The 142530-nt window shown below is 44.9% G+C and overlaps 4 protein-coding genes and 1 long non-coding RNA gene across 32 annotated transcripts in view; 1 reads left to right on the plus strand and 4 right to left on the minus strand.

Annotated features, from left to right (window-relative positions):
* The window catches only part of GOLGA3 (golgin A3), a 28595-nt gene extending 16695 nt beyond the window's left edge, over positions 1–11900 (minus strand). Inside the window, exons 1-9 of one of the 3 annotated variants that reach the window (XM_021412895.1) lie at positions 11745–11900; positions 9930–10282; positions 6639–6797; positions 5562–5674; positions 3708–4402; positions 2448–2559; positions 1606–1912; positions 818–1020; positions 304–441 (exon numbers count right to left, since the gene is read on the minus strand). In XM_021412895.1, the coding sequence (XP_021268570.1) occupies positions 304–441; positions 818–1020; positions 1606–1912; positions 2448–2559; positions 3708–4402; positions 5562–5674; positions 6639–6797; positions 9930–10062 (1860 nt within the window). In that variant the 5' untranslated portion in view covers positions 10063–10282; positions 11745–11900. Of the gene's footprint in view, positions 1–303; positions 442–817; positions 1021–1605; positions 1913–2447; positions 2560–3707; positions 4403–5561; positions 5675–6515; positions 6798–9929; positions 10283–11744 lie in introns of all 3 variants that reach the window. The other 2 variants (XM_021412894.1, XM_021412896.1) reach the window with 2 other exon arrangements.
* Positions 17382–48980, plus strand: LOC110406235. 2 transcript variants are annotated; one of them, XM_021412455.1, is made up of 7 exons: positions 17382–17605; positions 34056–35038; positions 40231–40282; positions 40383–40485; positions 41709–41872; positions 45614–45859; positions 46366–48980. In XM_021412455.1, exons 1-7 carry the CDS (start codon positions 17525–17527, stop codon positions 47101–47103), a joined length of 2367 nt encoding a protein of 788 aa, XP_021268130.1. In that variant the 5' UTR covers positions 17382–17524; the 3' UTR covers positions 47104–48980. The 2 variants fall into 2 exon arrangements, with proteins under 2 accessions (XP_021268130.1, XP_021268132.1); XM_021412457.1 differs by lacking the exon at positions 17382–17605 and adding an exon at positions 17710–18078.
* LOC110406237 lies at positions 21120–33209 on the minus strand. The gene is made up of 3 exons (XR_002443361.1): positions 32274–33209; positions 31740–31848; positions 21120–30237 (listed from the first exon to the last, which is right to left on the minus strand). It is a non-coding gene; the product is annotated as an uncharacterized LOC110406237 (long non-coding RNA).
* Positions 54590–75242, minus strand: CHFR (checkpoint with forkhead and ring finger domains). Of its 2 annotated transcripts, none has more exons than XM_021412458.1 (18): positions 74053–74504; positions 73457–73601; positions 72470–72569; positions 66102–66211; positions 64355–64414; positions 63984–64202; positions 63456–63671; positions 62676–62832; positions 62306–62460; positions 61857–62019; positions 60859–61001; positions 60315–60434; positions 59919–60002; positions 59074–59144; positions 58285–58372; positions 58006–58113; positions 57204–57276; positions 54590–55221 (listed from the first exon to the last, which is right to left on the minus strand). In XM_021412458.1, the coding sequence occupies exons 2-18, from the start codon at positions 73587–73589 to the stop codon at positions 55179–55181; spliced, it is 2043 nt and encodes a 680-aa protein (XP_021268133.1). In that variant the 5' UTR covers positions 73590–73601; positions 74053–74504; the 3' UTR covers positions 54590–55178. The 2 variants fall into 2 exon arrangements, with proteins under 2 accessions (XP_021268133.1, XP_021268134.1); XM_021412459.1 differs by lacking the exon at positions 74053–74504 and adding an exon at positions 75067–75242 and having other exon boundaries at positions 54592–55221.
* The window catches only part of FBRSL1 (fibrosin like 1), a 431679-nt gene continuing 389341 nt past the window's right edge, over positions 100193–142530 (minus strand). For 14 of the 24 annotated variants that reach the window (XM_021412376.1, XM_021412372.1, XM_021412375.1 and 11 more), the window contains 13 exons: positions 127093–127489; positions 125328–125581; positions 120857–121092; positions 118677–118727; positions 117656–117751; positions 114261–114332; positions 113667–113705; positions 112739–112810; positions 111321–111453; positions 107858–107935; positions 106126–106209; positions 104869–105103; positions 100193–102900 (listed from right to left, as the gene is read on the minus strand). In XM_021412376.1, coding sequence (XP_021268051.1) covers positions 101664–102900; positions 104869–105103; positions 106126–106209; positions 107858–107935; positions 111321–111453; positions 112739–112810; positions 113667–113705; positions 114261–114332; positions 117656–117751; positions 118677–118727; positions 120857–121092; positions 125328–125581; positions 127093–127489 — 2984 coding nt within the window. In that variant the 3' untranslated portion in view covers positions 100193–101663. Of the gene's footprint in view, positions 102901–104868; positions 105104–106125; positions 106210–107857; positions 107936–111320; positions 111454–112738; positions 112811–113666; positions 113706–114260; positions 114333–117655; positions 117752–118676; positions 118728–120856; positions 121093–121183; positions 121345–125327; positions 125582–127092; positions 127490–142530 lie in introns of all 24 variants that reach the window. The other 10 variants (XM_021412380.1, XM_021412356.1, XM_021412355.1 and 7 more) reach the window with 9 other exon arrangements.

Here is a 142530-nt window from a genome sequence, read left to right on the forward strand (position 1 = left end):
ACAAGATGTAAATAAAAATAATCTTTCAAGTATTAAAATTAAGCTGTATAGAAAATTCTGAACCAAAAGATTCATTAGATGCTGTAGCTAATTCGTGGAATAAAACTTTCTGTCATTGACACAATTGCTATTAGCAACACTGTGGTCCTTCCATTAACCTGCTGCTTTATTGCCCTTTCTAGCTTACGAGCCTTAGGAGCAGGGAAATTCAATGCTTGGATGGAAAATCCTTGAGTTTTCAAATACTACATTTGCAGAACCTAAATACAGAACATAAATCATGAAGACCATCTACAATCTTACCTCAATGTTCTGCAGCTGCGCTGCGATACGTTCCTTTTCTTTAATAGATCTGTGCTGGGTTTCTGTCAACTGCTGAGACAATGCCACATTCTCTAGTTTGAGATGTTCCAGCACACCTGCTTGGGTCATTTGCCCAGCCTGAAGGAAGGGGAAAAAAAAATACACTGGTTAGTAAGAAAAGCCAAAAATTCAGCCAACAAATGTCAGAGTTCTAGGGGAAAGGAAAAAAAAAGAAAAACAAAGAAATCACATAATCTGTCTGTGCCTCATCTCAACTGTTACTCACATGGCACTACAGTTCTCCATCTACATAAGACAAGTGTTTTGCATATATGTGTGCCTCAGTAATAATATGAACTAACACCATGATGAAAACCAAACCAGCTCCCCTACCCTACGCCCCACCTGAAGTATACAGAGAGTGGCTCCCTTTTTGGAGTTCATGAACAACATCCCCTAGATGAAACCAAAAAAACCAACATTCTCGGTCCTATGTGCAAGCAAATCACAGTACCTGTATGTTAGCCATCTCACTCTGCAGCCTGACCCGAGCCTCCTGTGCAAGCACCAGCTGCTGCTGGTACCACTGCCGCACATTTTGGAGAGAAGTGATTTCTGTTTCAGATGCTTTCAGCTTGTTGGTCAGCGTGGTCCGTTCCAGCTGCACTTTCTGAAGTTGGCTCTGCAAGGAAGCCAACTGCTGTCGCAGATCATGAACTAGAAAAAGGGAAAGAAAGAAGAGGGATTATCATATTCCATCGCTCAATTTTCATGCATACGTTTTCAAGGCTTAGTGCTATATTCACAGCTTATTTACTTGAACAAAAACATATGCACCTCATTACACAAAGACTGGCTGTTCCAAGGGAGCAGAAATTCTAGAATCCAAAAAATTAGGGCCACAGGCAGAACAAAATTAAAATAAATGAGTAATTTCTAAAGTTTTTTAAGAGGTAGAGATTATGAAATAATTAAAAAATAAAACTGGAAATCAGGTATCCTGACATTGAAATTCATCATTACAAGTCAATATTTGCACACTTTCCTAAAAACCATTAGTCCACTGTCCAACAGATATTAAATACCTATGCCTCCCTCACCAAGCTGGCAGTGTCTTGCAAATTGTGGCACTTGTGGCACAAAATAAAAAGCAATCACCTTAAAATTCCCATTTTTTTGCTAGTACGACATCAATAAAATGTAAATTAAAATTATGTCTTGCTCTTGGACTTCAGAATTATGTCAAAATAGAATTGTTTATAGAACAGCAAATTGTAGAGACTGAAATTTACATCAGCCCACCTGTGCTGTCTCTGGTGAGAACGCTCTTTTGCATATCTTCAACTTTCAGCATGAGTCTTTGGTACTGCTCCTCTGCTAACTGCAAATCATTATTTGAAGAAGCCAAACTAGCGTTCTTTGCTTCCAAGGTGTTTTGCAGGTCAGCCATTGCTCGTTCCAGGTCCCAGCAAGACTGCTTTAATGTGGCCACTTCGGAGCTCAGCGATTCCTGCTTCTGCTGGCTGTTTTGGCTGTGCTCCACCTGCGCCTGAAGCTTCATGTTCAAAGCTGCAAGTTGGGCCTGTAGCTCAGCCTTCTCTTTGAGGGCCTGAACGCATCCCAAAAATAAAATACAAAAGTCTTAACAGAAAATACACCAACAGCTGATTAAAGAAGATACATAGCAAAATGGCTTTGCTAAGGCAAAGATCACTTTCTTCTAAAAATCATGTTTTGAAATGATATCTCGCCTAGTAAATTTTCAAAGAAAATACAGAGGACAGCACAGACAAACCATACAGTGTTTTTAGTAGAAATCCTGACACGGTTACTGGCACATAAGATTTGTTTCCACACTTTAAGTAAGAATGCTTTGCATTATATACATTATACCGTTACTCGATACAAACTGAAAATACAGCAGTACAATCACTAGCACTACTCTGTATTTATCTCTAGACTGCTTTTGTCTTTTTTTTCTTTTAAACCTGTCAACAGCTTTCCTGACTTTATCTTCCTAAGCACACTTGTAATGCAACTAGTTCAACAGTGTTTTTACAAAACACTCTCATAAGAGTAGGAAGCTCTTGAAAATTAATTAACACATCAACATAATTTGCTAAATACAGAAATTCATTTTCTACCTGATTAGCTTCTACTGAAAGTGCCTCCAGTTGTCCTTCAAGTCTCATCTTCTCCTTTAGCACCTGCAACATTTCGTCATGAGTTCCTGCGACAGAGCTTTCCATAGATACACTGCAGGCAGAGACATCACATACACAGTTAAAGGGTTAGAATACAGCACTCACCCAGCTGAACAAAAGCATTGCTAAAATTAAGAGGTGTTCAGACTCCATAAGACAAACGCTTCCCATGTGACCTAGCAACTGGGACAAGCATTCCAACTTCGACGGATCCAGAAAAGAGCAGAACAAATTCGCTACCATCTAAAGAGAAAGAGACTACATTCACACTAAGGTTTTATGTGTTAGTTTCCTACACTTGCAGCAACTAGAGTTTATTGTGGTACCCATACATTTGTTCTTTTTACAGAAGTGCAAAGTAGCAACAGGAAGTGCAAAAGAAGGAAGAAAAGGTATTTGGCAGAAGGGTTTCTGTATTCTCCTTCTACCATATACAGCCTAGGAAGATAGAGGAGACCTTGTCAGCTTTCTCTCTCATTACTGTGAGAATTAAGCCTATGATGGGACAATCAGTGACAAATGATTTTACCCTAATATCTCAGGGAACAACACTCTACTCCAAAGCGGGGAGGGGGAAGGGGGAAGAGGTAATCTCTAAATTGCTACATATACAGTATTTTGAGCACTGCATTTGCAGACAAGTGATTAAAAAAAAGCCAACACAAATAACTGCACCACTTCAGGGGCCTCAGCAGTCATCCACTTGCTTGCCTATAATCAGTTTAACACCTATCACACACATGTAAGCTTGTTAGACTAAGGGGCTGAAGAGAGTAAGATTATCAAGGACAGGACTCCTAGTGTTGCACAGTGACCTGAGGTCTGAAAGATCACATAAATGATCATAATAAAAAACACTGCTTGAGTCAGTTATGTCAACGCTTCCAGGCTCTAAAGGCCAATGCCACATCAGGGATTCTGTGAATAAATCCTCCACAAGCAAATACAGATGGAAGCAATTGCCAGCAGAACTTTTGAAACATCCTATCAGTGTCAAAACTACCTTTCTCTAAAACACATTTAGTCAGTAGCTATTCAGTGATCTTTCAGTTTCTTTTAGAATCTGCAAGTTAAAAGCTGATTTGATCGTGATGAATAGATGTTAAAATTTCATCCAACGTTAGTAGAAGGGCAAAGATGGCCTATTCTAAAAAAGTACAATGCCTGGTAGTCACCTCACTGTATATCAGTTTTTCTTACCTGCTAGAAATACTGTCCCTCCGGCTCCGTACTTCCCCGTTAAATTCTTGCTCTTGGGCTTGGTGCTCCACTGCTGCAGCCTGTAGCACTTCACCGATGGAAGGAAATTGCCCTATCACATCAGGATGTATCTTCTGACCATTTATTGTGTATGGAACTCTCTGTTTGCCTTCTGAATTTGGTAAATTGTTGTAGAGCCCTTTTCCTGATACGCTGCTGTAGGTAGAGCTGTCGCTTTCATTTCCATCCAGCCTCATTCCCGCTTCACTTCCATCAATCTCTGAAATGCTATCTCCTGCCAAAGAGGAATTCTCTATTCGATCATCTGTGTCAAAGGGTAGACTAATCTCAGAAACAACAGATGCTGGCCCACTTCTGCTTTGCTTCAAAGTCCCACCAGGTAAATCAGTAGCCACAAGATTCCCTGTAGAACTTCCAGAGCCTGAATCTTCAGTTCTGTAGTCAGCCAAGGACCGGATCTTACTGGACTTCGAAGACTTTGAACTTTTTCTCTCTTTTGAAGAGGCTGGAAGTCCCAAGCTTCCCAGTTTCGGCCCCCTGGGGACACTGGTCCGCAAAAAGGAGTATTCTTTCGTCATTGCTACAGTGCTAGCTCTTGGCAAGATTTCTGGATTTAACATCAGCTCAGGATCTAGAGTGCTGGAGGGCCGGCTTTTGGATGTAGACTGATGAGACTAAAAGAAACCAAGAAACTCCAGTTAATTTGGGAATGTGACACTTGAACCAGCATCAAGGATTTATTCTGTTGTAGAACTTCATACATAAAGCTCTGAACTTTCACATTAATATTTATATTTCTGCATCACTTCATGAACAAGGTGAACTATGTCAGCAATCAACTCTATCAAGATTCAGTATAAGCAGATTGAAAATGATCAAGGTAGAGTCTAAAAATTAACAGAAAGATTGTTGTGGCTGAAGCTGGTGGGTAGCTGAGCACCACTGCCCTTCCTCCAGTGGGAAGGGGAAGAGAACTGAAAAAAAAACAAAAAACCACCAAAGTAAAACTCATAGGTCGAGATAAAAGCTACAAAGACGGAAAAAGGAAGAGGAAAATAGGATAATGGTTACATAATACTATAAATACATATGTACACAAAACAAGAGATGCACAAGCCATTGCTCACCACCTGCCGACCCATTGCCAGGCAGCGCCCACGCTGCGGCTGCCTGCCCAGCCAGCTCCCCGCCCTTCTCAAGCCTTTGTTTTGGGATGGTGCCCTATCGCATGGAACATCCCTTTGGCCAGGTTAGGTCAGCTGCCCTGATTCCATCCCTTCCCAGCTCCTGGTGCCCCTCAGCCCTCCTCATTGGCAGGACAGTGTGAGAAGCCGAGAAACTCCAACGGCCTTGGCTCTGTGCAGCACTGCCCGGCGGCAACTAGAAACATCGGTGCGTTATCAGCACGGTTTTTCACTAAAGCCAAAACACAGCATCGTGCCAGGCACTGTGAAGGAAAAACCAACTAAGTCCCAGCTGAAACTAGCAGAAAGATAGAGGAAAAAAATGAAAATTAAATAAATAAGATTTGAAATAACTATTAAAGTTTTCTTAAGTTTAAGGTTATCTCGGTTTTGTTATTTTTCTTTTTTGTACTGCAAGTTGCAAAAAAAAAAAAAAAGAGAGAGAGAAAAAAAAGGTGTGTTACCAATACAGTAACAGAGAACCACATTTTGTACTTCCAGAAGAAAAAAAACAGCCATGCTTTTCCACGTTTGGAAAAGTTACTAAATTTTTAAAGCAGAGAAAACGTAATTTAAAGCACAGAGAGAATAAAGATTCCAAGCCCACCAACAACTACCAAAGCCACAACACCTGCTGTGTGCTACTCACTCTTTCTTGATGTCTCTTCACTCTGTACTGTCTGAGCTGCTCTTCTAGCCGTCTTCTTGCTTGAATTCGTATTTGTTCTTCATTCTCCAATGGGAGGGAAGACTCTACCGAGCCTGCAAGTGAAGGGTATCTTTACAGTTAAACAAGAAAACTGCAACAGAGGCAAATCTGATGCAAAAGGAAGAAGCCCCTTCTACCACCAGCAACATGCTTCATGCTTAAGCAAGAAATGCAAGGAAAGCCCAACAGCATGCACTTCAAAACGTCCTCTTCTAATATATTGTTGTGTAAGCATTGATAATGATTGTGTATTTCAGTTTGTCCAGTTTCCAAGTGCAGTAGTTCCTATCAGTACATACAAAAAGAGAAAGCTCCTACAGCAAGTTCTGTTCACCTGTTCTGCACTTTGGGCAGTACTGAAATTAAAAAGCTAAGACAGACCTACACGGTCTGCCCATTCCTTAAAGGTCTGAGAAAGACTATTCAACAGATACATTCTCTTACTCTGCTAACTCGCATTGTCTGTCCAGTAGGAATGCTTTTAAAAAAACATTCCAGAAAAGTTGTTCAGTATGAGATTCTTGACAGTAAAGGCTTCTCCCTTCTCCTCTTCCTCTTCTTTACTTAGCTCAAAATGACCTGCTTTTTGTTGTTGTAAAATGTCACCTGTTACTCCCCATAATCAGGCAGGAAGATCAGAGCAGCTTCAATCCCAGAAAGCATAGATCCCCCTCCAGTGTGAGAATAATTTCTAAATGTTAAGGCACGTGCTTTAGCTGCAGCAGGGGGTGGTATACTGAAAGAAAATGAATTTTAGTTCAAAGTGAAAGCTTACTGCAAAAACGACATTTAGTCCAAGCTGAAATGATAGTAGAGGTTTCCACAGTCAGGCTCAGAGAAAAAAGCTTTATGCAGCAATGGAAAGCAGGGGCACTACCATAAACAGATGCTTACACAATTCTGTTTCTTGCATGGGAAGGCTTAGTTTGAGAGACTGCAAAGCTTCTTTTCTAAGAGCTATGCCCTCAGCACTAGTTCCCTGAGACTTCCTTAGGCTGTCATGGAAACCAGGCACACCTGGGGATGACTCTTGACCCTGAGGACTGCTGGTGGGATCAAAAGATATGGGAGAGTCAGGGAAGAGCGACTCTGGCCCATTCTGGCAGGCGTCCACTTTGCTGTTTAGCTCCAGACTTCCCTCTTCATTTGGCACTTCGCTGAGGTTAACACTGGTGGCTGGAAAAGAAAGTTTCACTGAGCTACACTGTAATCCACTCCATGCATCCTTACAGCTCTGTCCACACACAACACTAAGGCTACTGTCTTTGGACAAGAATACAGGAATTGCTAAGACAGTAAGTGGAAAACACAATGTTATATGGGATATTTTTTCATTTAAAAAAATGAAATAACTCTAATTTGCTTGAATACAATGCCTTCAAGCAGGATCTCAAATGCAATCATAAAACATCTTCAAAACTTCACACAAATCTTGTTAGATTTCAAAGTACTCAACACGATCTCTGTCACAGTGAGCAGCAGCTCATTGCAAAGCACTCAGCCACTGCAGGGCCTCAGCGGTGACTCAGCTGTTGGGCACGGCCCTGGGCACGAGGACAGAGCACCCACCCGCCCAGCTCCCTGCACGGACCAAGCACAGCTTCCCAATTTCAAAGAGAGTTTACCATTTGCACGTAGTATGTCTTCCACCAAAAGTACGGTAGCAATTCCTATGTGAATCAAAATAATAAATGTAGCAATTGGAAGGCAATTCAAGAACCACTTTGGTACTAATTTAGTCTCATCTCCTTTCCCACCATGAAAATCTTTTCTTCAATGCCAGCTCAACACTTTGTAAGTTTGGATTTTGGATTTCTCACATTTTTACTTTGCTCCGTTGGGGGTTGCTTCCATTTAGGGAACTGCTGTTGCAACAGAACTATACATCTAACTTCAAAGGTATTATATTAAATAGCTACAAAACACCTTGTCCGAGCAGAGAAGTGAAACAGCCCTGGTCTTTCTGTTCACACACTGTGCATCACTGCGACAACCAGAACTCATTAGAATAAGATGGAAGAAATCATTGTTGTTTTCCATAAATATGTCTGACAATACTTAGCATGTGTGACCACCAAGCATTTGCAAGTAGAAAGATCAAGTTTCCCCTTTCCATTTCCCCTCCCTCAGGCTGCAGACATGAAAACAGTTTCTTGCATTTTCTTTTTGAAAAAGGTGATGTGGGGAGGGGGGAAGAGAACTGAGAAACATTCAATTAGAAAAAAAAGATCCTCTCAAAACTGAAGTGTTTCTAAGATTCATATACAGGTAGCTGGTGACAAGGATTAAAGGCTTTAATTACTGATTCAGACATCAGTCCTTCACCACATTGCTGTTGAACTCTTCCCCCTTACATTATGAATCACTGCGATCTTCTGAAAGCAAAACAATTATAAAAATAAAGCTGGGCATGTCTGCGGTGAACATGAAAGCACACCTGAAATCAAACAAGCCATATGGGACACGCTGAGAGGTAGGAAAGAAAGCAGGGCCTTTTCCACTGCTGCTCAGCTGTTCCCACATCTGTGGGGCACCCTCCCGTGAGCAGCACGGATGTCTGCGGGGCGAACCAGCACGCAGGGCGCTGACCAAGGACACAGTGTGGATAGAAAATCTACAGCTTTCCGTGGCAGGTGGCCCGAGCGTTATCAGTTCCCTACACTTGAAGTTAAACGCTCTTGAGCATCTTTGTCACACAGAAAACACGTGCAGGCCTTCTGAGCCCGGATCGGTTCTCTGACGCAGCTCATCAGACGGAAGGGATGGGTACAACCAGGCCAGAAAGGAGGAAAGAGGACGGAGCTGCTTTCTAAATGACTAACCAACACTGGGTACAGATGAAGACGTTTTCAAACTGCAGCTTAGGAATGTAAAAAGTACATTTTAAAGAGAGAGAGTGCTATGAATAACAACACCTTGCACATGCAGAAACAGTTTCTGCCCATAGTTCCGAAACCGCAGCTATTACCACACTGAACTTGTATTTCATTCACATTTTTTTCTTCATAACCATGAGCGGTATACATGGATAAAAAAAGATACTGGAGCAAAATTCTGGAAGAATGGTTTCCTGGCAACTTCACGAGGCTATGAGACACTCAGCATCTAAAGGAACTGAAATAATTTAATGGCAGTGGTGTCAATACAACCGTGGTTAGAACAGTGTGGGAAGAGATGGAATTCAATTGAAAACACTGCAGTCAAACATCTCCTATTTACAAGCCACAATTCAATTGTCTGGATGATGTCCAAGACAGGAGAGTGTGATCTGCGGCTTCATAAAAGATGAATGAATCAGCACACAACTACAGTGCCACGCTGATAAAGGGCTGAACGATAAGCGCACATAAAGTCTTAGCACTCCACTTCCCTGCCCGTGACAAGGCGACAAGTCTGCGATACCAGAGGAGGGCCGGAGACTAACAGCTTTATCACATGATCCCCTCTGTATCAACAGAAAGTTCCTTTTACATAAAGACTCTGTATCCTTCGGTGTACGCGTGCAGCAACACACAGACCCCTTTCATATCAACTTATCCCCCGTTATCTGCAGTGGAAACATGGAAACTTCAATACACTGAAAAGATTTTCACAATGAAAGCAGTTCAGTGACAGCATGGGTAGAGGAGCTGTTGATTTGGAGCTTTTCTAAAACCCAGCATGACGAGGGCCTGGGCAGCTCTGAGCAGTGTCACAGCTCTGCTCTGTGCATGAGACCAGGCCACACGACCCAGAGGTCCCTTCCAACCTCAGTTCTTCCATGACTCTGTAATCTACTCAGATCTGTACACTCTTCAGTTTCCTCTGAGCAGTCACATGATTATTTTACTATAGTGCCTATCTACATTATTTGAGATAATTTGGGTGTGACAATCTGGGGGGTACATGCCAGCATCTCTCTTCTGCGTTGCAAGTTTAGAGAGACTTTTTGAGTACATTTTAATTTAGAACTTTTAATACTAGAATAAAACACTTCATTTCTGATCTGTTAAAGCTGCTAGTTCTGAAGAGCTTCATGTATACTGCTGGAAACAATTTCAGAAGACAAGAGTAACACTGTGAGCAGCACAGGGTCAGCTGATGGCTGATAGTATTGGGTAGTACAAGTTTGTTTTGAAAGAATGAATTTTAAAACAGGAGAGTTTTGTCATGTGCAGTCATGGCCTTCACTTAACTTCCTACATACCGCTGTACAAGAAATCCCAGACCTCAAGGACAAAGATGTCCTTCAGCACCACCCAAACAATAAAAGTAGCAGGGAAGCCTTGTAAGACTTGGAAATGATGCAGTTCATACGAAATAACTTACTGTTAACTTCATCTCCTGTAACAGGCAAAGCTGACTGGGCATTACAATCCCCAAGTTCTTGAGAGCTGCCAGGAGCCCCGCTGCTGCTCCTGTTGTCCAAGAGAACATCCTGCTGCACGGACGAGGATTCCATGGTAAAAACAATCCAGATCGCAGGAAAGTATTTCTTCTAAACGTGCTGCCAAGCGAACTACCGAGTCCAGTTTCTCTCCATTAGCAACAACAGCGTCAAGATGTTATGCAGGAGCACGGTTCTGAGCTTTTCAGCTGTCGGTGAGCAGCAGGCAGCTGATGATTTCAGGTCATGAAAACAGCTTACAGCCAAAGCTGTAATCAGCAAGGAGCTGCATTCTCTACAAACAAATGTAGTTTGAAAATACCAGTTAAAAAGCAAGCAGTGCTCACAGATTGCCCACCAGCCCATCAACTTCAACAAACAGAACCAGCAGACGGGATAGTAACAGAGACAATGCAATACAACCAACTATCCAACTTCTCTAAATAGAGAAATGATCTATTTAACACCATTTTTGTCACCTTCTACTTTTCAGTTGCATTACTAGACCAGTGTAATAAGGCAACGTGATACTGTTCAGCGAGAAGACTGATTTAAGACCACCTTCCTTTTTAACAGAAACATCTCTTTTGTGTTGGCTTTCACAAGCCAGACAGCACTCAGAGCACCATTCTGCTCTGTGAGTCACAGTCTAGACTTTCATAACACATATTTCATTCCAACGAAATGGAATGAAACTACTGTCATCCCGGTTCAACCATTTGGTCACAAAGCAGGAGGGAACCAGGGCTATTTTACTTAAATGACATCACTACTGTTTACTCATCACAGAGCGAGCAGCGCACACACTGTGCAGCACCCAGCTGAAGGCAGCACAGTGGCAGGGAGGGCACGGCCCAGCACCTCGGGGCAGCAGGAGGGGATTCCCAAACACAGAATGCAAATCCTGAAACCTGCATTCAGCTCCTACCTGTACGCAGACCTGGACTACTGACATCAGCTGACAAAAGCTGTTGCGAATGCTCACTGAGGCTGCCAGAACGTTCAAACAGATGCTGACAGCTGAACTCGTGTTGCAACTACCAAAGCAGTGGAAACCCCCGGTTCCAAGCGGTGGAGGGGATTTAGGGCCAGGCCTACTTTTGGTGCATTTCTACACCCACACCGTAAGCAGCACTGTGTCCCCATCTCCAGAGCGCAGCCGTGTAAGCGCTGCAGTAGGGAGCACTCAGGAAGCAGGAGTTGTGGGGACAACGCTGGCACCGACATCTCCACGGGAGAGGACAACACCACCGCTGCAATGAGCTAACGACTCCAGAAGGCTCTCGGTGTCAGAAAGCTCACAGCAGCCGTCTGACGAGCAGCTGCCATGCAGGCACCGCCGAGTAGCAGAGCGGAGCTGCAGAACAAAGGCAGGACGGCTCCTGCTGGGGCCGCGCGGGCGGTACGCGATGCCGCTGTAAGCGGGGCACCTCTCCGCACTCGGGGTCTCCTGTGCGGCCCATCCCCAAACACCGAAAGCCCGACGGCTTCCAAGCCCTTCTGCGTATCCATTCGTAACACACACACAAACACACACACACACACACACACACACACACGCGCGCACGCCGGGGGAAGCCGGCTGTGACCCCCGCGCAAACCTGCCCGTTCTGCTCCGAGCACGGAGCGCGGCGGGGCCCGGGCCGGAGCGCAGCGCCGCGGAGCCCACCAGGCCGCGCTCCCGGAGCCCCGCGGAGCCCCGGCCCACCCCGCCCCGCCCGCACCCCCGTCCCCGTCCCGGCCGGACCCGCGCAGACCTGGGGCCTCCCGCCCGGCTGCCGCCCGAGACGTGGCGCTGCCTCCGCCGGGAAGGGGCGGGCGGGGCGCGGCGGTGCACCGCGCTTCTTCCTCCCCGCCGGCCGCCAACGCCTCCGCAGGGTCGGAGAGGAGACCGCCCCGCGGCCGCGCTCCCCCCGCCCCGCCGGGCCCGGCGCTGCTCGGCGGGAGCTCGGCGGGAGCTCGGCGGCCCGGGGGAGCCGGCAGGGCGGCCGGTGCCGCCGGGCTCAATGGAGAGGCGGCGGCTTTTCCGGACGGACCCTTCCGGCAGCGCGGGGAAGGGGAGCGGCTTCCTCGGCCGGGCCGCCCTCTGGGGCGCGTTCCTGCCGGGCCGGGCGGGGCTGCGCGCGGCGTGCACTGCGCCAGGTGCCGGGCCGGGCCGGGCCGCCTTGGGCCGCGCGCTGTGGGAGGGGCGGCCCCGCGCTGCTCCCAGCCCCGGGGCGCGTGCGCGCTCCTCTGCTTCTTTGGGTTTTGGTTTCTTTTCTTCCATTTGACAGCTTTCTGCAACTTTAGTTCTCTGGGTTTGTTCACACGTACGGAATTTCGTGAAAGCACGTCCCTCTAAATACGCTGTTCTGTGCGCTGTCAGTGGCAGGTGGGTATGCATGCACACGCTTCGTTCATCTCCCTAAGGAGCCTGCTTGTTCCATGCATCTGGAGGGAAGAGGTGACCGACTTCCAGCCGCTTCCTGCTGTGATGTTAAGAGAAGGCTGTTTGATAAGTAGAAGTCAGGAAGACAGTAAAACCCAAACCGTCAGACAGTCTAAATTGTTTAAAGAGCTCGGTTACAAAGCTGCTAACCAGGCTCCTGCCACATTGCTAGGGGCAGTACCAGCGCACTATCCCGTGAGCTTCGTGCAGAGGTAGCCCCGAAGGGAAGGTTTGGAAGAGAACATTACAAATGAATTGAGGAAGAGGACTATTGCAAGTAGGAATGCAGGAAAGCACGGGTCCAAGTGATGCTGGCAAGGCAAGTGGCCAAAGATAGGGATGAGAGGAGCGTGATGAGGAAGGGCTGTGCGGTGTGCACCTCAGCACGGTCTTCTTAGAGAATTTTCTGAGTGAAATACCATTTGCTGTTCACAAATTCACAAACATGGTCACAGCAAGGGACCTACACGAATATCTAGAAAATGTATATTAGGATTCAGAGAACAGCAGCTATTCTCCCTTCTCCTTCCCTGAGTACTGCTCTGCAGAAGACACCAAGGACAGCGTGGTGAGGAAGTCTTCAATGTCTCATCCTCATTCAGTTTTTTGCCCATAGTAAGGATGTATAAGCAAGAGTTTTGCCTCCCACGGAGAACTCAAATTAAGAATTGATGAGTCACTAATGTAGATTTCCAGTCTGGATATTTGTCTACATTTGCTTCTTGGCATTGATGCCATGTCTCTGGGACAATTTATTGCTCGGGCAAATCTCCAGAGTATCTCTGATTGTCCTTATTAGTCTGCCACACGGCACCACGCCCCAGTTCCAGGGATAACCACTGCTTCAGAGGCTGCCCCCAAGAAAGGCACAATGCTGCAGCAGGCTGCCCAAAGAAGACTCTGAGATATCTATCACCCGTAGTGTAAGCTTCAGCAGGACAGGGAGGTGTCATGGTAGTTGCTTAAAGCACCAGGGGAATCATCAGGCACTAACTCATGAGACCTTGGAGCTCAGAGGTTCCTGTAACTGTGCGGGAGACGTGTTTGTGTGCACTGCAGACTCTGTCTTCAGCAGAGAAAGAGCCAAAGGCATCTCCCAGAGGTTACTGAAATTCCTCTCTCTGAGCACTCCTCTCCCCTTCGGATACAGACGGCACACGCAGCCCAGCAGCCGGCGCAGCTCCCCTCCACCCTGCAGCCAGGCAGGGCTGTCCTGCCTCTTCTCTGCAAGTGAGCTCCCTCTGACCTTAATAGCAATTGTCTTTTTTGGGAACCCACAAGGTCTTGCCCCTAAAAGGAGAAGGCTGTTCTATTTGTTTTGGCTCTGACAAAAAACAGCTGACAGCTATTAGGGTAAGACAGACCTCGTGCAGAGTTACCTGTCCATCGGGGTATTTGCGTAACCCACTGCAATAAACTCAGCTGAAAACATCTTCCTTCTCGTTGTTTCCCTTCTGAAGGGACTGGTGGAGCAAAGACCAGAACTTCTGTTAAACCCAGCGAGTCTGTCCCCACAGAGCTGTAGCATTTCAGCCTATTCCTGGCGTCATGAAGAACGTAAGTGTTCCGAGGAAAGGCTGCTGCTTTTCCAAGTACAAATTCTGAGCAGATGTGTCAGAACTAGGAAAAGAGGGATTGAGGCAGGAGAGAAGGGCTCTGTGCTCTGCAGGAGCAGTGGGTGGCACTCTCTGCACAGCACAAAGCTGTGCATGGAGCTTCCCAGTTACAGCTATTAAAGCTACAAACATGTTTTTCTAAATATTTCCTTAGCAGAGATCTCATTCTCTAACCGCTGACAACGCCATGTTCCAATTCCCTCTGCTTATTGCATGCTTTTCTGCTTACATCTTTCTATTATTTGGTGTCACTCAGTCTGCAAAAACTTCATTAAAAAAGAAACCTATGCTAACCACACAGAAATAGCTCTATTACTGGCAGGCTGCAGCCAGGCTCCGGCATCCAGCTCTTCCCTTCCAGGGAAAAATGGCTTTGTGTTGAACACAGACTGTGCGACTAGCAGCCAGCTCTTTGGCAAAGGGCTCTAAGAAAGGCTGCCTTAATATTTTATTTTTGTATTTTATTTACCGATCTGTTATTTATATGTGTGTAATGTTTATACATCACTCTGCCTAAGCAATTTTAGCTTGTCTATTTTAACAGCTATAAGGAATTGAAGTGTTACTTTCCTGACTCATTTCTATGAAAAGGGGAAAGACTCTGATGTAACTGTGGCATGTCTGATTTAACAGCTTCACTCAGAATTTAACCAGCCTCTATCCTACACAAAAGAAGACTGTGAAAATATAAAAAGCAGTGTTGTGTAACCGGAAGGTTTGCAGATGAGGACTCTTGCAATGAGAATAAACTAAGATTTAAAGCCTTGTTACTGAAAGTCTCTTGCCAGTGCCCTCCTTGGCATCGGATAGGGAGTAAAGGGTGGGCAGAAAGCAAAGTGCCTTTCACCATTCTGCCTTTGCTTGATCCCTCCAGTAAATCTCTCTGCTCTACCCCAGCTGCCTGACACAGCTGTCCCCTAGACACCATGGGAAGCCAGCTTAGCAGCCAGATGTTCCCTGGGAGGGCTCTGGAAGTACTGCTGGTGGGCTCGGTGCTCTGCCATGTGCCTGGCCTCATGGCCGACACCTTCAGGAGGCAACCAGACGTCTTTTGGTCCTTGTCTTGCATGGTGCCTTAAGAGTGAAGTTGTCCATGCCCATGCAGTGTCCCACTGCCTGCCAACAGAAGGAGCTCACAAATACAAAGCAGAATCTCCATAAAAGCTCCAGCTTGGGGGGGTCATCGCTCTGAGCTGAGAATCCTTCTGAGCAGACTGCTCTCAGTTTGGTTCTTCATGCTGGGTGGTAAGTTACAGCTAAGCTGTAGTGATGGAGTGTTGTGCAGGCAGGTCCTGCTGGCAGAAGGATGCTGAGATCTGCAGAGACATACAGACAGAAATGGCTGGGCCAAGAGCGGAGTAAACAAACATGAGAAACCCGCATACATTTGTGTCTATGCTGCACTTCAAGGTCTACAGCTCGGAGCAGTGGCACAGCCCACAGCATTGCCTGCTTGCCTCAGAAGGATTACGGGTGCCTGCACTCAGATGACCCCTGGAAAAGAATCCTAAGAACAGGGATGTAAGATCCTTAAAAAGAGTGCTGCATTGCCAGACTCGAGCACATTCTCTTTCTTTCATTTAGGTAGTTCCTATATTGTTGTTCCAGTCCTGTCCAAGTGGCAATAAAACCCACTTTTTGAATACCCTTTTCTGCCAGCTAGCCCTTATGTCCTCAACGACTGTGCGTTAACATAAGGGAAGAGCAGAAGGAATCTCTATATTTACTTCTGTCACACTGAGCCTCATGTGGGAAAAAGCAGATTTCTTGTTTCAGGGATTTTTCAAAGCTTAACGTGCATTTATGGTGACATTGCCCTGAGGTTTAACTGCCAGCGTTAAGAACAGCAGCGCAGCGCAGCGCTGTGCCATGGAGCCCAGACTGCCCTTCAGGCAGAAGCACTCTGCTGGGAAAAGTCCCTTCGCTCTCTGCTGTTCGGTACAGACATCATGTGGTTGTACATGCCGCTTCGGTTGACAGGTAACTCAAAGAGATATTACACAGGAGGAGCAAAATGGAAATCTGAACACGAGCAATCACAGCAAATAACTGACAGGGTCACAGCCTGGGAACACCATTTACACAACATCTGCCCTGAAAAGAAAAGAGTGAGATAAGAATTGACCACACAAAGTATTATTTGCATCTTCTTCTGCCCTCAGTGCAAGGAGGAAAAACAATCCAATTAAGCTACCGAGATATTGCTCACGCGCCCTGCTTTGAAGAGACATTTCTACCCCAGCAAATACGAGTCTCCCTGGGGAGGGGCCGGTGCAGAGGGAAGTGAGTACACACAGCACCAGCATCCCAGCATCCCGTCCCCAATCCCCTCGGAGCCTTGGGCTCATCTTTTGTCATTATTTTCTCCCGGTGTCCCCAGTTGTACAGTACGTGCACCTGCCTGGAAATCAACCAAAGGTGGTATGTGGGGATTTTTTATTATTGTCCCTCAAAAGACAGGTGAATTCCCAAAAATTTTGGGAAGGAGGACTTCAGGACCTGCCACACCAGTGCCCCTTGTCCAACAGGGACCAGCACAGGAGGTTTCTGGGCAAGGTGTGCCAAATCTGCACCCACCTGCTGCTGGCAGTGGGTCTGCATGCTGCTTCACGGGTGTGTGCGTGTGTAACTGAGCTCCAGAAGACAGCTCCGAGCATAAAACCACTGTCTTCTGCAAAACCACGATCTTTTGACCCAACATTTTACTTTTACAATAAATTATTGCAACTTCTTCTGCAGAATATGAAAACTAACTGCAGCTAGCAATTGGCGTTCGCTGCCACCTGCGAGGACAGAGTCCTCTCTGCGCTGGGGCTGTGGGGCTGCCTGGCGCTCACTGCAGGACGGGGACAGGAGAGCTTCTCAGCTGGCAGCCCACAAAATGCCACGGAACGAGGAGTGTCCCCTACCCTCCCATCACCTCCAGAGAGGTTAAGCGGCGGCGGGACGCAGACAGCTGGTTTTCGCGCAGCTCCCTCTCTTTGGGCACTCCTTCCCTTTCCTCCTTGCTCGCGCGAAGCCGGGGTGATTTTTCCAATTAGGAAAAACTCGAGCGCTTTTCCCCTTTCCCCTTCCTCTGACCCTGCCCGGGCCCCGGGGCACGGCCCTGCCCGCCGCCAGCACACGGCCCCCATCGCCCCCATCTCCCCGCAGGAGGAACTTTCCTCCGGAGCCGCTCCAGCCGCTGCCCGCGGGGCCGCGCCGCCTCCAGCCCGGCACTTTCCGAGCCCGCTGAGGACAAAGCCCCGAGAGCCCCGCTCCCCTCCAGCCCAGGTCCCCCCGCCCCGCGCCGCAGGTGCCCCCCGGGGGAGGGCAGGGGCCGGGAGCAGCCAGGGGAGGGGGCGAGGGGCGGGGAGGCCGGGCTCGGGGGGTCCCTGGCAGCGGCGCCCGCTCAGGGCACTGCTCCGCAAAGCCCCGCTCGGCACAGCGCGGCTCGACAGCGCAAAGCTCGGCACGGCTCGGCACGGCTCGGCTCGGCTCAGCGCCCCGCGCCATGGGCCGGAGCTTCACCGGCGCGGGGCTCGTCCTGGCGGCGGCCGCGGCGTTCTGCCTCGGCGGGGCGGGAGGCAGCAAGGTAACCCCGGGCGGCCCCTGCCCGCCCCCGGCGGCACGCGGGACACGGCGCGGCACGGCGGGCTCGCAGGGCGGACAGCGCTCGGGGCCGGCACACCCGACGGGCGGGCGGCTGCACCGGGAGCGGGGCTCGGCGGGCGGCGCGATCCGCCGGGACGCGGGGATGCGGCGGGGATGCCCTCGGCCCCTGCCCGGGGTGGGGTCTGCGGCCGGCTCCTTAGGGCCGGCTCCTCAGGGCTGGCTGCGGGAGGCTGCGTCGGGTCATTCAGATGCGGTACGGGCGGACGCGAGATCCCGGGCAAGCCCCGTGGATGCCGATGTGTGAGCGTTCCTGGCAGAAATCGGAGCACTTGCCCAAAGGCGGCCAGAACGAGGGGTAGCTTGCCGCACGGAGCCCAACCCAAGCACCTCGCGTCGCGTTCCCCTCCCTTTGCTCTCCTGCCTCGTGCACCTCATCTGCGGTACTGAGAGCAGGTGAGTAGCGGCAGGGACGGCTGCTGGCAGCGGCCGGGGGGCGGCAGGTAGGAAGCGGGGTCGGGGGCAGGGCAGCGCCGGGAGCACGGGGAGGCTGCGGAGCGACAGGAGCTGGGTGCTCTGAGAAGGGCGAGAGCCCCGACCCGCTGCCCTCATGGGGGCCTGCCCTGTGGGCTCTGGTAGGAGCAGGATTTCACGCTTTGCTAGAGATCCTTAGATCTACGAAATATGAGCCACTGTGCTATAAGAAAATAATGTTCTGTAAAGGTGTGTCTTTAGTTATATATAAATAAGTCAAAGAAATGCAGGGGATTGCTTTTCCGGGGGGAAAGCAGCATTCAGCCTGCCACAGCACCTCCCTGCCACAGCACATACCAGCACAGCAGTGACTTTGTGGCTGAAACGAAGATGTTTTCTGTCACTCACGTGAAGATAGCTACTGAGAACTTCTTACTTAAGCCACGATTTTGGTTCTAAAGTACGGAGTATCAACTTCACAAAGGTGCACACTTTAATCTATAAAATTGGATGGCTGTGGGTTTTTGTTTTTTGCCTCTCTTTTAACTCAAAACTGCACCATGTAATCTGGAAGCTTACCCTCCCCTTGGGCTTGTTTCTGGGGGTGAACAACTCCTGCACCCAGCTGCACACTTACACTGCATAACTGCTCGCTGCCCGAAGTTGTTACATCCTTCCTGTGCTAGCTTCGTTCTAATTTTGCCTGGACAGTCATGAGACGGAGCAAATATTTGCTGTCGTGTGCCTCTGGGTGTGAGTTCCAACGGTGGGACACCGAATGCGTCAGCAAACCCTATTCGTTTTGTTCAATTTTTCTTTTTCCTGTGTTTCCCAGCCAGCTCCCGTCCATCTCTAGTTCTGAAGCCAGGATGGTTTGCCTTCCCAGCAGGCAGTACCAGAACCAGTTAAGCACTGACCACGGGTACCATAGCAGAAGTGCCTCCTTAACGAAGCAGCAGCAGCCTCCCCCTTACTTTCCCAGGCATGACTTATTCTCATGTCAGTTATTCGTGTGATTGCACACTGCCCATAGTCTCTAAGCATGCAGGACAATTTCTTTTGCAGAATAAAACCTTGGCATTTTCTATCACTTATCTGCCTAAATGTGACAGTGAAATTCATGTGTGCAGACACGTGCGCGCATCTCTTGCTCCCGTTTTTGTTTTTCTTTTGATTAGGTTGTACTTGTTCCTCGCTCGTCAAGGTCTGCACTATGCTGTGTAGGCTTCATTATTTTTATCTGTTTTGGCTACATTCTGATAGTGTTGCTACGCTAGGAAAAAATCCTACTCTCAATGGTTGGTTCAAATCTGGTTCGATTTAGCAGAAATGAGAAATGAATTGTCTGCTGGCGTGGAGTTAGCGGTATGAAAACCACAACGAACTCCTTGGAACAGGCAGCGTGCGCATGAGGGATGGCAGACTGAGCGGCCCATCCAGGGAGGTGGTCTGTGCCAGTCAGAGCCGAGGGCTGTGGGGATGTTCTAGGGTAGCGTGGATGTTGTATAGGTGTTATAGCAAAATAGAGCTCTCTCTGGAACCCTTGATCTAAGGGCTGCAGCAACATAAGAATGGGAGTTAGAGCAAATGAGAGACAATTTGAAGATAAGGTGTATGGTGGGTCCTCCTGTACGTCTGTATCAGATGGAGCAAGATGTGCGGAGAAGTGGCTTATTTATCCTGAAGGAAGAATGTAAGCCTGACAAAAGAAACACATAGTCAAAATTCCAGGTCTCTGTATGCCCATAAAATATTATCTGTTTAATCAAATCCCTGTGGAAGAGGTCTCTATGCCAGTGCCATCTTTCACCTAGTATTCAGCTGTTCACTTGCTGGCTTAAAAAAATATCAAATCTCTATTGCTTCTTTTAAGAGAAGAAATCTGCAGTGATCCCAACCTCCTGGTGAAAGTCCCGGTCCCAGGGAAGACCATGGCAAAATTCCCGCTCGCTTCAGAGGGAGCAGGATCCTTCCCAAGATCAGTGAAGGATTAAACAAAAAAAAAATCAACTACTAAAATATGCACCTCAATTAGCAAAGAATGTGGCCTGATTAGTAAAGTGTATGAAATTTCAGCTATTAAATTCTACGGCCCCCCTCAACAAAGCACACTGCACAATTGGCAATGTATCCAGAATCTCAACGACTGACCCAGGCTCCTGCCAGGCCAACCAAGCATGCAGCTGAATCAGGGAATTATGCAACTGGAGCAGCAAAATATGCACTTCTGACTGGGGAGGGAAGGGCACGCGGATGCTCAAGTGTTGAAAGCTGACACACAGCAGGTCCAAGGATGTTCGTGGTCAACCTCTGCCTTAATAAAAGTGGAGGCAAAAGAAATACATTTGATGAAGTCTCTCCAAACAATCGCTGGGCTGGAAAAGTCCGTCCCTCAGCCAGCTTGTCACTGATGGCAGCAGCCCTGCTCCTGCTTGGATGTGCTGCACATCTGGTTCTGATCCCAGCTGCCAGGTGTAGGGGTTATTTCAGTAACACATGCACAGGGTTTGTAGCTCCAGGTAGGTTTTGCATTATAGGTCACTACAGAGCACTGTGTTTCTGTCTCGAGAATCTAAACCAGTCAAGACAAATAAGGGACCTTCAAAGAACCTGAAAGTTTTGTTGGCGAGAAGCTCACTATCCATTAATCTCATCACTGTTTGTAAAAGTACTCTGTGCTTTCCGAGAAGAAAAATGATAGGTCTTTCCTATTTTCTTTAGACCTTGATGAATTGCTGTAGCTGCTTCCTATTGTGTTTACAACATACCTTGGCAGCTAGGTACTGCGAGGAGAGCTTGGGTGTTCAGCCAGTGTGGGAAGCAGCTGTGTTCTGATGTCCTGCAGTGGTGGAATCATTTCTCCCCACCTTGTGCCTGTATGCTTAAAAACAAAAATCCAGCCACAGTACCTGGTCCTCGTCCTCAGAAGATATTCTCGCTTTAAAGGACTGCTATTGTTTGATACAGAAGAGCTGTAGGTTGTCCTGTTTTGATAAAGATACTGTTTCAGGATTTCTATAAACTGTTTTTTTTTTTTAATTTAATTTTATTCCTGGAAGTAAACTGTATTACACCACCTGTGTGCAAGGAAGGCATGAGAACTGCTTTGTTTTACTGCACTGTTCACTGCAGTACCCAGAAGCCTGAAACATTACTTGAATCTAAGAAATTCCTTTATTTCCCCCCAACCCTTAAATTTTTTTTTTTTATCCACTACCATTGCTACATGAAACTGGCTTGCATTGAACTTATTTACCAAATTGCTGTCTTATTTCCAGGTCAGTTCAATGAATGATCCCATTTAGTTCTTTTTTCCTGTTTCAAATATTTCCTACTGAGTCCAGAGCAGTGCCCTTAAAACATAATTGATTTGGGTCATTGAACCTTACTTTTTCATGCGTGTTCGTTTGTATCCTGCCACTGGTCTGGCTGGTATTTCAGTTAGAAAAATGCAGGCGGATTTCTCCTAGAGGCTAAAGTTCATGTGGAGTCTCTGGCAAAGTAAGACCCTGGAGTATGTATCCCTGGGACTGGGCAATCATTCGTAACTTTTTTTAATTCTCTGTCTGGCCAGAATGTTGTAAATCTGGCTCTCTTGTTAACTTCACGCTAAGCAGCAATAATGTCCACAGTGTTTCAGTCCTGATAATTCTAATTACTGAAGCACTGAAGAGGCTGAGAGCAGAGAAGATGGATGAGGCTGGCCTCGAGTCCGGCGCAGCACGTGGGGCTCTCTCTTTGCTTGGCTGAACCGCGGCTCTCTTGTTTGCCAGGGCCGGCGACGGGAGGTGCAGGCGAGGCAGGAGAAGAAAGGCAGTGGCAGAGGACTTCTGGAGGAATATGGATAACGTTTGTGCTGAAGGAGGTGAAGGAGTGCTGCACCACTAGAGATGCTGGCAATCCCTGAGATGAAAACGCTGAAATCGTTTTTGTTTCTTTAATATCTAAGTAGCTTGAAGCAAACAATCCTGTCGTACTGGTTTAAAAAGACTCAGCAAACAACCTTTCCTGTAGTAACCAGCAAACAATTACTCTCCTCTTTCATTTGCTTCTTTGAGTGACAGGCCAGGAACGGTGGTGGAGTGTTCTTCCTACTTCCCCTTCTTAAAGAACGCGCAGGGTTTGGTACCAGAGTCGCTGCTCAGCAGCAGCAGAGCTAGACCAGTGGCATGCCTGGTGCAGCAGCTCTGCCCTTTCTTCACTGTTATTATTACCGGATATCTCAGGTCCATCAATATTAAATAATCAATATCTGGCCTGATGGCTGGATGTAGATGACCATATCAGTGGTGTTTGAAGATGTGTTAGGTCATTCCTTGAATATGAGAAACACTAAATGTAAAATAGAATCCCCTCGTAGAAATCCACAGCAAGAAGAGGGCGGGGTGGGGACGGGGCACTACAGAGTCTTGTGTTAATGCGCAGAACGATCATCCAGCAGTCGAGAGGAGTCCTTGGACTTGATGGAGGAACATGGTAATTCCTCATACAGCTCTCAGCAGCAAATGGCATTAGACTTCACTTCAAATAGTCTTGCTCCTGTCATTACCAAGGAAAAGGAGGTCCTAATTTTGAGAGAAGAAAAGGCTGATTTGACTTAATTTCCATTCTAGAATTCCTGAGGCCCTACTCAAACCCACAGGACTCATCTTGGACTTCAGGAGGATTTAAATCAGGCCATAAGTACTGCTGATTTGGATTAGTAATGATGAACATTGAGGACAACATCTGTATTTCGGGTTGGGTGGAGTCCTTTCATGGCAAAAGAGTTGGTAATAGTTGTACAGCACCTTTCATCAGAGCATTTCAGTTTCACAAATATCTAATTACAGAAACTATTAAATTATATGAAATTCTTGGTCCTGGGGGAGTACAGGCAGCACCATTACACTTCAGTATAAGGTGGGTGGTGTTCAAAGTGGTAAAACAAAAGCAAATTTGCCACATGCAAGCCATAACCTGCTGTGCTATCTCAGTTTCATCCACTATTTTATTCTCATTTCTTTATATTAGCAGCCAGGTTGCAACATCAAACCACCTCAACAAAATGGGCTGGTAAGAGCCTCCATTCAGAACTACTGTCAGGTCTGAAGAAGGGACTTTTGGAATTTCACTGACCTTTTTACTAATCCATTTCCATTGTGCTTGTGTTTCATTATTCTGGTAAGTAGTAGCAGGACTACTAACAAGGGTCAAGTGTCAAGGATGCCAATAAGGAAAGCTTCCTGAATACAAGAGATCTGGGATAAAATGGCTCTGAAATTCCAACCTAATTCAAATCCAAGAAAGACAATTGCTCAGCCTTTCCAAGGTGGAAAGGTGGTGCTGCTCATCCAACCCATTTAGTCTGCCTAAATCCAGCCCTATCCTGGTCTTGGCTAGTTAGTAAGTATTCTGTCTGGAATGACTCTAGGATTTTATTAAAGGTTTGTTTTGTTTTGTTTTGTTTTCTAGTTTTGATTTAAAATATGGAGCCTCTACTGCTAGAACTGAGGCTTGAAGCCCCGGCTGCCCATCCCCTTGTCCTCCTGCCTTGTCATAGATCTGTATGGGTGGGCACTTCAGGTGAATCTCAGACTTCACTATTTGAATACGAGGGCCCCAAGGAGTTCCTCATAAAGGCTAACTTTAAATGTGAGCTCAGTAGGCTGAATGCTTTGATTTGCCTCTAAAACCAACTGTAACTTATTCCAGGTTTCCTGGTTGAAACTTGAATGGGGAAGAAGAAAGGATGTCTGCGAAGCAGATTTATTTGGAAAAATAAACTGCTCACTGGTTGAGACCCTATAACAACAAACCCAGTGCTCAGTTTTCCCTCTGGCTGCAGTATTTGTGATACTTTTCCCTGTGTTCTCCCACACCCTCCCTGCTGTGCCCTCACGGTCTCCCCTTATGAGTAGGCAGTAAAGTAAAATTTACAAGCATCCTGCTTTCTGAGATCCTGGCAAACGAGGGCTCTTGGAAATTTCCCTTCACAGAGCATACAAGAGGAGACAAATCCTGAACCAGTGAGGTGGAGAAAGGCACTGCTGTTTGTATACCATCCAAAACCAAGTGTGTGTTCAGACCATAACAGACCTCCGAATGGCCAGCCTTGGCTGTAGCAACGGGTCATTTAGAAACTTAAGTTAAAAATATTTTTTTTACTCTTAAGTTTTTGCATGAAAGGGAGAAGGGTTTTTTTTTTTTTTTGCTTTCTTTGTTTTGTAAAGATCACTATCCAAGTCTTCTGTACAAGCCCCTCGCCTGCTAGTAGCATTGAGTGAAGAAATGGCCTGGCTCCCACAGAATTTCGGCTTGCTAGTGATGATCCCAAATATTAGCAGGTTTTAGCTTTCACATCTGGACTGTTTCCTTCTCCATATGTTTGTACAATAGCCTTCCATCATGTGGAACATCTGAAGTGTCTGGATGAAACAATAGGGTCATGCAGCTGGAAATCCAAGCACAAACAGCTCTCTCTTGCAAAGCCAGTTTACAAGTATCTGTGGTTTTTGTTGGCTTTTTAAAGATCAAAATTTCTTTGTTGGGAAGTGACCAGCAAAACTTGCTTGAGATTGCTTTCCAGTTTCTTCTCTCCTGTTTCTGGTACTCTCGAAACAAAACAAAGAGTTTTTGAGCACCTAAGCTGCATGTGGATTTCATTATTCAAATCTCTCCCGAGTATCTGGGAGGTTTTTATATGTATATAAAGTTTATTTGGGAACACTAGTTTCACAGATTCCTCTGAGCATACATAACTTGCTGAATGGTCTTTTTTACTGAACTCTGCAAGCAATCTTTTACTGCAGTGCTATAGCTTTTGTTTTGTTCTGTATTTTGCCTGGTTACCAAGCAGTTCAGACATAATCTGAGCATGTTTTCTACTCTTTAATTTGAGCTGCTTTGGCCCATTCAGTTTATAGAAAATGAAAACCAGATTGATCTTCTGGAAACTCCTTTGCCACCCCTATGCGTTCCCACCAGCCCTATCGTTCACTGTTAATTTTTCCTATGGTGTGTCATGTACACTTTGTTAATGAGAACTTGCTCTATAAGAAAAAAGTCCTCTGCTGACCTAGTAAAACCCTGAAGCAAATGGCCATGGCATCTTGAACTCTTCATTATACAGCCTTACTTTTATTTATGATGGTCCCCATCGTATTCATGATTATTTGCCTGAGGAGACACTGTAAATGATTCCTTTGTTTCTTTTTCTAAAGCTTTACATTTTTTTTGTATGTTTGAATGAGAGTATTTTCTGAAGAAAAACAAGAATGCAGCTTTGTATGGATGTAGGATCTTATTTGATATGGCATCTCGCATCTGTATGGAAGGATCTCTATTTGTCTGTGGAGTGTCCAGTCACAAGAGTTAGCTCTTTTAGCCTCCAGGGAAAGCCTGGAAAGTCCTACATGAAAAAGCTGGTTGCTGATGCAAGTCCTAGCACTCACTGCTGGATGTTATCTTACGTATGTCATCTGCTTCCTTAGCCAGAAAAGCAGATGTTGGGATGGAAGAGGGAAAACAGTGATCAGACTGATCTCATAGTATTTCACGTGTGTGTGTTGCATGAAAACACACAGCAATAAATGTATGAGGTACTGATGACAAATTTCTACCTGATGCAGTTCCACTTTACATGTGTAATTGTTGCCCCCAAGGAAGGATTGCCTATTCAAGCAGGTCTTTCCAAGCAACTGGATTTGCATGTTTTAAAATAGATTTTTCAAATAATTTCACAGAAGAGCAGTCTGAGTTTTTTCTGCTTCAGATGGAGATGAGAAGTACGTGAATGTTGCAGTGTGGGTCTGCAGTGGGGAATGAAGGAGAGTTCAGATAAGACCTGCCATTTAGTTTCTAGTAAGAACACCTGGATGTAAGAGTTCCAACAACAAAGAATCAGAAATGTTCTGTGCCTTGATCTAGGCCTCTTCCAGGGCATTTCTTTCTGTATTTCATGTTCCTACCAATGTTTTATCTGTTCCAGGAGTGTTTCTCCACCTTGGCATTCAGCAAGTACTGAGTGAATGCTGGGTACTCCTATAGCAGTAACTTTAGCTTGGGTAATGGTCAAGTTAGCAGAAGTACATACAAAACACAAGGTTACTGCCAAGTCCAGGAAAAAAATAACAAAACACAAAAACAACACCTGTTAATCACAAGAACGGCCAGCCTTAAAAAAAAAAAAATTAAAGCAAAATATAGAACCAGATAAGGAGAGAGAACTTCGCTTAGCCAAACTTACATGGATATAACTTGCAAGACCTCTTGTAGATAAATCCGAATCAATCTTAATTAAAGAACTAGAATGGGAGAACTAGCACTTCTGCATATTCATGACATTGAGAAAAAGAGCAAGAATTGATTTTGTTGTGTTTTCAGTATCCTGACAGCTTTCACCTGGGAAGCTTTAGATAATTCTGCAAGCTGTACATAACTACGTGCAGGTTGGCATCTCAGGCCTAATGAGGAGAAACTGCTTTTGCTACTCACCTGAAAACCTCTCAAAAGAAGCAGAGCATCAACTTAGCTTTTCTGTGGTTGCTCTGAAGGCAAGTACAAAATGTCAGTTACAATGTATGCATAGACAGTGTATGCTGCTGATCATGCTATGGAAAGCTGTACTGTTCCATGGGTGATTGTTCAGGAAACAGCCCCTGTTTTTGTCTCTGGGAACAAGCATTTTTTTGTAAGCAGAAAAAGGCATTGCATCTCTGGAGTCAAATGAGGAGGTCTGTTGTTCTCCGCAGAAACTGGAGTGCATCGCTGTGTCTGGTGGTTGCCTGAGCACCCATGTTTGTTGGATTTTTTTTTGTGATTTTCCTTTCCCCCTCCTCCAGTTCTCAGAGAGGATCAAGTAGGAGGGGTGGTGACCTCACGGTGCAGTTATGCAATTTGTTTGAGGCCAGGTATCAAAATACGCTGCAGCTGTGAAGCTGGGACCTTGCCGTGGCTGAAGGCCTGGGCCTCCCGGCTCTAATGAGATAGCTGACCTTCTCCTGCTGCTTACTCTGCAGCTGCTTTGATTCACAGAGATTTGTTGTGGCAATGGCCTGCCAGTGGTTTGGCACAGGGCCACAGGAAAAGCTGCTTCTCCAGGCAGGTGCTGGGAGCTGGCTGCTGACACGTGCCAGCAGGTGAGGATGACCCAAGCCCCGTCACGCTCTTTCCATTCTGACAGAGCCTACCTGCCTTTTCCCAAGGTTACACAAACATTTGCAATCTCAACAACTTTTTTTCCCACAAAGCCAAGAGAAGGTTGTCTGCTGTCCTGTGAAATAAACCAGCACCTTCCCAGCAAGCTTTTTCAGATTTTCAGGGCTCAGCTGCAGCAAAGTCACATATGTGAAGAATAAGGGAAAATAGCATGCCTGCAGTGGGAGGCACGGTTGGGCCTCCAACTCCTGAAGCCTCGTTCAGACATTGCATTCTTTGCTTTAATTGCTGCACTGCATTCCTGCTTTCCTCCTCTGCTCTTGTGGCAATATTTTCCTTCCCTCGCCTCCTGCAGCTGCAGGCTTTCATAGTCCCCTTCCCTTCCTACCTGCACATTGGTTCTCTTCAAATGTCCTGTGATCCAGTAAGAACAACAGAAAACTCGGTGATACGCATGAAAACAGGGCCCTGCAAAACTGTCTGATATGTGCCAAGTAGGAATGTAAGACTAGATGAGTTCTTTCCTGGAAATGGGATTTGCAGAGTGGAAATGTCACATCCATAATCACATGCATGTGGTGGAACTGCTGCTACCCACTACTGAAATAACAGAGCATCTGTTAAAAAATGTAGCCTTGGTTTTGCTTAAATCCTGCAGGTTGTGCTCATTTCAATAAATTCTAGACCCTTGTTTGAAAACATAAGGGCGACTGCTCCGATACTGTAACTGTATTAAAAGCAAATGTGTGCACGGCCTGGTTTCAGGGTCCTACGCTTGACTCCTGTACAGTGCTCATTGCTGTAAGCTTCCTCAGGGCACAAGGCAAGAACACTGGCTGTGGGTGCTGCTGTACAGATTTGTGTTGGGACAGGGAGGGAGAGGAGACCCCTCAGCAGAGGGAACACTCTCCAAATTAAGAACTCTTTAGGGGATCAGTCTGAAAAAATCACAGTTAAGTACTGGAAAAGGAGTCAGGGACAACTCTCTCCTTAATTCTAAGCAAGCTGACAGCAATTTTTGTCAGTCCCATGTCCTAATCTACTGCTGCCAGGCATTCTACTTCGAAGCATCCAAAAATGCTTGAGGAATTGCTGTAATACAGAATGAGATTCTCCTTTTGCTGCCGTCTCATGCTTTAAAGAGCAAAGGCAATTTAGTGGAGAGGAAAATGGTGATTTCAAGGCATTCCCATGAATCCTTATGCTGCCAAGCAAAAAAATAGGTTAATTTTCTGCTGCTGTATCTAGCTCATTCTACTGAAAAAAAAATAAACCTTTCATGAAGAGATGACCTGAAGATGCAAAATTAAGTAGAGTGTTAATTTTATAAAGCTTCTGATTAACTTCCTCTTCCAATTGGAAAAAAAATCCCTACAAACTTTGATCTCTAGATCAGTCAGCTAGCGAAGTAAATGCGGTCACTTAAACCAACAGACTGGAGTTCTGCAGCTTACTCTTGGGACAGTCTTTCCTTAGATCCTGTATTTGATGAGCATCCAAAACACTCAGACTGCTGTAACTTGGAAACACTGTGAGAGGGGAACTTGGGCCTTCTGCTGGGAACCACAAGAATTGTATTTCTGGTAGTTTGCAGCTATTTCCATCCACGTCAGCAAGTAAAGGCTTGTCTATATTTTGTTTCCCCCTTAAGCTTGAAGAAGGGAATGGCCACTTCCCCTCTTCCCCTTTCTCTTTCTTTTTTCTTTCTAAAGTCTGAAGTTCAGCATTTTCTTCGTGCTCTGCTGAAAGTTCAGGCCATTTGGTATTACATCCCTTGTGGCTGGCTCTGTACAGTCACCCCAGTGAGTCCTAGTGATATTTAACTCAAAACGAACCTCCTGTGTTTGGAGGGAGAAGTAACCAAGATTCCTTACCTCCCTCTGCATGTTACAGGCACTTGTGGAGATTGGTGGATCCAGGGTTTTAAAGAGGTCCCTGGGGCAGAATAAAATATGAAGGAGCTGGTAAGGTAGTGTTAAAGCTTTGCCAGCTCTTTGAAAGAAACACACATGTGCGTGCATGTGTGGACATATGATGTATTTAATTTTGGAGGGGTGAGGGATCCTAAATAAAGCTTGCTGGCTTTTTACTCCACTGATACCATGGTGAGTTCAGATGGCTAAATTTAGTCACCCAGACTGAACAGTCTTGGATTCTAAGACCACATCCATCTCTGTCCAAATGCTAATTGCCTATCTCTATGGTTGCTGTGGAGTCAGCTGGAGGCTGACAAGATAAGGCTCCTATAGAAGCACCATACGCTGCCTGGAGTCCTGCTTTGGCACCAGGTGGCTGCAGGGGATTATGCTTTTGAAGCAAAGCAAAACATCTACCTGGAGAGGAGTTCTGTTTTTGCTGCCCCCCAAAAACCCCAATAATCAGTGAAGTATCATTTATTTAGTGGATGCATTTTACAAGAAAAGACAAAACATAAAAGGCTCTTTTGGTCATAAGCACAGGATCAAAACCAAGCCTTCTGACTTAAGAGTGATGCCTAAGGTCTGCATAAACAACTTTTATCCCCATCTTCTCTCATTACACTAATATTAAATCTTTCTAGTGCAGCCTTCAAGCAAAGACCAAAAAGCCCTTTAACTTGGATAAGGAGATAATACACATCTGTTCCTGAAGACACTAATAAATGCAGCAGCTCTTAAATGTTCAGTCAGCTTGAGATGTAGCTGATTATTCCTTCTCTGGCATTTCTAAAGAGAAGTGGAAGTGACATTTTTAAGTCTGCCTAAAACTGGAAATACATGTGAGAAATGCACAGAAATCGAGACGTGCATAATGCATGAACGAGGGAGAAGTAGGTTATGATCTTTGCACATCTTTTCCCTGCGTGCCTGCAACTTGGTATCCCTGTTAAGTATGTGGGTTGGCCCCTGAGAATGTCTTGGAAATGGAGTGGCTCTGCTGTGTGCCTCCAGCTTGCTCTGCTGAGGCTTTCACTCTGGCTCTGCGTGCGCAGTAAGACAGCTTGATATTCCTTGGGTGACTATGCTGTAAAAGAAAACAAACTACGTTGGGCAGGACCCAAGGCAGAGAATCTGAGATTGTGCTCGCAAAGGAATGACAAACATCAAAACAGGATGTCCTCCTTTCTCTTCTTTGAAATAAACACTTCAAAAGGAAAATGCCTTTGGGACCATACACGGGATACAGGCAGGACAGCAACCTCCAGGGTGCTGCAAACAGCAGCTCCTCATGCCAGCATTAGCATGAATGAAGAAAATGGATCAGTACTGCACTATTTGGGCTGCAGCAAAAGCTATGAACACAAATAGTCTGAGGGTTTCCCTAGCCAATGCATTCCATCCCTTTGTCTCCTCTTCAGCAGGGCTTCCATCTTCACAAGGCAAACCACACACGTCACCTCCTCTTACCAGCTGTGTGCAGCAGCACCCTCCCCACATTCCCTCTGCGCTCCCACCTCATGCCAGAAGCATTCCATTTTTGGAGGCAGGCCAGACAAGCCTAAAAACTCAGCCCTGCCTGCTTATAGTGATTGGGCAGAGACCGGTACCCATCACTGAAGAGCTCCTGTGGGCCAGCTGCCATATACGTGGCCCTGCTGCCTGGTAAACACTTAGCCTTTCCTCACACCTTAAGATTTCCTACAGTAGGTCACTGTATTTCACATCTCAGTACAATAGTCATTCTCAATACCACCCCTTTGTGTGTTTGGAAACTGCAACCCTTGCTGCCTTCCAAAACCACCATGCTTCTGAAGAGATTCTTTCCGAGCCCACACAAGTTTACTGTGCCTCTCATCAACGCTCTCAAGGAGTTGTCTTATTAGCAGATTAAAAAAAAGGAGAAATAAATAAATGCCCACCCCACCCATAATTGGCCTAATTAGTATAAAAACTGTTGTTTATAAAAAACAAACAACAACCTATCATTTGCAAAGATTAAAACGTGCCAAATTGTTTGCATGCCTCTGTCAAAAGCCTGTGAATATACCGCTTGCTGTGCAAGGGAACATCTGTGTCTAATTGATGAAATTCAGCCTTCATAATGGATGATGTAAATGAACTAAGCAGCGTTGTCAGTCATTCCGTTCTGGATTATAAATTTATCAGAAATCTTTTATTCCCCACCCTCAGATCTGCCTTGCATTTCCTGCCCCTTGGGTGTTTTTTCCCTGTTGTCTGAGCAAATCTTGAATGGTTTCAGTCTCCCGGGCCACAACCAATGAACGATCACACCCTGCAGCCATGACCTGTCGGATGTATTTCTGGAATGCATGCGTTGCACAACTCCCCTGTCCCCACGTGTGGGTACTGGTACCTGCTGGGATTCAGTGAAATATTGCAGTGGCTGGCAGCCACGTGGCTCGTGGGGAGCGAAAGGCCTTTGAGCCTGGACCTGAGGCTCCTCAGGTGCGTGCAGAGCCTGCACAATATTTTTCTCCAAATGACGACAGATTCAGGTGGAAGTGAAGGCAGGAAAGTGTACCTCACTTGAGAGTAGGGCTGAGAAATACAGAGGAATGCACTTACCCATCCAACGTGAGAGCTGCTGAGCTGATGGCTGCTGCTTTTAGATGTTAGCAGGGTGTTGTGGTAGGAGAGGTGGGGCTGCGAACACCTCCAGCTGCCTTCTTGGTATCTGAAAAAAGAGACCTCGATCAGTTTGCGTGTTCCTCCATACAAAACCTCAACCCTCGGTGAGCACTAACTAAGGAAGTTTGGGCCCACACGAAATCCTCCTACAGACAGGAGAAGAACCCTTCAGCAGCAACAGTTCTGGTGCACATTCTTGCTCCAAAACTGGGTGCTTCTTTTAAACGGAAAGTTAGGCGTTACATGCTGTGTCTTGCTACACCAGTATCTTACTTAAGAGCTCAGGAGACTGCCATGAAACAAAGGCAATCTGCACAGACACCCCAGGACAGAGGTCCTGTGTGTCACACAGTAACCCACTCCCTAAGGGAAGAAGGGGTGCAATTGCTGGAAACCGGCCAGTTATCAGCATCGCTTATAAAGTGACAACAAATGCACCCATAATTCTGATGTAAATGTGGAAGTTAGGACCTGCATCCTCCTAAACAGGCAGAGTTTTCCCCTAGATTTCTCCTTGAATAACATGATTTAGACTAGAATAATAATAACAACAACAGCAACAACAAACTATGTCCTAGAGAAAAGATCTGCAGCATGCTATTTATTCATTTTGGCATTACTTGCTATGCAGCACTGAAGCATTAGAAAGAGAATGTGAACACATGTGTATGGTTTCTTTTTTCACTTGAGACTTCAAGCCATGGCCCAGGTGCCTTAAATGAGAAACCTGCAGTTCATTCCCCTATAATTAGCACAACCTGTGATTTAAGAGGCTCTTTAAAAAAATCAAAGATTGGATTTCAATCTGGAGTACAGAAAACAATTTCTATTCTGCCTCTGATTTGGTCCTTTCCTATTGCAGCACTGCCATCCACCCTGAAATTACTCCGAATATGAAAAGCACCTGTTGGAAAACAAAGCTAATGCCTTGCAGAACACTCTTGCCTTTTTGTTTTTATTTATGGGCTTTTAACATTTGGTGTTGCTTTTTTTTTTCTTTCCATTTTAATATGAGACAGGAGGAGGGACCAGGAGAAAAAAAATCTGAAGTATTTTGATCTTTGTGGCTTTATATGGACTTCATAAGCTTTGTTTGTTCTACTGCCAAGCTTCCTTTGTGTTTAAATAGATAACAGACCGAGACGACTAATCATTTCCAACAATAATAATAAAAAATAAAAACAAACCCCCTAAGCGTTCCCTTTCTTTTCCAATTAATGATAGTAAACACGTGCTCTTAGCCAAGGCTCGTGACCTCAGCACTTCTGACTTCTTTTTTCTCCTTTTCAAAAACCGTTGCCCCAGGCGCAGACAGGGCTCTGCGCCCTCCACATTTATGGAAAGAATCTTGAAAAAGGGCTCGGGGAGCATACTGGGAGATGGCTGTTGTGAGATGACGCGTGAAAACAGCCTCACGTACCTTTAGAGAAGAAGCAGAACGTCGGTAGTGCAACCATTTACAGATTTCTTCCCTCTTGGATTGTGAAGGCTATTTGTGGAGAAGGAAGAAATGAATTTCAAACGGGACTATGACTGTTATGCAAAATACATGCAGATTGCTAGCCTACCAGTGGGAGCGGGTATCTGCTGGCACTATTTCGGGAGGCTTTGCATTTGAAGAGAAAATGTACCCAATCAAAACCGCCTCGATTACTGAAGTAAATATGACTGAATGTCTCTGAAAACAAGATAAGTTGTTTGGATGATTCGTGGATAATCATCAGTGCAAGGGCCTTTTTGCACTTAAAAAAGTGGTTTTGTAATGAAAATAACATAGAATTTAAGATGCTGCAGTGACACAGTTTCTCTTTGGCTGAAGGTTTTTATCACACTACAAGCTGTTGAGGATGACACATTTGTGCAGCAAAGAGTTGTGTGTCAACAACAAATGTATTCAGGATTCAATAACCTGGGAATGTGCATTAGCCAAAAGTAGAAAGGGATGCTATTATAATAGAAATAGTGATAGAAAACAAAAATTTTATGAATTGCTCATCTGAAGTACATTTCTGCAGAAACTGTGTGTTCATTACACACTCTCACAGTCTCTAAGACTGGTTGTCCATATTAGAGATTAAGGCTCTAAATGTGAAAGTAGAAAACAGCCTCAAGAACTCAGAATTCATGAAGCCTGTAAAAGTCTTCTTTACACCAGTCACCAAAGGGAGGGGGCAGGACCTTCCGTAGGTCCAGCATACTGCATCCTGCATATTGTCTCTGGCAAGAAGTAAGTGTGTTTGTTTTATTTCCCAGGTCTATTATTCCTGCGGTGCAGTGGTGGAGTCAATGGAAAGAGGCCTGATTTTATCACCAGGTTTTCCAAACAACTACTACCCGGGGACACACTGTGTTTGGCAGTTTTTCATCCCCATGAGAACACATCTTATCCTGGAAATTTTTGACTTTGACATTTTTGAGAGCTCTAGTGAAACTCCAACCCCCTGGGATGGCTTTCCAGCCGCTGCGATAACAGAGAGTAAGGACGTGCCTCCTCCTGAGGAAAACGTGGACTTTGTTCTCCAGACTACAAAATCCTCTCTTCAGAGCTGGATGTCGGAGGCAGCTCACGGCACAGGAGATCAGCCAAAAGAGCTTCCTCATCACCTAGATGAACTTCCAGGAGCAGCCTCCAAGAAAGATGAAGCCAAACAGACGTCCGAAGGAAACCAGTCAAAACAGATGAAGGAACCCAAAGTGATTATGGAGACTCAAACAGAAGAGCAGCCATTCCCTGAGTCTGGTGGTGCCACAACACAGAGACAAAATGTCAGCGGCCAAGAAACAAAAGAAGGCTGGAAGGGCAACATTTTGTTTGCCCAACTAGCTGCTAGTGAGAGAGATGAAAGCCTGGGAGAGAGCTGGACTCTTCCCACAACAATATTGCCAGTGGAAATCTCCAGCCAACAGCCAGCAGTGGATGTCTGTCCCCATGATGTATTGTATGTTTCAGATCTCATCACGTTTTCCTCTCGTTTCTGTGGACCAAATTCACCTTTAAACAAGACCATGGTCTTTGGTTCGTCTCTGGAAATGGTTGAGGTTATCATGGAGCTAATTACCACCACCAACCGGGGCAGAGGCTTTGCAATGCTCTTCGAATACAAGAACATCACGGAACCCAACACCGTAGATGCTGTGAGGCAGGAGAGAATGGAAAACATGATGATGCTGGCAGTTTTAACAGGGACTGTCTTCTTTGCACTTGCTTTGCTCTGTGCCCTCTGCATAGCTTGCAGGTAAGATGATGAATGTCTGAACCTTTGAAGCATGGGATATTCTCTGTGCAAGACAGGAAAGACCAGAAAACAAACACACATTTTCTTTGCTCTGCTAATGTGTGCTGTCCTTTTGGTGCAGTACTGTGTGGATATAGAGGAAACCAAACCCAGTTTCTATTCCTGCCTTATGCTCTACAGTTTTCTTTCCCAGTTCTACAGCTCTTGTACCTCAAATTCACTTTTTTTTTTTTCCCCTGCAGAAACACCTGAAAGGTGAGGTCTTTCTTGGTCCTTATTTGGTTTCAATACTTGTTTCTCAGTTTTGGGCCAATAGCAGCCAGTGGACAAATGCAGGATGGAGAGCACCCTTCCCCAAGTCTCCCAGGCAGGCTGAGGTGACCGTCACTGCGTCTTCTCACTTTGAATCTAACCATCGCTAATGCTCTGCAGAAAACTAAATAGCTAAAATACTGCCACTTGGAATTAAGATGCTGTTACCTACGTTAAATAATGTTTTCCAATCTGAAGCAAGTTTTATCCAAGAGGCTGTGCAGACATTTTAATGCTAATGCACTCACAGCATGAGCAGGTATCTGCAGAGCTGGGTCCCTGCCAGAGAAAGGCTGAGAGTTGTGCTGTGCTGTCCCTGCCCGTCCCCAAACATCATCTGAAAGGACTTGGTCCAGTGAGCCACTGGTCAGCCCAGGGGGATGCTAACTAGCTGAACTGCTAATACCAGCCAGCGACAAAAACATTCCTCTCCAGTCAATTGCTTTTATTTGTTTTCTCCCGATGTATCAATCAGGAGAAAGCTTCTCCACCCCTCAGCTTATGTTTGCTTTTTTCTTGGTAACTCCAGTGAAAACATTTTTTTTCCTTCCAACAAATTCAAAACAAAGCAGGAGCTCCCTGGGTTTTTGTTAAACAGTGTTTTTCAAATGTTTTGACTGCAATGGGAGCATCAGAGAACTGAGACAAGCACCATGCCTTGCAGGGCTCTGCTGGAGTGGCTGGCTGTTTGTGAGAGCACTTATTTCTCAGCGGCACCATTCAGCTGGTCTGTCCCTTCTTCCTGCATCCTCTGCCCTGTGCATCCTTCAGCCCAGAAGGTCTCAGGGTGGCCTGGCAACTCCTCGTAACTGAGGTCGGGTTGAGAAAGGAACTTTGTTTTCCGTGTGATTTTGGAGGCTGCATTTCTAGTTGTGCTGAATAAACACACAATATGGGCCATCACTGTACTGGGAATAAGAAAACAAGGGCGAGGTGGTGAAGACAAAATATAATCTTAATAATCTATTAATAAACTCTTTAAAAAATAAATCTTAATAAACTCTTGCTGCATAAAGAAATTTCTGCTTTCAGAGTCTGGGCTTTTCATAGTTGCAAGAGTTAAACTTACGTGTGCTACTTCTGACTAACCTTCTTCCTGTGTAAAGACCTTGCCGAACACTAATTTAGCCTACATTTTTTTGCTGGTTCTAAAGGAAAACGCCTGGTGGAAAATGTCTTCCAGACACTAAATTATTTTTATACTCTTGCCAAACTTCAAAAGCGGCAGAAACACTCTGCCTTTGCTACGGCAGCAACCTGGGCTGATGTGCATGTCGAGTAGGCAGTTCTTGCCATTTAATTTCACTGCAGCTATCCATGAAGCTTCGTGTTATTCAAACTGAAGTACACAGCAGTCTGAGCTCCCACTGCCTGAAAGCTGCTCTGTGCAGACTGCTCAGAAAGCCAGGCCATGCTGCTCACATGTACAATTTGCTTTTCTGCTTCTCAGATATTTACAAAGCATAGTAATGTTCTGCTATTGTTGACAAACGTAGTAAACTGAATGCCTTTTTCACCCCGCACAAATGTTACGCGGTCTGGTCACTGAGGACATCCTGCCACGGTCACCATGGCACAGGACCAGGGACAGGCTCACTTCTTGTAACATCTGCATGCTCGCCCTTTCATTGCTCTGTCACTTTTTTTTTGGTAGGGAAATATATTAGATATTGACTGTATATGGAGAAGGCTGTCCATAGACATTCACCTCATGAAAGGCCCCTTGCTAACCCGGCTGCCTGTATTCCCTGTGCACTATTCTAGGCAGGCCTCGATTACATTACGCTTTTATTTCTTGTCAGATTTAAAGCATGTGAGATCTGACATGCATGGAAGCAGTTCCATGCCCTATGAAAGATTCTTTTTCCATCTTTCCTGCTCTAATACTTTGAGGATATTGCTCCCTGGCCCCAGCACCACTGGCTGGAGCTCACCTACACTGCCCAGCTGTGTTCTCTCAAAATGCATCTTAGAATAAGGCTGCAGAGGCCATTAAGCACATCTAAACAACTTTTAACTTGAGCCCATCAAACTCTATTTTATGCTTCTTGCCTTAAATACAGGCTTGAAATCACGCGTCATGTGTGTTTTTGCCACAGCCCATCCTTGTTGCTGAAAATGCCAGGACTGCGAGGGGTGGGCTGTGAGGAGAAGTGAAGATGCTTTAATAATGCAGCACGCTCAGAAATGGGACCAGCTCTCTGAGGCATGACAATTCTTGCCCTGGCTGGAATGTGCCACTGCAAAGGAGACCTCACCGGAAGATGCTAAGAGTAAACTTCAAGCTCTTGGCCTCGTAAACTTGACTCCCACTTTTTCCTCTTCTTGCTTTGCTTGTTCCTCTGGTACCACATTGGCATTTAGCTGTGTTTTTTTACCGTTTCTATCTGATGCTGTTGCTCAGCTAAAAGTAGCAGGGAGCTAGCTTTGCCAGGATTAGAAATGGCCTGGGCCAAGCTTGGCACCTGCTGCCACTCCAATGCACCAAGTCGTCAGCAGTGTCTGCTCGGGCTCATTGCATTCAGCCAGGGCAAAGCTCTCTGGGGAAACTCCAAGTCTCTGCCACACTGAAGCTTTTGTTTTCTGTTTGGGGAGGAAATGAAAGCTTCAGTTGTTAGTTGGCCAATAATTCTAATTACTTTTGGCCATGAGGCCTGGCTCGAGCAATGGGGTATTTTTTATTTTCTTTCCCAAGCCTCAAGAACAAGAGACACGTCCACCTTATTTAATTTTAATCTCGTCCAATGCAGCCAGACTTTTGCTTGATGGCTGCAACCTGTGGACTGCAACTGCATTTTACATCTGCATTGCCTGCCAGTGACCTGTTTCCAATTACAACCCCTCTACACGTACAGCTATTTCCTCAAGTCGCTGTGTGCCGTTTCACTCTGTACAAGCCACCCTGCTAGGCATGGCCTGCAGCCTGATCTTCTCCTTCATGTAATGCTTTCCTAGAGGATTCTAGTCACTTCTGGGCTAAAAACAGTTTTTCTCTGCCATCTTCATGGTAGGCACAACTCAGAAGCCTCTACCTGTCTGTAGCTGTTCTCCACTTCTGTCCATCTATATGGGGGTAGTTTAGTTAGAAATGCAGATGGATAGAGAGGGCTGGGGAGCACAGGGCAATTTTTACAAAGCATTCAACAGACTTGAATATTTGCTTTACTTGGGAAGGATTAAGCAATTTTTGTTTTTAAATTGCACATTTTTTTAAATGAAGGAAACCAGAATATTTGTACACTGGGTGTTTCATATGCACGAGCTATACACTGATCTAAATCACTGCCCTCCTTGGTGGTCGGACCCTGCAGCATGCCATGGGAGACATAGTCCACCTGGAGAGAAAGCTAAAGAAAGTCCAAGAGCCCAAGTCCCACAAACTAGAGCATCTCTCCAGACACTGTGGCAGCAGTTCTGAGTAGAAGGAATCAAATCTCAAGTTGCCACCAGAAATTTTTTTGGGGTGAATCTAGTAAACTTTAGCCTTTATATGAGTTAGTTTCTGACAGTAAATCAAACTGTTCAGTGGAATCAATACCGGAACCATGATGATGGAAGAAAAATTTAAAAAGAGGACATTCCAAACAATTACCCTTTTCTATCCTTGTTTAAACTTTGAGAAGTACGGAACTCCTCTCTCCTACCCTTCTTCTACTGTACTTGCACTGTATTTCCTACTTGGCTTAATCTCGATTCTCCAATGAGGAAAGACCTCTTCTCCTTGGAAATTTCTCTGCTCCCTCTCCACCAACCCCTGAGTTAAGGAAGAGCCTTCCCTGCTTCAGCCCAGCCGATGAGCTCTTGCCTCCTACAGTAACAGCTATCCATCTGGATCCCTTCTGAATTAAATTCTGAAGTGCAAACTTGCTCTCCTCTTTCTGTAGTCTCCTCTGTATTCATTAGGAATAGTCTTGGAGAGACACATCAGGTTTTTTTTCCTCTCTCAATTCAACTGAGAGTCAATAATCATTTGTTAAGTCTTCCAATGATATGGTGAAACAATGAAACCCACCACGACCAAGGTGGAGCAGATGCTGGCCCCCAGGCAGACTTGCCAGGCAGCATGTCTTAGAAGAAGCAGTAATGAAAAAGTGCCTGAAAACATGAAATCTTGCCTTCAACACATCCCTTAGAAGGCACCACCACAAACTTTGTGTGGAAGAGGTTAACTGCCTTAAACCAGCCTCTCCAGCCATAGATAGGAGGGAAAAATAATAACACAGGTCACATAGCGCATTAACACTTGTTTGTTTTCTGCACTGTTGCATGAAGAACTGCTGCACACCAAAATATTCTTGCTTCAGTCATGATCATCTTCAGCTATTCTTCATGACATATTCACATCATATTCATCCAGTATGTAAATAACGCTTGTTGTTTCATGGTGTCATATTTATTAAAACTAAAAAAATAAAAAAAAGATGGAGAATAAGATTGTTTCCCTTCAGTCCAACAGGCACATTTAGCTGGTAATCATCTGCCATAGCCATTCTTGTTAACAAAATGGTCATGCAGATGAACATTTCATGTTCTCTGTTTGCTAAATACAATGCAGAGTGCAATATTGACTACAGACATGAAATACTCTGTATAAAAGGGTAAGAATGATGTCACTGCTCAGACCAAAGGAAAGATTTCAGTCCTGCTATTTAGTTACTGGTGTGAAAAAGCACATCAGTATGTGCTGTTCCCTATGGAGAGAAGGCTGGTAGGACTTTGAAGAGGTCTGAACTCTGTTCCCAGTTTTGTGGTGAGCATGGGAGGAAGACAGGTCCTTCTCTTCTTCAGCCGACTTCCCACTACATGAGCCAAGACCTTCCTTTCTCTGGGTCTAACTCACTCGTGGGCTTGTTGTTGTTGTTGCTGTCTCTCCTTTTCAGGCAGAGAACGTGCCCCAAAAGGAGCTCATCCAACGTATGCAGTGACCAGGAGGTTAGTGCTAATGGCTTCAGCAATTTCTGTTTCTCTCTTTCATATTGGCTGTTGCACTGTTTATCTGACAATGTTTACTGGGGCATGTTCTGAGTTGTAGAATGGGATCCAGAACTCCGCTGTTGATATCAATGAGCTCCAGCTCGTGGTGCCAAGTCGGGAGAATGAAAACAACAACCACTCTGTCAGCCGGGAGCAGGCGGGTAAGCGCGGCGCACCCCCGGGAGCAGGTCAGGGCACCCCGCGGCCCCGGCCTGCTAATCAGACCGTTTCTCCCCCACCCTCCTCCCATCTCGCTCATGCACAGCTGGAGAGCTACTTGACAGCAGAAAGGCTTTGTTGTGGGAATATCCCTTGCTGCTCTCCCCCCTCCCTGGGAGGGCAATTCCCCTGGCAGGGAGCACACGGGCACAGCTTCAGGACTCTGCCAGCAGAAGCCGTCATAGCACACAGCGTTGCAGAGACACTGGGTTAGCAAAGCTAACGTGTCCGCTTCAGGCTGCTACAACCGCAGCGTTTAATAATCCATAAATTGTGGATGGCTCATCTGCCCTGTGTCTAACCTTGCCTGGAAAAGGATGAGTTTTACAGCGCTTACATTGGCTTTGGACAAGTTTGACTGCTGGAGCTAACTTTCTGAAGGGCTTTTCGAGTGAGACAGCTTTAGATGTGTGTCTCCAAAACAAGAGCAGGAGTCCCCCAGCCAAGCTGCAGATAACATCATTTGTTGCAATTTTGAGTCATAACCAATGAATTCTATTAGCGCTCCTTTTGGGGGAAGGCCACCAAGGAGCCACTTCACTGTACATTGCTACACACCATCAGTTTCCCACTAAACCATCAGCTTTTAGACACAATTCTCACAGGGATATCTTCCTCAAAAGCTAATTACTTGCTGCCAAAGATCGTTGAGGAGATTGCAGCTAGGAGCCACAGATATTGCTCCCCTGGCCTGGACCAGAGGGGCAGGCCTTGGGAAGACAAGCAGGCGCATACACCTACAGCATATGGCTGTGGGAGCAGCATCGCCAGGGTTCAAGCAGAAAACGATTGCACTTCAGGGAAAAAGCTGAGCTCACCATTAACAGGAATGAGTAAATATGGATTTAAAAAAAAATTCTGATCTGCAGGAAAACCTTGTGCGTTTAGTATGGGGAATTTCAGTTTGGGTCTGTCTTTATCAAACAGCAGACCCACGGTAGTTCCTTTCTTCCCCTCACCTCCTGTCTTACTTTTAAAAGCTTGCAGGCTCAGGAGAGAAAACTGTTGGCCTGAGCTTAGTTCTGACTCTTGTGACAGCTCAAAGTGGCTCTAGTTTGTCTGGGGAGAGAGGGAAAGGCAAAGGAGGAGGAATTGTCAAGGAGGAGTTGAGAACAGACATTTTGGGCTCTCCTCAACTGTTTTTATATGGATTTTCTTTTCTCAGTCACTTCCTGCAGAGGCAGCACAGAACGGTCTCCTCAGGATACTGACCCAGATGTACCCTCTTCCACCTCTGCAGTGACCACCGAGACAGGAAGCGATGAAGTTTTTATTATTTCTGCTGGACCTGGAGCCAGTGGATTGAGCTTTACCACCTACAGAATACAGGTAGGAATGCTTGTGGGCATCTCTAGAACCATAGCAAGATGCACAATGTCCTTCTTAGACAGCACTTGTCACATTCCTTCACTTATGCTTGCTGCCTAGTTTGCAAGAGTAGTAGTGACTGAGCCAAGCAGTTCTCCCAACCACCAAGCAGAGCTGCTATGAAAACATGTGGGCTGTGATCCCTCAGCCAGCATCTTCCCAGCTTTGATAAGATCAGATCCAGAAGTTCACCTGGGATATTATAGGTGAGAATGCAGAGGCATGCCACCAAGCTGAAGCACCAGCCCTCAAGAAGTATCTGTTAATTGGCAAAGATGGTGTTCCATTAAAAATGATATGCAATTAAGAGCATTGCTTGTAACAACTGAAGGACACGGGACCAGACCCATTCCTGCACACCACTACCAAGTGGTAGGGATGTTCTTCAGCTCCTCAGTTTGTCATAAAGTTATGTCACTATCTCCCCAGCTCACATGAAGAATTAACATATATTCTAAAAACCTAACCCTTAAAGGGAAAGCACTGGTGCCCTTTCAAATAAACACATACAAACCTAGATCATTTTAGTAACCTTCCTTATTTTAGCTCTTTCCTCTTCACTCTTAATCACTTACTTAGAAATAGATGATAGGGGCCAGACCTGAGACTTCTGAGCTCTCTCTTTATCACAGACTAGCAACTATCAGTGTGAGTTCTTTCCAAGTCTACATTAAAACCTTTCCAGGTCAACACTGTCCAACATCCTCTCTCTTTTCCCACAAGAGGGGAAAGAACCAGTGTAAGGAACTTGCCTACCCCAAGGCAGTCCACATAATGCTTCTAATCACAGTTTACAGAGCAACAGCATTCTGTATCCCCGAAGTTGATTAGTAAGTTAGCCATGGAGGCGGGCTGATTAGAAATTTCCCTCACTGGTGCAGGGCATGTGCTGAACTCCTCCTTCAGTCAACCACACGGATTAACAGAAAAGAAGGAAAAGAACAGGGAAAACAGCTCTAGTGCCCTACCCGACTGAACCACATTGCCTTCTGAGGAGCAGGGCACACGCACTGTATCAGCACTACGATCAGGCACCCTTGAACCCCTCAACCTCTTGGTCCTCCTTTCCAGTGCAGAGAGCTTCACCTGGTGGCAACCACTTACAAATACAATTTAAGGACAAAGAGAATACCCATTTTCCTTCCTCTACCCCCTCACTAATCAGAAGGAAAAAGCTCTTAAAGCAAAACATTTCTATTATACCATGCCTTCCACAAGCAAGAATAGCAGATTTATGTGTATATATATACACACATAATATAGCGTTAAAACAATTCTAAGTGCATATAACCAAAGAATTAAAGTGATTCACCACTGTATTAACTCAGAAGGCTTTTCCTTCTTATTTATATCTTTTTTGCATACAAGGAGCCAGTACTAAACCCCCAAAAGGTGTAAAAAAACCAAACCAAACCAAACAAAAAAAAAAACAACCTGAGAAGGGTGAAGGACCACCTTTAGAAGCACTAGCTCTTTCAGCACAGCTGCAGACTTTCCTCTCTGAGGGGGGTGGAAATTGGGCCCAGCAAGCCACCTGCACACCTGCACTTAAGTGTGATCTTCAGACTACCTAGGTTAATTGAGGGTTACTAAATGTTAGATGTAAAAATGAGTTCTGTTCACAATTTAGTTTCCAGGTGTGTGAATTTTTAGGGTGTAAGATGCATCTGGCCACCCAGCTCCTGAGGTTTGTCCCTGAGCACTGCAGAAGGTGGGTACACAGCCCAGTGTCCGTAGGCCAGCACTGGGCAGGCAGGAGTTACCTGCTGCTTTCTTGGCAGCAGCCAAGAAGTAATCCTCACATGGAAAGAAGTGTGAAATCCCAAGTCTGTACAGCATAGCAAATAATGTCTTCAGATTCACCTCACCCAAATGCTCATTTAAAAAAAATGAACTACAAAGAGCCGCCATGAGGAGCTGCAGGGCCATGAGGCCTCCCCTCAGCCCCACTGCTCCAGCCGAACAAGTGGAGGGGCCCCAGGCACTCCCCACACGCCTTGCCCTCAGACTTCCCACAGCTTCATAGCCCTCCTTTGGACATTCTCCATTAGTTATAGGTCCTATTTGTTTTAAAGTATCACTCAGTCTTTGGCTAGGTTATTACTATGATCTGAATTCTATCCAGACAAATGTCAGATGAATAGGTTTTGGTTAAAGAATAAGAGAATATTTAAGAGATGTTTTTTGGTAAAAGATTTTTTAAAATCTAGAAAATACGTTATTAACCTCAGTAGCTGCTCCCAGTGCATCTGTCTCAAAACCATCAAAATAATAAACCCTAAGAACCAGGAGAAGACAGCTGGATTATTATACATTTATGAAGAACGTTACTTTAATCAAATCTGAGACTAAGAACTTAATATTGAAACAAATTTATCCAGAGCCTGAATAGAACCTCTGCTAGCTTCCTACAGAGAAGCTCATTTCTCGCCTCTCTGCCCACCCTTTTCCAACATGACACTGTAAGGAAATAGTTTCTATGATTTGTGGAAACTTGGGAGATTTTGTTTATCAGAAATAACAAGTGACAAGCTCTTGGTCTCTCGGGCCTTTTAAATCCAGGACACTGTAGGATTTATTTCAGACTCTCTTTAAGAAATATGTAAACTCTGGGAATGTGGATTTTGCATTCTTCTCATGACAGCCGTATTCGCACAGCTGAAAATTAAAAATACATGCAGAGTTATGTAACGAGGGGCTTATATTAACAACAGGTGAAGCATTAGCAAGCACAGAAGGAGATTCACAGGACAGTGAGGCATTCTTTAACTTTTCTGCTTCTAAAACCACATACATATTAAGAAGAAAAATTGTGATTTTAAATTCAGTGTAGGAACATATAAAGTAAGTATGCATATGGGATCCTTACAAGCTGGCCATATTTCATTCCTATGTCAGAGCAATTCTCCTCATACATAGAGCTGGTAAGAATGGTTTCATGTGCTCAGCTTTCAACGATGCCAATTTTACACCTGTCTAGACATCTTATGCTCCTGCTAAAGCATGTTTTCCACCTGAAAAAACATTTCTTATGTGAACTGAAAATCCCCTTGGCTCCACTCTGGGCCTTGTGTCTCTCGTTCCTTTTATCACAGACACTGAGGACAGATTACTGCCTTTTTTAAAATTTATTTATTATTATTCCTTTAGTTCTTCCCAAACTAAGACTAAAGAGCACCACTTACTTCAGTCTTTCTTCCTGAATCATACATTTTTTAGATTTCTAAGTCTCTTGTTTTTTTTGCTTCCGGATTTCTTTCAGTGGGCCTCATTCCCTGGCCCTGGGGTTTTGTTTCCCTATAGAGATGCAGCTGGAACCTTCCAAGAGCTGAGCAGAGAGGAGGAATTATGTTTTGCACAGTGAAGTTTAGTACTGTAATCTGTCAAATGTATCCAATATAATGAAGCTCTAGTTATTTGATATATGCAGTTAGTGGTAGGATTCTGTTTCTTACGTAAGTGGAATTTCCCAGTTCAATGTAAAACATGAAATTGAAGAAGCAAGGTAAAACCAGCGTCCAGGGAAGCCACCGACTCCAAGGCAGCATGTTGAAAGAGAAACAGAAGTTGCATTCCTGGGCCTTGTCTTGAGAAACGAACCACTGAAGAAATTGGTCGCTTCCATTAGAGGCTACTTTTTAAAGTGTTTTTAAAGCCTTTTGGCAAAAGACATTGAAAACAATATTTATTTACTATTTTCAGGACAAAAATCTAAAAAGAAGCGTCACAAGCCCAGGCTCTGTGTCTGACTGGATGACTTCTGGTCACATGGCTGCAGGAACAGATACTGTTGAGAAGAGGAATGTCCAGATGGAAAATCATTATCCCAGACAACGCACATGGAGTGCCCGCACTTTCCATGATTTCCTGGCTCCAATACCACAGCTACAAAAAAAATGGTGTAGTTGGAGCACCAATAGTCCCTTCACAAAGCTGGTTGACAACAGTGTAAGTCTTGCTAGGAGAAGACCATGGAGCGGTCAGTGCCCCTGCTTTGCTCCTCTAATCTGCGGGTGCAATGCACATCTTGGCCCATCTTGCTTGGAGTACTGGAAATTCTTTTGCCTAACTATATTGTAATTTATTCAGGCCTTCCTGAAGTGCTAAGAAGCTGCATTCATTCAGTTGTCTAACATATTCTTTCTTTCCCTGGTTATACCTTAAATTTGACATGTTACAGTGCACAGCAAGGAATCTGTAGGTGTAGGGAAGTATATCTAGGTCTCACTGACCATTGTCATCAAACCAACAGAGCTTGTTACAAAGCTAATAGAGGATGTTCCTTGTTTTCTATGGTAATAACAGGTAATTCTATGGTAATTTTCTGCAAAAGAAAATATCTTACCTGTGCCACAACAGGAATTTTAACTTTTAGTTAGTTCCCTGGGGATCAATGTTTCTTAAGACAGTTGCTTTTCAAAGCACGTCTACTAATTTATTATTATTTTGTACAGGGTTTTCCTGCAGCTGCAAGAACCCAAGGTGTTCCAACCAGAAAGGTGATTTCAGCCACTGAGATAGAGAGAGCTTCAGAGACCGTTTACTCTGATTCATCTGTCAGCAATGCCTCATACCCCCTCACTCTATCTGGACAAAGGCAGCGGAAGCTAAGCTCCTGCAGCTTGAAGAAATCCAGGTTTGGAAATCCTTACTTTGGATTTTTAGCTGGCTCCCCTGACAGCAAACGCATGAGGTCCTTGGATCCCTCAAGACATCTAGGGGCAGCATCTCCAGTTAACAGCCAAAGCTCCAAGAGTACTACAGAGAGCTCCAACCCCTTGAAAATCAACTTGGCCAGTGCTTCAAAAATAAAGGACCTTGGGGGAGAAACAGATAAAAACAAACCAGTTTTTGTCATTTCTGAAGAAGGAGATGATCAGCAGCCTCTGGTCCTAGCTGAACATCTTAGTCAATGTGGAGATCATCTGTCTGAACAAAATGCTGTGTACGCACCAGCAGTGCCAGATAAACAGCCAGTGGTTCTGACTGTTGAGGGTAACAGTTCTGCCAGTTTAATGTCAAATCTTCCATTTTGGGCAAAATCTCCTGGTTTATACAAAGGTCAGGTGAAGGTCCCTAACTCTTCCAGGGACCAGCAGAGCTTATCAGTTGTAGATGCTAATACTAGTGAGACCTCACAGAACTTTGATACCCTAGCTGCTCCTACACTATGTCAAGCTTCAGTCCAGTGACACTCTCAGAAAGACCGAACCACCGGTTCACAAAAAGAGAGGCAACAGGCACATGAGCAGAGTGGAAGCAGTGCCAAACAGTTGTGTGGCAGCTATACAAGGACGCAACTTTGTTAAGAGTGGTCTTTGCCTCACCACTGGGATTACAGCTATACGTACCACAGAACAGCACAAATATCACCTTCCCTTTTGCTCATTAACCTCAAACCTATTCATCTGCATGGACTTTTGATATGCTTTATTCATGAAAGAATCTGAAAAGGTATTTCACACTGCAGGAAATCTTTTCTGGAATGAAATGTGAAAGTCATCTGAGATGGTTACACCATGGTTTATATCTGAAATGTAAATCAGTCCGCTGTCACTGTGGTACCACTTGAGTCTTTCTGTTAGAAGCTATGAGTTAAATTGTGCCCGTAGGTGTGCAACTACAAGTAAGAATTCATCATGCACGTTTGCATACTGTTTTGTAAACAATTCTACACATTTCACAACTTCTGTACTCTAGCACAACGTTTACCAACCATTAACATCTCTAATATTAGAAATCATGATTATCTCATATACTAACTCATTAAAGAAGAGTGCAGATGAGCTGCGCAAAACTATACTGGATGCTAATTCTATTGAAGTCTGACCTAGCTTTATTTTTGTTAGATGTCTACATAAGCTTACAATGCCTCAGTCCGCTACATTTTTAAGCAACTCCTCCTGGCAACAGGAACATGTGTACAAAAACAATGAAATACTCATTAGGAATAGTCTTCAGCATCCGACACTTGGATATTTGCAGCTGCTCTGATCCTGTATCCACCAACTATTTATTACTGGTAACGCACACTGACTAGAGAACTATTTCCCCTCCTTTAGCAGGCAAGACTTAAAAGGCAAAATTTAAGTGTGGCAAACTTTGAGTGCTCACTTTCTTTTGAAAATAAGTAGCCGTGCCACTCTGATTACAAATCCAGGGCATTCAGTGGAACACTGAACCAAAGGGAAGCTTGCTTGTGCTACTGCCTTTAATAATCCCATCACTGTTTTCATTACTTTTTGGTGATATTTTCCTGTCTTCACAAGAGAATCATGCATATTCAACTCAAAACTTAGAATTATTTTCCTTTAAAAAAAAAAAAAAAAGAAGGAAAGAAATTCCCTAGGAAGCTGTATTTTACAGCTGACATAGGATATTATTTTAAAGCAAATTATATTATAGAACAAGTGCCAGGAAGAAATCTCCCATACAAGTCTCCTGTATTAGCTACAGTGCGTGATGAGTTATCTTCATCCTTCTATGTTAAAGCATTTAAGTCTGATTCCTGGAATATTTAACTGAATTATTTATGATTTCACCTGCTATTACAGCTTCCATCTGCCACCTATTAATGTCTGAGATATGCAACACAAGATTGTAGGTTTTGCCTAATATTTTGTGTGTGTCTACACAGACATAAGCCTTGCATCTAGTAACAGTGGAAGCAGAAACATATGCCTTGTAGCAGTTGACTCAAAAACGAACAGCAGACAAATCTCAGCATTTATTACTACCAGACTGTGTTGAATAGTTTTGAAGCATCAAAGTCTGCCTCTAAGTTCTTTGTTTTGTTTTTAAATTAATGTAACATAATTCAGAGGAATGAATTAATATATTTATGACAAAAAGATATTTAGAAGCCTGCAGTATTCTAATGATTTCCGCTATGTTAAATTCATACACACTGTAAATCAGAGTCAATGCTATGTTACTTATTACATTTCTAGAGATTGAAGTACTAAAATCTACTTTGGACCAGTAATTGTGTTCAGTTATTGACAATACCTACATGTGATGGGATGGGGAAAAAGTGGCTTTTTTCAATAAAAGTATGTTTAACTATTAATTTCTGCAATGTAATGACAGTTTATTTTACTAAGTTGCATAGATGCTGCCCCAGAGCACCAGGATGTGTCATGACACACACCAGTGCCACTACCTGCAGCATTCAGTTAAACACCCAAGCTTTAGAGTGTGGTTTTCTTCTCAATAACTTAGCTAATGAGGTCGTTGTTTACACTGACTTTCTCTACTACAGATCTTTGTAACAAAGAGCAGACATCCAAACGTGCTGCTAGAGGATGGTTTCTGTGAGAACTTGGGTTTCCTTTCACATACCTCTTAACATTGGGTAGCACTTGTCACTGTCTGCTGTAGCAATACATAGCCAGTTATGAGACACTACACTGGATATCACTTGATCAACAAGGACTGCATATATGGCGAGAGGTCCTCCTCTTGAATAGTACGCAATATTGAGCAACTGCTGCTTATTCTCAGAACAGATACAGCTGACATACTAAAGTATTCAGAGATGACATTTCATGCCACTGAAAGACAGTGAAGCCTAATGACTGACTGGTGCACGCTGCAGATGCACAGAAGACCAACCCCTCCCTCCGGGTCAACCACGAACAGCCAGGAGCACAGCATATGGGAGACTTAAGCTTAAATTCCTGACTTGCCTTTTGAAGTTTCTATTTTATTTATTTATTTATTTTAAGACAGACTACTAAAATTCACTGCTAAAGATGTCAGTATCTTTTGTTTTGTACCTTCAAAGAACTTGAAAGAGATTTTCCTCCATTTTGAAATTCTTCACAACTTGAAAACGGAAGCTCTGAGTGCTATAGTAGTCCCACCTGTAAATACCAACTAGGATTAGTTCTTAAAAAGAAATACTACTATGGCATTTGTTCCTGACAGCTATATTATTTTAAGAGATATGTCACAATCTTTCCATGATAGAAAACCCCATAGCTCATGGACTCTGGATTCAGTTTTATCTTTGTGGTAATACAGTCACTTTACTGTGCTCTTTTGCATACTGTAACTAAGCAGCAAATGGGATAAGCATGCTAAACACTCGCTGAAGAGGAGGAAAGTTTCAATCACAATTGCATGGGTAAAATGTCTGAAAATGTTATAAGATCTAACAAAAAGGAGCACTTTTTCAGTAAAACTGGATTTGAATCATGTATGCTATTTAAAAAATATAATTATTCTGAAATATGCTGGGCACTCCCTTCAGTGTGTTACGTAGATTGAATAGGACATTATAAAAGAAACAAAACAAGACTGGGGGCATTCCTTGCTTATTTCATTGTTGGATACAGAGCTTCAAAATAAAAGCTTGAAGCTATTCAAACTGACAAGAATCCTGTGTGCTAGGTTTCTTACTGTCAGGTAGTTTAAATGGTTGAGCACAGAGGCTGGATGGGAAAACAACCAGAATAATTTAAACATGCAAATGCATCCTAAGTTTTAGGATACAGAATAACAATCAGCAAGTTTGGTTAAAGCAGAGTATTGTCTTTGGTTTAGGTAGCAGCTAAACTACTGGCACTATGTAGATTAGAGGGGGAAAAACCATTCATAATTTGTTTACAGAAACATGAAGTTTCTTTTCAGAAATTAACTTTTTCTTTAAGAGCAGTTGGTTACAAAACATCTTACTCCTAACTGTGCAGTCTTCTCCCCCCTCCATGAGACGGGTACATGAGTCTTAACTAAACACATTGGATTCAACTATTCCATACAGTCAACTACCAGATCTTATTCTAAATAATTAAAGATTAATTTGGATTGCAAGGAAAAAATGCAAGTCGTAAGCCAACACTTACCTAACGAAAGCAAGCAACTGAAACTCAGTAGGACTGAAAAGAATACCCAACAGAGACCAAATATAGCTTCAACGTATATTCATGGTCTGTCTAGAAATGTCTTTGATGTTAAACCTCATACGGCACACTTAGCATTTTTTATAATTCATTTCCTATGGAAACTAATGAGCTTAAGGGTGAAATTACCTCATTGAAAGTCAAAATGGTGAAGTGCGAAGAAAAGAAGAATGACCTGAAAAGCAGATTTAGAAGCAATCTTTGCATATTAAGCATTGCTATGGGAAATAGTATAATTAGTTTCTTCAGAAGTTATTCCTCGGAATTGTGTAAGTGGTATTTGAGTTCCAAACATCCTGCAGAAATAAAGTTAGATAAAATAGTTGGAAAAACCGCAAAATCCCCACACATTCTTTTAAAACCAAGAGCTCCTTCTCCTAACTTCCAGTAACATGACCACCAGTGGCTTATTTTTAGAGCAGACTGTACAAAAATAAAGCCCCCTCCCAACAGAATTTTGTAAAAGGCCATTAAAAAAAAAATCAGAGCATAATTTAGAATGGAGCATTTCTCTTCTCAAATTCTTTACTCTTTCTTGAATCACTTATTTCCTTAAACTCTTGCTGTAGGCTAAGCCATCTGTACTACACAGTTCTACTAAAAGTTAAAAATGGATGTAAAACGGGTGTATTTTGTTTGCAAGATGAATGAGCTAATGACTGAGCTCTGACAGAACTGCTAGGGCATTAAGTAGAAAAATCAACAGCTTCCTCAAACTAATTTAGTTACAAGTAATTTGGTGACATATTGAAGTATAAAACACTTTAATCCATTGATATTAATGCAAGACAAGCCAAAACTATTATGAGTTCTAAGGTCTATCAGTTTGTTCTATGGCATACAGAACAATATGACATTTTCACTTTTGTATTACTGAACCTCAAGTTTTAATCTCTTACATTTAGTCTAAAGAATAAATGACAGCTGGCTTAAGAACAGCAGTTTAGATAAGACTACAACAGTGAAAGATATCCTGCTTCAATTGCAGGAACGACAGCAGTGCAAAAAATCCTGGAATGCTAAGCTGCAATTTGAAGTTTAACTGCTCCAGCCTCACAGTCTGCTGCATCAGACAGAACGAGGGTACAGGGAAGTCTTACTTCCTCAGCAAGGAAAAAATTCTAAGAAAAGTACTATTAATAGTAGTTATTTGAAATCTTATCATTTATACAAATTAGATAATGGAAAATACCGAAGGTATAAAGATTAACCCAATATGACATTTTCTCTACACTGCTGTTAAATGAGTTGCATTATGTAATGCTGTCACTTCAGCCTCTACAGTATCATAGGAATTTCAGTTGTACCCATTTAAAAAAAAAAGTGAACTTGCTTTTACTAACATTGAGGTATTGTTTTTAAACAGGTATTATTCGTTATAAATCCTGCAGGTAAACTCACGATCCTTTATGAAACAGTGTGACATTTGTGATAAAGTTTGGGAGAGTTTCTGTGAAGGACAAAAAAAGATCTTATGTTCAGTTTCTACAAGTTCAAGGATGGTATTTCACTGTAAAATTTCAACATTCAAATAACTGATAGCTTCATCAATTGTGAGAAAAAGTGACATAAATCCATGCCAGTGGTGAGAGAACGTGCCACAAAAGAAACAGATTACTCCAGTGATTTAAGTTTTTTTTTTTTTTTAATTAATAACTTTTTAGTTCAGGAAAAAAAAAACCAAAGAGAACTGGAAGAACTACGCTCCACCTTCTTTATAAAAGAACTCTCCCAAAGAGACTATATACTTTATTCACCACTATGTTAACCCTATCATAATCACCGTGGCTTTCACAGCATCTATTCTACCACATTTCAAGCTCAGCTTCCAAATATCTCTTATAAAGAAGGTGGGGGTGTGCTTTAGACAGGTTAAAAAATATGCTGCACCTTTACAGTATTTAAACAATTACACCAAGCATAGTTCATACATTGATCACGTTAACTATCATCTGGTAACCATACATTTAAAAAGGTCTAATGTATAGAGTATGTAATACCCATGAAAGATACTCTTACTTACATAAGAGCATATGAAGATCAGGATTTATTCACCCTCCCCATCTGCAAGTTAGTTTCTCATCTCGTCCTGGTACAATATAAATGACAAAAGAATCCCTTCATTCCATTGCACTACCGCAACCCTATATGCATAGAAAGGCAGATCAATTATCTGTAACAGCAAAAAAAGAGTTTTTTGAAAGAACTTTGAAGAACCTCTACTGCACAGGTAGTTCAGATGTTAAGTACGTCAGTTCACTTTCTTTTTCAGGATTTTTTTTTTGTCACATAATATATCCTTATACAAACATAACTTCAGTAAGTGCAAGCGAGGTTGTACATAGGACTGCAGACATTATTTTTGACCAAAAAAACCCAACTCAGCACAAGAGGCTTGAACACTAGCACAGTGACAAGTCTATGCTGAAAGCCCATCTGGGTTGTGGGAAGTGGTGAATGAGAACGCAAAGCACATTTCTGCATATTATGTGCAAAGGCTTGATCTCCACAACTGCACTCACTTTGCTACATGCACAGCCAGAGATGAAAAATGAGATAAAAACAGCTGGGAATGGTTGTCCTGAGAAGATAACAATAACCATTAAAAAAATCTAAACATAAAATACAAATACAGAAGCAACAGAACATTGTTAATAATACTAAAAGACAGAAACGCAATGTTGTTAAAAAGTTTCAAGTATTATTCCAGATCCAATTTCAATCCTACTCACAGGAGAAAATGCCCAGAGATTAGGAAGAGAAGTCCACACGAAAGTGTATTTTTAATAGCATATAGGCATGGTCAGCAGACCCATCCTTGCGGCAGCTATTTTAAAAAATAAAAATCTAAACATAAATGCATAATTTTAATTAGCATTCATATTAAGATGTGCATTACTGGAAATAGTTTAACTCACTGACACCAGTAGACACGATGTGCTGCATCATTTGTGCTCCGTTATAACACAAGATAGCCGTGTACACTTTTTAATATTGAAGTACAAATCCTACTCACAAAATAAGGCATACTTAAAAACAACATGGCATCTACAGAGGTAACGTGGTATGCTTTCTTCTCATTCTGTTTCACTCTAAGTACAATGAAAGAGAGAAATTGGTCCCAGTTGAGCTTTGTGAGCATTAACTCCCAAATTACTCTGAAACAGATTAAATCATATTAACTGGGGGGAAGTGAAGGGGAATAGTGTTGGGATATTTTTTTAAGCGATTTATGGGACGTTTCCTGAACAAGCGCTCTGAAGGCATGAAAATAAAAGCCATGTTGTTAATGTCAGCAATACCAGCGTCCCCCTTCATCATTCTCATCCCAAGCTAGAAATACCTCCATATTGCTACAGTCTGTCAACTGCTTTCTGTAAGACTGTTCTTTCCAGTAAAGCTGCTATATTCTGTTTTAAATTATAGCTTTTTCTACATTTTAACCAGTGTATGCATGCTAGAGAACAGCTGCATGGCAGAGGTACATACTTGGCATACAATATCAAACCAAAAAGAAATACAAAAAATGAACCAGTGTGTCCTACTGGCTGCTGCTCTACGTCAAAAGCACTGTTTGGTCTTCTGATATAAAATTCTACAGAAGCTATATTAGCAGAAGTCTGTTCTGCTTCAAGTATTACCCCAACTTTAAATGCAATTTTCAAATTTTTGTGCAGTTACTTTTTGTACAATTACTTTTTGTAATTTAATGTGAATAAAACCCATCAATATGACAAAACTAAGATAAGAAACTGTACTTCTTCCACTGTAACACTGCACATATGGTACAAGCTTTAAGCTAAAACAGTTGTTTCATGGACGGATTTTTTTTTTTTTTTAAGGAAAGATTAATGTATTTCTACCCCAAACGCCATGAGTAATGACAAAATAGCAGAGCACCGCAAAATGCAGTTACAAATATACACTGACAATTTCCTTCTTAAATATTAATGGCTCTTGAAATAATCATCAGATACTTATACAAAACATTTCTATTTTTTAAGTCTAAGGATTATTCTTATTTCTTCACAAGTAGTGCAAATACACTCCTTATTCTTAGGCCTTCCCAAGATATGGCTGGTTTTTGTGCGAGTGATTTCTGCTTGTGTTCTTCAGTGAAGTGACACAGGGACATTGTAGTCATGAGGATGGAATGCAATGCTTGCTGGATTTTCTTGAAAAAAAAAAATCGACCTCATTCATACACAGTTGTCAAATTCTACAAATTAAGAAGTTCATTCCAGATTACCTGATGCAGAAGTTATTGGTTCCCTGCTATGGGAGAAATGAGAAGATCCCCTGAAACCTTAAACTGTACAAGCAGTATGACAAGTTTTTGTCCCCTCTCTATAGACTACAAGTATTCAGTTCTTGAATCGTGTTTGTTCACAAATGTGATTGAATTTCCTGAAATTAAAAAAAAAGTATTAACATGTAACAAAGTTCTCAGAAGTCAAGCAACACAAGATTTGTCATCTTTCATGGGGTATTTTAAATGTTAAACAGTTCAAAGCAGAACATTTACACACTAACATAGCTGCTTTTCAGAACCTTTTTAGATTGAACTCTACTAACATGTTACCAGGAACAGGATTTTCAGCATCTCCTGCCTAACAACTGGTAGTTCTATTATGCACCCAGAAAACCTGTTATTAAAAGCATTCCTCTGTTCTTCTGCATGCTTCAAATCCAAAAGGCAAGTAAAACAGGAATCAAGAGAATTAATTTTGTCCTCACAGACATTAGTTATTTTTATTAAAGCAGCATTACGCCACTCACTAGGAACTAGTATTAACCAGTCTCAAAATACATTTCTACACAATCCCCTTCTGGAAATAAATAAGTAAAGCTTTTCTCATTCTATATTATTTCAGTTCAATAGGAATGGCAAGCCTGTCTGCACAAAATTCTGTGTGAGGCACTTCTTTCTAATTCTCAAAAATCTCCTGTTATTCATTTTGTTTTTCCTCTTCTTGGGTTATGTGTCCCTCAACACATACGTGAAACACAAGGTGAAGAGCTGAGTGCATTTTTTCCTCACCAAACTAGACAAAAGATCAGAAAGAAACATTGTCTACAAAACCAAACTACTCAGCAAAACAATTTAGCTCAATAAAGAAACCAACCGAATATGTAGGAGTGGTACATGATAGGTTTGGGTTTTTTTTTTTCCCCATTGCTATGGATTTTTAAAAATTTAAAGCAGCAACCAGTAAAGCTCTAGAACAGCTAATGCTGGAAAAACAAGTGGAAAAAGCCCTTTCCATTCTAGATGAAATTATCCACCCGAATATGAACGTAGACAACCGGGGAGTGCTTTGATAATGAATTAACACTCTAGCGCGTCAAAATAAAATCCTCTGCGGGAACACACACAGCCCTGTAATGTGAAATTACAGATAACAGTGGAGCTTTGAACTAAATCTAAAACTTAAATTCCAAATTATTTTTGAAAGGTATTTGGTAAAACTCTACATTTGTATGTGGCTGGGGATTAATATTTTAAGTCTTTTTTATGATCTGCTTGAATGAGCTGTACAGACTGGTTATTTTCAACCCACAGTACCTGAAATTTTAAAGGAATTATGCTAATTGTGCGTGCATATTGCAGCATTAGAAAGATGCTGCAGAATCTACTATTCATTATAAGCAATTTCTCAATCAGGAGTAACAGCTCCACTGTCTTGAACTGCACTGTGAATTTAGAGAATAATTCACTGAGCAAGAAGGATTTCTTTACCCTTCCTGGACCAAGGTAACTTGTAGGCAGACAATTTTTGTTTTATTCTTGAAATTCTTTGACACTTGTCGTAACACACATGCCTCCTTTCATAAGAATGACTTGGTGTTAGTTATCAGTGGCCTTCCTTTTTTAAAATCAAGGACCTTATTTTGGATGAACAATTCTTGGGAATGACCAGACACCAGGTTTCTAATGTCACATTCTAAACTCTTCTTCCTTCCCTTGCCACAAATTATTCCCACCAATTTACCCCTTCAAAGTTTGTTGCAGTTTGCTAAAAATCGTTTCTCATAGATCCAAAAGAAATAGCAAAGGGTTAATTATCTGCACAGCATTTTCAAGAAGCACTCAAGACCTAAGAGCAAACGAAAAGCTGCTTGAGACAGAGAAAAATACGAATGAAGGAGGAGTTGGGAGTAGAAAACATCAATTTACAAGTGCTACTGGTACCCTTTGGACACGCACGAAGGGTTTATTTCCAAGTCATGTTTAAAAACAGACAAAACCCCACAACCCCAAACTCATTCACTTTTTCTATTACTGCTTCAGTGTTCCTCATTCAATTTTTGGCACTTCAAAGGTTTTGTTTTTAAGCAAAACCGATCAAAAACCAAAACCCCACCACTTTCTAAATTGTGTAACTTACATGGCATGATGTGCTTTGACCTGAGTTCGGCAGTTGCGTCCCCAGTAGCAATCAGGACGTGATGTGACAGTCACTGCAAAGAAAAGAAAGAGCTACATATATTTATTACTGAAGTCATTACATAAGGTGATACAGAATACTATGCCACTGCTACTGGTGGTTACTGACTACAGTAGTAGTAAAGAAACTAGACATTACTGGCATGAAACCGCAGTAACCTATATTGGTTCACCTTTCCAGAAACAAAGAAAGCACTCAGTGAAGGACTGCAAGAATGATTCTGAGTTTTAGGTTCATACAGACTTTGATGAAAGGATTTGTTTCTCAGTGCTCTCAACTGCAGTTTTACCATTTAGTTTAATAGATATCGACTTTACAGTTTAGAACATGGGGCATATATCTAGATACCTTTTCATACAGAAGAAAATCATTAATTTGGGAAGAATTTGTTATTCCCCCTCAGTTTTACATACATAATAACTGAGTGGTCCAGCAGGCTGCTACACTAAACAGAAAAGCGATAATAAGGAGAAACAAGGTGAGCTGTCTCATTATGCGCAGCAATAGAAGCAGAATTCTCAATAGTTGAAGATGTGGAAGCTCTTGCTAACAACAAGAGCTGAATGGATGCTGAAGTAATGCTTAAAAGGGGACTACTGGAACAGCTTCTGTTCCCAATCTCAAATCTGCTGAAGGAGGCCACAACACACGTCTCATTTAAAGGCTTCATACAGAAGATCCAAGAATAAAACTGATTAACTTTTTAACTGACTCCCTCTGTACTGTGAAAAGCCATCCCCACCTGGCAGTTCAGCAACAGGAATATTTTGCCTGTACTGGTAGGCAAGTTCTCGAAAGCTGCGAAGGCCACAACAGTAGCAAAGCACTGTGTTCCCAGTAATTCTGTAGTCTGGAGAAAAATACAGTTTGTACATAGCGTCAGCATAAGGAATAAGAAATCCAATTTAACAAAAATGTCATGACATCACAAGTTATAAACACAGAACTTCAAACCTCTTGATTACTCACATAATACACACACACAAAGAGTTATACATAGACAAAAGGGAGCAAAACATACCTGACAGCATAAAAACTCCTCTTTGAAGAGCTAACAGACTTTCATTTAACATATTCTTCCATGTCAAACCCCTGGATGCCAGGTAATCCTGAAAAAGAAGAACTTACTGTTTCATATTGAAAAATCTCCAACATTAAAGAGAGACCAAGTCATTAGCTCTCAAATATTTCCAAATCTAGATCTAACAATGATTTCAAAATGGGAGGAGTCCATTTACAAGTAAAAATAGAATACAATTGGTTGCTTTCAAATCACCAATAAAACTGTTAGCTCAGTATCCTTCATTCAGAGGATTCTTTCTTTTGCCAAAAGAATGTATACAGATTCCCATCAGCCACACTATCACTTAACTTACAGCAAGATTTCATCCAGTCTACCTAATTTAGATAACCTATTATGGTATTGAGAAAAATATTTCTGTGCAACATAAGTGAAGTTTAAGTTGTCTGGCATTAAAAAAAAATTATTTAACATTTGTTTTCCTGTTATATGCTAGTGAATTATTTTTTTCTAATTAATATTTCAGATGTTACACTTCAGACTGCAGATACTGGGTTCCCTAGCAAATACTTTGTACAAGAAAAATTCTTTCATTTAGCAATCAAACATACATGAAATCTACAGTCATTTAAACTCAAATGACTGAAATTGTTGCTATAGTTGTGGCCTTCTTGGCAGCTGCCAGACATACATGTTTGAGAAATTAAATATCACTATCATTTCATGAGCAAATCTTAAACAACATGTACTTATTATTATGTATCGTACACAAATATTTGAAAAAAATACCTTTAGGATATCTGACTCATAGTGGTTGTTATTTAGGACTCCATCTAAACACTTGTCACCAAGGTTTATTTCTAATCAGAAGAAGAAAAGAACAATTATTATTTCTTCCCAGGCCCTTTGGCCCTCACATATATTCTGAAGGCTCTTTTGTTTCCTGAAATAACACACACAGGCTCATACAAGCACCAAGCACACAGCAGAGTTCAACGTGTGCTAAACACAAATGTGCAATACATAATTTCTAGCTGCAATCAAAGATAAGACATTGAGATTTTACAATTTCACCTTCAGGCCAGAAACAGTACTACTGATCTGCACAAATTAACAGTGTTATTAATGCATATTCTACAGTCAAGTCCTTTCAACTATTCTTACTTTCAAAGCATCTAAAACAGTGAACTTCAGGAGACTACAAATTTGAGAGAGAAAGCTTCTTTTCTAACCAGTTAACATCAGATGTTCAATGCTCTTGCACTGATCTGCATGATTCTCCTACTAGGTTGAAACACACCACAATTTTTTTTATTCTGGAAAGCAATATGCTCAACAAGTGCTGTTTTCCACTCAAACATGATTTAGTGGTGGGTTGTTAGAGTTAGGGTAGTATGGTTAGGTTGCGGTTGGACTTGATGATCTTTAAGGTCTTTTCCAACCTGAGCAATTCTATGATTCTAAGACACACATGTTCAAGAATCATTTACGTTTGTAGTTTGAAGACACAGCCTCTGCTTCCTTTTGCATAACTGTGGTAGTCTATTGCATTTCATAAATTACCCAAAGTTTAAGGTAGACAGAAATCATTGCAAAGAGAGCAGGCTCATAAAAAACACATTATTCCAAAATACCACAGAATGGTGCCAAACAGCCAAAACACGCCATCCGAGTGCAGCCCCAGTATAAGTGACAGAAAGGTTGCAGACAAACTGTACCTGTAAAATAGCAAAGAAAACTTTGTTTTCCCCTGCTGCACACAACAAAACTCAACAGTCTGCCATTTTTAAAGCAATAGAGTCCTGATAAACTTTTTTTTTTAATTAACAAAGTACAGCTTCCTCATTCAAAATAGAGGATTAGTAAATAGTCTTCTTTTATAAAATGTATTTCATGCTGTGATAAGACGACTCCAAATAAAGAATATTAAATAAAATCATCCTTCAAAATAAACTTAGTTTTCATTAAAATAAAGAGAGACTTCTTGTTCAAACTTTTTCTTACATTTGGCTACAGAACTATGTACATACATTGCTGAGGAGCAACATGAGGATTCTGTTCACGCTCTGCTCTTCGGTCAGGCATTGGCTGAAAGCAGCAGGTGCATATTACATGACTTCCTTGAGCAGGACACACATATTCCTGGACAGCTAGGTGGATAAGAAAAAAAAAAGGAGAAAAAACGATAGACTGAACAATGCACAGGATTGCAAAATGGACTCAGAATCCTAGTGAACAATAGACAATAATCTGGAAGTAACAAGCAAGCAATATCTTTTTTTTTTTTTAAACACAAAGATTCTTTAAAAAAGCAGAAAAATAATAATAAGACTTCTAAACTACATAGGTGTGTAAAAATATTCAGATATGTAAAAGAGTTCATGAACTATCAACCATCAGATGTCAATTTTGCGTACCCACACTAAAACAATGCTCAAATTTAATTGTATTTGCAAAGATACCCATGTGAAGTTGTAATACAGTACTACAAGAACGAGCTTACTTAGTTCATAAGGGGCTACAGCTCATACACATGTTATCTGCATGCTGCTAACAAGACTTCATGACACTGACCTGCGGGAAAGTTGGCAGACGTGGAGGGTGCATCTCCCAGTGCTTGCACTCCTCCTGCTTCTGCCTCCTGGCCTGTGCCAGGCAGAGCTGGAACAGAGTGTCTTCGATACCCTGGGCACTGTCTGCATACTATATATGGCTGACTGAAAAAATAAAATAAGGTCATAAGAAACCATACCCAAATGCAAATGTAACTCATCGCCATGCTAGACAGGGTTGATCATACTCAGAGTTTTAACTTGGAATTTCTTCATCCAGTAACATATGGGAGTCTACATAACTCAGCACCTCACAGCTGTGAAGAATGTTGTAGTTGTAACACAGAGGACTGCGAAAAAAAGGATTCTTAATGGCTTCCAGAAGAAGATAGCGTGGTGTGACTGGAACCAAGTCACAAACAAAGCTGGAATAATTATCTACTAGAGAACTTTTTCTTTTCTCCTCTAGACATTCAACAAATAAAATGTTTGCTGTTGAAAATGAAGAGCTATTTTGGTTACTGGTAATCCCTCGGTCAAGCATCAGCTGCCTTGGTAGCATACACCTGGTAAAAGCAGGATCCCAGACACATTAATTGCAGCTATACTTCTACGGTCATAGACTGCTATTTCTCATAACAAAGCCTTATCCAGAAATCTGTTTTCCATAAACTAACGGCCACTAAAGGTACTTTCACACATCTCATGAGATGCTGTCGTACTATTCAGGAGAGAGTTGTTGGTCATAAACTGAATCTTGCTGGGCTTCAAGGAGTTCCCATTGAACATATTTTTTGTTGACTGCTTAAGGTTTTGTAGGATGGCTGGTAAAATTGCAAAGATAATTACTGGTAAGAATGAACGTGCCCAAAAACAAAAGAAAGGTTAATGCTGGAAATGACTGTGAAAACAATATTATCAATAACAATGCTTTCAACGTTTTAGAAACTAACTAGTTTGTGCATTTGGGCATTCAAGCATAAGCAAATCCAATTCAGTGCACAACTTAAACAGACCTACCTGATGTCTGAAGATTCACTATCTACATCTGACAATTCCAATAAATCTTCTGAACTTCCTTCCTCATCTGAAAAAGATCTCCGCACTTTAGGTTGCAACATGTCTTGAGTAATTTTGTTTCTAGCATCCATGCTACGTACATCATCTTCATTACGACACTTATCTGTATGAAAACCAAATTCAAGTTTCAAGAGGAGCACAGAATTCTTCACCTTTGTTATTCCCACCTTACTCTATTTACAGAGTTATTGCATTTTCACTGCCATAAAACTTATTTTTAGATAACAGTTAGAGAAGATCTTGGTTTTCTTGCAGTCATGTCAGAGAAAACAGAGTACTGTGAGTATATAATGTACGGATACTTTACGGACAATGGACTTTGTGCTTATATCAGCTACACAGTTAATGTGTGAAGTACACCACGTTCTGTTACACACACTTGAACTTGCCTGGATGCTGAATCAGATAAGCTTCAACCAAGTTGTTCAGTATGTGATTTTTACAAATACGTTCTACTGGACAACGACAAGTTGGACATAGAGAAGACCTTTCCATCCATCCTGAGTAGCAGGCAGCACAGAAGGTATGCATACAAGGTTGCAAGCTGGAAAACACAAACATAACAAGTAAACCCTAAACATTTCATTTTTTTTTAATTTACACTCATAACACTTAAAAATCTTTCAAGATTCATTAAAAAGAAAAAAAAAGACTTGAAGGGCTTGTAAATGCCCCAAATCTCCTGGTCACCTCAAACTGAGGTCACTGAACTTCTCATATTATTATCACATAAATCCTGTTTTTGTCAATCACACGTACCTTACACAGTCATGCAGCAATTCCTGGCAGATAATACAAGTTAATGTTTCCTCCATCTTATCCGGTTTCACATTTGATGTTTTTGCATCTTCAGAGCCAATTTTAATTATACATTCACTTGGAGCTGCTGCTGGAAGATTTGGACAGGCACCTTCATCTACAAAGACAGAAAACTCTACTGTATGTAGACTTAGAAAGATTTCTTTTTTAAGTGTTAAAAAAAACAAACCTGAAAGGTGCACTAAGATTCACTATTCACTGACAATGGTCCCACTAAAGGTTCCTGCTTTTTGCATAACAGTTTCTGTTAATAAAGTCATCATTTTCACTGGATCAGAAATGAAGAAATCAAGAAAAAAGGAATCGAAAAAGGTCTGATGACACTGAGCTGACTGAATCTGGAGATGGGAGGAGACACACGTATTATTTCTTTATTTAACACAATACTACAACATAGAATTTATGGGGGGCGGGGGGGGAAGTTATCTACCCCACACTAGCCTAACAGAATGAGAGAACTGCAGGGGTTGGAAGGGACCTCAAGAGACCATTGAGTCCAACCTCCATGCTAAAGCAGGTAACCTTTCAATCCCTTCTAAATTTGATAAGTGCCTTCATATTTATTTCATGTTAAAAAAATAAGTGCAGATTTTTAAGTTTCTGTTCATCTCACTGGGTTTCTATGAAAAATGAAGGGTCAAATTTCTAATTTAAGCTTTTTGAACTAACTTTCAACAATAATACTAAAGAGCAGGTTGCAGAATACTGCAGCATACTAACCTCCTTTTAGTTTCTTCTTAGCAGGTTCCAAAACTTCTTCCTCCTCTGCCCCTTGAGAATCCCATTCTGCATTTTCTTTGCCACTGATTTCTGAAGTGATTGCAGAAATTTCAGTATTCACACCCAGCTTTTCATGTTCATCATGAAGCGCTCTTAGACACACAGATTCTAAGACAGGCAAAGCAGGCACAGGAGTGAAGAGTGAGGATTGTGATCCTGCCAAATAAAAACAGTGAAGTGAACACAGTTGCATACAGATATGGGACACGCAAAACCAGAAGTTACTCAAACACTGATGATGCACGCACATCATCGCATTTTATGCCTACCTAAGCATAAGCAATTCTCGTAAATGTTTTACCCATTCACCAGGATTTACCGTGCCTACTCAAAGTACACATATCTATCTGGTATTTTAACTAGAACTTACAGAGGAAATGCTAAACACCCTGAACGGGTAAGGTTAAGATTAAAATTTGGTCTAACAGCTGATGAGATAGCACACTAAATACTTGATACAATTCTTACCAGATGTAGAAGGATTATCCTGTTCAACAGATGCAGACTCAATAAGAGAGGTAGAAGAAGCATTAAAGAGGTTAGATGTAGAAGTAGATGGCTGTGGTTCCTCATAGCAAGACTGAGTAGCTGACGGTGATGAGGTAATTTGGTTCTCATCATTACTTCTTCCTGTACTTGAGGTATCTTTGGTCACATGGCATTGGTTTTCTACATTAGCTTCTACAGCTAGAGGGGAAAAAGGGGTAAGAAAAAGATCTGTGTGACAGTCATTACATGATGGCTTCAGAATTTCAAGGAATCAAACTCTAAAAAAAATAAGTGCTGTATTAGTCATTGGAGTTTAGCTACTCTTCTTGGATCTTCAATTACTTCCTTACCTACTGGTTCTTGAGTTGCATCATGTTTTGCATTTAAGGATTCATACAGGTAAGCAACGTCTGAAAGAGAGAAAACATATTAAACAGAATTTTTAAACAAAAATCAACTAGCTTGAATTTCATGCAAACAAGTTCTAGTACCAGGCGGATGCTTCCGCAAAGTATCTGACAACGTGACAGGCAAATGAGGGATCACCTCTACAGTACAATGTTAATACTCCTACTTAGGAGGCAATTAGAAACAACACAGCAAGATCTTTTCTTCTCAGGAAACCAGGCAGAGAGGCCTCTGTGTGAGGTTTAACTTGTGCCAGCCATGGAACCAGAGGCTTAATCATTTCTTACACGTAAAAACCTGCTCTGTGTCATAGCAAACTGAGTATTTTTTTTTTACTGATACTTCAATGAAAGTTACTCAATGAAGCTTATTATTTTTGAGCTCACTTCTCAAATTCTTCATTCAATTTTAGATTTCCTTGTGAGAAACGTAAACTCTAAAATGTACAGATTAACAGCATGCTCCAAGTTTCATCTACAAACTAATTTAGCATCTGTTAATATAAAACAACTGGATAATATTCCCTTTCTCACCAACCACTTCAACCTCATACATTTTGACAGATTCCCCTAGCTTGCTACTTTTTACCCAAACTAAAATCAAATTAAAGGGCAGAAGCCCTTATTCTGATCAAGTTATTGTCTAATCTCCTTTAGAACTACTCAGATCAGCCAGAATGTCAATTCTAAAATTCCTTTCTGTGCTTGAAGATGGAGAAGCTGAAAAAGCCGAACTGGATGCTTGGTAATTCAAATATTTGTTAACGAGAAAAGAAATCTGTTCTTCAGTTCATTATGAAGTACCTGGAGAATTCATACAAATGAGTTCTTCCAAGTAGTATCAACTGCACACAGTGCCATCTCAAAGAGGATTTATGAGATAAACAAGCCAAACAGATGGACAGATATAGCATATTGCTGCTTCTTGTAGCTCTCACATCAGACAGCATAAATCAGCCTGATCTGTCTGCACATAAATTAACAGCAACTTCCTAAAGGGAGATACATATATACACTATTAAAATAACTAGAATTTTTTAGATGGGCAGTCATTATGTATATTGATGTATGAAAATTGTAAATATGCTATTTTTCCATTAAATATCATGTTGTAAATGCATATAGGGGAGCTTATAACCTTAGTGATTCCTGAAAATAATTACAGGCATGTGAGGGATGATTTTACTCTAAGGCTACCCAAATACCTTTTCCGGTTTACTAATTTTACTATAGGATCTTTTCCCATTCCTAGGCTGCCCCTCATCTTTAAAAGAACAGAACAATAACAACATCAAACTCAACTTTGGCAGCAACTCCCTAATCCCCTTCTGGTGCCAAAAACTGCTTAAATGTGATATACAAAATATTACAAAGTTTTGCTAACAACCTCGAGAATTTGGGGTTCTGAAAGAAGTATTGGGTGTGTGATCAGGACCTTATTAGCTATCACTGCACACGCTATTTCTTCCAAAGCTGCTTCTAGGCAGGCTTCAATGTGACAGTTGCTCAGACTTGTCCTTGTAAGAACTGGCTCATCCACAAGCTCCTTCCATAGAAACTTGTTTCTACACATCAACAAATTATTTGCTTTAAAATGAAGTAATCCTGATTTAATTGTATTGAAGTTTATTTTCTCTTGTGACACAAAAAAAGACTATGTACACAATTAAAAAAAACATCCTTTACTTACTGTTCTCTGGCTCATTTTTTCTGTAAACAACATAGATCACATCTCCAGTTTGTAAAGGGTACGTCTGCTTCTTAATCACTTTCAGTTTATTAATGACTGTTCCATTAGTACTATAAAGAAAAATAAAAGAACAATGTAAGTGGTTCCATGATTACCTAGGAGAAGGAAAGGAAAATTCAAGATACTTTTCATGAAGAAAACTGTTGGGTCTCAAAGACATTTTAAGCAAGGATAAAGAAAAATGCTCAAACACAAACAAGAAAGAGAAAACCTGTTTCAAAGACAGAAGTGCAGGCTTATTTGTACTTCAAAGCTCATTTGCAGCTCCTAGTAAAGACGTGGTCTTCATAGAGACATGACACTTGGCCACTGTCTCAAAATAATTAGATGATTGTTACCGTAGAAAAATCTCCATCTTTTAAATATGAAAGAGGAAAGGACAATAGGATTTCTATTCAAAAAGTTCCAGGTTATGTTTTCTAATTAACGCTGGGAGTTTAAGACAATTTGGCACAAAGGAACTTCTCCTGTACAGTAAGGGATCGTTACTGGCATTCACTTTGTTTCCTTTTTGCTTCAAGTAGTGAAAAATTTAAATTCCAAGGTTACTTAGGCCATCTGCAACTAAAATCCAAGAAGTCAAGTGAGAGAACTATTATGCACAATTTAAAGGAGAATTGGAATGAATTATTTTGGTATTTATAAAAGCTCCAAGACTCATGGAAGAAATTAAACCAGGAAAGAAGCAAATATATTAGTGCTGCTGATTACTGGAGATATCTTTGCTCTTTCACTGTGAGTGATGTTTAATATGCAAGCTCTTAGTGTTTAATAATTCAGTCGTTATTCAAATACTGAAAAATTTCAGCTGTGTTGCAAATAAGCCTCTTTCAGGGCTGCAGCATTCTAGAACTTCAGATTTCTGCCATTCCATGTCTCACAATTAGTACCAAATATGAAAGAAGATGCTTTTTCCCTCACAGCAGAGCAACTCCTCCAAGAAACGACAGCAAACCTCTGCTGCCACCTCCTGGAAGCCACTACTTGTTCTCAGGACACGTTCCAGTCTTCCTCAAATGGACCAGTTCTTAGAAGAGAGCGATGGTTATTTAGACATAAGCACCTTTCCTTCCCTTCTCATTGTTTTTCCTTAAAAAAAAAGCAACTCGAACCCGGGAAAATCTCCTCTCATTTAGCAAGACAAATAGAGAAAAAACTTTGTACTGCTGACCTTTTCAGACACAGAGTTGAAAGCATTACATTAAAAAGCTAAAAGGGCAAGCAAGCCTTTTTGAATAGCCACAGCATGTCTTGTTCAAGACATCACTTCTTCCCTCTCCCTCTGCAATGGCTTTCACTACCTACAAAGATAAATCAACTAAACCAACATACAATAAAAAGCAACTTTAAGCATCAACAAAGAAAAAACTTTGGGTCACATCAATCCTTGCTCCATTGAAGAATCTTCAGGCTTCTTTTATAAATAAATAAATTATTTGGAGCTTGCCTTTTTACCTTAGGCGTACAGATGCTGACTAGCCCAAAAGACACAAGAACCAGAAAGGCAGAAGAACAGGAACATCACTAAAAGTTAAAAGCACCAGAAGTTCAGCAATTAAGAGGAAGAAAGAATTCTAGTCAGTCCGCCAGAAACTATACTCGTTTTTAACTTAACATTGATACCGGTGATATTAAAAAGATGGTTATGAAGGGCAATAAGCCAAGTGTGGCATTCTTGGAAAAAAATGTATCACCATCGTGCATCAGAAACCACTCATTCTTGGTCTGATAATAGAAGCTGCAGAACAGCTACCCCACCCACAAAGTGACTACAAACATCCAAGTCTTCTCAGTCCTGCAGTTACATTGACTCCAAGGAGAGCTCAGTAATGAGTTATGTGGCATCTATGGACACAAAGTAAGTAATAATAAATTGATACAATTTATAAAGAAGAAGACCCCCCCCTCTTCTTAAATAAATCAGCAAACTGAAGTTTCATCTCAGTCAATAATCAAAAGGAAAAAAGTCACCCCAAATAACTGTTATTCCTTCACTTAGCATTCCCAGTTTCAGTATTGCAGCATGAGACATTGAATAGATATGGTGACATCCCAGATAAATGTTGTATATATATATATTTTTAAACAAGACAGGTGATAAATAATGACATTTGTACACTCCTCTGACGTTTCAGGCCATAGCAAGGTCCTTATGAGAGAAATAATATTTAAAACATGCACCCCAGAGATGAAGGTTCACTGGGGACTTGACAATGAATTGGTATTAACTGGCTGTATTATTGTTGATGTGGAGAAGAAAAACTGTACAAGCAGATGTAAATTGCCTGAGTTGTGAAACAATGTCACAAAAGATCCCACTGCCACTTCTCTAAAGAGTAGAAGAAATAAAAGCCAGGAGCTGGCTCAGTTCCAATGCAGCCAATGGCTTTGCAGTTTGATTAATGAACCATACATTACCTTTACTTCCCAAACCCAGCAGTACTACAGAATTGAGATGAACAATCACATTTCACTTAGAAGATGCTTACTACGAAGTAGATAAATGATCTGTGTACTGTAAGGCATTTCATTATCCTTCCCAGAAAAATGCCAGTCCATTACCCTCTAGTGATTACTAGTGTCCATCCAGAAAAAAAAATGTAATTTATGGTAAAACATATGGGTTAATAGTTTTAGACGTTGTGTAAGTGCATAGTATCCTGAACACTGTAAACTGAAGCGAGTTTTGAGCTTTACTATGCTTCCATACTGTTAACATCCACAGAAACAGCCTGACTGCAGGGTAAGCAGAGCTGAGCAGCAGAAAGGACACCACTGCCCAATGAAGATCAATCTCCTGTTCACTCACAGAAAGGGAACATCTGCTAGTTTGTCCCTTGAGAATGAATCCTGTACAAACACACCTTTCCTGCTCTGAAAAAAAAAAAATCATTTAATATTTAATCAGAGTCCTTAAAAAAAAAATTACCTGGAAGGGAACAAGAGGAGGTCCTTACAAGTTACCTTAGGTGCTTTTAAAATTCCTGTTTCAAAATGAAGACTCTTACATTTGCTTTTACTTACGGCAAACCAATATCTGCCTCAACTGTGCTAGGTCAGTTTGCTTTTCTGTCAAGTAGCATCAAGCAGCTAGGGCATGGTTTAGAAAATAAAGCAGAAACAAAAAAAAAAAGTGGGGGGAGGCAAATCCTTTCCTTTCAAAAACAGATTCATAAACTCATCACGCCACCACAGAGGTAAATAACAATGTGACTACCTACGTATATTTGATGATATTCTTTGATTTATCTACAATACAAAAACAAAGTCAGCTCAGTCCAACTGTCCCAAGCTAGCTGCCTCCTTCAGTGCATTCCTTCTCACCAGAAAAATCTGAGCTTGACCACAGCAATGTTTCCAAGCTATTTTCCACTTAACAGCAGAAAGCAGCTGACGTTGCAGTATTTTTCTGGGACTCTGGGCATCAGTACTGCCAACTCAAACACTCAAAATTCTTTTCTCAGCCTGCTTGATCCTTCAGAGCTCAGCTGATACTCAGTGCAAGCATCGGAAAACTCAGAGGAGTGGAGTCTTCTGCAAACAGTCATATTAACTCATTTAGTTTTCTGATTCAGCAAGAGGTAACTACACTTCATACCAACACACTGGCAAGCAGAACACTTGAACAACCTTAATTCTTTTTTTGTCAGATACATATAAACAGAACACGCATAAGCAGCTAGTGTTAGTACTCCATAGGCATGCAGCCCACCTATGACATTAGCAGTTTAACAAGTCCCACCTTTTCATGAACGCATCATGTGAAAAAATAAGTTCAATCTGTCATAGACAGATTTATAAGCCATTTCCTAGAAATCCTAGAATTTTTTTTCCCTTTAAGTTAGCATTTCATCCCACAGCTTCTTGGAATACAAGGTTTCCCAACAGCCACAAACCATCAGGGATTTATTCAGATACCTATCTTGTCTACTATCTCTAGTTACAACCTAGATGGGGAGAGGGAACTAAGCCTTTATCAAGCTTGAGGGTGACACCAAAGTAGGGGCTATATTCAGTACATATGACATGAGATTTGGGTTCTTGAGATGGACCCAGGCAGGCTGATGGAAATACCGTGATAAGGTCAAACCCAGCACTCTGCAGCTGGGATGGAACAACCACCTGCAACAGTAAAGGCTGGGGACAGATCAGCGAGGGATCTTGGTGGATTTTATGCCTAAACATAAGATCATACACCTTGGACTAACGCCTAGGCATAAGTCAGCAGCATGCCTTGGCAGTGAGGAAGGCCTGCAGCACACTTGGCTATATTAACAAGGGTGTAATCAGAAGATCAAGTGAAGTGATTAATCTCCCTCTTTGCTTGGAAATCATTTGCCCACATCTATAGGATTTCATCTAGTTTTGGATCACTTAGGACAAGGAGGGTCATGATGAACTTGAGAAAGTCCAGCAGAGAGCCACTGAAGTGGCCAGAGGGCTGGAGCACAAGGCCTATGAGCTAAAGGGATAAAGGAATGGAACCTTTTTTTCCTGGGAAAAGGTGCCTTGAGAAGCGTGAGATCTAATAGCAATCATCCAGTACCTACAAGGAAGATACCAAAACTATGGAGCCAGGCTCTTTACGTAGAGTCAAACAAGATGCAACGAAAAAAAAAAATCACTACAAGGACAATTAAGGTTCAGAATAAGGGCCATGAGACACTACAGGATTTCTGTGCTTAAAGGACTACAGAAAACCTAAACAACCCACTTCAAATAGAGCTGTGGTCCTTCTTCAACTGAGCCTGAAATAGGTGACCTCCTGAGGTAGCTTCCAACCTCAGTAATTCCATGATATTCTGTTTTACTGGAGGAAAATTTAAAAAAATAAAAATAAAAGCTCATGTAATTATGTAGAAGTGAGTTCCTCTTAATACCAGCACAGCCACTAATTAACAAAGACACACCAGTTTTGCTGAAAGAAAGTGTCAACTAAATCTCGTAGATTCTGCCAACACTGTCCCAGAAGATGCGTGCACTGTTCAATTAAGGGTTTTTCTAGAATATTCTCAAAGGCTCAGGAAGTACACAACACTAACCCTGTACCAGAACAAGAGATCTAACTGCATCCTGGTACATTCGAAAAAGAAACAGCAGATTCAGCATGGTACTCTGCACTAAATTTCATCTTCATGTATATACATCAATATATTACGAACTGTCATCTTCGTCTCTGGGTGTAGTGCTTTCTAGACATGAAGAATGGGGGGAGCTGACAAAAAAGTATTATTTGTTTCTTTATTGACTGCAACAGTGGAGCAGAAAAAGAATGTGGTTTACAGAAACATTTTGAAATGTCACGGATTTCTTGAAATGCAATAAACCAGAAGCTTTCTGCAATCACAGACAAAAAATCCTGTCAAAAACGAAGCAGATGAAACTGTGAAGGGGGTTACAACCTCCTCCTAAGAAATCCCCTTCTATTCAAACTCCTATCTCAGACTTTACAAAGAAAACAAGATAAAATCCAATGAAAACCACCCACAAACTCTGCAGTGCTATTTGTACTCCCACAGTAACCTTAAAACTCTACAGGAAATAACATCGCTAACATGCCAAGTTCACTGGCCTTCAGTATGTGAAGAAGTATGTAACGAACTTTACACACCAAAAGTAGTTTCACAAAATTAGCTTAGCTCTTTAACAATAGCTCCAGTGAGGTATGTGCTTATATCTTTTTACATTAAGGGCCTTGGTTCCCAAACCCTTAATACACCATGGAAATAAAATAATCATTCTGGTAAAACAAACCCCCAACCAAGCACCAAGAATAGAAATTCACCAAGCATCTCTTTAATTACTAAATTAGATTTAATAGCTTCTGGTCTCCATCTGACACACCCAGCACAACAGGTAGACAATTACAGTACCTATGGTATACAGATTCCTGATATTTGTAATATCATAATGATGTATTGCAAATACAGACTTTATTATTTTATGCTTTGAGATCACCAGTGCAGTTATTTTCCTCCCTTAAGTTCCTGAAACCTGGCATGGTCATGCTTAGAGCTTTTAGGAATGTCAGTATCACTGCAAGCCATCTTACTCTCACAAGCCCAAAGAAATATCCTGGAGGACTATTACACCATCAGTATTTTCCATGGGTTCCTTTGAAGAAGAAAAAAAATACTGGGAAAGTACAAACAAACAAACAAGAAAAGCAACCACTCCACAGCCGCAAAAAGTAAGAAATGAAGAAAAATGAAGGAAAAGGATTTGCTATTAATGCCTTGAGTAATACACAAGATTTTACTTCACGGACTAAAGAGAAGGTAACAGTAGAAGTTCAAAGGAGAACCAACCTTGTATCTTCCAATGACACTTGACCAGACTCTTCATCCACTACAATTTTACAGTGATCTCCAGACACCAGCTTGTTGCCAGGGAAAGATAAGTCACAACCTTAAAAAGAAAGCAGATTTTCCAGTGTGCTTAAAAATACACATTACACAGACAGCTCAGCATTCTACATGTCTATAAACGCACAACAAACTGACTCATGTACATCTGCAATAGTTCAAAACTTCTACTGGCATATAAGCAGAAACACAGCCCATCTATGTGATATATAAATACAGTGCAATAGCCCCATGTACCAATACAGGTTTCTTTCAACCACTTCAAGATGTTTTAGTTCCCTTTCTTTCCCCAGTTTCAGCCTTTACAAATGAAAATCAAACCACAATTACTCTGCTCTAGAGCGGTACAAATTCACATGTATCTGAGGTGCATTCAATCCAAATTCTGGAGGCCTTTGTCACAGAGCACCCAGCTCTTTTTCACACCACTGTAACACTAGAATATACCCGGGGAAGTAGTGGGAACCAGTAGTTGATAAATGAGAGTATCGTTTCTCTACCTTAAAGCCCTTCGACACCAGGAAGCCCACGGAAGTGCAAAGGCCAAAACATACCAAGCAACTTGCTGGTATTTCCATTCTACTCAATGAAAGCCTCTACGATGACTTCCATAAATGCAAAGGGAACATAAATAGGACTAACACAGACACTCTCTCAATCAACTATCATTTTTTCTTATTTGCACAAGCTGCCTCAGACGACCTAAAAGGTACATTCACTCGTAAACGTAACCATGCCACAAGTTGGTGAAAAGAGAAAAGGTCAATGCAAAACTGTCTTTTCACACAGCACAGGGGGCACGAGGGACCGCCCAGGCAGCGCCTCCAGCAGCTGAAAGCCCCAGGCCCCGCTACTTTCAGCCCACCTCCGAACGCTGTAAAGGCCGGGCAGGGGACCGCCGCCGTCCCCGCACAGCGCAGCCCGTCCCACCTTTCTTCCTGCCAATCGTCCACTCTCTCTTCAGCAGCAGGACGTGCGGTTCTGCCTCCTCAGCACCCAGCCGGGTCAGCCTCCCCCAGGGCTGCTGCTGCCTGCTCTGCTCGCCTCCTTCCGAGCGCTCCATTTGCCTTCACATCTAACGAAAACAAACAAAGCGAACCCGAACCCCACATCACACAGCACCCGGGGGGCGAAGGCCCGTTGGGAGCCGGCGCCCCCTCCCCCTGGCGGGCCGACCCGGGCCCTGCGCGCCGGCGACCCTCAGCCCCCCGGGGCTCCCGGCCCTGCCCGCTTCTTTTGTGTGGAGCCGCAGAGCCCTCCCCTCGGCCCCTCGGCCCCCCGCCGCTAGCCCACCCCCTCCGCTTCCCGCCGCCCCCACCCCGTAGGGCCGTTCCCCGCCTGAGGGGAGAGCGGGCCGGGGCGGCCTCTCTCCCCCCGCTCACTTCTCTCCCCAACTTTCCGCTCTCTGCCCCCAGCGGGCCCCGCTCCCTCGGCGCTGAGGGGTAGGCAGGGGGTGCCGCGGCCCCCCCTCCGCCTCCACCCACCCCTTCGGGCCCGGCGCCCCCTCCCCTCGGCCCAGCCCTTACGCCCAGTCCCGCGGCCGAGGCGGCTCCTGTCAACAGACATTGCCACCCTCAGCTGATCAGGGCGGGGCGGGGCCCGGCCTGCCATTGGAGGCGGCGCGCGGCGGCCATAGAGAGCGTAGAGGCGGCAGAGGCGGACCTTCCGGCGCCTACCACCGAGACACGCCAGCTAGAGCGTCGCCTCTTCCGCTGACACCGGAAGGATGATAGTGAAGTTAGGGCGCCGGAGACGCTTCGGCGGACATCTTGGGTCTGGGCCGGCCCGCAGGTGGAATAACACGGCGGGCGCCATCTTTGTTATGGGCAGGTCGAGTGCGTCTCGGCAACGTATGAGTGGCGCCGCCTGGCTGAGCTCGGTTACATATAGTAAACAATACCTTTCGTTTAACTCTTCGATATGTAAGAGTTGTTTGCTTGCCAGCAATGGTTAAATAAAAACATATTGGCTGTACCAGAGAAGCGGTTTAGAAACAACGTTCACACTGAGGCAGAATCAGTTCCCTTTGACAGAGTTTGTGCTCAGAGAGCCCCGGTGTTAATCACCGAGGAAGTTCTGACGTACTCTGCTTAGCAGGGATGGAAGCAAACACTTTAAGAATCATCACTTTGCTCTTTGTTAACCCCCACACCATCTCATTTTTATACTATACCAAAGACTATAGCAAAGTAGCGAGGGTTTTGTTTTGGTTGGTTGGTTTTAAATCTGTCTTCTGATGTGAGCCTTAAGTTTGTAGCTTGGGCCCTGCTTTAATGTCCTCTTCTATAGCTGCAGGAATTGATTAAAAAATTCCAAACCTGCTCAAAAACAATACCACCAAAGTACTGAAAGGATACAAGGTTCCATCAGTTCCGAAGGGTGGCCCTGTTGGGTCGGCAGGGCCTTCACTCTCAGCCCCACTGCACTAACCCGGCCTCATTTCCCAAACCCCTACTTCATCTTCCCACCCCTCCATCTCACCAGGGGCCACCTCAGGGAGCTAAACCAACCAAAAACAAATCACTCCTCTGCCTACTTACGTGCTGCTCCTGCCTTAGGTCGGTCTGAAGTCCCGCAGAGCGGCACCACCTCCCTCCATCACGCGCTGGGTGCTGCCTTCACTCCCCCCGGCCTCTCAGCATCACCTCAGGCATCGGCCCTGGTGCCCGCCTGCTGGCAGCCACCTTCCCTCCAGCGGCTGCATCCACCTGCTTGGAGCTCCTTCCTCAGGGTCTCCTGAAAGACATCCTCTTTCTTACACATTACTCCCTCTTTCCTTGATCTAATCTTTGAAGGATCACACAATCTAACTCCAGTCCACTAACCTAACTGCTCCCTTGCTCCCCAAAGGTTGTCAAGACAGACAGTACCTAAAATTTGGTGGTCCTTCGTGCTCTTGCACAGAGCATCATCACTGCTACCACTTGTTTGTCAGTCTGCATACCTGTCCCTTGTTTCTCTAGATCTGATTCCGTTTTTTTTCTAGAACATTTGTACTCATTGTACCGCAATCTCAGGCCACTTAGAACCCCAAGTAAGGTGACATCTTGGACAGATTATTGCTATCCTTGCACACAACACCAGTAGCAACTTTCTGGTTGTGAGTTCATTTATTACATTCATGCAAAGAACTTGGGCAGCTTTAAAAACACCAAAACAGAGCAAGAAGAAGCTGAGATAGCCTAGATACTGCTGGTTAGCTTCTTAGATTAGTCATGCCATACAAACTGATGCAGTGAACAATTTGCTGCCCCCTCATCCCCCAAAAGATTCTAGAGTTTCTATTATAAAGCACTGTAAACAGAAAAAAAACACTGGAAAAAAAAAAAAAAAAAAAACCCAAAAGAGCCTCACAGCAACACCAGCCTGTGTAAGAGAGCCCCTCAGCTCTATGAATACAAGCAAAATTATCTGTTCTACCCAGTACATAATGCACAGTATTACTTCATGGTTCTCCATCACATGGGCCTCAGTTCAAGAGAAATCGTAAGCTCCCATGTAAGTCAAAATGGATGCATATACTTAGAAGCTTTGCATTATTGACCTACAAGAATTGGTTCTTTGGGGCCTGTCTGCATTCCTTACAAAGTATTTGCCTGTAAAATGCCCTTCTTACTTTTAACTTAGTCCTCACTGAGGACTAGTGCCTTTTATACACTTGAAGAGAAGTTATAAGTGGAGGTTGCTATCACTCAGAAGCATTTTCATAGTGCTTCATTCTTATTACTGCTCACAGTTACTAGTCATTGTTATCTCTGAGCAGCAGAGAAAAATACCAGCACATGGGAGATGCAACTGAAAGCCCAACAACCAAATCTTTTGTGTAAACCACAGCATTAACTGAAGGAGGAAGTTGTTTTGTTACATTGTGGCATTGAGAAAACATTTTCTAAATATTCCTGCCAAGAGATCCCTTTGCAATCACGCGGAGGAATTACTGCACCTTGGTGATAGCACAGTGCAAGCAAACGATTGGTTCAGCTCCTGCAGCTCTCCTGTACTCTCCACGTAAAAAGGCAGCAAGTGAAACACACAGCTAGCTTAACGAGTCCTGTGTGGATGGGAGACTCAATTAAAATTAAATTATACAACAAATTAGGTTTTAAATGCTGCACAGCTTAGCCAGCCAGATAAATAATAATTAGAGATACACTGATCTGCTGCTCTGTGCAGTTGAACAGCAGACTGCTATAGCTGCTTTCAATACACACTGACGTGTCCCTCCCAGCTCAGGGTGGTTTCCGTGGCATTCCAAAGAAGCCACACATGAACAGGCCCGTTCTGTACCAGACATTGCTCTGAGCTGGGCTGAATAGACAGGAACTTACTTCTGGAATCTGTTTTTCCCATCTCTTCCATCAGTTAACGTTTCTTTAGCAGTATACTCCCCCTCTTCCTTCTTTCTACAATCCAAATCATTCTATACGGAATTAATTTTGAGGCTCTGGATTGTGTAGACAGCAGATTCCCCAGGAAATGCAAAAGACTTTGCAGGGAAACAAACAGAAACCAACACACCAAAATCATGCATGCAGGAGATACTGAAACAACACGTTTTCCTGGAAGAAGTCCCTCTCAGCAGGGACCGTGACTAAGCTTTGTTGCTGGGGTAGCAGGAGCACTGAGGAGACTGCTGTATGCCCAGCTGATAAACACAGACCAAAATAATGCAATTGTTGTTCACACTTTACAGGTTAGCTTGACTGGATGCAGCACTCATATACGACATTCACAGCTTCACAGCTTTCTTTTAAAGTCATTTGTAAATGCAATCAAGTATTTATTGAAGTGAGCTAAATAATAATAATAATAAAAACCTTGTTTACTTTTGTTTTTAGAAACCACTAACATCCAATTATTTTGTTTAAATCCTATTTCCATTTAAAGTTGTGTAAATACACATTTTTGTTTTGCATGCTTTTTTTTTTTTTTTTTTTTTTAAATAAAGACTGGAGGAGCAAAACAAATTTTTGCCTTTGGCATTTTTTAGTTTCTGAACATTGAAGCCTGTAGCTAATTCGGAAGCCCAGGCCACGGTCATCTGACCAACAAAGAAAGTGATTATGCCAGGCTCAAGCTGACTCTTCAGCAGTTGCCATTTATGGGTGCCATTCCAGGTTTCCTTTTTGACTGCTTAATTCTCCAGCACTTCCACAGTAAGAGTCTTAGATCGACATGTTTAGTCTAAAGAAGAAAAAAAATTGCATGCATCATCTCAGGATGAAAAACTGCCTCCAGATAAAATGACATGAATATTTCTGCAAAGACCCCTCTCCATAGATAACTGGGAAAATTTACAGTCTGTTTAAAGAATCAGTTTCAAAGGGGATTTTAATAATATTTTCTTCCTTTAAGTGTTTTCAAACATATTTCCTCCAGGGGGTGCCAAATTAACACCACTGGAAAGCAAAAATGTTGAAATGTAAACGTGTATAAATGATCCACACACAGGACATAACTCTCCATGCTGTATGTTTCACTGTATCTTGTGAGTGATATACCATTCCAACCGGAGCCAAAGGCACCAGCGTTGAGAATGAAACTTCTCAGCTGTTCACTCATGAACAGTCAGAAGTAGTGCTGCCTGGTCCTACAATTAATGTCAAGTGCATTCCCTGCCAAGTTCAGATAGAACACATCCCTTGGAAAAGAGTTTTCAGAGTGGCTGAGTGGAGAAATACATCCATCTCATCCTTTGAAAGAAAGGGACTTTGGGGAAAGGAGAAGTTGCAGATGCAGTGACAGCTGTATGCAATTTCAGCCCAGTTATAAGCAAGGGCAGAAGCCTGAACATGGTAACAAAAGGGACATGGAAAATCTGAAGAAGAGCTGGTCAGGAGTGTCACTGCATTTTCTATAGGTCTGCAGGGAATACTAGCCCCAGGTAGGATGGCAGTAAGTGTCATTAAAGCAGAGAAGTTTTGCTGGCTCAGAGAACAGAAATTTTGCTTTGAACAAGTGGCCACTGTACACTTACTGTACAAGAAAATGGATCTAACCACCATTCCAAGACTAAAGAGCAAGGGAAAAAGAAAAGTGAGAAATAATATCATAATATATACATGCATTTTCCTCATTTCACTGCTCACATTTTGCTTTTATCTACACAGCAGTTAAAATAATCACACGGTCCAGATACTGTGAATCCTTCATTCGCTGCATTAGAAATATTACTAAAATAGTGCCTGGTTATCTTCTACTTGACAGTAAAATTCTCTACAGGATAATTACTTAAGTAAAAGAATTCTCGAAGACTCCAAATCTGAAAGACAAAATCCTTAATATCTATTTATTTGGTCCTATCATTTCACAGCGTAAGTTTACTTCTTTTACTTCAAGAAAAGCAGTGGAAGCCAACGCTATGAACATCATTAATCCAGAACTTATAATCACGGACACTGTTACAAGGGAAAAAAATCTTTAAATCTTATACTAGCCCAATGTTGGACAGTCTCACACAGTACTGAGGTGCAGAAGTGATGCTCATAATTCCAAAAATCATGTCACTAAATTCTCAGCTGCATGTACCTGTGGTGCTCCACTGCATTTGCTGACAAGCAACTTCGTATCAGCTGAAAATACTTAGGTTGCTCCAAAAGTAATGCCTCCCATTTATTTCCATGGGAACTAGAGCAGACATTTTGTCAGACTGCCCCTCTGCTGCCATCTTTTGCACAGCAACAAAATGTAAAGGGATACTGGTGGGAAGGTTTGACCTCTGCTGCCACACCACCACCATCTGCCTCCGATGACATGGGCCAAAATAATAAAGTAGGAGACATTACTTTCAGAGCATCCCTTGTATTATTACTTGTCTAGACCAGGCAAAGCCTTGAATTACTATGAAAGCACAACAAATTCATGAACCAAAACCTTGAAAGCTGCAGGCAGTTTGGTGACCATGCAGACAGTGGTAGCAGCAGGCTCCGGAGGTAAGGCTTTCATATGCCTTCCTCCTGGAGAGGAGCAGCTGAAAGATTTCAACTCATTTGAGGGATCAGAAGTATACTTTAGTATACCAACTATAATTCTGACATGCCAAAGTATACTTCTGGTATACCAAAGTATACTTCTGATCCCACAGAGCAGCTCACCCATTCAGGTACTCTGCCTTGCAGATCCTCTCTCAGTTGAGCATCTTTGACATGGATTGCATGGTTGCCATGTAGCAACCCCAGCAAATACTGTTTCTGTTACAAAGGGGATAAATCGATTTTCATGCTGGATATGGAGAAAAGACATTCAGAGGTAGGAAGAATAACCAAAGGAAATGGAAATGATGGGCTGCAGTCCTTTCCTTCCCCCAAGATGTTGAGGTGGATCTTTAAATCAGAGTATGACATAACAGTGCATTAGGCAACATGCAGTCTAGATGTTGACTGAGATTTATTTTTATTTTATGCATTGTAAAGTGCAATGATCTTTAAATGGACATCAAAACAAAGAAAAGTAGATGAGAATTAGATATCAGCTGCAATACATGGCTGGAATTCTAGTCATTGTTTTTGTAAGTGGTAGCATTTCCTAAATTACATCATCTTCAGACAGAAAATGGGATTAATGGAACATCCAATCTTATTCTAACTTCCTCTCAATACCATATGCTAGAAAAGCCTTATTATTTTTATTTTGCATTACCTTTGGAGACACAGGCTTACACGCTGGCCTGGTTTACAATCAGATGCCTCCAGAGAAAGGGAAGAGTCTATCTTCTACCAGCTGTACAAAAACAAAAGGTTCCATAACGCCTTATCTGGCTTATTATTGGCAGGGAGTTAAATCCATCAGCACTGGAGGATGAGGATAGGCCAGCATTGTTTTTTGCTGTTTTGATTTATTAAAAATCCCTGCTGTGGACATTAAGAGGAAATTGGCCATAATTCAGGAGCAGTGGTTCTGATGGACAGCGAGATGGAAAGTTTCATATTAAAGCCTTAGGAGGCCAAAAAGAAAATTGAAAATCTGGAAGTATCAGCTGATGGGCAGTATCTTTTCATTATAAAGAACACCAAGCTCTATAAAATTCTTGGCAGGAGGGATAAGAGCAGAATCAAAACAATGACCTTGAGATCAGTCCCAGTCTGGGCAACGGTGGGTTTACAACAGATGCCAAGTAAAGGAGAGAAAGAATAATGCAAGTCAGATGTCAGGTTCAACATGGACCTTGTTCTGGGCCCTCTTGTTCAAAAAGTGTCCACATTTATAGTTTCTTCCTGTATGACAGATCAGATACAGGATTGTCTCTCTTTATCCATACAGCTAGAACTCTTAGCTACATTCTCTTCACTTTGCATCAGCACTGCTGCATTATTCTCACTTGTTTTTAATCATTTGATGTCTCACCCAATTCCTTTTCCTAAACAGAGCTCTGCTTAGATCAAGTCACTTCCTATTTACACCCTTCCTTTGATTCAGCATTCTCTATTACAGCAACAAAAACTGACCAACAGCAAAGTGATGGGTGGGAGAAGATGCAGTACTCCACTGTTGTACAAATACTGGGGCTAGAAAGGATAAGGAGCTCGACCTAAGCTGTGAGGATGATGTTTCTTACTAATAGCAGCCTTTCAGCCCTTACAGAGGCACTGATGCTCTCTGGAAGTGTAGCAGTTCTCCATGGACAGAAGAATTTAGTACATAAAACAGTGCAGGGAGAAAGATGATTTATGTATGGGCTTTATCCCACATTTCCTTCTAAGCCTGAGCTCAATCCAAAGGAGTCTTATTGCAGATCCTTACGTGACTTGATCTAGGCTTTGAAAAACCAAAGAACATGTATTACCTGATAGCAAAAGCTCTGGAGGCAACTGGTTACAATTTATGAGGATGCTGGAATGCCCACAGCTACTCATCCAAAGCCACCGAGGCAGTAGGACAACGTGGGTTTTGGTGCACCGTCACCATGTAGTTCTTGCCTATGTGAACACTGGCCACTTAAACACCCTGCATTCAGGTTTGAAACTGTACAGCACTGGAAGTCAGAATAGCTCCCAAACGTTAGCCTTGATGTTACTCACTTATGGCATTCTCATCTAGTACACCAGTGTGTACTTGAAGGATTAATAGCTCAAGAGCTCACCTAAATCATTGGTTTCCAACTCTTGTCCTGCAGGTCCTGGGAAGCCAATGGAAAACCAGAATCTGCACAAAGTGGTGAAGAAAAAGCAAATTCATGTGTGCCAGACAGCATGCTACATATGTGAAATCCCTAAAGGAGTCTGCGTTACTGCTGGAAAATTTAGGGGTCCACTAATCACAAAAGACTGGAAAGTGACTGACCTAAATCTTCTCCTGCAGGAGAAAACAGCCTAGAACTGCAGCAATATGAGAATTTGGCGCTAAGAAGAAGCATGACAGCTAAGCAGAACAAAATCTCTGCAGCTTCTTACAGATGAAAGTGGAAGTAAGTGGGACAGACATCTGTATAGCTTTTGTAAGTATTTGTTTGGGGATTAGTGTTAAAATAGACTCAAAGAATAAAAAGAGCAGCCCGTATCAATGCTAACTAAAGTAATCTTGACAACAAATTACTCATGCAACATGCGTATGTGTTCTTCATACAGTTTGGCCTTGAACCTCTGCTAAGTTGGAAAAAAAGCCCAACCAGACAAGGACAATCCCTATTAAGGTGTCACAGAGTTATTTTAGTGGATTCTCTGGAAATAAGCTTGTTTCTGTGCTAATTTTTCTTCTGGCAGAACCAATTCATTCTTGGCCTTTACAAGCCAGTCTTTTACATTTGATTGAAAATTGGATTTGGGCCTCTGGGGATATCTCATGTCAGCCTTCCTAATGTAGTGTCAACGTGAAGACACAAAGAGATAAAAAGTCAGTTTCACTTAGAGTTTCCTTTTTCCAGTGTCTAATCTGAGTTTTCACTCTTTCACTTTTGCACTTTGGATCTCTGTGTCTTCTTGTCTTAAGTCATGTTAAGCGGGAGGGCAAGAGTGTACTAAGCCAACCTCCTTGGTTTATGGCAGGGTCACTAGCACAGCTGGAACACATACTTATACTCCATGATATCACCTCATAAAACGATCACATAGCAGACAAATTTTAAACGCATATTTGAAAAGCAGAAACTCTGGGGTCAGGGTGATGGAGACTGGAGGAAGGGTAAATGTAGGCTACAATGAGAAATAATGAGACTCACTTTGCTGGAGGAAATGGACAGACATTAGCATTTCAATAGAAGAAGTCAAACCATTTCATCCAATACAGGATGCAGTTCCCTGTAGACCAAGCTAATACAATCCATAACATCTGTATTCTGTACTGCACTTTTGAAAATACGACATTCAAACTGGAGGCTGCACCCTACATGATCCCTTCTGCCTCCTTCCCTGGCCCATCACGCTCACCTGCAAGAGATGAACTAACCAACTAAAAATGGAACACAAAGGAAAAAGAGTGAGAACACAATCTCTCAAAGGTATGAGGAAAAACAGCATGTAGGCAGACAACCTGGGGCTTCCATAAAACACACAGAGGAAGACTGAATGAAAAGAGTCCTTGGACAATAAAAAAGTTCCAGACTTTTCTGACATATGATTTTGCACCAATCAAGATTATGTCATTTTTTCAGGGCAGTAATACATATTATTTTGTAGAATGCAAGTCTACCAAAGCAAGCACTATTTTTAGCTTTTGCATGCGACAGACAAAGTCTGTGTTCTATTCTCTTACGGAGAACAACTGGGAAGCACCGTGCTTGCTGCTTCATCTTCTTAAGTGACACAGTCTGTGTGTAGAACTGAGACAGGACATAGTCAGTCTGGCAAATAACACAACAGTGAGTAAATGCGTGGTACACCAGTTAGCACAAAGACATAACATAGCACCACATGCAATTTTCATATAATGAAGCCTTTCTATCTGTGCAGATTCATACTGCTTTCCTGGAAGTAGTAAGATGCGATGACCAGGAAAGAAAAATAAAGTCTATCGATAGATATATCAGCATTTCCCAGCCTACAGTCCTTTTGTGCTTCAAGTGCTTCTAGACTCTTGCTCCCCTCACTGCTGCAGATTGGAAAGAGAAGCAGCTTTGTGCAGTGGCTCACTCCTGTCTCATTTAGCATGTTAGATCTCTCAAAGGTGGTAGAGAAAGTATTTTGTTCCAGGTCTCATACATGGTAACTGAGACAGGATTTTATGCCACACATAGAACATAACCTTTCTTTCATATTGCGTAGCTTCTTAAAAGATAAAGCAAATCCTCATTTTCACTTCTGCTTAGTTTTAGTTTTGCAGAAGACTGAATTTTCCTAGGTCCTGCTTTCCTCTTTTGTTTACATCTCTAGTTTAGCACCTTCTATTCCCCTGTTTTCTCAGCAGTCACTACCCAACAGCACGTCCTCCCATCAGCTTAACAGCCTACACCAGTGGAGTTCATGTTAAGTAGTTGATTGGATTCAGCTGGGTCTGTCTGCATGGTAGAAAGAGCTGGCAGCCCTTTGAAAACAGTTTCTGGGTGTCAGTCTGGATATCCAGATCACTCCCTTGCCAGAAAAAGAAGCATCACATTTTTCATCGCACTTTTCTTTAATGACATTTCCTTCCTTCCACAAAGTACAGGGGAGGTAAATGAATTGCTTTGCATATCTAAGGGATCTTCAGAGTCCTCAGTCCAGGCTAAGTGTGTAGGAATGAAAAAAATATCAAGGAGAGGAATGGAGGAAGGAGTTTTAAACATACTTTTGGATTGTAGAAAAACAGTAAAAGAGCTAGAAAACGGAGGTGTGGTGAAAGAAAATAACCGGGGCACAAGGATAGTCCAAAATAATGCAGCTGCTAACAGAAAAAAAAAAAAAAAACACAACACAGAAGAACTTTGTACAGTAAAGAGAGAGCTGATGTTCAGCGTAGCTCAGAAATTTTAATACTGATGTGTAAAATTAAACCGTGACAGCAGAACAGGCAAGAGCAGGCTTATCTGCAAGCGTCACGTTACTTCCCCTGGGATCCTTACCTTCCCCCTGGTGCTTCTGTCATATTCTCCTTCCCCCTCAAATCTCACTTGACCTGAATTCTCATGATTTGACTCCGTAATCCTCTGGTTTCCACTGTACGCACACAAAAGATTATTGTACAAAAGCGAATTCCCAGGGCCTTGGGCTTTGCTTTCCATTTAGTTAAAGAATTATCCTACAGTAGTTTAGGTGCTGGGAAACGTGTCCTGTAGATTATTGCCTACAGGGCAAATGCTGAGGAGGCTGCTAACGAGAGAACAGATGTTCGCTGGCTTATGAGCCTTGCCGCATGTAAATGTCTTCAGAACAGTGCTTGTCAATAAGCCTCTGCCTAAGAATCACAAACCTTATGGACAAAATTCATCTCCAGTGTAAATGAATGGGCTTACACAGAATTATTCCAAGGAGGAAGCTGGTCCTTGATCTGCACCAGAGAGACAGCATTTAACACCTTGTGCAGAAGCTGAGACTGAACGTCAGGAAAAGCTAACACTTCTCAAACAGGACTTACCTCTTTCTGAGAGAAGAATGCAGCTATTATTTCTGTGGTGGCACAGCGAGCCTAGAACAAATGGATTTCAATGTCATAGTGGCACTGGAGGAAAAAGATCCTCTAGTAACTGCTTCAAGCTAAAGTTTTCCTTGCCTCTGTAAAGGGGTGCTCTGTTTGCAGGGCCGCAGCTTCACTCGGTGGATGTCGCAGCAGCAATTCAATGGGCTGTAGGTGAAACGTTCTTCCCGGCCCCTGGACCCATGCTAACTTTTAGCTACCAAAGCAGCCCGTGTTTGTTTCCTGCCGCCTGATGAACCCAAGCTTCAGAGCATCATGGGCGGAGGAGATGACTGCATTGGCTGGTGCTTCTGAGTGTCTCTTTCTTCATGAGCTCTCTTGAAGTAAGTTCAAGACATGCAAGGAAGATGCTTACCTTCAGGCTTTGTCCCTTCCTTCCTGCAGTGGGCAGGGGCTGATCACCTTGCTCTGCATGGAAAACTTCAGGTGTACCAGGCCAAAAAGCCACGAGCTCTCTCTGGTTACAGGCTGCCACTTCACCATGCAAGTTTAACTGCAGCACCGTGCCACCCAGTTGCTTGATGTAGTTTTCAGGATCCAGTAGCGAATCCTTCCAGCTGAGCGAGCCAGCTCTGCCTCTTCAGCAGAACAGCACAAGGTTTACCCCAGAGCCCCTCGCCTTAAGGTTCTGCAGCAAGAGGAAGTGCCGGCTGGGGAGCGGTGCGGGAGGGCTGGGCGCCCGCGGCCGGCCTGCTCCTCTGGCACTAGGTGGCAATGTGGGTCTGCAGCAGCCCCAGAACGCGGCCCCGGGGGAGCCTGGGGGGGAGGGGGGGTGGGTACCCGCGGGCACTGCTCAGCATCACCGCGTCCTTGCACACCCTCTGCATCCCTCCCTGTAACACCGTGCAAGACCTGAGGCGGTCTCCTAGACAAAACGTGGGAAGAAATGCTCCCCAGTGGCTTTGCAGCCGCATGCCGCTGCCACCAGCCGCCTCTCTTCCCAAATTGGATTCCATCCATCTCTGGAAATAAAAGAGGAGCTGGCAGCAGGGCTCACCATGCCATGCATTCCTGCGGATGGGGAGCACCCACCACCGCCAGCCTAACCCACTGCTGGGACCCACCAGCGCCCATGGGAGAGCGTGATGTGCATCAACCCCCATCAGCAGGCTTAGAGTTGTGCCTGCGCCGTGTGCCCGAGCTGTTCAAGCCGCACACAGCTGCGGTTCTGCACACAGCACTGCTGGGAAACCACCAGCCTTGCCACCGCCTGAGCTGCTGCCTTGGGCTGTCTGCAGCAGCCCTGCCACCCAGAAGAGAATAGCATTACCTTTTCCACGTCCCGATTAACATTTCTGAGAGTTTGTACCTGGACATTTCATTAGTTACCTTCCATCTCGTGGCTTCTTCTTAAGGAGACACGTTCTTGAGGAAGTCACTGTCAGACCCTTTGCCTTTGTGCAGAGTTCAGTTTGTCAGTCAGAGGTAGATATCTAAGAGGAAATTTGACAATGAACGATGACGGACAGCCTCTTGGCACCCCTGGCTTTGCAACCCAGGTGGCCTGCTGCTAGGATTCTGGGTACTTGTCTGGTTTTAAGCGTGCCACGCGATTGAACGCACAATACTTCTGTTTCAGTCTGGATGGGCTTGTCTCTGATCTCACACCTTACTGAGCGGTGGTACGTGCTGGATGAGTTGTTTCCTCCACGCCTGTCATAATTGGGCTACACCTCTCAGAGCTGCCTGCACCGCACGTTATCTCTGTGCGGATCACACGGCCACAGTCAGAATTGCGTAGGGGGATTGCACTGCGAGCAGTGTGCTCGGTGCACGCGGGCAGCTCGCAGCCTGGCTCCGCTGCCTGCTGCGATGGGGACTTACCATCAACTCTCCTGTCATTCCCGGTCTGCTGTAACACGACTGCTTTCAAGATTTCTCTCTCCAGTGGAACATCTGTGTTTTGGATTAGTTTTCCCCAGATGGATTTACTTACAGTTTTTTCCACATTAAATCTCAGTATTTTGTTGCTTTCTAGTCTGTCTAGGTCCTTTTTTGGTCTTGTTCCTCTGGGTGCATTCGGAATCTCTCAGTTCAGCACAGTCAGCAAAGTTCTCTGGTATCCCAATTTACAATTTGTATTAGTCCACCAATGAATAATGCGTTCCGGGACGTCCCTCTGTAGCGCAGCGCATTCATTTCTTGTGGTCCTTTGTTTACAGTTCATGCTTTTCTTCATGTGAGTGCTTATGCCAATATCCAGAAGGACTTCAATCAGTGTTTCCATCAGACACGCGTGAAAAAGCTGTAAAACCCCAAAATAAAGTCCCCCAATCGCTCTGCTTATCAGTCACAGCTGGATTAACTTCTGAACATTACGAGACTTTCCTTTTCCTATTTGTTTTATTTTACCACATATAAACTTATGCTAACTTCCAGACCACTCCCGAATCTGTTCGAAAACTGGTTAGATATTTAATTTTCATCCTATTTTCTGTCCATACAACACCAGTTTTCCATTTATTGGTTGTAACTGCTGGAAAATATTTCTTGTCCTTTAATTCATACGCATAACGCTATAAATACACCCAGCAAAGGAATAGCAGGTTTTTATGAATTATGAAAATAATCTCTTACAATGGGAAGAGATGAAACAGTGAATGAATTTAAACAGTTCAGTTTTCTGCCCTCTGTTTCACCTACACACTGAATTCTCGGTGGAAGCACGGCCTGCATGCCCGGAGCACAGCCCTGTGGGCCCAGGCAGGATGTCCTTCCCTCGGTCACAGCAGGGTGGGCAGTTGTCACCTCTACAATGAGGCTATCGACCAGTGAGGTCCTCACCGCCATCGCAACAAAGACTATCCGGTTTGCAGCACTCCTCCCCAGACTCAGGCATTCCACTTCTTCACCATCATTGTGGCGTGAGCCACATTTTTCCACTTGTTCTGTAGTGGAAAGAGACACTTAGATGTTCCCAGGACCCCTCCGTCCCTGGTAGTTTTTGAGCAGAGCGTGGAGTCAAGCAGCTCAGCTCCCACCATGCTTTTTTGGTGGTGTGGTGACACAGCACCACTCCATGGTCACATCAGTGAATCTAAAGGCCTTGTTTAGCCTGATACTGACCTTTGAGGTTGTTGTGCTTTGGCACACAGCCATTCTCCAGATCCTCCCACCCTTGTCCCCTTTATCTTTGCTGGGGGTGATAGCGACAGAAGGGCACAGCAGGACTTTAACATTCAGTGTGATCATTTGCAACAGCAACTAGCAATCACCTGTGCTCTGCTGAACTCTCCGGAAGCCTCTATGGACTGAGGCAGTGCTGCACACACTCTTCAATCCCCATCTCTTCTCCAGGCTGCACAAAGTGCCACAGGATGAGTGCTCCATAGCAGCCCAGCTGCTGGCTGGCTGAACGCAGGGGTGGGCAGCTCTCTCATCTCCTCTTGCTGGCCCCCACCTGCTCGCCTTCTGCTGGTAGAGCTGATTACACTCAGCTGCCTTCCACCTCCGTCCTGCTTTGATAACTGAGAGCAGGGAAGGTATTACTTAAAGAATCTGGGTGACTGCTAGCAAAATAAACAGGAGATGAAAGATAAGGCAGTCTCCTTGGTGCATAATTACCTTAAATGAAGGTCTGTTTGCTAATACCGTTGTTTTGATGTGCTAAATAGCTTGGTCTTAACACTCCAGTAGATACTAAAACTGTAATTCCCGATGATGTCACACCAAGATTAGAGGCTGTCAGGAAGCGAGAGGGGAGGGATGGCCACAGAGCCGTGGTGTGCAGGGAGCAGGCTTGGCTTCACAGACAGCTCTGCTGTCAGCGTGGATCTGCAAAGCCCCCTGCTGCCAGGCAGGCTCCCCCGGGGGCACCTCCTGCCTCTCCACCAGCTCAGGCCTGGGGAGGTGCTGCAGGCTGTGCCTGTGGTGGTGTCACCTCCTCTGTCCCGCATACCAAGTGGCGGAGCAGGAGCAGGGAGCTCTGTGCATACACTCTCCCAGAGCCGAGCTAATAGAGCCTGACAGGGGGTGCCGGCTTTTTCAAGACGAAGAAGTCTCCTGGGGTGTTACCAATCCCCTGGAGGTGCCATTAGCTCATGATAACCACACCTTTGAAATTGTTTTATTGCTTTAATAATGTGGTGGTGATGGAAAATGGGGAACATGCCACATTTATTATTTATGCCGGTAAAAGATGAAAGTTAGCAATTAGAAGCTTTAAACCACAGGTTCAGCAGAACTGCATGACTTGCATTTATTCACTTTCAGAGTACCCACCCCAGCTTGGCAATGCCTGTGCTGCCCAGGTTTGTTCGGTCGGGCCGCCTACTGAAAGCACTGCAAAGTGGCAGGCCAGCGCAATTAATGCTGCAAGGCAGATACACATCTCAGCTGCGGGGATGGGCGGAGATCTCCTGGTGGGGAGCTGTTGGAAGTGGAACTGTGCTTTATGATATCTGAGCTAATCTTGTGCTATGATAATTCTGTCTTACTAAAGAGCTTGCAGCCTCTCTGTGCGGCGCACTCATGCTGTGGCAGCTGCTGCGTGCATCTGATCCAAACTTGCCGCTTCCCCACACATTTAATTGGTAAAATTACCTCCTGTTCTTTTATTAAAAAAAAAAAAGCATGGAAGGTGAGCAGGATCTCCGTCCCCAGGACTGCAGCCACAGTGTCCTTGCTGCTATGTGGCTGGAAATCGCACTCTGTCAGCTCAAGGCAAGGAGAGAATGCGTGCTGTACAGTACGCATCATGTCTTCTACACCTGGAGGGAGCAGCTCTGCTGAAATAAAAGCAGCCCGTGCAGCTCGTGGTAGAGTGCAACCTCGAGCCCTTCAGAGCTGCGGCACCAAGGAGCGGGGTGATCCCGAGTGCCAGAGAAAGGGACTGTGGCACCACAGCAAATCTGAAGAAGGAAAGTTGGGCTTGCAAAAGAAACTTGCCAAGAATCCACATGGCCCTGCTTCAAGCTGTAATAGAAGCTATTTCACTAATCTGCCTTGCAGCCCACTTTCTCATTCTGTGTGATCTGTCAGCGAGGGTGCAAGCTTGTTTGATCGCTTCACCTTAGGATCAAACGAGCAGAGGGCTGGCTGGGTGTTTTATCTGCAGCTGGCAGAAATGGGAGGTGAGGGAAAGCGAGTGAGTGAATTTTTATTAAAAATAGAGAGATTAATACACCCAAATTTAATTGGAATTGCACAAGCAGGCGAGAGGTGTCAAGATCTGAGTTCGTGCATAGATTATGTGGGTGTCCTATGCATTGCATGCTGAACAACTGTGGTGTGACTGCCTCAGCCTCGTACTTTGGTCCTTGCTAAGAACCTTCATGCTGGTTACCGCTACTGTACATCCTTATTTCTTCCCCATTCTGCCCTTTGCCTCATTGCACCACTCCCACAGAAAAGCTGTGTGGGTTAGAAATGCCACAGGGATCTCCTGCATGGCCTGGTTTCCCCTGGGCTCCAGCAGCCCAGCAGCCCAGCAGCACACTGCCGCCCCGAGTGCTCGCTGCAGCCCAGCAGCAGTGTAGGCCCTGACGGAGGCGGCCCACAGGCCGCAAGCCTGCAAGCCCCACGCTGGGAGCAGCGTGCTGTGCGAGGAAAGGGCTCCTGGCTCTTCTCACGTGTGTCTGGGGCAGAAAGGAGGTGTAGTTTAGATTAGAGCACTGCGGCTTTTTCCGTGTTTATCAGTGTAGGAGTTCTGCTCCGTGTAGCGTAACAGCCTCAAGTCCTTTTAAACCCTGACATCAATATGTGGCGATAAGATAACGCCGGTTATCCTGTACCAGTTGCTCTAGATAAGATAAACCCTTTTATGCTTGAAAACAGGACTCAAAGTTTCTCAGTGTTTTCTTTCCCCTTTAATTTAGCAAACTCCAGAAACATTCTATTGCTAAGGGAGTGGTATTTATAAGAGCAGATAAAAATAGTACGTATCATAAATAAGACTTTGCAAACTAGCCCAGGGAACATTAAACATTTTCTTCCAAAGATTAAATAGAAAGGATCTGGTAGGAGGTAGACTTCGATGTTTTTAAAAAATCATTGGTTTAATTATAAGCTAAAATTACTCCAAGTAAATGCTGTGCCTACATGTATTTTGTCAGATATTTCAGCAGCGGTGGATGTTAGTTTTAATTAATATGAAATCACTTCTGCAGAAGTGCTGCTTGGGAGCGTGGTGTGGGGGACATGCATTTTGCATGCGGCGTTGGGACCATCCCTCTGGAGGAGCCAGGTTGGCCGCAAACCTGCAGCGCTTCCTCGCCAAGTAGGGAACGTGTCTTCCGAGAACCCAGACACACATTTGTTCATTAGCGAGTTAAAATTAATAACCAGGTCCTTTATGAAATTTAGCACTTTAATCTTGTTTGTCCCAAACGATTTTGACAATGGAGTAACAGACTCTTCACGTTTTCCGTATAATTAAAATTAATTGAAATGATGTGCATTAGTTGCAATTAAGCTATGCAGCTAAGAGCGGTTGTACCTAATTGCTATGATTACGTAGACTGCACACAAGCTCAAGTAACGGAGCGGAGTTATTGTGACAGGAGGGCCCGGCCGCGTGCGAGGGAGGGTCTGGGTGGAGGCTGGGGCTGGGGGTGGCAGGGCTGTGCTGCTGGCTGGGCTGGCTGGGCTGCCCCTGCCCTTACGGCGTGTTGTGGGTAATGTGTGGGGTCACAAGGGTTGAGGTCGTTTTGGATGCCATACCCACGCTATCATCTTTCTTGTGCTCTGCGCAGGCTTTCCTGGGTTGCATCTTGAAAGCGCAGCTCTAATTGTGGATTTCCTACATCTATAATGCATGGTTTGGGGAATAACAAGTCCCTTCTATTATATTTTTGTTTCTGCTTTTCACTACCTTGTGAATATTGAGCTTCATTTCATGGAAACCCAGGGGAGAGTTGTTTGTAGGCTTCTTGGGTTGGAGATAAAGCCAAAGATTTCAGTGGATGCTGCTGTCACCTGCCCTGCCCGCCTGCAGCGTGGTGTCCTGCCCTGCCCATGCCGGAGACATGGCCGCTCCAGCAAGGCTTGCCGTTCGCAGCACAGGGGAGTGGGAGGGATATGGCTTGGCCTCGCCAGCTGTTCACATCACACATCATACATAAAGCAAAACGGCCCCGCTGCAGCATCTGTGTGGTTCAGAGCAGCAGGGCAGATGTAAAACCCCGTGCTCAATACATGGCAGGCAACAGAGAATGACAGACCACCCGAACTTCCCTTTGAGTGGACAGGGAATGACTGACAGGGCTTCCAAGCAAAGCCCCCTGGAATTTACAGCACACGGAAACCCTCCTGTTAATTAACAAGGGATTGTGCTTTGAGCAAGCGACTTCTGGAGTAATCCTCCCACACTACAGCTCTCCCTATCCTGGGGAAGCTCTGCTGAGCAAGCTCTCCTTGTTCCCGTGCTCCCAGCAGTCCCAGTGGGGATGCAACCTCTGGGCACCCAGCTTGGGCAGGGCCTGTTGATGTGCCTCTGTGCCCCGCAGGAAATCCCAGCAACGTGCTGCATGCAGCAGCGGCTCCTCAGGGCGGGCTTCTCTGGCTGCCATCAGCATTAGAAACAGAGTTGTGAGAACAAACGTATTCTTCACGCATAGATATCACCGAGTGATCCTCTTCTACCCCATCGGTGTGACTGCCTCCCGCCCATTCCTGCCACGCTTTGTGTACGAGGTCAGGGTACAGCGCTGGGGTGACCACGGGGCCCTGTGTGCCAGCAGCGATGGAGCTGCACTGACATTCCTGCAGCAGTGAAGCAGGCTTGAAAACCCGCTCTGGACGGACAGACCGCGATATTGGCTGCGGCGTGGGGGAGTGCAAGGAAGTGAGAGAAACCATTAACGTGTTGCAACATTAGTCACGAGCCTGGGGACCTGTTACAGCAAATAAAAAACCCACATCATTTAGCCAAGGGAATTCAGCCAAGAAGAGTCTAAGTTTCATTTTTTTTTTCAACATAATAACTTTTTACTCCATTTCACCTCCTGTTCAACCATCTGAGCAGATAATAGAGCAGTACAGTGAGAGCAGGAATAACCACAACAGAGTGGAAAGGAGAAAAATAACGCTCAGAAACACGCAGGCACATTCACGAGCGACTCATCCAGATGCCAGAGCAAACGGGAGGCAGGTCGGGCAGGACAGAGCCCGGGCTCCGCAGGGTGCAAGGCCGCGCAGCACTGCACACAAACACGAGGCAATGAGGCACTGTACTGCACAAAGGTGCAGCTCTTGCCATTGCCCGCTCAGGTTCCATTCCAAGGAAAGGCAGCTGCTCAGCGGAGCTGGATCGTTGCTAGTCAGGCTTCCTATTAACCATGTATCTCCTGACTTCTGTATGATGCTCCCTCATCCTCCCCAAAACATCAAACCATCCTCAGAGTAATCTAGAAGCCACAGCTCCTGGCAGGAAGTGCTGAGCCGCTCTCCAGAAGCCTGCCCTGCGTTGTTTGGGAGCTTTGTAATATTCAACCAAAACCAATGGCAGCAAGTAAAAGTAACGTTGTAGGTCAAACTGAGGCTAAGCTCTATGAGAGTCGTAGTGCAGTATTTTTTCTCCACATACCCGTGACACAGCAGCCCACAAGAAGGGCAGCACGCAGGGGATGCCAGCAGGTCCCCCAGCCTGTGGGCTTCCCAACAGCAGTCACCAGCGTGGGAAGCAAAGCGCGGGTGGCTCAGCGGCAGAGCTGCCGCCATTCGGGAATTCCACAGCTTTGGAGATGTGTGCCCCATCCATGGGCATCCTGGGGCAGCAAGGGGCACGTGGGGCAGGATGGGACGGGGCTGCAGAGTAGAACGCAGCTGCCAGTGGGGCTCCCCGGCTGGGGGAAGGCTCCTGGGGCCGCCTCCTCCCCGTGCCAGAAATGCTTGGTTTCATGGGGCTCGAGACGTGGGCAAGTCTCAGGAAATAAATGTTTTAAGTCTCTCATTTTATTGCCTGCAAAATAGCAGGAGGCTTTCAAAGCAACAGCAAATCTTGCTAAAAAAAAAGAGAAAAAAGTAGAGAAAATTAAAAAAATGTTTTCTGTCTCAGATCCAGCCCTTTTCACCTCAACTTTCCATCATGGTTCATAAAACTTCTGTATATTCTGGCACTGCAGAGAAAGAGCTTTTCCCTCTTCTCTTCCTTGCACAGCCCAGGAGCTCTGAGTGAGCTTTAAAAGAGTTTTGCACAAACACAGAATGGCCAAATAATAGAGCAAGAAAACAGCATTAAACTTTGTAGACAATCAACTTTATTCTGTGCACAGCAGCTAGTTTCTCCCGCTCTCAGCAGACATAAAAATTTACAAGTGCTCTGGGAAAGCATTAAAACCAAACACGTCCAGACAAAGTCTGGTGTGAACCGCTTGGAAATAGATCTGTGCATCACCTCAAGGCTCATTCCAGGCGTGCTGGCGCTGCCCAAAGCAAACCCACCCCGAGCGGTCGGGGCAGGGCCTGAGGGCTGAGCTCACCTCCAGCCACACGCGTACCCACGAGAGCCAGGCCTCTTCTGGGAAGCTTCTTACCAAGGGCCCTTTTGGCATCACTGCCACACGTGGCCACCGAGAGACACCGATGTGGCTAGGAGAGCGGATCCTCCCTGCACTGGGAGGAAAAACTCAGCTACTAAAGAAGAGGGATCAAAGACACGAGGATCGGACGCACTCGCAGGCACACGCGCCAACCCTTTCCATAGGGAGCATATTAGGTTTGCAGGACCCCCTGATTGCACCGACTGCCATCTTCCAAGCATAGCAAATAACATTTTCATAAAGCGCCGCTTTTAATCAAGCACAACCTCGCCGTCCCCAGCGGAGCTATCTGGAGCCTCGCTCTTCTCTCCGCTGCTCCTCTCTGCCCCCTTTTAACTCCCCTCCCCAGAGCCCGGTGCCTGCAGCGAGGAGGGCTCGCCGGGCTCCCACTGGAGCTCATTAGCACGGCTCCGTCGCAGGGCACCACGGACCTGGCTGTTGTGTGGCAATGCACTGACGACCCCAGCGCTGACGGAAGCACAGTGATGCCCGCCTGTACAGCCCCTGCATGCAGGGCCCCATGGGGTGCTGAGCTGGGTGGGGTGGGGGTCTGTGGGCCCCGTGCTCATGCAGTGCATTAGAAACAGCACTGCAGCAATGCAGACCTCTTTCGGCTCCAGTGCTGGGTAAGGTCAACCCCAGCCCTGTGGCTCTGGGCAGAACCCATGGGATCCAAATCTCAGAGCACGAGCGGTGATGGGAAATGCAGAAGACTTTTGCTCTCAGGTGCAAATGATTCATTAGGGCCTTTCTCAGGCTGTGCTGATGAGACGAGTCGCTCCTCGCTGATGAGAAATGCTGCGTTTTCTTCTCAGGGAGAACGCAGCCCCATTCCCTTCCCCCATTTAATAATGCACAATTTATCAGGCTAAATTGGTGAGCGCAGCAGCAAGTGATTCAAATCAACTTCAGCAGCTATGAGCAATCACACGTACTTGAAGAAACCTACTCACACCACTCTCTGCACAACCTGCAGAAAGTCAGTTTGAATGCAGGGCAGTCGCCTGTTAACGCTTGAGAAAACCCATTTAAATGCATCTCTAAGGGCTGACTGGGGCTTCTATAACGGAACTTGGAAAGGAGATCCTTCCTTCAGGCTGGGCACCTCCAGCCCCGCTCTCTTGCTGCCTATGGGTAGGAAACCCTTTTGGAGCAGCAGGACTCCAGCCAGGAGGTCACCCCTTACTCCAGAAAGCAGCACCACTGCTACCCTCCTGTACAACACCCCCCCCCCAGTGCCTCCAGCTGCCTCCTGTGGGGCACAGTGCCCCATGCCAGCAACTGAGGGCTTTGCAGCCCCCGCAGCACCCACGGAGCGGAGCGTCCTCCAGCCGTGGGCAGTGACACAGCCGTGGGTGGCCGTGGGGCTGTGGGGCCCAGCGCAGCGGCTGTGGGGCCAGGAGGGCCGTGGGTGCCTCGGGAGAATGAGGCCTGTCCTCCCATCCCGCTTTGTAGCAGCCACTGCTGCGCGGAGATAAAAGCTTTTGTTTGCCTTTTCTTTCCTACATTCCTAATCTCCCTCCGAGCTGGGCTGCCCCATAGTCCATCAAGCACTTTTAATCTCTAATTGCATATGACGGATGAGCCTGAGCTCCGCACACAGCGTTGCCAAGAACCGCTTTTTCAGAGCCTGCGCTCGCTCCTTAGGCCAGTCATAACACACGGCAGGACCATTAAGGGTTTATAGTTTGTATACATAACACCCTCGGAGTACCAGAGGGTGGTTTATCCAAACAGAAAAGAATTGAGATGAATGAATGCAGAAATGACTTTTGGCCAGGAAATACTTTAATTTTAATTAGGGGGGAAGGGGGCGAGGGAGGAATGAAGAGGCTTTCTTCTCTCACAAAAGACAAGACTAATGAGTTTACAGCTGCAGGCGCTGACCTTGGAGCATCCCGCATAATGCGAGCGCCGAAATGTTTGGATGTGATGTTAGACCCGATAACCTCGCTTCTCAAAGGAAGAAATAAAGGGAAAGGTCTGAATGGGGAGGGAGTCATTTCACGGGGATGCATGCACGTATTTATTTATTTTTCCCCTCTCCGTTCCCATTCAGCTGCCTTTGGTGACACAGCCATTCTCTGGGCTGCCCGGCTCATTCGCACGGCCCCCATCTATTCTGAGGAGAAACCAGCCAACTGCTGCCGTGTTCCCACAGCCTGCTCCCCCAGCACCCAGAGCCCGCCTGGCCCTGCAGCTGCTGGTGTGGGCTCCAGGCACCGCGCCCTTGGGGAGCCCCGGCCCGGCCCCACCGAGGAGCTGCGGCTCACGGCCTCCATCGGGCTCCATTGAGCTCCATGTGTTAAATGGGGCTGTGGAGCAGCTCAGCCCTGGCTCAGCACTGCGCTGCAGCTCGGCAGCCAGGCAGGCTGGAACCACAGCACACGGCGACGGAGCAAAACAACATCGGTGTTTTCTATTAGAAGTATTTTGATGATGATGATGATGATGAATATCGTACAGGGGCTGTGATTTTCTCCTGACTCGCTCCAACATCTCACAAAATAAACAGTTGCTGTATTATCCCCTTGTAAATGAGACCACGGGATTGTAAACTTTAATTTGTTACTTTTGGCTGCTCGCAGGTTTGGCAGACAATTAAACCAATTCATTAGTTCACAGAGGCACATTTTTGGCCACGTCTGGCTGCGTGAAGTCATCCAGTGCACACACTGGCTGCAGGGCACAGAGAAACCATTCCAAAGAGCTCAGAAGAGTTCGACTGGTGAAACTCCTCAGGACAGACCTGGCGTGGTGTGACCCCCAGAGCCATCCTCACTCACAGATCGCCTGCTCGGACGGCTGAGCTGTGTCACTGCCTTCTGATGCACGGCCTGCACAGCCCACGAGAGCAGCGCAGGCTTCGGCCTCCTCAGAGCTCCCAGCCCTGTGTGCTAAGGATTCAGCTATGCTTTTTAAATTTAAAACAGAAGCCACAACCATTTGTTTTACGGTACTGTACCACCTCTTCTGTCCAAAGGGGCTTAGCGCAAACCAGCAGCAGGTTGGATTTCTTGTCAGAAGTTTTTCACACCTTGTAGTTACTCAGACATCCACTGAACAAAGCAGTAATCCGGAGCCATCTTAGTTCTGAAAAAAACCCTCACTGTAAAATTTCTCCCTTTCCTTTGTTCTCCTTGCAGAGCTTGTAGAAGACCTCACCTCCTGCAGCTGAGGACCCACCAGCATGACCAGGCACATGGGGAGGCAGGTGCTCGTCAGTGGTGTGCGCTGCCACTTGTGTATAGAGGGCAGGAGATCATCTCGTGTGCTTCTCCCCTTCTGAGAGCCCTTCAGGGGCTGGCAGACAGGGCATGGCTTCCTGTGCCCGATGGATGGGCTCGGTGGGAAGCTGCACACCAGTGGCTGAGTGCATCCCTAAGAGCAGGCGGGAGGTTAGCAGCTTGTGGTTCACTGTGGGGAGATGCTAAGAACAACACTGGTCCCAGAAAGGAACCTACCACGCTCTTGGTCAGTTCTCTTCCATCTTTTCCATCTGACAAGCCCTTAAGGAGACGCTCTGAAATGCTCTCACCCTCTGTGCAGAGTGCTGCATTGGCCCCGCGTTGGCAGAGGAGCCCCGGGCACCCCCGTGTCAGTGCTCTGTTCCTCTCTCGGGTCACCCACAGCTAACCCCAAACACTGTAAATACAGGAACGGGAATTCCCAGATGCTTATTTTAGGCAATAAAACTTGCTATTTAGGGAACTTCAAGATCCTTTTGTCAAAACCAAACCAAACAAAACAATGCATTTTAACAAATCATCTGAGGATTCATTACAGACCATCTGCTTCCTGCACGCACGATCTCCCGGGTATTCCTGTTTAAAGGCTGGTCCATACTGGGCTGATAAAGGGAGGGTGCATGCACCCCACTCCCAGCAGCAGCACTGTGCTCAGACAAGTGCAAGAGCTGCTGTCCCTGGCTCTCTCCTGAGCGCGCTTACAAGCAGAGGCTGCCTGAGGCAAACCACGAACCTGGCAAATCCCATCCTTTGTCCCATTGTCATTTGCTTGCTAAGTTCCCCCCTCCCATTGTCAGTGGCTGAGGGAAGTCTCTCGGGAGAAGCCTGAAAGAATAATAAAAATGGTAAGAAGGGCATGGAATGAAAGCTCGACGGCGGTAGAAATGCATAAACCCCAGGAAGTTGTGTTACAGTCCTTCTGAACAGAAGAAGGCTCAGCTGGGGTAGCTTAAAGGAATAGGGCTGAATTAATTAGTTTCTGTGTTTAGGTAATAATACCATTAATCATGATGAACCGTGTTGTGAGAAGGCTGATATCCATCCCAGTGCAATTCCGCAGGAATCTCACTGCAGTGCAGCGTTATTGATGGGTCATCCTCCGAACGTGTAAGAGCAACGCCTCCTAGCACAGCACACGGCAAAGCACTGACCTGCTTTTAATGTTCAGACCGCCACACCATGATGAATTCCTCTGGCACCGGTGTGGCTGCAGTAAGCAATCCTTCAGGAATGCCACGGCAGCACGGCATCGATTTAACGCTCGCTTTCCAAACCTTGCATGGGCCAAGTGTTTCCAAGGGGCATGGCCCACGCTGGGATTTGCTGCAGCATGCTCTGACAAGCCCCTAGCTCACACAGAGCTGGGACGAGGCAGCTACGGACTCTTTCTAACAGAGGTTAGCGAGGCTGACCTGGTCAAGTCTGCACTAGAGGTGATGCCGAACACGATGGCGCGCCGGACAATGGCAGAGGGGGGAGAGTTACAGCCCCTGAGCCAGCATGACTAATGTCTCCATGCCGAGTGCGACACACTTTGCACTTCCACCATGTGTCGTACGGTGCTCCGGTTTCAGCTGGGAGAGCAGGTGCTGATTCTTAATGCCTATTTTGTCTTAAGCCTCCTTTCATCAGATTAAGGACCCTGCTATTTCACTTCATTTTATTTTTTACGCTCGGTAATTTAGTCACACACAAACTTCAGAACAGAAGCTGTAACATGCTGTTTAAGCGCAGCCGCCCACTGCTCAACCAGCCCCTGAGGGCTCGGGGGTTCGGAGCAGCTCTCCAGGCCCCGCAGATCTCTGCTCTCAGCCTACAGAAGAGCTGGGGGAGCAAACGGAGACAGCTGAGAGCAGCTCCGTGCTGCAGCCCTCCCGCAGCCACCTCCCCGCCAGCTGCACAGAGCAGGGCCCTTCTTTTCCACCCTCTGCACCGGGAGCACAGGCCTACAAACCAAAGCCGGCCCCTCTCCCAGCACCAGCCCCGGCTCCGAGCTGCTGTCCCAGACCGTCAGGCTCCGGTCGGCAGCGCCGGCCACCGCACACAAACACGCCACCGCCGTTTTCATCCAAAATCAATGTTGTATTTATCTTCATTGATCTACAAGGAAACTGAATGTTTAAAATTACAGGGGGTGCAGGGGGGAGGACGGGGAAGGGGGGGGAAACAAGAGTTACAGAGCCAAGAAAATAGTAGCGGATGGCTGAATTAACTAGAGAGAAAAAGCCCAGGATATATAAAACATGGACACTGAAAAATAAAATAAGGGAGGGGGGATGGTACAGCAAGTAAAACATGGCAAAATTTACATATGGATGAAAAGTAAAATTGGAAATAAAAAATAAATCATGCCAAAAAGCAGTTCAAGGCAGAACCACACTGAAACAAACATTTGCTTATGGTCTTCATGTACTATAGATAATATATCAGAATTTCTTTTTTTTTAATCAACCATTAGACTTTTTTTTTTTGCACTCCTAAAATTCTACTTTGTCTTGTATACAGATTCCAATAAGAACACTGCACAATTAGCACAAGGGGTCCACGGAAAATTGTCCTTGCTTGCCAGCGATCCTGCCCACAACACAAAAAAAGAGAAAAAAAAAGGAAAAAAAAAAAATAAGGAAAGGGTCTGCCGCATGGTACTGTGCCAGTTCCATCTGCTTCTGCCAGCTTGAAGAGTAGGAAACCAAAATTCCCTTCCAGGAGCGTGCCTCTCCTTCCTCGCCGAACTGTCCCTTGCGTTTGTACAAAAAAATCCAGTCTCTCCTTTTTTTGTTAAACACAAGCCGCCCTCTTCCTGCTCACGTGCCGCTTCCATCGGTCTCCGTCGTCGCCAGTTGGTTGTTTTTGGGTTGTTTTGTTTTTAACCTTCCTCCCCCCAGCATCCACTAAGACCTGCCTCCAGGTTCTTGCATAGTTGAAGTATATATGCCGTACGTAGCGCTCTGAGTGTGAATTTCTGACTGTGACAAGAGTATGAGTTGTAACCATGTTAACAAATAACCAGAGTGGTTCTAGAAACCATTTTTATAAAGTCTACCTATGTTAAGAATTTAATATTGGTGTACATTTATATTAACAGAATATTTACAGTTCGTTTTCTGTTTTTTGTTGTTTTTCTTTTGTTTAAAACAAGAAGTCAAAAAAAATTCCTCTTAAATTTCTGCATAATATAATAAGGCAAAAAACAAACAGTTTTGTACATTATTATTATTATTAATATTTTAATATATATCTGTAACTTCGGTTCCAAAGTACCAAGGTAAGTGATCATTCGGCCTCAGAAGGGAACCTCACAGTGGACTGTAAAACTACAGTATTTCCATAAATAATACTTTTAAGAAACCCTGGGTATTTTTTCTTAAGGATCTGAGGCCTTTAAAATGCAAATTTAACTAAAAACAAAAGCAAAATTTCTTCTTTTTTTTTTTTTCCTCTAAGTGAATAAAGAGCACAAAATTAAAAAAAATACAAATCCATTAAAAACGTTTCTCACATCTGGGAAAAAATGTACAAACTTGTTATTTTTAACTCATTTTTTTTTTTTAGCACAGAAACAAAAAACAAAACCAAAAATCAATACCTATATATTAAATTCCCATTCTCAGCAACCTTCTTGTTGGAAAGTCTGCACCCCCGACCCCGTTATTTATGGAAATGTGCTTAACTTCTACAAATTTTACATTAAAAAAAAAAAAAAAAGTTTACAGCAGTGCATTTTGTAAAAGGTTTTTTGTGTTTTTTTTTGTCGTTTTTTTTTTGTTTGTTGGTTTTTTTTGTTTTTTTTTCTTTTCCTTTTTCTTGTTTTTTTTTTTTTCCCCGTTCGTTTTATATACAGGAGAGCTGCAAATTCCGCGTGGGGGACTATCGGGCCTCTACTTCTTTGGGGTTCCTAGAGGGGGAGTAGTCCCTGGACTCTGAGTTAGTGAGCGGAGTAGTCCTGCGGGGGGAGGCAGGCCGGGTGCTGCTCGCTGGCACAAGGGGCGGCGGGGCGCTCAGCGCCGCAGTCGGAGGGTTCCTGTTCAGAATCCCGTTGTGCATGGCAGTGGATGGACTCAGTCTGGGGTAATGCATCCCGCTTAAATGAGGCATGAAGGATGGCACGTGTGCCAGGTGACTTTCGATAGGGGACGAGTGCAAGTGGTGCATTCTGGCACGCTCAAGTTCTTCCCGTAAGTGCAAGCGCTCCCTTTCCTCCACTTGCCGCAACCGCTCCTGCTCTCGGCGGGCTTCCAGAAGGTTCTCGTGGTTGTAGTCGTGCGGCTCCCTGTCTCTGTAAGAACGCTCGTGGTCGTAAAACCCGGAGGTGGTAGGGAACCTGTGGATAGGATCTGTCCGGAGCTGGAAGTCCATTCGGCGGTGCAGGTCCAAGCTCCGGTGGTAGGCGTCTCGCAGCGGGTCCCTCATTGGGTCCCAGGAAAATCCGGGATGTGGCAGCCTCTCTCTTCCCGACAAAGGATTCATGCCAATGAGCGGGGTCATCATTCTGCTGCGGTCCAGCACGTTCATGTTGTTCATCTGGTGCACGCTGCCCATGGAGATAGGCATGGAGGCTGCCATCGAGGGAGGCAATGATAATCCGTGCAAAGTAGGTGGCGGGGGATGCTCCACTGATCGGGAGTGCTGTGAAGGCTCAGAGCCTACCACCAGCACATCGCTGTCTTCCTTCCTTTCCTCTTTGACCTTGATGTCATTCTTAATCTTCTGGAGGTCACTGGGAAGCTCTGTCTTTCTCTCCATGTCCTTGCTCATCAGATTGGTAAGCTTCAAGCTCTCACTTAGTGCAGGTTTGCTGTACGGGGATACAGACTGGATTACTGGCTTTGTGTTGTCCTCAGAGGGTCTCTTATCATGGCTTGGAGTTTCCTTCACTGGGGAACGGCTCTCTTTAATCTTGTGTTCTGCTATGGGTGGCTCTCTCAGCCGGTCAGGGTGCTCTCGCTCGGGCTCTTTGGACCTTTCCCTTTCAGCGAGGCTAACCTGCCTGATGGGATCACTGGAGGTCTGGCTGTTGCTGCGGATGAGATTGCTTATCTGATGCGTCACTGGAGCTGATGCCGGTGAGGATCTGTTTGAATGTCTGTTTTTATCCATGAGGTCTCTGTAAAAAGAGTGCAGATATGTCCTTGGGTTTGTGCAAACAAAGATACACATGATGCTGGACACACACAGCGCTGTGCCTGGCTGCACCATTTCAGAATGCTCAGAAAATGATTTGGAAAGCTCTGCTAGCATCAGCTACAGCTGTGGAACTCACTGCAAGGGATGAACTACCTGCCTTCAGGCAGCTCACAGGGCTAGTTCACTGTTCTCTAAGAAATGAAGAAGTACAGACAGTTTATTGTTTTTGAAAGAAGGTGGTTATTGTGTGTGCACACACGTCCTGCTGCCAGACAATGACTTCCTTGGCTACAACTCTCCTTACTGTGTGGCTCCTTTCCTAGAGCATGGATCTAGGCACACAAAACAGAGCTGTTCTGGAAACCTATGGAAACGTACACGGGTCCTTTGTGAGACAGCCTCAACAACTAAAAGCAGCCACGAGATGATGATTATTTTTCTACGGAGCTGCAGTGAAGTGTGTGCTGTTGGCATTCTGTCAATTCAGCTAGGTGCCTAAGGAAAACATCCCCACACAGCCCAAGAAAAGGAATGAAGGCAATGAGGAGCAAGGGGTTCAAGGAGAATGTCCTCTGTGAAGAAGCAGCAGTGAGAATGGGATTTATGTTTCTGTCTCTGAGCAAGCCAAATAGTTGCACTTATTCCCACGTCCTTAAGTGAATAAATAATGCTCACCTTTTAGAAGCACTCTGCTCTGAATGACAGGTACTTTAAATGCAGAGTATGACGGTGTGATTGAGAGAAGTGCGTTATGCTGGAGGGGCTCAGTGATGCCTACCTTTGGTGCTGAGTTTGTGTTTGAGAGCCGTAAGGCCACAGTGCTGAGGACTGGAGGTGTTTTGGGTAGTTCAGTATTTATCCTTTATGATTACAGTTGCTAACCCTCTGTGGTAGTCCTGATTGCTGGTCAGGGATATAGCTTATTAAAACCATGTCCAAACATGGATACTGGGGACAGCTTAAGCTGAATTAATAGAAATGTAATAGAGATGTTAACCCCTGTGTGAACGCTCTCGAGAGTGAAGTAACCTTGGTTTGGAAATGATTTATGCTAAAGCCAACAAGGGAGCTTCCCATCTGAATGACTATTCATACAAGGGTGTCAGACAGTTTAACACTGAAAGCAAGATGATTCTCAGCCTATTGCTTCTATGTAATCTTGTTCACAGGCACTGCCTGAAGAGCTCATTAAAAGCACTCCAGGCAAACTGCAAAACCCCGATCAGCAGTCAAATGCACACATCTAAGGCTCGCAGGCTTCTACTGCCCACAAAGAAATAGACCGCTGGAGATAGCCAGGGTCTGAACTATAAAGAACTTCAAAATCAAAATGTAAAGCTTCAGAATCATAAAGCTGGAAGCCAATGACGTATCTATAGCTCAGGTGATATAGTTCTGCCATCATTAATAAGGGTTTGCCTACAGTGTAGTTTTTTAAGATCAGTTTTACTAATGAATTCATGCATACTGCTCCAGATACAGACATTTGCATTTTTATCTCGTTAACGTCCAGCTAACACTTGAATTCATCAGCGTACCTGTAATGAGAGCTATGACTGTCTACAAAGGACCCACCACAATACCACTTCCACCCTTTCACAATCTGTGGCGCTGCTAAAGGAGGCTGCTGAAAACAGCCAAGTACCCCCTGAAAACACTGACATGCTCCCTTTCCCAACCTGGCGATTTTTAGTAACCCGCTAGCAGGGAAGGAAAGATGAGCCGGCTGTATTTCCACAGAGGACAAATCCTAAAAGGCAGAGACTTCTTTTGTGCCACTAGTACTTGCACTGATCTGGGGGACACGGCTATCAGCTGCTTCAAAGACAAGCGATGTTTTGCTCTGAAGGTGACTTTAGGATGGGAGCTGAAGGTGAAGGAAAAATGAGAAAAAATACAGAGGAAAAAGAGAACTGGAATAAACGGCCCAGAAGCACACACTGCTCACCTCTCTTTGTCTCTGTCGTCTTTACTCAGAGAAAGATCCCTCTTCTCGGGCTCCCGCTCCCTGTCTCTGTCATGGTTTGTCACCGAGGAGCTTCGCTCAGAGTCGCTCGGCTTGGGCCACTGCGGAGGTGTTGGGAAGGACGGCGGGGTCCGATGGAGTCTGTTCCACGGCTCATGGGGATTATTGAAATTCTGCAGGTTCGGGCCGTCTTTGTGAGTAAAAATGTTGTTGTGGGCTAGAATAACAGCGGGGGAGGAGGAAGAGTTAAAAGTACTTCAAACCAAATCATTACTAATGCATTTTGCACAACACAGAGTAAAACCAGAGCTGTCCTTTCAAGACTTCTTAACGTGGAGCTCATGGCGAGGGGCAGCTACAAGCAGGGGGTCAGAGATACCTCTGGCACTGGCCAAAGACCCACCAGCCTTTTTAAGGCTACTGGTGGAGGAAGCTTTAGCTATGCACATCCGAATAACTCAGAGATGACTTATGAAAATGCCCAGCTCCTTTTCTCCCCCCACCCCTGCACACGTTCCAGCATAAAAGCAATACTCTTCCTCAGCTCCCCTCACTGGCAGAACCTTTAATTTCTGGGTAGTTACAAGCAATCAGGCGCCTGCAGCTGAGTATTCAAGGACTTTCTGTTAAAAAATGGTGGTAAATGGTTTGTATGCATGTGGATAAAAATAGAGCTTGGTTGTAGGTTTTTTAGAACAGTCACACGATTTTCCTCCATCAATCTTCAACTGATTCCTGTTGCACCATGAGATGCATAAGCATGCTCTCTTATGTGTGGCTCTCAAGCATGTCTTACCTACAGGTAACATGTTTTTGAAGTACAATTATTTTATACAGGTGATTTAAACTTCAGATATTGGTTACAGAGAAAGTCTACACACTGAATTAGGAGAACTATCAGTAGCTGTCCCACTGTCCATCTCCACTGTTGAAGGGTGTTATCTCAGATGTCCATGGCGTGCCAGAGCTCAGCGGGGTCAAGCAGCTCCAGCACCCCTAGGAGCACACAAGGCAACGGCCTTCAGCAGTGAGGAGGCACAGAGCACGGCCACTGATGTCTGTGACATGCAGAAAAGCTCCCACCGCAGAGACCTGGAAATCTTAGGTGCAGTGTTTTCAGATAGGAGAATGGAGGTTAGGAAATAAACTTCTTTAAAAACTACCACCAGCTGCTGTAAATATTAGCATGTGGCTTTTCTGGAAGGGATGTTTGTCTGCAGTAACCCAGCCAGTACTTACTCAGAGCATGACTGCCTAATCCTCCAAAGGCATTGCTGCCTAAGTTCCCAAGGCCGCTGAAGGTGCTTGACCTGCTAAATGGATCTGGAAAGGCAAACAGGGATTTAGCAGGCATTTAGCCAAGAATGTTGGAGAATGAAATGCACCCCTCCCCTTCTTAACGGTCTGAATCCAAGTAGGATTAGGCCAGACTTTAAGCTGATCCTTCTCATCGCAAGGTTCTTTGCACAGAAAATTCCCAGCATGTTAAAATGGAGAAGGGATTCAGTGCTCACTCTGCAAACAGGTGCTGCAATAAACTTTTGTATGCCAATCAGAGGGGAGCGAGAAATTAAGTTCTATAGCTGCAATTAGGATGGCTGCTGCTAAATTGTTAACTCCCCTTCCCTATCAGCAGTAATACCTGAAGCACTGCGATTGCTTTGGAAGAATATCAGCAGGCTCCTAGGTCAGTAAATTGAGGAAGACACATTGTTTTGCTGTCCTTCTTCTATACAGCCTTCTGCCCTCATTGTAATGGTGCACAGAGACAGTCCTAAGCTAACTCCCATAGACATCCATCCATACACCAAGTAAACATGTGAGTCTGTTCGTGCCCAAATCCTCTCCCATAATTGCTTCCTTGATCATTGTGGTGCTGGAAATGATAGCATGGCCTTAGCCTTACTGACACTTGTTTTTTTTAAAGTCCTGCCTTTTTCTTCACTGGAGACACCCATCACCAAAGGGTTCCTCTCTGAGTGCCCAGCTCAGGCTTATACCCTCCAAAGACAGCTGCAGGTTACAAAGTACTCCCATTGCTTTCCTGCTGGTCATCTTGAAACAACTCCTTCTGCCCACTGACTTTCTGGCTGTCCCTTTACAGTATTTAACTTGCCATGTTAAGTGCTTCCCATTTCCTCATGGACATCCTTATATTTAACATACCAAGGCAAACAGCAGAAACAGCTTGGAGTTTTACACCAACAGCTATCCACTTATTTACTTATTTTGAAATAGCTGTTCTTGCCCCTCCCCTTTTATTTTTTGCAGTTGGGTGACTCTGTAGGGATACAGTTAGTTCTGACAGGACATTCAGAAACTGTAAATCTGGGTATTTGCAACAGAAAGAAGTCTACTGGGTCATGTGGCACGCTGCATTTACTGATTGGATGAGTGTTACTACAACATTAATCAACAGAGCTTGATCTTTAATTGGCAATGAGCTGCTTGTGAGCTTTTAAAATGAGGAAATTTAAAAAATCAAGCTCTACTTACTGCCAATTAGGAAACTGAAAGACTGGCAAAATGTGAAGAACAGCTATTTGCCAGGAACTGTTCAGTGAACTTTAATACAGGACACAGCCAAGAACTTTCATAGGTGAGGAAGGGTGTGGGAGGAGCCCATGTTAAACTTGTTTGAGGTACCTCTGAAGTAAAACTTCCTGTTTCCCTGGGCACATTTCAGCAGCACAGAAGGGCTCCAGAGGTCAGGTTTCAGTTTGTGTGCAGTGCTATGCCCTCCCCTCTCAGAGGGGGGGTCTGCTAATCCCACTCCTCTCCTTTGGAAGAGATGAGAGAGGGTGTGCTGGGAAGCCGGCGTAGGTGGGAGGACTTCCAAGCGAGCTTCTCATCCCTGAGACAATTCTATTCTCTCCCTCCGCTACTGCTACAGTGCCTCAGGCAGAGCCCTGCTGAGAGCCAGGACCGGGTCAGAAGTGTAAAGGTGAAGGCAGGGTTTACTCACACTTACCTGCCAAGTGGTTAGTAGGCAGGAAACTGCTGTGATGAGGCGAAGGACCAAAGGGGGTGGTGGCTGGATGCGTTGCACCTGTGAGAACAAGGTCCCATTTTAGTTCAGTGGCAGGTGACAGAGACCCTGGCCATCACACTCAAGAATCATATCCAAAGGTGCAGACCAGGTTTCAGCATCGCGCAGGCAGGGGAAGATCCCACACAGCAGCTGAGTGAGGTAAGGGTGGGATTTCTCTTGAGTGCTCTCTGAAGGACGAGGAGGCACTGGGAGGCAGCGGGCACTGCTGCTCACCTGCTGTAACGGGGCAGCGAATCTCTCTGCTGGTGTTTTCAGTCATCATTTTGTGTTTAGACTAAACAGGGTCAGCCCAAGTTACGGGCCCAGACAGAAGGTGCTCGGAAGTGACTGTGTCTAAATGAAACACCAGTTAAGGACAGGCGTGCAGGGAACATCAATCACGCCTCTCCCTTGAGAGCCTCATCTACGCTCTCACATCTGTCTCTGCAGCCACAGGCTCCCTCGTGGGATTTCTTCCTCTCCTAGATGCTGCCCACAGCCATGGTGCCACGCTGCCCTCTGGGAAATGAGCTGGTCTGTCCTGCATTCCCAGGTGCACCAAGCTCATGCTCAGGTGGGCTTCAAAAGGGAAAACCAGAGGAGAAAATGAAAGATTTGCCACTGGTGCAGGCAGACACACACTGAGACAAACTGGTTTGCAACTGTATAATGTGAAAGCACTGCTGTCCCCTGGCACAGGGATACACAGGTTCTGGAGGAAGATCGATTCCCATATATACTGGTAATGACTGTGTGTTTGGGGAATCTCCAGGGCTTGGATTTAGCCCCCTGAGATCAGCACAGATGATTTTCAGAACGCACCTAAAATCTAGTTTTGAATATTTATGTTTCAGACGTATGCACAAATTCCCTCTGCAAATGTTTGGGCTATGATGTCCATTCAGTGCCTCCTCTGCCTGTACTTCTGCCTCGGCAAACAAAGCAGAACTATCAACTATCACAGCTTTCAGATGCTGCCTACATGCAACAACTTGAGCCTCTCCCGCAGAAAGCAAAACCTGCCATACTTTAACTCTCTCATGTTGTTAGAAACTTGTCATTCCACACAATGACAGAAGCACTTTGCCAAGCACAGGATTTTATGGAGGTGCTGGTCAGTCCACGACCTGGTTTTCCTTGGTGCCAGAGCTCAGAGCACTGTAAAACGCACTTGTGTTCAGATATGAGCAGACTATAAAGCCTGAGAGGGAGACAGTGCTTCCCATCCCTCACCAGCTTGGGCACCACAAACCTAAGCAGCCAGAAAATGAGTTGAGGAAACTTAAGAGAGACCACGGGTATGAGACCTGAAGTTATCTATAAACATTCTGACTGCTCCAATGCCTGAAGACGGATGGAGACTGTCATCTTTCTAATCCTTTAAGATTTCAGAAGGTGTATAATGGATGGGAGATTTCTTCAAAGGAGACGGCTTACAAACTCAACTACACGGGCTGATAATAAAAAATCCTCTGGAGAAAGCCGGTAGCAGCATTGCAGGCTGTCAGGTAGTTATTAAATATAGCGTCTGCCAGGCAGCCGAACATCCGTCCTGAAGACAGGTGGCCCTCAGATAACTTATGTCTCCCACAGTAACCAGGCAATGCGGCAGAACCCATGATTCACATCGACGACGCGCTTGTTCGATAAGGTGAAAAGAATGCCTCAGATATTGCAGAGCAAAAGATTTATTCATCTCTATATTACTGCTGCAATGTTTGCTCGCTTTGATAGCACTCTTTACCTAGAGTTAATGTGATGGCTGTTGTGATTAATACACTCATGGACAAGCTGCTGTAAGGTTGTTTCTCTCCAGTACAAGTTTTTTTTATTAATTTGCCTTCTTTAATATATCTATTCCACACTATTCCCCTCTTGCTTTTATGAATGGAGAAGCAAGCCACGCTTGCATCTTTATAACAGAAAAAGCTCCAGATACCAATTAGACTGGTGCTTTGGTTCAACAGACTGTTTCAGCCTGGTAGGGTAAACTCCGTCCAAGACAGCATTCAGCAGTAAAACCATACACGAGGCAAGATTCTTGTCATGACAACGCTGGGCAGACTGAGCCAGTGGTAAGGAAACAGCTGCCACAGGAGAACAGACCGAGGATTGTAAATCAGCTGGGCTTATGCATCCAAGCAGATGCAATACGTATCTCAGCTCCATACCATCAAAGTACCTTTATAAAGACCAAAATACAGGGAAGTGTTCAACAATATGCAGCTAGAATTAGCAGCAGTTGGACGCGGTGAAAACCTGCATTTGAGGTTTAAGACTTTTCATCCACAGATAGGGTCTGAAGGACACTGAACACTGCTGGAGCTCCTGAAGGCCACCTGACACCCACCCTCAGAAGTCACCTCCCACCGACGTTTCAGCTTCATTCAGTTCTGTTGCTTTTTGGTCACGCTCAGGACCAAACACACAGAACGCTTCTAACCTCATTCATTTCAACAGTAACGATGCAATACTGCATCATAAAAGCAGAGTACAGTTAGGAAAGAAAATTACATTTGTTGTCGAAGAATTACATACATAAGGGGCTGAACTGTACCATATCAATGGATAGCTGAGAAGGCTGACTTTAGCATCTCAAAGAAAATCGGCAGAAGCCCAGGGCTAGTTTGAGCCCAGGGAACAGAACAAAGCCAGCATCTGGCAAATGGGCACCAACATGAAAAGCATCAGTGACCTCCAAAGAGAAAACGTCAGAGTTGCAGTCTCCTGTGGTCAGAAATATCAAGAACAGTGCACTGAAGCTTACTGAACTTTTGTAATCGGATTAATTGTAATTACTTCTCCAACATATTGGAAAGCAATTTATCTACATAAACAGTAGTTACTTTTAAAAAATTCAATGCTATTTTAAGCCTTAGAGATGGCTGCACTTTGAAACACGTAAGGGAATTTGTTAAAAAACAAATGCTTAAAAAAAGACACCTGTGCTATTTTTCAGTATTGTTAGTGTAGTTTTCCATTCTACAAAATGCTCAGGTTCCCAGAAAACAAGCACAACTAGATGAGTGGATGAGCTAAGAAGAACACAGCGGATGTAAGAGCGAGGAAGAAACCAGGGCTGTTTCCAACCCTATGCAATAGAAACATTTTCAAGTTTTTCAAGTTTTCAAGTTTTGTCAAAATTGCTCTTTAATATCCGTCCATAGTCTCTCAATGAAGCACATAAGAAGCAGCTGCATAACACAACTTTAAGAGCCAAGTGCTGCAGCTCAGTGATGCAGAGAACTCACAGCCCCATCCCCAGTGCCTCCAAGTCCCCCTGAAGCAATCTGACCCACTTCAGTTTTGAAGGCATACTCAGCTGTAGAGACACACATTAAATACAGTGTTTTTTTTGGGGGGGGGTTTGGGGGGGAAGCAACAAATGATGACCCTCCCTTACCTGTGGTAGAAAACAGAGGCCTGGCAAGGTCCTGTGGGTAATGGAAGCCTGGAAACACTCCAGGGGCAGGAGGTCTGCTGAACAGGTCAAGTTTACCACCTATCTCGAGCTTGTGGGGATCCAGCTGCATTTGCTGCCAAATGATACAAAAACAGTCTGATTATGCATTGCCCTTTTTTTTTTTTTTAAATGGAATAAAAAGAAAGGGAGTTGAGGCTTGCTGCTGCTTAGCACTGCCAGGGAGAGTTAGTAAGAGTGACAGCAGCATCTCTGGTCACGTAGCACAGCCATGCTCTGACAGCCTCTGTAAGGCCATTTCACTCCACAGCCTCTCAGCTGCCTGCCTCATCCACATGAATAAGGTCTGAAGTGAGCGCTCAGCCCCTCAGCACACACTGGAGCATGCAACATGATACACCGAGCGTGCTGCACCGCGGGAGCAGTCAGCAGTCTCAGCCTGACAAAAAATATTCTGAGGGCAGAAAGCTGCCGACAGAAGCCCTGGGAGCTGGGTGACGGACTTGTCTGGTTTGCTTCTCCAGTTTGGAAAGAGAAAGATGTTTTTAGACCGCGTCTTTCCTCCGGCCAGCATCACTCAGCATGAAGGTATGGGGAAAGGGATGAAGAAAACTGACTATGAGTCTCATCCAGGGGCTATTTTTACCCTTCCCCTACAGAAGCGAGCATGGCCAGCCCAAGGAACTGCACCTAAGTGAAAAACATGTATGCTTCATGATAAGTACACAGCTTCAAGACGATACGTTTACTTACTGAGAAAAAAGGACATACACAACTCTTAGAAGTGCTTATTTAAGTGCTTAATATTCTTCGTTAATGGAACAAAACCCTACAGCAGGAAATATGAGAAAAACCGCTCTACAGAAGTCACCTTATTTTTATTCTGCATGCCACATGGAGCTCGGAGCCCACAGGAGCACTGCGGTGCTCCTGCATCTTGTCACCTCCCGAGGTTCACAGCCACCCCATCTTCACTGCAATGCAGAAAGCCCAACAATCTCTAGCACAGGAACTATCAACCCACTCTCCAGCTTTATGTTTGCTAAAACATTCTTCACAGTATCAGTCATTTAATCCTTTTTAGGATAATACTCCATATTCCACAGGAGGTACTTGTAGAGAAGGGAAATGACATTAAACATCTGTGCTTCGTACAAAGCTGGATTTTGGGCAAGGCAGCTCTCCACCTCTCTTCTCTGTCCGAACACTTAGTTTCTCCTGCTCATTTTGTTACCCTTCAACCCAACTCCTTTGCCCTCAGGTAAACTTCACAGTTGCTACAATAAATGTTAGAAGCACTGAATGTGTTAGTTAATCAATACAGGCTTGCTTCCTCCTCATCTGTCACAACCACATAACGTGTAAGCCAGAAGACTTGGCTTTGTTCCACAAGCTGTTACCTTTATCTTTTGCTGGTGATGGTAGATCTGCCAGGCGATCTGTACATGAACCGCACACCACTTCCCAGGCTTCTGCAATGCAAAACGCAAGAATTTAGATTAATTTATACGTTAGCAATCTACATCAGATAGAAAGTTTCATTTCCCCTACTGTCTAGCAGCAGAGCAACGAGAAAGGCTGATTACTAAAATGGCACAATAGATGACTGACGTTTTTTTTCTGTACTGCAGCTGATGATGTTTAAATTAAGAAGGGAAGAAACAGGAAGAATGTGGGATGTGGGATATCTTCCTCATCTCATGGAGATCTGAGATCTCTCACTCTCAGGCCTTACTCTCATACTTGTGCTCTCTCCTTCATAAACTCAAATAAATGGCTGCAAAGAACAGTATGAGGTACTGAAGAGAAAGGAGCTGACACTTAACCATCCTGTTTCTGAAAAGAGCCCTGTTCATTCATGCTTGCTGCACTAGGCCTGCAAGCTAACCCATGTGCGGTCATTATGACTGCTTGCATTTGGGGAGAAGCATATGGAGCAAGATTCATCAGGGATGAGCAGTGCCACAGCTGAATGCGTTACTCTTTGTCAGCTGATCTGCAGCAACCACTACAGAGTGTTTTTATGAAACATCAGAATCACAGACAAAACACACTGACCTAAGCCACCACAAATGTGATGGTCTGTGACTGTCTGCCCACGCTCACAGTCATTTATTTCTGTGACCCTTATTTCATACTGTGAACTATTAATGTACAAAAATGGATGCAAAACATGGTTGGGATTCAACCTCTAAGTTATTAATCAGAAGCAGCTAAGAGCCAACAATGACATTTTGTTTTAAATAAAGGATGAGCTTCAATTTTTCTACTGGACATGTTAAATTTCAAAAACACACGCGCATAATATATATAAAATCCCCCACAAACCTTACTTACTCTTACTGGTGGCCTGTAAGGGTCTGAAACCTATGGAAAAAGCAGAAGGAAAACAATTAGTTATTCTAAAACTAGTCAGTATACAGAAAGGTGGGGAACTTCCTTCCTCCGAACGAGTAAAAGCATTTAGAAAGCAATGTTCCAGAGAAGTCCCCCGTGACAAGGGAAACCTAAAAGGCTTAAAGCAGGCTTAAAACTTCCCTTTCATTCCTTGCAGCAGACTCAGCAGAATTTTATGATAAACAGTGCAGCTTCATACCAGTAAATGAACAGTACTCATGCTTTTCTGAACCTTATAATTGCTCTGAAATGGAGTGCATAAAACTACTCTCCAAGTGATGCTTTGAGGAAAGTCCTTGAAGAAGTTTCCTGCCTCATTTCCCTCTGACTTTGTTAAAAAAAGTCAGTGCATCTCTTTGCATTCATGACTGGTGGAGGCCACAGTTGTCTCATCAGAAAAAGAAAATTCAGTCCATTAAGAGTCTTGAAAGGCCAATTTACTTGTCAGCCGCTCTCTTTTCTTTATGAGCAATCACTCTGTTTACTCAAAGGAAGCTCAAAGGAAGGTTATATAGCGTTGCCTACCCCCGGAGTCTTCTGCAGCAGCGTATGGTGGACTGTGCCTGGTCTACCTGCTACGTCGATAGGGTTTGAAGTCTGAAAGACAAGAACAGAGAGTGAATAAAAGTGTGTCATATCAACAGCTCATTTAACATCTCTATTAGATGTTAACAGCATTTATTATTCCATGTTTGTACTGTGCTTCGAACACGCATATTGCTACATTAGTGCTAAATGTTATCTCTAACTGACAGCCAACAGCATTTAATCACTGTGTCATCTATTATTTAGCAGCAGAATTATGGCAGCACCCCTAAGCCCCAGTTGAAATACCGACCCCACTGTGCTAGGCAGTATGCAAGTGGATGGGAAGAGACAGTCCCTGCCCCCAGAAGCTTATTCTTTAGACAAAACAGGCAGCCAATAGGAGAGGAAACAAGAGAGGTGGATTGATTCCCTCAGTGTTTCAGGCAGCAGCCAGTACCACAGTCAGGAACAGACCAACTCAAGCATCCTAGTCCTGTATTCCACCTATTGGGCCGTGGCCTCTTTCCATCCAGGGTGAGACGACACAATGGTTACAAAGGCAACAGCCCATCTATTTGCTTTGACAAGGCAAAATGAGAAACCTTAGAAGGTGCTTGTGGGTCTTTTATAGCTTTGCATTGTTTATCCCATTATTTTCCAGCAAGAATTAAACACCTCATTGAATGAGTCCCTGTTCCTCCTCCTCCTCCGGATCCCACCTGTTGCCCTGTCCTAGACGATCCCCTAGAACTCGTTCGCCTTCTCACTCTGGAATTCATCCATCTCCCACTCCCAGATCAACTGCACCTGGTGCCTCCACACAGCTGAGTGCAAAGGGGTTAAACCTAGTTCCCTGAGCAATTATGTGACTCACACTGTAGGTCAAATTATGGTAGATTTCAACTGCACAAGGAACAAGTAGAATTACGGGTGTGGAAGGTTTTCATTTGTCTAGGACTACGTAACTTCCAGATTCATTAAAAACAGAATTCTTGTGTGTGTGGAGGTAAGTCACCAAGCTCCCCAGGCAGAGCTGAGCTCTCAGGGCCAGTCTGACAGCTGAGGTATATGTAAGGTGGCAAATAAGTTACAGCTATCATACAGGCAAGACTTTTAAGATCACAACACGTTAATAGCATGGTGTCATCCTGTCCCTTTGTCCCCTGGAGAAAGATGTGAAAGCTTCCTCCAGCAAAGCACACTGAATACTTCTGACCTTTTCAAGTTCTTAGCTTGTGAGAAATGCCTTTGGGAAACTCACTGAGAAGTTTACCGTCAGCCTGGATTTATGTGCAGTGGATTTACACACACAGCTGTAGGCAACTGACATGGGAAGGGGAAAAACAAAACCAAGACCTCTGCTTTGGAAACCAAGAAGTGCAGGATTCAGCATGCCAAAACCAAGTCATCAGCTCTATAGTGATTAAGAAGGCTTTGGTCAAACAGCTTGGGAGGGAGAGCACGGACAAATGATGCAGTAACAATGCAACAGACTTGAGTGGCTTTGCTGAGCAGTTCAACTCTGTCTCCTCTACAAAACTGGAAAATAACGTGCCAAAGTGGCAGATCCATTTTTCAACCTTTTGGTTTTTTTTGAGATATAAGATTGCAGGCAAATACAGCACTGTCCAGAAATAAAGCGCTGCTAGTGATTAACCATTGCACCAGAGTGTGACCCTGTGCTGTTTAAATTCAAACGAGCAAATATTCTTCTCACCTATCATTAAAATGAATTAAATCTGCATATAATATGGTTGTTAAAAAGCATAAAGGGTCTGTGCTCGCTTCTTCCTTCTTGCCATACAATTGCTTCTCTGTGATCTACTGACATTTTACAGTAAGGTGGTATCTACAAAACTCTGTAGTGAAGGTGGAAGCCAGAAGAGCATGCTGTCTGTGCAGCAGCAGCTCCTCATTAACAGCAGCCTTATGGCAAAACTCAACTCTCTCTTCATGCGAGAAAAAAAACTGTCACTTCCACATTATTTGTGCAGCTTTTCTTGGGACATAAAGTTCAGATCTCGACAACTTGGGGTCCACAGGGAACCCCTGGCTTCCATGCAAGAACAGCAGTCATCTCAACCAGGGATACCTACATTCTCTCCCTCCTGCTCCCTCTGCTTAGATGCAACTGCTACTCTCCCAGCTCTGTAGTCATTACACACAGCATTGCTGTCCAACAAAGCCATTTTAGAGGCTTTGCTATTCGCAGTTTATCCAGGAGAAAAAAATAATTTAAGAGATTAGGTGGGCACTGAGGAAATACTTGAAGTTCTATCGATAAAATGAAATTAATTGGGAAGGTTGCAAGAGACCTCACTTGCAGTGGTTGGTTACTGACCTCCACTGACATCAGTGAGGAAAGCACACTGCACAGCCCTACCCAGCATGGCCATGGAAATGACCTTCAAATGCAATCAGAAAAGCACTGGCTACAGTGCTAGTTCTTAAAGTCCTCGAAGACAGCAGCAGAGCTCTATGCAGATGCAGTTCAAGATAAGAAATCTCTAAAATCACAGCATGCAAGGAAGATAAACACATGGCACCTTAAAAATGGAATAGACGCTCCATTTTCAAACTAATGTTATATTCACATTTCTTGGTTGCAGGGATTTAACACTTTCTGTACATTTGAAAGCAGATAATAAAAAGAACAAGAATGGGAGAAAAAAACAGTGCACACCACAGAATTCACCGAAAATGGTGGTTATCACGGCAACACCTCGAAATGCCAGTCAGTGCCAGCTGTAATGATACGATACATGTGCAGTGCACCTTTCAAACATTATCTCCAAGAAGGCTGCAGGCATTAATCGACCCTTCTAAACCCGCTGCAAGATAACGTTATGGATGAGGAAGCCGAGGAACAGAAGATTCAAGCAACTTGCCCAAGGTCAGACAGCGCTGGAGCTGGGAATAGAAATTCAGATCCTTCACACTGCTCTACCCATTTCTAGCTGTCTCTCCCTGTTGTACTCACACTTGTACGGTCAATTTCTCCTTCTTTCTGGGAATAAACACAGCTATCTTTCTCAATCTCAGCCTGTTAAATTTATAAAATGATTTGGGCCTCATTGGCCTAACATTAGCTGTAGGTATGTCAATCAAATAATGCATTTGCCTGCATGCTTCTCCTCCAGTTTCAGCTGACCTCCCAGGCGAACCACTACATCCTTTTCCAAGGAACAATCTGTAGTGCCAAGAGAAAATTTCTGCTCAAGCGTTGGCTGCTTTGCGTAGGGGATGCTCACTGATCTGTGGGGTGATCGCTTCCAACCCTGTGTTGCACTTCTGCTAGTTGAATCATGTGCTACAAAACCACCGGGGACACAACTCTGAATACAGTTTCTCTCCCAGCAAAAGAACAAAGCCTTCAAAGAAGAAGTCTGTACCTTCGGTTGAAATGCTCCCTGAAGTGACCCAAAGGGACCTGAATGTGGAAGCATGGGTGGCATTCCAGGCATTGCTGGAGGATAGGTTGGAAAGAACTACAAAAGAAAAAGAGATGCTTATGTCACAGGACAACTTGAACAGCAGTGGAGGCAGGTGCCAGGCCTGGCACATACAAAAATAGTAAAGTGTCGAACAAGTGCCACAGGGAATATACACGCTAAATTTGCTTTCAAAATTTTTATGAGCAAAGCCAAAACTTGGAAAATGTGATCATGTGATGAGTATTCTCAATAGTGCTGAACATGTGTGCCTTTAAAATTTGAGGAACTATTGCAGGAAGCACAGAGCATTCACCATTCTTGGAGGAACTGGAATAATTTGGCTTCTATGTTCATTTTTGGTTAACTTTGTGGTTTTCTGGAGTAGTAAACAAATCGATCCTGTTTGGAAATGTGATCTGCTTCCATTTTCAAAGCAAAAAAGAACCACAAGATGCTCCATTGCACACTAACCACAGGCAACATGCACACCACCTTGCGGTTGTGTGGGCTGGGTTAAGTTTTGCTTAGGTCTCTCTTGAGCACGTACAGCAGATTTTTAAGTCCTAAAACATAACAGTTTTATGCTTTGGAGCACTGGGGAGCACCAGGAAGAAACCACCAGTCTGACTTACTCCTGTGACCTGAGCAAAATCTTGTGAAAGAGCCATGCACTCCGGGCTGCTGCACTGTGAGAAGCACCAGCTGCAAAGACACTGCAACGACCACCGATTCAGCAACCCCTGCGCATTCCCTGCCATACCAGGCACAGCAATACAGAGCCGCAGCAGCAAAAATGCAGCAGACAAAGATTAAAAAAAAAAAAAAAAAGCTCAAAGAAAATGGTGTACCTTAAAAAAATAAATCAAGACGGAAAAAGAGCTTTAGGAATGAATGACTCACACTACTGATCAATCAAAAACAAGCAGAAGAGCAAGCAGAACCGTTAACAAAGACACCACCTAGAAACATAAGCACTCACGTTGGAATGTCGAAAGTAAGGGTTGTCTAATTTGGGAGCGTACTTGTCAAACTGGAAAGAAAAAACAGAAAGGAAAACAGGTGAGTTTGTTTTTGGCAGTAGTGGACACATCAGGATTTCAACATAGACAAATCAACACGGCCCATCTGTACAACACTTAACAGAGCAGAACCGACTGATTATTCCACACTTGCTCATCAGGGAGCTGACTGATTTCCCAGAGCTAACGGGGATGGAAAGGCACTAGCCCCCAGTGTGCACTGGGTGCTGCCAAGTCCCCCTGTGGCATCCTGCTGGCAGGCACTATGTGATGTGTTCCTTCACTACGAAGAGAACAGCCCTGGTACCTGCACCCCAGCAAAAGGCAGGGGTAGTTTGGCTTCAGGTCCACCCCTGGGACCTGTCCCTGGAGCAGTGCACCAAGCCACCGACTAGACAGAGGGGAATGGGTTCCACTAGACCACAATCTCTACCATGGGGCAATCGATTCCTGTGACCTGTTTCCTGGGATTCTCTGAGTGTCAAAATTGTTTGGAAAAGGGTTTAATGGCTTTAGATGCACAAATATCTTTTTTCTCCCTCCTCTGTAAAAGAGAGAGCTCCCTGGAGGAAAGCTGATTGTTAACCTCTGTCTTTCCAGCATGGGGTTTTAACACCTCCACATGTGCAGTCTGTGCCCCGTATTTATTTTTATGACCATTTGTCCTGTACCACCTTGGAAGCAAAAGCAAAGCATATATATACATTGCACTTTCAAACAATATGTACGTTCTGCTGGGGAGGAGGGAGTGGGGAAGGAGGCAGGGAAAGGAGCTGTAGGACCCCATGAAAAGCTGCTTATTTGGCAAGTCAGCTGCTGTTTCACGCTCCTCTATGTGCAGGAGAGTAGATTTGTAATTTCATTAATTACAGTTATTACTGGAGCCATGTCCCCTCCAGTGTAAATACCAAAAATTACCAAACACATGCAGCTGTAAATTTCAACACTCTTCTCTGGTGTTGGGATTAGCAGACCTGATCTAGTGCAATGTAAGAAGATGTGAGTGAAATATAACAAAAGAGCCTTGCAAGCTGTTTTTGCTATGAAGGCTGACATCAGCGGGACATGGGTGGGAGCTGTGGCAGGATCAGGTATCAGCATTCTTAAATAACACAGGAGATTTCTGAGAAAAGTTTCGAGATTGTTTTACACAGATCAAGAAAACAGGGGAAGGTGTTTACTCACGAGCAGACTGAGCAAACACCTGGGGCTGCTTTTTGAATGGAGGATATTACTTTAATTGTCTTGCTGCTAAGCAGATTACAACCCAAGCATGTCATCAGGCAATTAACAGTGGGAAAGAAAAGTGAGAAACATTATGTTCAGCTCGTGGTAGTTCCTCCCAAATGCTGCTTTTGCTGTTAGTCCTCGTTTTTGCTCGCCTTAGCAGAAGACGGCTGCTTCCACCTTTTAGACACAGTGTGAAACTGAGAGGGAAAAAAGCTGAATCTTGTTCTTTCAACCTAACAAAGTAATTGCCAGAAATGGAGGGAGAGTGTGTTTTAAAGCACCGACAAAATCCATTTGTGGCGGATCTCTAACAATTTTATAACAGCTGCAGCAAAGCCTCGCTGTGCCACTTCAGTGGAAAAAGGCTGAGGCTTCTTAGGTGGCCAAAAGGATTTCTGCCACAAGAACCAGCCACGCACAACTCAGTTCTTGTTGAGGTGACCAAATAAAAAATGCCAAAAACGATACAGATTTTGGGATTAGGAGGAAGAGGGATAACAGTCACATCAAACAGAAGAGACTGAGCTGTGGTGGGAGCTCCAGGCGTGACGGCATGGTCCGCCGTGGAGCAGGAGGCACTGCAGCCATAGGGACGTGCCTTGTAATGGAGGCCACTGACTCTGTGGTGTCCTTGTTGGTGTGCTTTGGTGTGGAGGAAGGGGGGAGTGAAATACCCAGAGGGACAGCAGAAAGGGGAGGTGCAGGGGCTCCAGGCTTCTCATGGGCGGCAGCCGGGGGCACCTGGGGCTCGGGGGGATGGAACGGGTCCCTTGGGGAGTGCTGGGCCTGTCTCTCGGGGCCTCGCGGGAGGGGCAGGGACAGCACGCCTGGCTGAAAGGAAGAGGAACTTGTTTCTTTTTGACAAGAGTGGGTTAGGCTTTTTGACCAGAGATGCTCTACTTATCCTCACATTTTGGGCTGGGGTACGCACCATGGGAGGTGCAGAGGGCGGCATGAGCGGCGTCTGGGGCAAGCTGGATGGAAAAGGAGTGAATGTGTGCTGGTGGGTGTGTTGGTGCTGATGCGTGTGTTGGTGCTGGTGAAACTCCGCTCTCAGCAGCGGCACCGGGCCAAGTGAGGCAGCGGCCCGGTCCGAACTCTGAACCAAAAACCGGTTGTTCAGCTCTTGCCTGAGCAGTTCGTGATCTAGAGGAGAGAGAGAGAGAAAAAAAAAAGACACAGAGGCCCGTGGGCCTGTGAGTACCACAAAGATGGAGGAGAAAGAGTCAATATTCACCTGGCATTCCCTGTTTCTGCAGGTCATGCTGTGGTGGTTTTCTACGTGAGGACTCATTGGTGGAGGTAAGAGAGATGCCTGTGACAAAGTACCAATCAGAATCCCCGAATGAGGCTGGCAATACATGATTGGTTGGTTGAATGATATCAACAGGCTGGTATCTAAAGACAAGAGAGAACACCATGAGTCATCACAGCAGAAAACATCATCGCGGGGCTCAGCAAGCAGCCGCCCGCATCCCCCCCGCTGCCCGCCCCAGGGCCGCTCGGACCCCACCTCGGCCCTTCCCCTGCAGAACACACCGACCTGTTTCCTGCCAGCTGTTACCATCCACGGGCATACAACTGCACCGAGTGGACAGCGGCCCTACGTGTACCTTACATTTTGACATGCGTGAAGTTAGAAGACAAAATGTGGAGTGGGGCTAGCAGGCAGTGCGGTACCAATGGACTCGGCTGGCTGCGAACTGCTGGCTCTCATGGCCGCTCCCCGGCAGGCCAACCTCCCCCTGCACACAGCGACCAGCAACATCCATCCCACTACCTGAGGCCTTCTTTGCAAACTGTCTTTTTTACTGAGTCGTTAAATACTAAGGAGTAAACTTCTGTTGTTGTATGACAACATGACAACTGTACGTTGTCATGTTTTGCCCTTGCCTCCAGGTTTTTCTCCCACGAGAAAATCAGGAGGAGGAATTGGCGGGAAGAGGAGAAAGGCTGCGCTGGTGCAGGAGCTCATGGAAGCGGTCGTGACTGCTGGAACACAATCCTCTGCCTCATGACAAGGGGCCTGTCCTCAGTATCTCCCTCTGGAAGAACCGAACCACACCAAACCTGAATGTACTTCAGGGTAATGGGAGACACCAGTCCTTCAGAAATGACGTGACTGAGGAGAATAAAAACAAATGTCCACTTGCCCAGAAATGTCTGGTGGTATCAATTAAATCCATCTGTGATTTTGCCTAACAGCTTCAGACAGGCGTCAGCCAGCATCCAGCACGCCAGGTGCTCTGTAAGCTGTGTACAACCTGTGCCACCAGCTGTGGGTGACGTGCGCCTGTTCCTGACTGACTACTTGTGACTGAACTTACACCAACCCTCTTTTTTCATGGTCAGACCCCGTCTAAATGGCAGCACTGGGCATAATGGGGCACAAGAATACACGCACTTTTTATTGCATATTCCACAGGCACTTCTTTCACTTAAATAATTTAGAGTACCACTAGAAGTATCTAAATCATTTTCTGAATTGACATCATTAAGGTCTTCAAAAAGAGGCACTCTGATCTAGAATTTCAAGGTCTCTACTGACACTTAGAAGTGTATATTCCATTGAAAGTCACTCTTGAAAGCATATTTTGGACGCCTAATTCATTTGCTTTTGAGTAATAATGTGCTGCTAAGAGCAGGTACTGTGCATTGCTACATTCTGTATTAATAATATTTATACATGGACAGAAAGAGAGAGCAGAAAGTACATATACTTGTGATGCTGAAGACTAAGGCACTGGACCAAATGAGTCTATAATGGGCTCTCCTCAAAAAAGGCTGACAGCACTTAGGACCAAAACCTAGTGTCTTCAGAGAATATGAATATGATTTCATATGTGTGTTGTGTTTATGCATTTAAATCTGGCACAACTTAAAGAAACAGAATCCTTCTGTTAGCATCAAGATAATCCACTTTCTGTTTTTCTTGAGGGAGAGAAAAAAGCAAGCTGGCAGTTTTAAGTGCTCTGATACTCAATTTCTTTAAAGAGACTTGAAGTCAGACTGATAGATTTGTAGCTGGCTCTGGCCCACTGTCCTGCCCCATGGTTTTGGCCTCTGTCAGGACAAGAGGCCCACAGTTGTTTGGAGAAGCAGCGTGGCACTTGGAGGAGCAGCTGCTCCATAGTAAAGATGGGACTGCTGAGTAATAACCCAGCTCCACGAGACACTCTGAGCAATGCTAACTCAGAACTCAGCTCCTGTGCATGCCAGCAACACCTTGCCCCATGGGCCCAGCTGTGTACTTAGCAGTAGTGCCCAAACACTACTGCTAAGTGTGCACACATGAGGTGGGCATGGAAGAAAAGGGTCAATTCTGCTGATATTACCAGATACCCTCAGTTCAGAAGAGAAGAGACAAAGACTGGCGTTTCCTCTGTGTCATACATCGGAGCCACTCCTGGGGCCTTTGAAAGGAGGTCCACGTGACGGCTGCTCCTAAGTTACTTGTATAAGCTACAGATTTCCAGAGGAAGAAGTGCCACCAGAAGTGCATTCTTGTTATTCTGAGATCTGAACTTTTACTATCAGTGAATGCAGGAACTTACTGCTCTCCTTTTCTTCTTGGTAAGAGTGACAAGCATGCCAAAGTAACTTTAAAGGATGAACACTTCTTCCTCCAAAGCACGGGAAATAAAAAGATAGTAACAGGAGACTTCAAAGCTCCATGCTCCCTTGTAGGGTTTTCTAAGCTGGTGCATTTACTGTGAGCACACGTACACTCAAACAGCACAGCAAGGACCATGCTGCAAGTGGTAGTTGGCTCCTACCTCTCTAGGCTACTCAACAACATCACTTGCTTTTAAGAAAGTTTTATGTGAATGACAACACAAGTTCCTGGATATGTAGCTCTCTGTATTGATTTTATGATGTGCCAGTTTGCAGGCATTTCATATAATGCAGACAAGAGGCATTTCATTGTCTGCAGGGTTAGACACTCAGACCTTTCCCTCCACTAACTTAGGCCTCTCCAGCTTCAATTGCAGGAGAAATCCTTTTAGTGGGAGCAAGACTGTTACCATTTCCTGGCAAGCTGCTGAATGTGAATAGGTCACTTGATCTTGCACCTCCTGAAGTTAATGGTGAAAACATACTTGCTTTCAATGACTGCAGTATCATGCTTTTAGCGAGCACATTGCTATTTCCTTTTGCAATTCTTTCAAAGTCTCCATCACAGCAGTTCTTTGCCTTAAACAGGGGAAGCAATGAATAAGTCTCCCACAGTGCTGCCAACATCTTCCCAGCCAAGGAGCTGAAATTCTAGATAGTGCCAGGGCCTGTGAAAGCCAGCAGCTTTGGCCCCCGTGGTCCCACTCCTGGCTAGGAACCCACAGCACTCTTGTCTTTCACAGTTCTGAGAGCTCACTTTGGACCAATTCACATTTCTTTCTCATTTAAGGAAGCAGTTCTAAATAACGACACGTTATTTAGTTCCTGGAAGGGAAAACAAGGGGATGCAAAACCAGAAGAGTTTTCAGCAGCAAATCTGCCCTCTCTTTTTTCCTTTAACTGGATTCATAGGGTGTATTTTCTTGCAAAATGCTTGTCCTGTATAATCCCTGCTGAGTTAGCTGCAGAGTCAAATGCCAGATCAAAAGGAGGCCCCAGCAAGTGAAAGTTACAGGGAAGTCTCCTGCTGCCAGGGTCTCTCCCAGGGACAGCTGTAGGCTAATGGATAAGCTATGAAGAGGGCATTTAGGGCAGGCCTGACAATGGAACTGGGGTGGGGTGAACAAAGGAAACATTTTAAAAAGATGCAAAGATAGTGAGTGCTGAACAGCAGAGGCTGACAGCTGAGCTGTCTCTGCCTCACACAGAAAGGCCAAGCCTCCATGGACACACAGAGAGCTGGCACTGCTGCAGGATGCACTGCTTGTTGCAAAATCAGAGCAGGGCATGAGTGTGGGGGTTTCCCATGTGTCATCCCAATAGAACAACCTTCTGGGCTGACTAGAAACAAGTGTTTTTTGTGAGTCAGTTCTAGCAGCAGCAGACCTCATTAGAGGTGTGTGGGGGGAGTAGGGGCAAGAGAACAGCAAACTAAATGGAAGTCCTTTTCCTAACGTACAAAAACTCGAAACTGGTGACTGTGGAATGTCACAATGGATAACTCATGCCCTGAAAAGGAGATTTTTTAGGGTAAAAAATCATTTTGAAGGCTTATAGAAAGCTAAAGTGCTGTCTCTACAATCTCTCTACTGGTAAAGCCCGTCCAGGTCTCCTACCTGTTTCATGAACACTCTTAACAGTTCCAGCACGCACTGCCTGCAGAGGTGTCTGCGTCACTTTATTTAGCTGCCCACCAGCCAGCCCATCTCTCAACACCCTCCTGTGCATGCATGGCAGATCAGCCCTGGAAGAAGAAGGGAACCTACCCGCAGGGTGACCTGGTATGACGAGGCTGTTGGTAGGTAACGCTGGTGGAGGTGGCAGCGTGGGTGGGGTGGCGAACATGGCCGGATGGTGCTGGTGTTGGGTCTGCGATCTGAGAGAGAAGTGCGAGGTAGCAAGATTAGAGATGGAGAGGGGCAGGGCTGGGCCGGAGGAATGGTGCGGAGGAATCTGGGGAGAGAGGGGAAGGTGTTTCGGGATGCTGATGCTCGTTGCACTGCTAGCACTGCTGCTCCGGCTGCAGAGAGAAAAAGACAGGGGCAGAAGGGGAAGAGAGAAAGAGAGAGAATGTGTGTTACAACATGAGACTGAAACAGCACCAGGAATACACTACCAGAAACAATACAACCATACACACAACACTGATCTCCCCAGACTTATATTTGGTTGTTTTTTTTTTTAACGGCAGTGGAGAAAGTAACAAATATTAGTGAAGCTTTGGCTCTCTAGAGTAACATTTCCTACAGTGCCTGAGCAGGTTAAAACCCTCAAAGCTATCTATGAGATACCGATACTGCTGGATTTCGCACCTTTATTCGGCCTCCGATGAATCCACACTGGCCAGTGTGCCCTCGTGACCATACAATGCAATTCCTCTGATTCCTTTTTCTGTCACTCTGGGTGCTGCATAGTGTGTGACTTGGGCACCAAGTTTTATCTGCTATTCATAATGTGCAGCTCACACAAGCATGCAAACACACACCATGTTAATATATTATCCTAATAAATCTGTATCTTAAATCTTCTTTTTTATTATTATTACTCTGCTGCAAGTGATCTAAATTTTGTGGGCTGAAAGGAATTATCACTGCAGTTATTTACTGTAATTCCCACAATAGCAATATTTGTGGCAGTTTCACATTTCTGAGATCTCTTGAAGACTTTGAAATATTATTAATCATTTATATCATGGCAACATTTACAGGGTTCAACAAAAACAGATCTTAAGTATGCAGGATTCTGTGAAATATAAACTTAACGGCAGCTCTCTGTCATATACTGACCCTTGTGCAGCCAAATATGATGCTTTAAATCAGTTTTTAAATCTTGGTTAACTAGTTTAGCTCTGGCCTGGGAGGCAAGGCATGTTTTCTGTACCAGCAAAAATACAGTACAGGTTCCACTCGACTGGATAAACTCTTCTCTCTAGAAACTCTTTTTCCTTAGCACTTTCATCCTTCCTACTTACTGGATGAAGGCAATTTAAACAGCACAGCTAAGCCTCCTGCTAGAACTGAGCATGTTGGATTGAAGCAAATTTGCCAGCCTACATAGGAATCCTGTTCTTCAGGGCACAGCGTTTTCTGATAGGGTTACCCCTCTCTGGATGTTGGTGAACCAACAAAATAGTAATAAGTGTGAGCAAACCGCCTACTTTGACAGGAGTCTTTCTGAATACGAAACAAGGGAGCACAAATTCAAACTACTTTAAAATCCTAAGGCAAGAACTGGCTGGCTCACACAGGGCAGTGCAAAACTCCACTAGAAACTGGACCTAAAGGAGCTTTACTCCTCAGTTCCACATGTCTTCCTCCCAGAAAGGGAGTGTTTATCACCATGTTTCACATGCAGCTATCCACCGCTGTGGACAACCCAGCCAGTGAAGCTGGAAAATGCAATATCCAAACCATGGAGCACATTACCCAGATAGGAGGAGTGCTCCTGGCTCTATTCCCAGCAATTTCTCTCCCACTTGAAACAAGCTCAGTCCCAGCAGCAGCACTGAGGTGACGCGTCCCTTTCTCCTACCTGATATTATTGAGTCCGTTGTGGGCCACCTGGTGATGCACTTGGTAGTTGAGAGGCGGAGGGATGTGACTCGGAGGCTGGGACCGAAGCTCAGGTATCAGCTGAGGCTGCGACTGCGGCCGAGGTTGAGGTTGTGACTGAGGCCGAGGCTGCGGCTGTGGCGTGAGCCTTGGTGGTGCTGGTGCTGAAATCACGGGCTCCTTCTTCAACAGCGGGCTCGCTCTGGCGCTCGACGTGGGCGCTGAGGAAGTAGAAGTCACAACGGCAGCTACTGGCTGGGGGCTGGGGATAGGCAGGGTGAAGGGCACGTCGGTGCTCAGCTCCCGGCTCCGCTCTAGCCCAGACACCTTTGGGACATTGGCTGCTTTCGCTTCTGGCTTGTCATTCAAGGTGGGACCTGATGGAGCAACAAGAAAAAACAAGAGGCACACACTTGAGAGGTCTGCGGTTGTCTCGTTGCAGGGTAGAACATATGTCTGAAAAAAACCAAGACACGTCTCAGCTTGTGGGAGCACCGTGGGAGCAGTGCTGCTGCAGGATGAATGTTTGTGCGCCCGTCCTTCCCTGTCCTTCACCGGTTAGCCAGTGCTCCTTGGCATGTGTGTAGAAGACTGAGGTGTCATTAAATGAATCCATACTACAAAGAACATATAGCTTGGTGACTTCTACAGAGTCCCAAGGTTATGTACAGTAGGAGTGTGAACATGTCTCGAGTTACTGCTACAGGATTTCCTGCTCAACGTCAGATTTAAGGCCAATAATAAACTCACGAACACAAGCCTGACCATGAAGGCACTTCACTTTCTCAGCGGTCTTTCAAGGTAATCTACACTGTGTGGAGGCTCTACCCCTGCCACAAGGTGCCATGACCCAAGCACTAATCATCAGTGACAAGACCACCTGGCCTCTGGGGAGGAGGCTTCTCTGGATATTTGTGCATAGCAAGGGATGGGACAGCTGTGCCGCAAAGCTGTGACGCTGCTGTTCCTTGGCCACACACTTGTACACCAGAGAAGGGTGGAAAAATTCAGCCAGAAGTGCAGTGAGCACATGTAGCCCCAGACACGTAGTCCACCTCATCCTCACTACTGATCGTATCTGTATGCAAGGTACACCAAAGCTATAAGGAATGCTGTGACCTTGCCGAAAGCACCATTTGGAATGCAATTCCATTTGGAATTACTGGTTCTATGATGCCAAGTATTTTCTTTTCTCCAAATTAAATTAGAACTACAGTGGAAAAGATTAAAAAGCTGGAAAGGAAATCGGAAAAGGAAGGAAAGAACAGAGATTTCAGATTGAGCAGTATCCAAATGGCCGAAGAGAACCAAAAGGACCAACATGAATGAGACTCAGCTCCCACAGGAGCCCCTTCTCCAATGAATCTGTGTGTCCTTGAGGGCGCACATACCCCCCAATCACAAGAAAAGCTTACAGAACGGGAGCTATTTGTGTGTGTCACCTGCCCGGACAGGTAGGGTGCATGCTGTTACTACCCACCAGAAGGTGTTGGGGCTGTCTGCATTTAGCTGGCTTGCAGACACCCAGGAGATGCTACCTACGTTCCTTAGCACGCTCCCAACACCCTCGCCAACAAATTCCACCTTTGAAATGTTCCTGTCTCTTCAAAGGACGGAACCAGTTCCTGCTGTAGGAGGTGTGGAAATAGCAGAGCACACACGGGGAGCTAATTCTGGCAGCGCACGGGGTCTGCTATGCAGCCTGCACGGAGCGAGGCCACGCTGCCTCGGCTTTGGCTCCTTTGGTGCTACCGCCAGACAAAGGGGCAGTTCGTGCACCACAGGTACTCTGGCTGTGAAGACGAAACTAACCAGACCTAGTTCCAATTTTATTTAGGGTGACAATTTCTTTCTAAAACCACATACTCCTTGCCCTCATTTGCCAATATTTTTGGTAATGCCACCTATGTTTGTCAATTTTCCTCAGATTTTATTACTGACAATTGAAAAATTGTCATTGCCTAATTAAGTCACGGGTCCATGCGCTGCATTTTAGAGGGAGTGTACTCACAGCTGCAGATCTCACTGCTTTTCAGGAGCTACCTATTAAAAGCAATTGGATTTCATCCCTGACCATAGGTTTCTTGAGAGCCTATTAGCTCTTTGCGTCCGGTAGGCCTCCTCCTACAGAGTTAAACTTCACATCGTGTAATTATAGGCAATGCGGACCAACGGTGTATATTCAAAACACAGTGGCACCACAAAAGTTAGTTGAGTAAAAAGTCAATTAGATCCAAAACGAATCAATGAAGTCCCACATTAAAAGCAGCTGCTTGCCCAGCTTTACTGATTCCCCACAGTTTCAGCATCAGTTCTCATTTGCGGTTTTCTCAAAGCAAAATCTGAGGCTCCCTTGCTGGCTGAATGGACCCACTGCCCTGGTTGTACTAGTTAGCGACAGGGGTATGTGCCCAATTCCTGTTGCCAACTTGCTTTTGTGTTCCATTCCCCAGCACAACCAAACACCCAATGAAGGAATACCCACGCAGGTTTTTTTGGGCACTCCCATGCCCAAGCTGGGCCAGGTTTCACAGAGGTTCTCTCAGTGCTCTACACCTCGGCTCCCAACCCAGTCCCTTCTGCACAGATGCAGCACAACCACCCTGACAAAAGCACGGCCCCACCAGACCACACCACGAAGTTCTAGAGACAAAAACTTGTTTATTTTAACCAAGTCCTACAGTAATTTTCATGTTTAATGATAACAGGCTGAGCCAATTTGCCTAAGACTTGACAGTCAGCTCTAATAATTCAACCTTAATTAAACGCGAGCGCATGTCAGTTCAGCTCGTCCCTTCACAGCAAATCTGACATTTGCAATGATTCATGCTTCAGCCATGCTACAGGAAGGCCGGATCACATCTGCCATTCTCCACTATGCAGAGCACTCCCCCTTTTCAGCATGCCAACTTTGTTTATTTTCTAACCAAGCACTTTGGATTTCTCCCATTGAGAGGTTTTCTTAAATGAGCAGTCAGTGGAACATGATTTTACCGGGATGAATGATGACCTGGCGCCAGAGACAGTGAAGGAAGGAGTGAGGCTGCTCCAACAAGAAAAACAAAACAAGCCCGAGATGAGGCATTCCCTCCTCCTTCATCAATTTAGTTGTCCTTTGCAGTGTTGCAAAAATCCAGCCTCCCTGAGTCTTGTGCTACATCCCATCCCAACTTAATGTGGCAAAGATGAAAAATTCCAAATACTTCTAAAAGCACGGAACACTTTAGGTACTGCTGCTGGAAATGTGCAGAGACAAGCTGGAGTTGAAGCTGATGCCCAAATTCAACTACAGCTGCATGTGCCGCAAAAAGGATGTTTCGGGAGGAATCATGCGAACCTCGAAAACCATCAGCATGGGCCCAGTATGAAATGTCACTGGGATGAACATGCTGCCCATCCCCAGGGCAGCACAGGCTGACATGCTTGCCTGCGCGTAACGACACCGCACTGCAGGCTACATGCTATACAGAAAGCCCCCCACACAAATTAAACCTTCCTGTTACAGGAATTTGCTTTCAAGCTGATTAAGAGTAGCTCAAGTGCAAGGGATTAAACATGTAAAGGCCGCTTTGAGGACTCCAATAAGCAGTTATTGTGTTATACAAACAGTACTTCGGGCAACGGCATTTCCAGCCCTGCCTCTCGCTCTCTGCAAGCTGCCGGTTGTTGCTGAAAGGGGACTGTCAACACACGTACAATGTGACTGGAAAAAATCTAATCTTGCCTGCGCGCCTTTCCTTTGTCTCTTGAAAAAAAGAAAGTGGAGTCATTCAGATGTCTTTCTGCAGTCTCCTGCGTTGTATTCAAACAGCAAGGGTGATGGGGTGATGCGAGAAAGAAATTCCTCTCCTACATCCATCAATGACATCTTTACCAATGGCAGTTTCCCAAGAAACACAAGCACCGCCATCTGCAGCCTATCTATCCCCCCGTACACATCCCTGCAAACAGACAGAAGCCAGCCTGGCTGTTACCAACCCTGCTCCATATTAAAATTCCAGCAAGAAATGCTGCAAAAGCATCACCGCAGGAATTACAGGGACATACGTGGCAAGAGGCTGAACATTTCAGAGTTGGTTGATGAGTCCCAGGGATGAGTTTAGAACCATCAGCATCAGGAATCAGTGCAGAACAGCACGACTGTACAGAGTATGGTAAAACAAAGAAATTACCCAAATAACTTATTTAAGGAGCTTCAGCAAAAACCTTTTTCTTTTTTTTTTTTTTAAACAGAGCTTTTAGACTGCTGCATAACGTACTGTGGGTGTGCAACACAGATATGCGCAAGCGAAAACAAAGTATTTTGCACTGGCAATGATAGCACTGATGCGGCAGAGCGAAAAATCAGTATTTAAGTGCTCATTTTCTAACCCGAGCAGACTTCAGCTTTTACATGTAGGGCTTTTTCATTGCATTTTAGGAAGGAAGTGCTATTTAAGAGATGAGACAATTACTGTGGCTTGCTCCAGCCCCTGCTTGGCCGCCGAGCCGTGCCCCCACTGCACTGTGTGATGCTGGGATGCTCCGTGCAGCCCAGTCAGCTCCAGCCCCGCGCTCGGTTCCTTCGTACCAAGCTGTCTGTCAAGTCAAGTCGTCTCGCAGCCATCTGAAACACCCTCCCAACAGCTGCCACTATCAATTACTCTCGCAGACAGCCCTGACTATCAGGAAGAGAACTGGAGCGAGCACTTGCCAGTTTTAATAAACTGTGTTGCCCAAGTCATTTAACCTGCTAGATTGCTGTATGCTGGGGCTGTAACAAGCCTTCAGCTTTTCAAACGAGAAGAAAGCAACAGAGGCAAAAAGCTGTCAGCCTGGTCCTCAGCATTAACTTCCAAGGGTGTCTTTTTTTCCCCTCCTTCTCCCTCCCGAAGCACCCAAGTTGAAGGGTAAAATATCTTCAAGTTGTCGTCACAGCAGCACGACAAGGACAGCACCTCACATGTTGAACACGAGCAGCCCTGGGCCACGGCCGGCTCCGTGCAGGCACAGGTCGCTGTGCCCCAGCGATGCCGATGCAGCCAGGAGCTCTGGGACGCCCCGAGCATCCCCAGGCCCCCAGCCCTGCTCAGGGGCTCTCCCAACCGGACACGTGGTCCGCTGCAGTTCCCTCCAGCATTCCTGTCCAGGCATCTGCACTTTCACTAGAAGGCTTGCTGCACTCCGCAAATTACAAAGAAGGTTCTAAAATGCCCTGTGCTCAACGTCTGCCTCAGCCAGAGCCGCAGATAAGACCCTTTGTTGTGGCAGCTTGCAGCTCAGGGAAATTTCACTCTCTCCCCAATAAAGGGAGACCATAAAGACCTACGGACTTGGCGGTGATTTGCTGCTTTATGGTTCTTTAACAGGACGTTTTATTCCTGAAGATCTGGGAGCTTTCCATGCTCTATCCAGGCATGTTAGCTGTAAGCATGCGTGACGACACGGCAAAGCTGCAGGAGCTGAATGGAGATGGGTGCCAAACACAAGGATTGGGGCCAGCGCATAAAGGAGGAGGATCACCATTCTAATCCCCCAAAGTAAGTCACACTGCATTTTCCTAGCAATGCTGCTTCTGGCACCATTTCAATGCAAAGCTGAAACTGGATTTGCAGCTAAAGCACCTACTGTGGATGCTGGCGTTGTAATGAGATTGAAAGTTTCATACAGGCTGTTAATCTAGGGCTATAATGGTGGATCACACACTGCAGGGTTAAATCCCTTCAGTGCTGCTCCTAAGCAGATGACCAGAAACGTGTGACGTAAGGGCTGCTCTCCGGCCCTGGGCACAGGCTGTTCCTAAACCTGGCAGTTACTTACTAAGGGTGTTTGTGTCTCGTTTTGCTCTGCTTTGGCCACGTGTGACAGCACACTGCACACCTGATCGGAGCGACAGACAAGGTCAATAAGCCGTCAGGAAGGCAAAAAAAAGCCTCAAAAATATGAAAGCAAATACAAAAACCCAAATCCAGATCAAGCTTTAAACAGACAGAAGCGTTCTACAGCAAGTAAGCTTATGATTTTAATTAGTCAAACCAGCGCAAATAATAAACGATCAACTACTACATTATAGGAGAAAAAGTACTACTTTTGCTGTTTCAAATCCTCATCGATCCCCATCCAGCCTGCGAGTGAGTTATTAATCACTCCAATTAAATCACAAACACAGGTCTTTACACTGAGATTGAACCTCCCACCAATAGATCAATAGCTGAAACCTCCAAGAGCAATTACTGCTCAGCACAACGGAGCAGCTCATTACAGAGCTCCATGCAGGCCGCGACTCTCTGTCATATCCTTCTCAGGCAGTGCAAACAAACTGGGAAAAAAAGATTTTATAACTACTATTTTCAAAATAAACAGACATCTGCTTAGAGTTACCTAATCTCTCTCACATCACAGAGGCAGATCTGCCAAGGTCACATTGGAGACGCGATTACATTTTTTCACAATTTGTTATTCTAGCAAAGCCCTGATAAGATTGAACTATTGAAGTTCACACTCTGGTTTAATTTCAAGAGGTTAAATGCCAAATCCTTTTCTTATTGCTACAAGGAAGGGATCTGCCAGGCTGCATAATACCGTGTGTGGACTAAGGCAACAATTTTGTTTCATCTGCACAGTCTTACAAAGGTTTTGATTTTTTTCAAATGACATCAGAGAACTCCGAACACCCGAAGAATCATTTGAAGTAAAATCCATCAGGGAGGCTGCTCTGTAGGAGTGGGAATGACCTTTCCGACCCTCCAGCCTGGAGAAGTTAAATCAGCGGCTGGCTGGGAAAGCACGTTTGCTAACCAAAACCAGAACAAGGCACGGCGGAACATTCTCCAGCACCAGATCATCTCTGCTGGGAGCAGCAGATGATTACCCTAAGCAGCCAAGCGTACACAGGGCCACAGAAATTCCCATCCCTGCCTTGGATGATCACTGATGGCTGCCCTGATGCAACGCAAAGGGAAACCACTCGCACCTTTTCCAGGTGAGAGCTGTATTTCCGCATGCATCCTTGCTTCCTTCCGCTGCCCCTTCGAGCAGGTCCCCAAGTGCCGTCCATCACCCCTCGTTAGGGAAGAGACTGCCATCCAATTAAGTGGGGATGGACTCACGCCAGGGAGCTAATCGAGATGAGTTTAGATCAGGCTACAGGCATGGGCCCCACCCCAGGGCACTGCGCTTCTGCCTTGCACCTCACCAGCTCCGTGTGGATGTGCCCAGCAGCTCTGCACAAGGCTGAGCATTCCCATGGAGAAATGGCATCAAACCGGGACTGGGACCTCGCTGCACAGCTCCCACCACAGCTCCCCATCACCACATCCACACAACTTTACACAAGGAGGGGGGGACGCTGGCTGTTCCCCAGTGCAGCAGAAACATCCCAGAGAACAGTTTTCTTCCTCTCTACAGGTCGGCAGTTGTAACTGGAGTTCAAAGGATCAAATCGCGTTGGGATCTCTTTTCTGGAATGGGGTATGCACAGCTGATACGAAATGTACCAGCTCAAAATCCAGCATCCTACACGTCTCCTGAACCAAGCCTCTCTCTGGGCTCTAGATGACCAAAGATCACCCCCATGCACCAAGTTCTGGCCTCTGGGTTGGCTTTCCTATCATTTCATAGAGCACACAACAGACCCATTAATTTACACATCCAAATTCAGCGCCTGGATGGATTCAGGATTCAAACTGGCTGTTCAGGGCAGAGGAGAGCCCCACACAGACCAACGTTTCCAAGGGAAAGAGCTCTCTTCCTGAGCCCAAGCACTGCCCGCCAGACCCCTCCCTCCACATGCTCTACTTTGGCTAGGAGGCTCTATGCTAAACTCTGCCATTCAGGTGTTCAAGGAAAACACACACAGCAGTAACCATTTCTAATGGATGTAAGCCTGCAGCGGTCTGTGCTGGACATCAGAAGACTGCAGAAAAAGACCTATTGTGTCTGTGTGCAATCAGCATTTGAAGTGCCAAAGCTGTTTTTCCGGCTCAGGAAAGTCAGCAGTGAAAGATGTAAAAGGGCAGCAAACAGAGCTGTTAAGAAAACATCTCGGTAACTTGACCAACTCCCATGCCCAGAGTAATGGCTGGAGCTGTGAAAATGGAAAGTTTTGCTCCAAGGTGACTTTGTCTTTGCTGAACAGGAACTGAAAGGAGTGACAGACCACACACAAATCAGCAAAATCCTGTCTTATCTATTTGTTAAGTCCAGCTCTCACAGTTCAGTAGCTGCTGTCACGTTAGTGCTAATACACCTGTAATTTGGGCAAACAAGGCTCGAGGCTCAGTGCCTGTCAAGTGAGGCCATTCCTTTCCATGCTCCCTGCCCCTGCAGCCCCATCTCTGCCCGGTACCACACTGCCCCTGTCTCTCTGGCACTGCGGCACGGGCACCTCTGCTCCACTGATGGTACTGAGGACTAACAATCAGGATCCAGAGAAGCTGAAGAACAGATTATCCTGTAAGGCAGTAAGGTCTCCCACCTCACTCCTATTCACATGGTCATAAATTTTCAGCTGCTGTAATGGCAGCTGAAGAAAAATTAAGATATTGAAATGAACAGATAATACATTCAACAGCGTTTCAAGTTGCATTGTGGATAATTAAAATATTTAAGGGACACACTGCAAGTTGTTAATCAGGGAACATTCACGTGAATGGCGTATGCCCTTTGGATTCGGTCCCTATGGCAACCAAATACTCCAAAAGGATGCGCTGGAAGAAGCATGTCAGGAGCTGCCTCAACATTCTAATTCACAGAGCGAGCAATGCATAAATACAGCTACTGACAAGCACAGCACCAGCAAAAAAAGGTTTGCCAACAGCATTCAGAACCACAAATGGCCCTTTGCTTTTTCTGACTGAAAAAGGTCCAGTCTTCCTTTAAGAACATTGACTACAACGACAAGAAAACTGGATGGTGTTGCACATGTGGTGCTGAATCACATGTACTACTGACCAATAACAAATTGCATTGCTGCTCCTCGTGTTGGAAGATTCTGCATCTAAATCTTCAGAAAAATTGTTTCCATCTCTCCCGGCTCAGCAGGGGACAAACTATGAGAATGCAACAGCACGAGGACAGCTTCTGGGTGTGCTCGGGGAGGAAAATGCAAGGAATGATGGTCTTCTCCTTCAAAGCAGGAAGAGCGGCTCGGTACACGGCGAGGAAAGAACGAGCGTGCTCATTTATGACTTGCACTGCAGAAGGCAGACTCCTTCACCGTGATCTCAGTGTGAGCGAAATGCAGCTGCAAAGCCCTTCCAGCCTTCTCCCTTGATGAAGTGTGAATTCTTCAATGGGCAGCAGAAATTTTGGAAGTACTCTGGCGCCGGAAATGCTTGAGGATAATGTCAGATCTGGCATCGAGTAAGATCTAGCAGAGGAACTCTGTGCTCTGCTCTGCTGTGGAGTCACACCCTACATGAAAAGGAACACTTGAATCTCTTCTTTCATCAAGAATTATGACTGCGGAAAGAAATCTCCCCAGTGGAGGGTGCTGGGTGGTGCAGCGCTGCAATTCCAGTCCGGCTGAGCACAAAGCCTGAAAGAGTCACTTGAGCCTTGTAAACCCGAACACTTCCGCTCCACTCCTCCTCCCGCTGCCTCCGGAGCCCCGTGTCACTGCCGAGGCCCCACCATGACCGCTGGACGCCATGGAAGCCGTACCTTCAGCTCCTACCAGGTGGGCTCTCAAGGCCACCCGTGATTCTGACATCTGTAAGTACAGTCGTGGAAAAGACTTCATACCGAACTGCTGCACGTTTTTATTTCAGTGCGGGGTGAAAGAGAGAGAAGTATCCGGCCTCAGCCTGCAGACACTTTTCTAAGACAGTAATTGCTGCACAGGTCGTGTTTCCGTTTTCACATTTGCCACGTGTACCAGCAATTCTATTGAGTTCACAGTAAGTTTTTTCTTCAGGTCCTCTCCATGTCACAGTTATTCCAAACAGCAAAAGCCCAGTGAAAAGCAGCAAGCTGGGTTTGGCAAACTCCTGTAATCCTGGGTTCCTACACGTTAGGAGGGCAAAGTGGGGTCCATGCAGATTCTTGAGTTTCCTGTTCTCATTAGCACAGCAGACAACACCTTCCACTCACGGTACCTGTACTCCCTTGCAAGCAGTTTGCTGTCTTCATCTCTCTCCCCAAAGCCACTCACTCCCCATGCAGTCCCAATCCTACAGGCTGAAGGAGTGCTGCCCTCTACATGAGGAAAAGCTCAAAAATAAGTATTTGTGACCAGCATGAAATCTCAGCAGAGTTAGAAGCAACACACAGCTTCCACACCAAAAAGCCTCAACAAAGAGAGTGCTGGGAGGAGGCAGCCCTCTGCTCAGGCTTTCAGCCGCTCTTTGAGGCATGCTGGCTCACTCCAAGCAGAATGGAGCTCATGCACCAGATCCCTTCAGGAACTGGTTCCCTCTTTTAACAAATGCATTGGTATGAACGGACCCCAAATGGTTAATCAATCCCGTGATTACAAATTCAATGGCTCATCTTTCTGTGTGCAGAATCCAAGTTCTGGTGGCACTGGTCCTGTTTTTGAGGACCCAATATGGTTTTGGTTTTGAAGACAACACCCCAAACTGCCAGCGGTTTGTTTTAGGGAACCACCTCCTCCCACAGAAATACAACCATCTGCAAAATGGATCACATATGTTGCGTACAGAGTTTGATTCAGTTCTGACAGCACAAGAGCCTCCAGCCCAAATATCTGAAAGTAATAAAACCCACCCCATCCTCCTGATCCCTCATGCTAACAGCGAATTGACCTATATTCACTTTGCATTAGAACGCCTGTCAATAGTGAGCAACCGGTACAGATATGTAAATACAGTTAAAGACAAAACAAAAGAGCCATCGGTTTCTGGCATGTCTCTCTCAGCCTCCTCCTGCCTTGGCCTGCAGTAAGGATATGAACCCTTCTTGCTCCCAGAAGATGAGGAATGGTAATGCTGGTCCATGCACGGCTGCTTTGTGCTGTGTTACAGGCCATGCTGACGGCCGCTGGAAGTGACTGGAATGCCCCACTCCGCCTTACAGTCACTCCACAGACGAACAAGGCCAGGAGGGACAGAGCACCCACTGTTTCACATATAGATATGGGAAGCGAGGCGAATTACGGAGGGACACAGCGCGGGCAGCAGGCACCGAGGCAGCAGGCGGCTTCTCCCTCTTCCTCAGCACCGTGCCCCTGGCCCCACAGCCCCGCTGCAGCCACCGGGTGCAGCCTCCCCACAGCAGCACAGAACGCATCCTGCAGTGCCGCACAGGGAGCTCGGCGTGCCGCTGAAGGGCTCCCTTTCCTTCCTAGCATCAGGAATTTCCCACCCCTTCATTTTATAAATTACCAGAACAGACATTTAAACGTTCAAGAGTAATCTGAACAGAGTATTCATGCCTTGGGCATTTTTACGCTCTACAAGGAGAGAAACAAAAGGGCCTCATTTAATATCTCCCTGTAGCATTCCCTGCTCTTTCTCTTCCTTTGCCAATCTCCAAAGGCAAACTCGCAGCGGTTCAATGCTCCCACAACTCTCCAGCCCTCCCCTCTTCCTTTCTTAAGGGCGAGATGAGCTTTTAAAGCAAATCTTACAGGCAGCCCGGAACAGGTGATGGGAATCTTTTCAAGGAGAGAAAAATCATTTGTAACCAATACTATTCTGATTCCTGGGGTTTGATCAAGCACCCAAGGGAGTCACTGGGCAGTACAGCACGTCTGCTGCTGCTGCAGCTCCGAGCACCTGTACCCAGCCCCTCTGGGGGTGCCTGGGGGGGGGTCTCTGCTCTATGGGGGATTTACAAGCTCTGTCAGCCCCTCCTGGAAGGATCAGGGAGGAAGAATGCCCAGACAGGCAGCTTGAGCGCATGTCCTCCAGCCCCACTGCCTGCCCTTCTTCCTCCCTGACTGCCAAAACTGAAGAGAGGGGAAAGGTGAAAGGCATGGCCAAGGCTTGGGAATGGAGAGACCCACAGCTGCACTCCCATGTGCTGCCAGGGCACCAGGCACTGAAACATCCATGGCCGAGAGCGCAGGCTGGAATCCAGGCTTATCTGGATGTGGTCGAAGGGATGCTTCACTATGATGTGGCCAGAGCAGTTGTTTATTCAAGACTTAAAAGGAAGTGATACTTCTTCCTACGGAGGAAGACCAGGAAATTAAACCGGACTGGCCTCAGATCTCCCCCCTTGCTCTTATGGGTTTCTCTGCACAAGGAGGGGGTGGTGGTGGGCTTGAATATTCTCCAAATGTGACTTCCCTTTCCCGCACAAGTCCCTTTTAGAGAAAAGAGTTTAAAGGAAACCAGTCCTTGCAGCCTTGTATGAACACCCGTTTCCTCATCTTCCCACATCAATTCGACCCCTTCACAACCTGCACCGAAGTCACCTTGAGCCGCGTGCGCCCACTGCTCCCAGGCACCGGAGCTGTGAGCTCTACACACACGCTGGGTGACTCCCCATCGCTCAACAGCTTTGCAGAAGCCAGCCCTACAGCAGTACCAGAAAGTCTCTTTAGTTTGCAAGCCTACAAAAATCGGCCAAAGCCTTCACACAGCCTGAAACACAGCTGCAGTGTTTACACCCCTCCCCATGAACCACAGAGACATTTATCACTGTATGGCCACGCTCCCCCAGCCACAGACCGGCCCTGGCATCCAGGGAAAGACTGTACTGCAAACAAGCGCCCACCCCAAGTACCTGTGGGGTATGCAGCATGTTGTGGCTGCCTGGAATTAGCTTCTGACCAGAAAAGAGAACACTTTCTTCAGTCACTCTCAGGACATGTTTTCGTTAAGGCCAAACTTCAGACATATTCACCATCTCATACTGAGGGTGGTTTTTCTAAGAGCTAAGGATCACAAGGAAGCCACGTGGTCAAACAAGAGGTCATTATCCACCAGCTCCAGGGTGCAGTGGGAGCTGCTAAGCAATGAGCAGTTTGAGAATAGAGCTGCTAAAGCCCCACTGGCAGTTTAAGTACTGATTTTTCTGGCTAAGATTCACAGGGATTTCAAATCAGCGTGAGGATACCTTGTCAAGGGTAGTAAAGTCAATACCATAATAGGCTGTGTCGTTTCTCTTTACAGCCACAACCATATGACTTCATCGATACTCAGACCTAGAGGCAAGGGACACGAGGATGACGCTCTGCACCAGCCCCTGCTTCATGCCATACAGCCACAGCAGCTCAGTCCAACAGATGAGATTTGCAAAATGGGAATCGTGAGGAACTGCTCTGACTTAAGATACCTTAACACCTGGGGTTTAATATTAACTCACTGGTTCCTGACACACTTACATGATGGGAGATTTTTCAAAGGCAGAGAGTCACCAGGAATTAAGTGAGGGTTTGACCCAAACCTTTAAAATCCCTGTAACCACACAGTTCACCTACACCACAACCTGGATGCTTTCAGGACCACCACCAATAGCAAACAACCTTTGTCATTTCACTGAATGTGCTCCAAGAGCTCCATGGAGCGACCTGCCCTCCCGGTGCCAAGCTGCCCAGCCCCCCCAGCTCCACACACCCGCGGCAGTGAGCAGCCAGGTTCCTCCATCCCCTGGTCCCTGCAGACTTTCCATCGCCACCTCTGGAAAGCAGCAGATGCCGAAGGAAAAGCCCCGCAGATTCCCCGAGCTCCCTTTGAAACCCGAGGAGAACAGATGAGCAGCACATTCGAAATTAATTACAGCGAAAACCTACTGCATTGTTCTCTCCTCCCCTTTTTCTCCTGACCCCCGATTGCAGAGCTTTCACTGAAGCCTCTGTGTGGTGTGTATATTTTCCTAAAGTCGCGGGGGCCAAAACAGTACAGCTGAGACATTCACAGAAGTCAAAGAAAGTGCAGAGCCAGGTTAGCGCGCAGGGGTACAATAGTTCCTTAAGAGCGAGCGTCTCCCCCGCCTGCCGGCCCCCTCCTCCCAAACCTTCCGTCTCTAATGAACCTTTGGTGTCCGTCCACCAAAAACAAACATCAATCAGGCAACAGGCTGTTCCTTTTCCCCTGTTGCTGGTCTGAAATAACAGTCATCCCCCGCTGGGCTGGGAACGCCACTTCCCCGTCCAGCACACATACAGGATAATAAGGGGGAGGCGAAGGAGGGAGGAAAACCCGCTCCAAGGTGCCAGAATACACAGCGAGCTGTGCCTGCTGGAGCCAGGGAAAACTTGGGAACACAACAGCTTTTGATTCCTCCTGTCCCACCGGGCACGTTAATTATTTAAGGATTGGCTTGTGAGCTGCTGGTGGTGGTAGGAAAGGGGTGGAAGGGAAATCAGGCTTTTTCCCGCTGGCCCAGCCCCGTCCTCATGCTGGCACAACTGTGTGTGCACGTATGTGTGCATGCAGGCAAGCGGCTTCGAGCCTGCTCAGAGCTGCGTCCTCCCCACGCCTGCCCCAAGACCCTCCTCGCTGGCACCACAGACAGCACAGGACAGCATCTGGATCCAATGAGTGACAGCGCAGAGCAACGCGCCCGGTCTCCTCTCCGCAGTTCCTTGTGTGTTATGACAGGGGGAAGGGGGAGTTTATATTGGATTTCGACAGAGCTGGAAATGGAGCTGCAAATCAGAGTTCGGCTCATGATTTGCAAGCGGGGCTTTCTAGGTGTCTGAAGCAACACTTTGGAAGGAGCGCGGGGAAAAGGAGAATGTAACTACATTTCATTTGGATGGAGAGGACTCACAGATGTTAGGAATATTTTTGATCAACAGCTTTCCTGGCACTGCTCTTGGAGGAATCTACAACCTTGACGGCTAGCTGAGTAAGAAAGTGCTGGCAAGCTCCCTCCTGCATGCAGGCAATTTGCAATGCTGCCAGTCAATATTTCAGTGAAAACAAAATTGCAGGGATCGCATTCAAAGAGGGGAAAAGGCAAAATAAAACAAAGAGCAACAACAAAAAAACCCAAGACTCCCATTTTAGGAGAAACTCTGATAGGACTCGCTGGGAAGACCCTCAAAACCACAGCACACCCTTTGTTAGCTTAGCATTAACGCCCTGCCATGCTAAGGAGAGTTCGCCAGCAGCAAGAGCAGCTCAGCAAGGAGCTGCTTTACAGGGGGCACCTGGGCAGCATGTTTAGTACAGGCTGCAGGAAATGATGCAGAAAGGTTTACAACTGTGTCCTTCTGGTGGAGGAAATGGATGCAGCAGGCAGGGTCTGAGCCACAGTCCTGGATCCAGTCCATTAGAAGCACTGGGAGAAGGGAAGGGACAGGCAAGAAGAGGTGGTTCTGCAGCAGCATTTTCAAGTCTGGATTTAGCCATGCTGGTCTATTCTTAGTTTAAAACAATGGTATCCTTGGAGGAGACAGCAAGTGCTGTACTGAGAGCGCTGTCAGGCTCTCAGCGCTCCTGCTACAGGTCACACCATCATGCGGAGTATCTCTCCAAACTGCTCCCACCTGCACAGCTTGCTAGGGGCTGCCAGCTGCTGG

This window comes from Numida meleagris, chromosome 14 (genome assembly GCF_002078875.1).
Source record: "Numida meleagris isolate 19003 breed g44 Domestic line chromosome 14, NumMel1.0, whole genome shotgun sequence".
Taxonomy (NCBI): domain Eukaryota; kingdom Metazoa; phylum Chordata; class Aves; order Galliformes; family Numididae; genus Numida; species Numida meleagris.

What these genes read in the sequence shown, in the direction of transcription:
- LOC110406235 (XM_021412455.1), top strand. Translation starts at nt 17,525, where the DNA reads ATGGGCCGGAGCTTCACCGGCGCGGGGCTCGTCCTGGCGGCGGCCGCG. An exon ending in GCGGGGCGGGAGGCAGCAAG is followed by an intron (nt 17,606 to 34,055) that starts GTAACCCCGGGC and finishes TTTATTTCCCAG; the next exon opens with GTCTATTATTCCTGCGGTGC. An exon ending in CAAAGCTGGTTGACAACAGT is followed by an intron (nt 45,860 to 46,365) that starts GTAAGTCTTGCT and finishes TATTTTGTACAG; the next exon opens with GGTTTTCCTGCAGCTGCAAG.
- CHFR (XM_021412458.1), bottom strand. Translation starts at nt 73,589, where the DNA reads ATGGAGCGCTCGGAAGGAGGCGAGCAGAGCAGGCAGCAGCAGCCCTGG. An exon ending in TGCAACTCAAGAACCAGTAG is followed by an intron (nt 64,203 to 64,354) that starts GTAAGGAAGTAA and finishes TTTCCCCTCTAG; the next exon opens with CTGTAGAAGCTAATGTAGAA. An exon ending in TCATGTTGCTCCTCAGCAAT is followed by an intron (nt 60,003 to 60,314) that starts GTATGTACATAG and finishes GCTATTTTACAG; the next exon opens with GTACAGTTTGTCTGCAACCT.